Source organism: Myotis lucifugus, unplaced genomic scaffold (assembly GCF_000147115.1).
Source record: "Myotis lucifugus unplaced genomic scaffold, Myoluc2.0 scaffold_0, whole genome shotgun sequence".
NCBI lineage: Eukaryota > Metazoa > Chordata > Mammalia > Chiroptera > Vespertilionidae > Myotis > Myotis lucifugus.
In genome coordinates, this window is record NW_005871048.1 from 24,344,282 (window position 1) to 24,488,460 (window position 144,179).

Genomic DNA, 144,179 nt, shown 5'->3' on the forward strand with positions numbered 1-144,179 from the left:
CAAGTCTTTTACAGTCACTTCAGCCCTGGGTTGGACCACTGTTTTAAGGACAATCTTCCCCATAACACATTGAATTAGTAAACAAATAACTTTTCTAAAAGGGATTGTTTTCCTAACCTCAATAAGTTCTGACCTCAAGCATAAAGTTGCTTAATAATTACAGTAACAGGTGATATATTTAGCCATGTGTCCAATTCCATTAAAATTTTAGTTAGTCATATTGTATAAAATTTACATAATAAGGTTAGATAAAAACAAAAAGGAGGAGGTTATTAATGATTAGAGGAATGCTAGAGAAAAATCTTGCATAAAAGTGTTTGCATTTTTTATTCCTAATGTATAATGTCACACGCCTCAATTCGCTACTTAACATTGTATTTGGTGCCATTTCTTGATGCCATCCTGATTCACAGCGATGGCAGAATGTAAATTAAGTTTCATTCACATGTTTTCAAAAGCCACACTCCAGAATTACATTTTGAACTTACTCTTGTCTAAGCACTTTCCTCAAGAGGAGTGTTTATGTTAGAGTTTAGGAAGGTTCAAGTTAAGGCAGGGATATTACAAGGACAGGTCAGCAGGCTATCAAGTACCCTTAAACTGGCTTAAATTTAGTGAGTTATCCTGAATCTAGGAGTCCTTTGTTCTGAAGCCTGATTCAAGTAGTGTCTGAGAATAGATATGTCTCATGGACCAACTGACATTGACTCAAGCTCATGAGATACCAATGCTTAAGAACCAGATGGCTAATGCAATAATGCACAGTGTGACTGTTAATGATATGGGGATGGAACAGTCATGAGCAAATCCATATGGGCTTCCAAATGATACTCAGGAAGTATGAAATTAGGTAATAGTGATTCAACTGTATGTTTAATGTTATTATGCTATGAGAGTATGATGCACCCTTTTATATAAAATACAAATATCTGCATTCTCTCACAACTAAGGAGAATTCCAGGAGTATTCCCCATGATTTTACTATGTTGGAGAATAGACCAGGGTTCTGTACTATTTGTCAACAAGTATGGCATTGACATTCTTTTAGGGAGGTCCAATCTCATTATGCACAACTGTCCCACATATTACAGGTGTTTAGCATTCCTGGCCCCTACTACAGATTACCATGAAACTCCCTAATTATTGTAACAGCCAACAGCAGCCTCACATACTTTTCACTGCTCCATTGGAAAGAGGGATTCATTTCTAGTTGGGATTCACATGTTGGCCTTTGATAGAAAGGGTTGGAAAGTTAAAAACTTCTACTTTCTGCACAGTATGCCCACTTTTTGATTGGCTTATTTCTGAGAGCATATGGTCTTGTATTTCTCTTTCTTTAGAAAATATCTTAGGGGCTTATGCCATAGATATAAATAACCAAGGAACTTCCATTCAAGGCTGCCTGGGGATCAAGGGTACAACTCATGGAGGAAAAATCCAAAAAAGCAGACTCAACTTTATCAATGCCAGTGAGTTTCTGTACATTTTTAGTGGGAGAATCTGTCCCCAAGAGATTTTATGTAGAACTCCAGTGTAATATACAGATGAAAGTGAGTTACACGAGTGGAAATGGGGAAGGGGAAAAAGGGGGAAGCTCTGCCTGCTCAACCTCCTCGCACTCCCTAAGGTGGCCAGTGAGATAGTTGTGTAAAACCCTGGGGTTCCGAGGAACACATTCTGGTGATCTAGGCCCAGGTATGATTTGGCCCTGCTCTTTGAGGTAGACAATCACATGTGGGTTTGACCTACCTTGTTGTATAGTGTGTCTCTGCCCAGAGTGTGCTCCTGGGAGTTTGCAAAGGAAGATGACAACTGTTCTTAGAATTGGGAATTCACAGACTGGACTACCTTTTTCTCAGAGGCATGGGCTACTCGTATATTGAAAAGGCTCCTCCCTTCCTAAGACTGTGCTTCTGGGACTGTCCATTGCCATTGTTAGACCTTAAACTCCCACGGGTGCTCAGCTGGCTTTGGCAGAATATATGGCAGTACCTTTAGTTATCTCTCCTCTATCTTTGGAGATATTGTCTATCTTTATATCTCTTCTTTGATGTATTATGTATTTATCTTATTGCTTATTTCAAAAACATTTATTTTTGACTTCTCTAGAAATCTGGGGGCATACATTCTGCAGTGGTCCCAGGAACCACCCAACTAACTTCTCTAATTGTCTCTAGGCAAAATTAGAGAGAGAAAAAAAATGCAACAAAATCCATGAGACAAAAGGAAACCTTAACTTTTAGTTGCTGTGTGCTGTTTGTGTATCCCCAGTGATTGGTAAAATGGATAGTTCAGAAACAAGGATGCTTCCATTAGTCCTAAGTGGTCTATTTTAAATACAAAGAGAAAACCTTTGAGGCGGAACTGAGAAAAGATGCGCTCTCTCTGTGCTCTCTCCCTGCCTCCATGGAACAAATTCAGCCATCTGCCATTCTACTCTGGGTAGTAAGCAAAGAAGTTAAAGAAGTTACAGAGAGATTCTGCTGCACTTTCTAACTTCTAAGGCCAGTGCAAGGCAAAGCATATTTTTCTTTAATGGCTCTAGTTCTGAACTGTTCATATTTGAGTGACTCTTCTCCCTCACTCTCCCCCACTTTTGGTACCCACTGCCTTCTTACTCTCCCTTGTAAGCCAGCAAATCAGCTCTCTAATAATTTCAAACTATATTTTATTAGCTATAAAATATTTAAAATTAAGTAATAAATATATTATGTTAGTAGAATTCCAGGCGTTAAGGAATTAAGTAAGAATTTTGGATTTGGTAGTTACCTTTCTAGAACTCTGGATATCACTCAGTGTGGGCATGAATACCTTTTCTTTCTACACTAATTCTATGCCTTCCTAGGTTCTTCTCCGTTTCCAAGAGAAGAGGAGTTGATGATCTGGTTGGTTAACTTGGGCAGCACGGACTTGTGTTTCTATTGTCCAGCATGTCACCAATCCAGCTCTCATCCTTCCATCCATGAGGCTAAGTGGACCAATGGCCTATTTTCAGTGACTGTGCAACCATTTCTCTCAAGATGAGGCAGTAGCTCCATAGAACCAAGAAACTCATTTTTGTTTCCCCTCTATTTCCTTATTCTATGCATCTAGCACAAGATTTCCATTTAAGAAGTGGTAGAAGTCCAATTCAGACCTTAACTTGTTTATTTCAACTCTGCCTTCCAAAGCAAACTACATTTGAATATTGGATATTTATGCAACTATTAATAAAAATATACTTTACTCCCATTTGGCTGTTTTCCTTTGTATGGAGTTCCCTCAGATAATTTCATTGACAGTATAGATGGGGGAAGGAGATTGTGGGAAGAAGGCAGCATTAATTGACAGAGCAGGAATAAAAAAAAATCCTAGTTCTGTTGCCATGAAAACAATGATGAGACTCCTAGCTCTCCTGTAATATCATGAGCTCATTGAAGTTCATTTTTCAACCCAGAGTGTATTGAGAGCTTGAGATATTCTCTGAGCAGAGAGAAAATTTCTCCTCTTTTCCTCTTAAAAGCATATGGGTTAGAAAGAGGAATTTGGAAAATGGAATTAAACCAAAATGGTAAACTTATCAATAGACAACAGGAATCATGAGTGGTGGGAAAGTCTAGGCTTATCATTTTTTTAATATCTATTTACCATCTGTCCAGATTGAATAAGCCCATCTGGTGTCTGCTGCCAACAAGTACCAACACCTCTTCCAGATGCCTCTGCTGAGCATCATTATTAAAGTTTGTACTTGATTGAAAAACAGATGTAGTAGGACAATGTATATATGTTTCATCACAAGGGAAATTGTGATGGCTTTCACTTTTTCTGACAACTCCAACCTATTTATACAAAATCATTAGCTGGGCTGAAGGTATGCTAGAGTGACAACTGGTGTGTGTTGGGGAAACTTGACAGCTGTGATGGTGAACACAGTCATTGGTAATGGTAACTACAGGCATAAGAGAAATACGCTTTGAGAAATCCTCTCAGGAGAAGCAGGGAGCACTGGTCATGCAAAAAGACCAACAGGAGCCCTCATTACCACAGGTCCTGGCTTATTAAGCATGCACGTATGCGGTGCTGTTCTAGCTGCTGAAGCTCGGAGCACAAGAAGACAGGTGCAGCACTAGGAGAATTAATTGTCAGTAAGGCTTGAGTCTGGCCCCCAAAAGCCTGGCATTGACTCCCAGCTGACATAGCACTGGACTTGAAATCATATGGTCTGCACTTCACTAGTTGTCGATTTTGACAAGTCACTTAACCTCTCTGGACCCGTCTTCTCATTTTTCAAGAGTTGCCACAAGAATTCTGATAACGCTCCTTGTAAACTATAAATCAAGATCGAGCTGTTTCATATGCTTTTGGAATGAGTCAAGATACAAATGGGTTTTAATAATTAATTAATAAAAATAAGTTTACTGTTTAAAGTATCTAAAATGTTATTTCATCAAAAGAAAAATAATAAAAGATCACATTTAAGTCATCCAACATACACCCATGCTAATCCACCATAGCTGCAAGGATAAGTGACATTTTATATATGACTAGGCAAGAACATCTCACTCATCAGAACAGAGTGCATCGTGAACTCCTGTTATCGTCAACAAAGAGGAACTCTTCATTGCGAAATTTCCCGGTACAGAATGTACAGAATTCTGGAGTTTATGAGACAGCCAGGCCTCCCAGGCATATCTGTAGATCAAGGTTCTGAAGCCTCTAAGTGTCACCCAAACCAAAACAGACACCAGGATAATGCCCGGGAGAGGGGTGGGGGGATTGGAGGCAATTCTCAGAGCTCAAGCCTTTATTATAGGCAAACACTAGGTGGAGGACTTTCATTAGTTGCTTTATGTCATTAGGTGGCTTAAGTCTATCTCTTAGCCTCTTTATAGACAACCTTGTGACTTGAGTTTCATGAGAACTAACAATGTGCTAACCTGTGCTAATCTTTATGGGTTCTGGTTTTTCTCATTTCCTTTCTCTTCTCCAGTACTAACAGGATGTGCTTGAAAGATCATATTGACAGATAGCTTCCAGGGATATTTTTAGTGCTATGGATAAGAAAATCTCCAGCAAAGGTCAGATCTTTCACTGTTTTAATTAAATTGCAGTTGAAGGAGATTATATCATAAGGGTGGCCAGCCAGCTAACTCTGCAACAGTATACACAAAACCATCCTAAGTCGTTCATTACCATGCACGCGTAAGAGTGACATGGGGCACCAGGGCCAGGTTTTAATTTAAAAATGAGACTTGAAAATTACTTAGAGTTTTTTCCAAAATTGTTGTCAAGGGAAACATAATAAGGTTTTACAGATTCACAGTGATTGTGATTATTACTTTTTATTGGTATAATATTTTATACTTCCCCTTCAGACATGAGTAGGCAATTTTTAACCAATAGAAGAAATGTATCACTAGCTATTTGATACCAGCAACTTAAATCCTTTCCATTACTTACAGAAGATAGGTTTCCACCAAAAATTTTCAAAAGTATTTTTCCACTTATTTATATTTTCATGTATTTTCCAGGTGACAAAATTGTTTTGAGCCCAGTTTTTTTTTATTTTATTTATTTAAATATATGTTTATTGATTTTTACAGAGAGGAAGGGAGAGGGATAGAGAGTTAGAAACATCGATGAGAGAGAAACATCGATCAGCTGCCTCCTGCACTCTCCCTACTGGGTATGTGCCCGCAACCAAGGTACATGCCCTTGACCAGAATCGAACCTGGGACCCTTGAGTCCGCAGGCCGATGCTGTATCCACTGAGCCAAACCGGTTAGGGCTTGAGCCCAGTTTGAAACTAATATTTATACATATTTCCTTAAGAGAAACGAGGAAATATGTTTTTCCAAGGGAAGGAGAATGTTAAGAACTATTCCTGAAGTGTTATAGCTATGATGAGGTTGAAATATTGCTGCTTTGAAAATGAATACATTCTCACTTATACAGCTTTTTCTTATTGGGCCCTACGCAAGCAATAACCCAGCTTCATAGATGATTTAGCTCAATCTGCCTTTTAGACTGAGTGGGCAATAAAGAATTTTTAAATTGGTTTTCTGGATTACAAATTAGATGTCCGCATATTTATTTAAAATGCTAGAAAATATTCTCAAAACTGTTTTTAAAAGATCTAAAAGATACCCTTATCTCAATCAGAACTGCTTGTCACTTGGTTCTTTGTTTTTTCTAGATGCACGATAAGTTTGATTTATTAAGCAAATAGAGAAGCATTTGTGCAGAATGTGACAAATATCAAGACTGTGAAGATAGGACAGTGCTATGGTTAGTGACTATTGGTGATTATTTCTGATGAGGAGTTCCTTTTGTGCTAAAGACTCTCCTTAAATGAAATATATAGGAGAGGAACAGAAGAGCAGGGAGAGGAGAAGGGAGGGGAGGGAAAGGGGGGAGGGGAGGGGAGGGGGAGGAGAGAGAGGGAGAGAGAGAGAGGGAGAGAGAGAGAGAGAGAGAGAGAGAGAGAGAGAGAGAGAGAGAACAAGCCCTGAACAAAATGTAAGTTTATTTGCTCTTTTCTGCTTAGGACCCCAACATCCCTTCACCGCTTCTTCCTTTTTCTGGTTGAGAGCTCTCTCTCCACATGCCAATTTAGCTGTAGACCTCTCTCCAGAAAAGACTATGAAAGGTATCCATCAGCTCCAACAAATTCAGGTTCAGTGACAACCTTGTTCTTTGGGTAGCTATTTGTGGTCTGAAATCTGGCCCTCCTCTATTGCCCTAATTCTTTTTTTCCCTTTCATGGTCAAAATTCTTGAAAGAGTTAATTCCACTCTCTCCATTGCTTACCACCCTCTCTAATCTGCTCTCTTCTAATTTTGTTTATGCCGATTCCATTTCACTGAAACGGAAAGGTCACTGATTACTTCTCTGTGAAATGTGACAGCGTAGATCATGCTGTCCTTCCTAAAATACGTTCTTGGTTTCTGTGGCACCACAACATCTGGTTTCTTCCTTGTCCTTTATCAACTCCTTCATCTTCCTCATGAGGTTGTCATCTTCTGCACTTTTCTGACTCGTAACTGTTGCTCAGAGTTCATTCCCAGGCTATCCTCTTCCTTCTGCTGGGTGACCTCATCCATGGGATAACTTTCATTTCTATTAAATGCCAATGATTTCCATATCTCTATCTCCAGTGTGGCCTATTGCTGCAGTACCAGATTCACTGATAAAAGTGGCCTACAAAACACATCAACTTAGATATATAGCAGGCACTAAAAAGTCAACGTGCTCAGAATTGAATCAATCCTCGCTCTTCCAACTCCAAATAGACTGTCCCTATGTTCCTTATTCATCATGTTTTAAAACAGGTTTGTAGAACACAACTGGGACTCCTCTATACCTTCTTCCTATATTCAATTCCCTTCTTCCCATTTCCATTGCACTGCCTCAGTCTGAGCCACCAGATTGCTCTGCCTGGGACTCCCCATGAGTTTCCTAATTGTTCTAACTCCAGCCTTAATTTCCTGCAACCCATGCTCCATCCTGTAGTCAGAGTCAACTTTGTTTCCTACAAATCTGATCATGTTCCTTTCCCCACTTAAAACGATTAATGTCTTTCTAAAGCTCTTAGGATAAAATGCAAACACTGTAACAAGACTTAGAATTTCCTGCTTGTTCTGGTGGCTTCTCAATTCTCTAGCCTCTTCTGATAAAGCCACTCCCTTTATGTACACACACACACACACACACACACACACACACACACACACACACACCTTCTTCCACAGAGCTCTGCTTTCCCTCACCTTGGAGGAGCTGCATGTGCTACTCCTGCTGCCAGGAGTGCACTTGCCTTCCTCTTTGCCTGGCAAACTGTTATTCGTCCTTTTGTCCTCAGTTGTATTTTCCCTTATAATTTTTTGTATTCCTCCTCCCTCCATAATATGTAAGAGCGACCGGCCAATGGTAGTTACTCAGTAAATCTTTCAATGGGCAAATACATTTCAAAGGCTAACTTCTCGGCCACTTTCTCCCAGAGAATCATCACCATGCATACTTACTTTTAAGGAGCTCTGTTCCATTAGTGTGGCTAAGTTGATAGGTAATTTAATTAAATAGACAAGCAGATTCAGAAGCATAAAAAATGGATAAGTGAACATTTGGTTTGTGTCTGGGTAGCACGAGTTCTTTGGATCCCACTGCCTTCTATCCTAGTTATCATCACCAGCCTCTGTGTCTGAAGGTACCTTCTTACAAGGTTTGCTTCCTGATGAAAATCAACATGCCTTTCCACCCTTCCACTCTCTCATCCTCTCTGATGCCATCTGTTCTCATTTTAGAACCATTGATTATGTTCAATCTGGCACTTACAACCTAAATAAAATTGAATAAAATGGAATGAAATTGAATGAAATTGATGAGAGAAAATGAATATTCTTAACTGCAAAAGAAATGATTGGATAATGATGACTGGGAATAAAAGGACATGCAGAGTTCAGTGTTAACATCTCTTAAAAGAGCCTAAGACTTGCCCTGAGACCATATGTAGCCTGTACCACCAACCTAGGAATGCTGGACACCATCACTGGATGTGGACATGTGAAGCATCCAAAAGGTGATTTTTATAAGAGTAATTGCTGATAATAATGTCTATGAAAGCAAATTGTGAAGGTGGTTGCTGAATTACCCCCAGAAGGAACTGTTTTCTAAGAAGGCTTGACAAAGGCACTTCTTAACCTAGGCCAGTGGTCGGCAAACTGCGGCTTGCGAGCCACATGCGGCTCTTTGGCCCCTTGAGTGTGGCTCTTCCACAAAATACCATGTGCGGGCGCGCACGTACAGTGCGATTGAAACTTCGTGACCCATGCGCAGAAGTCGGTATTTTGTGGAAGAGCCACACTCAAGGGGCCAAAGAGCCGCATGTGGCTCGCAAGCTGCAGTTTGCCGACCACTGGCCTAGGCTGATGAACCAATTAGGAAAGTAAAAAGAAGAAATGAATAGGCCATACACACACAGAGCAGAGTTGAGAGCCTTAAATTGTGTATGTTTGTGTGTATGTATTTTTATCTTTCCAAAATATATATATCACCTGATATAAACTACAAACATCTCATTAAATTGATAAAATCAGTAACCGACTTAAAGAGGTCCTGCAAATTATCAGACTTTGTGCATGTGTGCCTTATGAAACATAAAAAAGCAGTCTTTTGAGTTTCCAAAGACTGTGAAAACTTTCTTTTGACACATTGATCTACCAGTTACTAGATCAACAACTGTGAAGGAAATAGAGAATTGATGTCTAGCTGGGATCCTCAGACTCAATTAAAAGGACCCTGAGAATAGACTTTTTTTTTAGGTGTCTACATCATGACTGACATTGAAAATGTTTCTTTCTACACTAAGACAAGAGCTTATTTTGAGATAACTATGAAGTGTATATGGAGAATGTGTTAGTACAGTATGTGTGCATGTGTGTGTGTGTGCGCGTGCGCACATGCATGTGTGTCTAAAAGAATGAGAGAGAGAAAAAAAGACTCATAGTGCATAATTATCTTCCTGTCTATTAGAAATTGGATTAACTTGCCATGAATATGACTGTCTCAAGGGATACCCACATGAGTAGTCATTCAGGCTAAGTATAGAGAAGGGGCTAGCTAAGGAACTGATGTTTTTGAAATGTGTTTAAAATTTTCCTTGAAGCTTCCATTAAAAAATATGTCAAGTGTTTGCGTGCAATAGGGAAGAACAAGGAATGAGGAAGCAAAGAGTGATACTGTTCTGTCCTGGCTTTAGGAATTCCTGACCATGGCTCTGGATAAAATATCTTCCTGGGTTATGTCTAACATCTCTTTAAAAGTGTTGCTGGAAGTGATGATAAATGGTCAACGTGGCATCATATAACCATGACACTTTTTTCAAGTTAATGTCTTAAAGGAACAATGAATTCACACAAACTCACATAAATGTGGGGAAAAACAAATTTGGTGCCAGCTAAAAAGGAAAAAAGCCCTAGGCATGAAACAAATCAACAAAATTAAATTTTAATGAAAAATGTAGTTGCATCTTAAATTTACTCACACTAACCTCAAATGTACAGCATCCCCTCACCCCCCACCCACCCAAGCAGCTTTTTAACTGTCTGTGGCTAATTGATTTTCCAGGAAAAGACTTGACAACAATGGTACTTCCATTTCTTCTAGTTTAAATGGTCTCTTTTCTTAATGTTTAATAGTGAATAAAGAAGGCCCATTTTATTTTTATTCTGGCTCCCCTTTCCTGCCCAAGATGAAGAAATGGAGCTGTGGTATATGACAGGAAACTTACTGTGTCACTATAACAGGGGGTGGCATCTTAGATCCATTCACTGTCCACTGGGTTCTCACTCCTCTGCTGTTATGTGCCTGATCTGTTCTCTCCCTGCACTGGTGGCTCTTGAACTATAGCTGGTTCCATCCAACCCTTCAAGAAGGTGGGAGGCTCCCTACTCTTGGGGTAGTAGTCCTAGGCACATGCCCCTGATTCACAATCTCCTTGGCAGCAGCCATATTTCACCCAAATTTCGCCAGTGCACATCCCTTCACTGGAGGGCATGGAGGCTTCCAGGCTCCCTGCTTATCACACATGGGCCAAGTGGTTTTGCCAGACTAATATGTGTGGTCAAAGGGCAACGCCCTGACCACCAGTGCAGGTACTTCTCCACCCAGCAACTCCAGGGCACTTAGGCCCTTGAACCTGCTAGCAGCATTCTCCTATTAGTTAACAGGAATTGCTGCTGGGCCTGAAAACAGACAAAAAGTCAATGTCCAGGTTACTTTCTCATGCTTTTGTGTGAGATGGAAAAGAGAATATCCAGAGATTTTCATTTTTTATGTCTTCCTGCAACTAGAGCTGGGGTCTAATCTTAGTGAGATTTGGAGCCTTCAGTTCCTTGGGGAGGAAAGAAGGGAGGAAAGTACCATGGCAACAAATCCTTACTAATTCATTTCAGATGAAGATGCTACAGGGAGAGAGAAAGCTGGGAGGCATGATCCCAGGTTATGTTCCCAGCTACTCAGTCCTGGTGCTTCCTTTCCCCACCGGCTGGGATCAGGGTCCCCTCTACAGACTCTTCACTGGCCAGTCGTTGTATGGCTTGCTCTGGGGCCAGGGACAGAGATGGGGTGCTGCCCATCTGTCCTGCCATGTGGACTAAATGTCTGCTGCTTCGGGCCCAGCAGCACCAGCCAAAGGGCAGAGAACAAGTGATGCCTTGCCTCCCCTCCCTTTTTCTCACCCAACAGAACAGTTTTCCTTGTTGTTGTTGTTTTTTAATCAGACACAGAAAGGCTAAACATCATAGTTGTTTTGTCTCATTCCACAAGGCAGTCTGGCATGATGTAGAAAGCCTAGTTTCTGGCCTCAGTGTGGACACTATCTCCTTATTGAAAGGCATGCCCTGAGAACAAGACCCTAGCTGTACACAGGATTGTTCCTCCTCTTAAATTCATACGTTCCCCCTTCCTGACCATGATCTCTTCCTTTCTTTCAGGCACTCCCTAGTATCACAGAGTCGATTGGCCATTCTGATGGCCCTGAAGCTTCTTCCTATATTTGGGGTAGTTTCTTGATGAAGGGAAGAGCTACTTCTCATGTCAGAAGTCAAAAATGCCAAGTATTCCGACTTCCTTGCAAGCTAGAATTTAAGCACATGACAGAGGCCACACCCATCAAGACCTCTTGCACAGGCTCTGAGTTGGGAGGTGATAGTTGTTGTGAATACCAAGGAAGCTCCAGGAGGGGAGAATTCCCAGGCCCCCAGAAGCAGGGTTTTGGTGGCAGGAGTTGGGGTGGAGCAGGGTCAGTGCTCAGCAGTGGGGCCATGGCAGCCTCACTGATCAGTTCTGCCTGATAATTTGGATCTTCCTGACGGTGCAGCCCTTTTTGGTCCTTTAGGTCTGACAAATTCTGTGACTGACCAAGAATATTTTAACATTTCATTTTCTGCTTAAAACAGACAAAGTTGGTTTCTAACCACATCCAAAGCCCTAAATGATACATATGGCTTACAGGACCTTTTAGGGTTCAACCACTAACTTCCTCCCCAGCTTCTTAGTGTGATGTCCTGCCTCACATGTTGCAATGCAGACATGTTTAAAGGCTTTCATCTTGACCTGCCTGGCTCTTTCTCACCTCCAGATTTGTATAAAGACTCTGCCCTCTGTCTAGAAATCCCCTCCTAGCCCTCTGTACTGAGAGGGCTCTTATTTTTTTAAAATATATTTTTATCGATTTCAGAGAGGAAGGGAAAGGGAGAGATGGATAGAAACTTCAATGATGGGAGAGAATCATTGATAGGCTGCCTCCCGCATGCCCCCCACCGGGGATCGAGCCCTCAACCCCAGGCACGTGCCCCTGAACGTAATTGAACCCAGGACCCCTCAGTCTGCAGGCCGACGCTCCAGCCACTGAGCCAAACCAGCCAGAGCTTACTTAGTTTTTGAGTCTCAGTTTTGGCATCACTATCACTGGGACAGTTTCTATGGTGGAATCTGCTAGTTGCCCACCTAATTCCGCTCCTCCCTTCTACATTGCTAACAGAACTCCAATTGTGTACACACTGGTGTGGCCCAGTTACTAATACTCACGCCCTTAGTCTCTCTGAAACTATGAATGGCTAAGTGATTCAGTCTTGGCCAATGAGCCAAAACTAGAAGTCTACCAGGTGGGGTCTGCATGATGTAAAGGGTCAGACATGTGCCTCTTTTCCTTCTCCATTTTTTACCTGCAGTGCATATCTGATGTCCAGCACTGAAGCAGACATTTTTATGGCCGTGAGAACAAGAGCCACATTGGAGGAGAAGGAAATCAGAAGGAGACGGTATTCTCAATGACTTCCTGGAACAGCTGGACCAGATGTGAACTACCTACTTCCAATTTCTTGTTATGTAATATGAATGCATCTCTAATTAGGTCACTGTTGTCAGATTTCTGTTATATGCTGTTGAGTGCAATTCTGAGCCCCTTTGGCAACCTGGCCAGGTGCTCCTTTTAGTCATTCTCACAGCATCCTCTACTTCCCCTATGAAAACACAAGTAGCACTTAGTTGTAATTCTCTGTTTATTTATCTGTATCTTCACTTTCAATTGTAAGCTCCATGAAGACAATGAATGAAGTGGGTTAAATTGTGTTTTCCAAAAAGTTAATTCTAATCCTCACCCCAGGTACCTGTGAATGTGATCTTATTTCGAAATAGGATCTTTGTAGATATAATGAAGTTAGAATGAAGTCTTATTGGTTTAGAGTGGGCCCTATATTCAATGACTGGTGTCTGTAAAAGAGCAAGAAGACAAAGACTTGGATTCAAAGACACACACAGGAAAGGAGGCCATGTGATGTTAGAAACAGAGACTGGAGTGATGCTGCCACAAGCCAAGGAACACCTGGGGCCTCTGGAAACTGGACGAAGCAAGGAAGCATTCTCTCCTAGAGCTGCCAGAGTGATTGTGGTATTGCAGATAACTTGATCTCAGAAATGAGACAGTATAAATTTCTATTGTTTTAAAGCAATAGGAAGCTCGTGGTGATTTGTTAAGGCAGTTCTAGGAATCTAACAGAGTGACCACAGTTGCATTGTTTAGATTTGTACCACACCATCTTATGTTATAGTCACCAATCTCAGAATTTCCCTTAGAACAAGTCAGCCCTAGAGCCACAATGTGGGGAGGATCAGAGCTGGAAGCAATACTGGTCCCACTTTGTGAGCTAATAATTTGCTGATTTTATATTATGTGTCTTGGCAGCCTCCCAATGAAATCAGGATGCAAGAATCCAGAATCCAAGGATGGCAAATTGATTTCATTTTGATTGCCTGAATAGTATTGTGTGTTGCATAGGATTCTAAAGCTGCACTTCAGTCATTTATTGAACAATTATTTATAGGATGGCTACTATCCTGGGATCCACAACACAGAGAAAAGCAAAATCAATGAACCAATCAACCAATCAATCAATCCCTGTCTCCATAGAGCTACATTGGAAAGAGTGCTGTGACGGATTAAAGATGTTTTCCATAAACAGCGGAAGGAGGATTTGAGACAATTTACTATCCTTCCAGATTGGATCTGGTTGTAGTAATAGATTTGCAGGCAGTTCCACAATTGGAACTCATATAAACTGTATTCATGTCTGCTGACAGCTCTTTATTTCCATTTTCAAAGAGCACATGAGTGGCAGACCCCAATTTGAGGAGAGGAGCTGGGAGTGTTTCATTGCTGCACCAAATATATTCCTAAAGCTCAGGGGAAGAGTTAAGGACATTTTCCTGCCTGAATCAGAATCTCAAGAAATTCATAGTACATATCAGTGAAGCAAAGGATTTTATTTTCCATTAGAGAAGACAGTGAAAGCTAGAGGTTGGAAGGTGTTGTAGATAACTTTAAAATAATAGCTGTGGATAGTTGTCCAGAATAAGGGTGGTATGAGGTTTAATGTGTCTTTAGCTGAACTTCTGAGAAATAGCAGGAAAAAAATAAGCTAAATTTAAATACAACTATTCCAATATACAAAAGAAAATTACACACACACACACACACACACACACATTCAATTTGAAAGGATAACTTAAGGCGTTTCCCTGATCTCAATCAAGCCAGCTCTAAAATTTGGTATATGTCAAGAATCAATTAGGAACAGATGTTGTGTAGCAAATCCCTTTTCCAAATTAATAAGATTTCAGTGTTTGTGACAATGCTAAATTATCCAGTCTGTGAAGAGCAGGCATTTTCATATTGACATGGCAGACACCTCAAATCATGTTATACTACCTCTTCTGACCATACTTGAGGTCTTTGTTCAGCTATGTAAAGCAAAATTATTTCTTTCATTATAATTTGATGAAAATGGGAAAGAATTTTGGCTGGAGACTGAGGAAATCTGGAATATTATGGGGGACACAGGTTCAAGGTGAGGTATGGTTTCAGTGTATATTTAATGGTAAATATTCTGGAAAATATTTTATTCTCTGTCAGCTGCTATCTGAGAAAAATGACTCTAGGAGTTACTGATTCAATCTTTAGAAATGCCAGCACTATGCAAATTTGACCTGTCTTCAATCTGGCTTGTGACACCAATCAAGCCACTTAGAGCTCAAGCCTAACACAATTACAAATACCCGAGAGTCTGTCTAATCCAGCTGTGGGATTATTGGAAAGAATGTCCTCTCTCCATGACCTCAAAGCCCTTCTCAGCTTCATAACGTGTTTCTGTGCAAAGAGGCCCTGAAGTCAGCCTAAGCCGTGACACCGAGTACCGAATCCGATTAAGCTCTTCACAGTGTGAACTATCTGGTCAAAGGACTCACAATATCTGCATACACTAATTTATGGCTATTTTTAATGTCAGTTATACACTTTGCCTTTGGCTATGTAACCAATGACTCTCAAATTAAGCTGTGAGGCCATAAGTGGGCTACTAAATATACTTCACCACTCCCTCAAAACCAAGTCCCTTCTCAGTTCTTACATGTAAGAGATATGCAAATCCATACACTTTTATTTTCACATAGGACTTAAAGATATGTATGACTAAATTAATGGGTGAGCTATTAGAGTTACTTGAATTTCATATTTGCCAAATAAATTATCACATATATGGAGCATGCTGAGGACTTAAATTCAGTATTCTGCTGTGAAGACCAACTGCTACACTATGCTATAAAATGTGGCCGAGTTTGAATATTTCTTGCATACATATAATTTAAATCCCAGAACACTAGTCATGATATAGCACCAGTGGTGGTTGTCTTAAAATAGATACTAGATATTGTTATGTTTTGCCTTTACATTCTAATTTACTAATATTTTAACTACATTATTATCTGTTTGTTTGTTGTGGGAGTTTGGTTAATGCTACAGTGTATAGTGATGTGTATGCTCATCAACAGTATTTTCGGCCCATGGCCCGTAACTTCTGTAATGACTAGATTTTGTGTCTATGTTATGTGGTCTTAATTGGAATCATCCATTCTACCGTTTCTAAAGTCTAGGTGCCTTCTTTCTGTCTTCCTCTCCCTCCTTCTCCTCCTCTTCTATCTTTACTCTGTGAGTATGCATTTGATTGTACAATCACATCTCCTTGTCTCCACCTATTTTTTTTCTTTTGGGAAGCTGGAAATGGGGTGATAGGCATGGCATGGCATGGCATGTTGGGTTCTGTCAAAGAAGGCCCCGCTGAAGAAGTCTGAGATATAATGATACAGACTTGGATGTAATGAAATAGAATAAGGGAGATGTAACATATATTCATAAAAAATGATGCTCATGCTTTACATTTTAATTCACACCATCTTTAAATAATTTTAAAATCCCTTAAGCTTGCCGAAACCGGTTTGGCTCAGTGGATAGAGCGTCGGCCTGCGGACTGAAAGGTCCCAGGTTCGATTCCGGTCAAGGGCATGTACCTGGGTTGCGGGCACATCCCCAGTAGGAGATGTGCAGGAGGCAGCTGATCGATGTTTCTCTCTCATCGATGTTTCTAACTCTCTATCTCTCTCCCTTCCTCTCTGTAAAAAATCAATAAAATATATTTAAAAAAAAAATAAAATAAAATCCCTTAAGCATATATTTTCCTTGAAAAATTTCTATAAACATAATATACATATATCTATTTGCTCTCTTCTCCCCTTCTATTATGTGAGGGGTATTCCTTTACAGAGATATTTTTAAAAAGACTGCATGTCACCATCAAACTACAGAACCGTATCTAATATAAATCATTTGTATATATGTATATACATGCATGTGTATTATTTGTATAGTATCCTTGACAGTTGTTTTCAACACATTCTATTTTTCCTATTAGAATGCGACAAGGGAAGTTCTCATCTCAAATACAAATTTGATTCCTCAAACTCAACTACTTGAGAAATCATCCAACTGGAATAAAATGACCAAGCTTTGTAAATATGCAAAGTTGGTTTTTAATCTTTAAATAGTTCCTTGATAATAGAAGGAAACATTGCCTTGGCAGTTGAATCCTTATTGGAGGAAGGAGACCATCTCATAGTTTACTGTTCAGTTACGAAGCTGAGCATCATTGCCACACACAATCCCACCACACAAAACATAATCATGTTCAATGCATTGTGACAGGTGTTTTTGAACATCCAGACTCTCGAATTAGAGTTGTACAGGCTACAATGATACTGAGAACAAACACTTGGTTTTGTGGGAGTACATTTAGTCATGCTGATGTACTTTAGCATCTATTTAGAAATTTTAAATCACTCAGTGGTTGAGCTGCCACAAAAATTACTTTTATACACAATACTCGTGAATGAATCAGCTATGGTCTCCCTGTCACCTGCTGCTTATCTCAGTATTGGTGTAAGGGACAGAGAGACAGCATTCTTCTGTAATGGGTTCTAAACAGTAAATGTGCTTATAGCATCAGTCTATTTATTGGTGTCAGTAGCTGGGGAGAGAATTTAAGTAACTCTAATAGCTCACCCATTAATTTAGGCATAAAATTCAGGTTCATGTGTAAATCAAGCACATATTATTTTTAGTTTAACTGGAACACAAAAAGATACCTCATCTACAAGAGATCCCTTTTATCTTTTATTTTTTTCTAATTAGCCTTTCTAAAGATGCCCAATAAAAAGATGCATCTTTCTATCTTTCTTCTCCATGTTGTCAGATTCTAGAAGAGGGTATTTCAGTGTGGGCAGCATACTAACATACCCCAGGGTCACTAAACATACAAACACAACTGCACCCTTTGCATCCTCATTCCTAAATGTTTTCATGATCTGTCTCAAATATGTCCTATTTCAAATAAATTAAAATCAACTCCAATTACACTTTTACTTTTGAAATCTTCAGTATTTTTGTCAGACATATTGCTCTGTAACTGATGTAAAATAATTTTATGAAAAGAGTGATTTACGACCCTAGCTGGGTTATAAATCTTTGCATATTTTTAGTCATTTCATGGGGTTGAATAAGGTAGGCATACCCATTAGGCTAATGCTTTCTTGGTTTGGTCTCAAAATGACACATGGACCTGGGTATAATGCAGATTCCTGAGCCACACCAGAATGTCTAAAAGAAAGGACCAAGTCATCTGCATTTTAGCCAGCATCCCAAATGATTCTTATGGACATAACTATTTGAGAACCACTGTGCTAGACAGGTGTATGCACATTTCATCTAGATACACTAAGCCAACAGAGAGTGATTGTTTAATAGGAAAAAAGCTAGCATTTATTAAGAGTCCACCATAGTGTGTAAGTTACATTATTTAAGTTGCCCATCAGTATTTTGAAAGAGATACTATCCACATTTTACCAAAGAGGACATGAAGTTTTTTCTGTCCCAGGATCCAATCAGGGATACCACATGGCATTTAGAAATATGGACTTATAAATAAATAGTGCTGAGAAAAGTAACTCGCTATTTGGAAAAATATAAAATTAGATCAAGAATGAACTCCAGCCCTAACCGGTTTGGCTCAGTGGATAGAGCGTCAGCCTGCGGACTGAAGGGTCCCAGGTTTGATTCCAGTCAAGGGCACGTGCCTTGGTTGTGGGAACATCCCCAGTAGGGGGTGTGCAGGAGGCAGCTGATCAATGTTTCTCTCTCATTGATGTTTCTAACTCTCTATCCCTCTCCCTTCCTCTCTCTATAAAAAAAAATCAATTTTAAAAAAAAGAATGAACTCCAAAAGGATTAGGAACTTAAAAGTAAAAAATAAAACTGTAAAAATACTAAAAGAAAAACATGAGTAAATTTATTTTTAATTTCATTGTACAAGAAGTCTTTCTAACTATATCTTAAAATCCAGAGGATATAAAATAAATGATTCATAAATTTGATAAAAATAACAACAACAAATATTTGCATGTAGCAAAAGCATATCATAATAGAAGTAAAAAGAGAACTAATTTACTGGAAGAAAATATTTTCAACATATATCACAAATCAATGACTAACATACCTAATGTATTAAAAAAACTCTTAATTTTATTTTTCAATTACAGTTTACATTCAATATTATTTTGTATTAGTTTCAGGTATATAGCATAGAGCTTAGGCAATAATATACTTTACAAAGTGGTGCCCCCAATATTAAGTATCCATCTGGCACTGTAATTAGTTATTACAATACTAGAGGCCTGGTGCATGGATTTGTGCATGGGAGCATGGTGGGGAGGGACTGTGGGAGGTTGGCTGACCTGGGGAAGGACTGCGGGAGGTTGCCTGGCAGGCCCCGAAGAGGGAGCCAGCCCTTGGCCACCCTGGGAAAGGGGCCACATCTGCCGCCACTCACCCCCGGTTCCCCATTCCAGCCCGGGCCCGAAGGCCCCAGCGGGGTCGGGAGATGAGGCAATGATCGCCAGGACAGGCATGGAAGGAATGGACGCCAGATGCCCCGCCGCTACGCGGTTCCCGGCCTCCATCCCTCCTCTTTCCCTTGCCACCAAGCCACCACCACGATGGGTGGGCAGCCCCCAGGGAAGGGAGAGGATGGGAGCTAGACAACTCTTGTGTCCAGGGCTGACTTTCAATAGATGGCAGAGAGGGAATGCTCTGTTATGTACAAAACCCTGACCCAGAAACAGGTCTCTATGAATGGTTTGGCACCAGGGGCCGATGGGGGCCAGCTGGCTGGGGGAGGGGCCATGGGAGGTTGGCTGTCTGAGCACACTGATCACCAGGGGGCAGGTCCTGTATTGAGCATCTGCTCCCTAATGGTCAGTGTGCGTCATAGCAACTGGTCGACCAGTTATTCCGGTTGTTCAGTCGTAACGGTTACTTAGGCTTTTATATATATAGATTATTGACTACATTTCTTATGCTGTACTCTACATCCCCAGGACTATTTTGCGATGTACAAAGAACTCTTAAACTTGAAGGGCAAAGAGTGAAAAACTAACAGGTAAATGAAAAAAGACATAAAAGACAGTTTACAGAAAAATAGAAAGTAGTTCTTAAGTATATTAAAAAGATGTTCAAAATTACTCATAATTATATAAATAAAAATTAAAACACTGAAATAACATTTCTATCCTATCAGATCAGAAACTATTAAAATGTATGACAACACACTCTTTTGACAAGGCTGAGGGAAGCAGTCTCTTACACTGCCCATGCAAATGGAAACTGGTACAGCTATTCTAGGAAAATTTGGTAATTTTAAACAAAGCGATGCATGCATTTACCTTTTATCCAAGCAATTTCACTTCTAGGAACTTACACATCTAGCAATATAAAAATGCACATATATAAAGTCATTCATTGTTGTATTGTTAGTATTGCAAAGTATTAGAGACATTATAAATATCTATATAAAGGAGAATTGTTGAATAAATTATGGAGTACTATGTAGCAGTAATAAAAAATAAGGACAATATTTATGAACTGATGTGGAGTGTTTTCCATAATATATCATTAAATGTAAAGGAATACCTATGGTAAGCTATCTGGTAAGAGAAATGGGATATGAGATAAAATACATTTATGTGTTCATCTATGCAAAAATAATACAGGAAGGATAAAACAGAAAATAATGAGATAGATTTCTTACAAAGGGTGGGTGGGAATGGCACAAAAAGAATGGAATAATTGAAATAGGAAAGAGAAATGACAGGAATGATATTGTTCTGAGTGTATCCTTCTGTATAGTTCTGACTTTTAGAACCATGACAATGTTTTATAATTATTAATTTAACTTAATTTCAAAATAAAAAATTAAATTCATATATGATGTGAAAGCAATCCCAAATGAAATACAAATACAGGGTGTCCCAAAAAATGTATACTACTTTAACAGCTGATAGCTCAATTTTTAAAATGAAATGTGTTTTAATAAACACTACCTTTATAATTATTCAAAGTGTGTGCATACTTTTTTTGGGGGACAACCTATAATAACAGAGGTACCTAACTGTCATACAAATCAGCAACATAATCACATTGAAGGGGGTAGGGGGTGAAGGGAAGAAGGAATATAAGTAACTTTATAAAACAATGTTTTCACAGTAACTCTAAGTCTAAAGAACAAAAGGAACTATATACAAATATAGGACTCTAGTTAGTAAATGTTTTTTATCCTTATCAGAAGATATGTTTTTATTTATTTTAAAGGAAGGGAGGGAGGGAGAGAGGGAGGGATGGATGGAGGGAGGAAAAGAGACAGGGAGGGAGGAAGAGAGAGAGAAAGAAACATCAATGTGAGAGAGAAACATTGACTGGTTGCCTCCCCAGACTAGGGATCGAACCTGCAACCTGGATATATGCCCTGACCAGGAATAGAACCCACCACCTATCAGTATACAGGATGATATTCCAACCAACTGAACCACACCAGTCAGGGCAGTAAATTTGTTTTCCACAGGGTTATGGATTAGAAATTATAAAACTATTTTATGTGCATCCTAGGATTGGAAGGTGAGACCTGGGTTTCTCTTGTTGGAGAAAGGAATTGCAAATAAAGAAAGGAGGAAGGCTAGAATGAACCCAGTAGTATTGGATCAAAATTGGGGGTATCAGTTATAAATTCCTAGTCTCTCTCTCTCTCTTTCTCTCTCTCTTTCTCTCTCTCTCTCTCTCTCTCTCTCTCTCTCTCTCTCACACACACACACACAAATGGATATAGGGATAGATATAGATTCATGTATATGTGAGTGTATCTATTTCCTACCTCTGTTCACTAAAAAGGTCTAGAACAGTGGTTCTCAACCTTCCTAATGCCGCGACCCTTTAATACAGTTCCTCATGTTGTGGTGACCCCCAACCATAAAATTATTTTCATTGCTACTTCATAACTGTAATTTTGCTACTGTTATGAATCATAATGTAAATATCTGATATACAGGATGTATTTAGGTGACTGTGAAAGGGTCGTTCAACCCCCAAAGGGGTCGTGGGCCATAGGTTGAGAACCACTGGTCTAGAAGGAATGAGCACCTTAGCATTCACATCTTGACAAAATTCAATATCTATTATGATTAAAAAATAAAATCTCATAGCAAAACTGAGGAAAAAAAATGTCATTAACTGGAAAAAAAATGATCTATAAACACCTATAACATATATTATGCTTAAATGGTAAAAATATTGAAAGATTCTCTTTGACAATACCATGTCTGCCATCGACACTTCCATTTTGTGTTGCATTGGAAGTGCTAGTCAATGTTGTAAAGCAAGAAAAAAAGTGTGTAAGTATTAAAAAGAAATAGAAATTATTACTTATAAATGTATGGTTTTGTACATTACTAGCAAAGATATAAATTAATCTACAGCTATATTATTAGAATTAAAAAGACAGCTGGGCAAGTTTGCAGGATAGAAAATCAATATACAAAAATCAATTTTCATTCTAAATGACAAAATATAAAAGGAGTGAAATTTGAACAGAAGACTTACAATATTATAAAATATCAAATACCTAGGGAAAACTCTATCAAAGTATTCCAAGACTTCTGCATATATAATTATTAAATGTATGAGATAATCTTTACAAGATCAAATATCTAAAAATAAATCTGCCAAACCATATTTCAGACTTCTATGTAGATCATTATAAAACTTTATATAAATATGCTATGTTCTCCATATTGATCTATAAATCCAATGCAATCCTAATGAAATTCCTGGCAGGATTTTTGATAGGTTTTGGTCTGTAACATAATGTCACAGACAGAAGAGCTTTTAAACAACAGAAATATATTTCTCTCAGTTCTGGAGATTGGAAATCTGAGAGTAGGATGCCAGCATGGTTGGGTAGAGGCCTTCCTCCTGGTTGTTTCCTTAAATGGGAGAAGGGGGCTAGGGAGCTCGTTGGGATCTTTCATAAGAATACTAATCCATTCATGAGGGCTCTCATGCTCTAATCACCTCTCAAAGGCCCACCTATTAATACCATGAATTGGGGAAAACAAACACTCAGACTTTAGCAGATATCAAGATTCCTATAAATCTATAGCTGGCAACGTTGCATTTCTTGACCTATGTAATGACTACACAGGTATTCACAATGTATACATTAAGCTATAAAGTTAGGTTTATGCACTGCATTTTAGAATAGATGATTTCTATTGTGTTGCATTTCACAATTAGAGGAATATTTGAACAAGGAAATTTAAAAAATAAAAAGGCTCCCTCTTTCTGTCATTCTTTCATTCCAACCAACATTCATTTGTGGGTATTAAGTCATTGAACTGCAAATGGCTCAAAGTTTTGTAATATGTGACTTGCTCAGTGGTATTGACTAAATGTTCCTTGACCTGAGTGGAATTAGCTATGATATCTCAAGTATAGTGACATTATTATGTAAGAATGGACTATTTGAAGCCTAGAACTTTTAGTGAAATATCTTTTATTTATATTGGCTCTGGTTCTTGAATTCATTTAGATAACATCGCTTTATTTGAAACCCTATGCAAATACGTCAGAAACAGTAAATACTGTTTGGCAGTATTTACTGCCATTTTTGGCTGAACAAAAGCTCTCAAGTACAGTGGAAGGGAAACAACTCAGAAAAATGTTTTGTTTTGTCTATAATTATTTATTCAAAGAGGAAGTAAGTTTATTAAGAAGTCAGATAGCATGTTTATTTTACCAGAACATTTTCTGCAGTTCTTTTTTTATAAAGTACTAGAGGTCCAGTGCACGAAATTTGTGTACAGATAGGGTCCCTAAGCCTGGCCAGCGATCAGGGCCATCAGGTTCCCCACCTCCCCAACCCACCGCCTCCTCCTTCCCTTGCCACCCGAGCGCCACCACTGCGAGATTCCCTGCCTCCTCCTTCCCTCGCTCCCCTGCTGTTCGCCCGCCATGTTCTGCGCCGCCCCCTGGCGGTCAATGCACATCATAGCAAGCAATCGAACTCCCGGCCTCCCAGTCAAACTCCCGAGGGGACACTCTGCATATTAGCCTTTTATATATATAGATGTTTTTATTGATTTTAGAGAGAAATGAAGAGGGAGAGAGAGAGAGAGAAACATCAATATGAGAGACAATCATTAATTGGCTGCTTGCTGCACGCCCCACACTAGGGATGAAGCCTGCAACATGGGCATGTGCCCTGACTGGAATCTAACCGTGACCTCCTGGTCATAGGTTGCTGCTCAACCACTGAGCCATGCCAGCTGGGCTGCAGTTCTTTTTTAATGTCAGTAAAAGTATCTGGTCTGGGTACTTTTTATTTAAACCCTTTAGCCCTATTCTTCCCAGAAAATGTATTATATATGTTTTTCAAAGTATTTTGGTGGCCTGTCCCCTCTTTCATTTTATTCTCTTCAATCACAACTATCTTTGCTTCTATATTCTCCTCCAGATTCTTCTCATATTCTACTTTTTCTTCTCTAGTTTCTCTATCACTTTCTGAATCTTCATGTTAAAATAGAAAGGTTAAAGAGGGAAGAGGTTCAGAAAAAGAATAAGAGATGGAAGTAACACAAAAGTCAAGTGATCATAGACGATAACACAAAGAAAGATAAAGAAGAAGAGGCATGGAACATTTAGTTTCTGGTAGGGAGGTGGAAGAGGAAGAAGAAACACTAAGACAGATTGAGGGTAATGAAATTTACCCCTGAGGTTTAATTAATGCTCCATTAATGTAAATATTACCAAGAGAGCCATTTGGATAGCCCTTTAACACAAATCAGTATCACTATGAATGAACTGAATCTGAATAATAACCATTTTCTCTAACTGGAGGTTTATTATTTTCAAGAAAATACTTCCAAAAGAGCAGTAGTTAATATTGTGTTTCACTCCTGGTTAAGATCAGAAATTCAAGTTTGGAGTTTCCGAGTATAGTTACAAAACCAGAAAGGACTAGTGTTTTTCCTATAAAGTGCTTGGAAAGTTACTGTACTTTGGAAATTTGAAATGGTCCAGAAAGCAACCAACCCATGGAGTTTTGTTTCACTGAAAAGGACACTTGACATTTTCTTTTTAGACGCATCCTAATACTTCACTATGGACCCTCAACATATAAAGGAAAAATAAAGCTGAGTTTCAAATTACAAATGACTTAGAGAAAAATAGCAGTTTTCAAATGTAATTTTGTCTCCATGAATGAAATGGAGCACTTCCACTGTTACCAAGATCTTACATACACATGTCCACCTAGAACACCAGACCACCTGCCCTGGAAATGGAATATTCATAAACACCATGGATAGAGATGATCATGCTAACAAACATATTATCACAATATTGGCAATGGAAAGCATGTTAAAGAGATGCTCATTCAACCCCTTTTAATTCTTACCTTGGAGTGAGAATCAAAATAATAATAATGATGATAAATATTTACTGATTGTTTACTGTGTACCACCAAGTTAAATGTCTTAACTGATATTTACCTACACAATGGTGTAGGTACTACTAGTAGCCCCACTTTATATTTTACAGATAAGAAAACTTATCTGTAAAGAAACATACTATTTAGGTAAATGATAATTTATACTAATGTTAAATTGAATTTGTAGTTCACTGACTTGTACAAGATCTCTATTTTTTTAAATAAGCAGCTTCTTTATGTCAAGTCCTGGGCTAACATGCTGAGAGTGAAATGGTAGACAAAGCAGAAAGGATTCCCTCCCAGGACTTACAACCTAAGGGCCAAAGGCAATCAATTAAGGACCAATAATGTGAAACCTTTTAAGTGCACTCAGCGTCAGTACAGGGAGACTACGGTAAGCGAACAGCAGACATCTCTAACCAGGTAGGAAAGAGTCCGTGCTAGGGAACAGGATTGAGTACAGTTCAAGCACAGAACTGAAATCCAGAGCCCTTGATTCCCAGGCCAGGGCCCTTTTCAATACCTCATGCTGTGCTGTGTTGTGCCTCAATTAGGAAAAGGCCTGGTCAGCATCACTAGGGCCGTCTACCTGTGCTGCTCTGTTTGGTCAGTAAGCAGTTATAGTCAGTGTTGGTCATGCTCCAGCAAATGGAATGTTTATCTACATCAATCTGGGCATTGGCTTAATCACTTGTACGTCAGCACTTAACACAAAATTTGACTTTGCAAATAAAAGCATGTATGCATTATGTCCATGAAAATTATTAAAACATGACTCCTCCTGATAGTTAGGAGGATAAAATCAGTGCTAAATCAGGATAAAATGTATATTCTTAGTTTAATTCATTTAATCTGTAACCCCAAATATGGACCACACGGTGAAACCAGATGAAAGAACCAGACCTGTTTCACCTGTACTAGGACATTGGGAGGGCCACTCAGAATCACTTCCTTAGGATGGCTATAGTAAAAAAAGATGGACAATAACAAGTGTAGGATAGGACGTAGAGAAATTGGAACCTCATTCTTTCCTGGAGGGAATGGGAAATGGGACAGTCACTTTGGAAAATAATTCTGGGTAGTTTCTCAGAAAATTAAACATTTAGTGACCATATGATCCAGCAATTCCATTCCTATATACCCAAGATAATTGAAAATGCATGTCCACACAAAAACTTGCACACAGATAATAACATTATTCATAGTGTCTAAAAAGTGAAAACAAGCAAATATCTATCAACTAATGAATGAATAAACAAAATGTGAGATATCCACATAATGGAATAGTATTCAGGTATAAAAGGAAGGAAATAATGATGATATATGCTACAACATGGAGGAATCTTGAAAACATCATACTGAGTGAATGAAACTAGACACAATAGGCACATATGGTATGGTTCCACTTATTGGAAATGTCCACAATAGACAAATCCATAGAGACAGTAAGCGGATTAGTGGAGGCTGGGCAGGGGAGGGATGGAGAGTGATTGATTACTAATGAGCATGAGTTTTTTGGGGGCTGGGTGATTGATCGAGTGTTCTAAATATAGGTAGTGGTGGTAGTTGTACAATGCTGGAAGTATATGAAAAAGGCCTCACTGAACTGTACACTTTAAATGGGTGAATTTCACATTATATGAATTATCTATATATGTAAAAGCTTAAGCGATTGTTACGACCAGTCGACCGGTTGACCGGTCACTATGACGCGCATTGACCACCAGGGGGAAGACGCTCAATGCAGGAGCTGCCCCCTGGTGGTCAGTTCACTCTCATAGCCAACCTCCCACAGTCCCTCCCCCGGGCCAGCCAACCTCCTGCAGTCCCTCCCCTCGGCTGGCAGAACCCAATTGGCCCCAATCGGGACTGGGTGAGATGGCCCCGAGCAGCCCCGATCACTGGCCTTGCTGAGGGACCCCACCCATGCACAAATTCATGCACCAGGCCTCTAGTAAAATTCCTAAATTTTTTGTTTAAGGACATATAGTTTATGTAGAACTCATGAATATAGTTAATATTTTTATATATTTCTGTCTACTCAAAGCAAAGTATAAAGTTGAAGGAAATATGAGATATTCAAGCCTAAAAATGTTTTTGCCATAAATATGCAGCTACTTTATGCATGCATGACATTTTCTATTCCACTGCCTCTCTTCTCCACTTCATTTCCACTCACATATAGAAACAAAGATATTGAATTCAACTTTTCTTTCTGACCTGGTTCTGTGGATTTGAGTTTTATTTCTCCTCTAATCATGTTCTCCTTGCAACTTTCCTCTTTGTCTCTGTGTACTTCATGTCCTCAAGCAACTCGTCCCATTCTTTGTTGACACTCAGAATATCCCTGAGCTTGGTCATGAAAACACTTGTCAAGGTGCAGCTATTATGCACAATATTGAAACTTGAAGTAAATCCTCCCACTGGATCAGAGCCTCTTCTACTTCTGTGACATGAGGGCTACCTGTAAGCGCTTTTATTGTCCAGCTGCTGACCTGTATATTTTCTATCTCTTTTGGTTGGATGGGTCTGGAATTGTTAATCAAATAAAAGAAACCTGGTTGCTAAGTTTGGAAAGACCAAAGCTGTTCACTAACTGCTTCCTGTTTGCCCTGCGTAGTGTAGGTGGAGAGTAGGGCAAGGCCTCATTCTGCTTACATCTGTTTGTACAGAAGGTGAGGAAGGCTTTTTGTGTCTTGCTTACCCAGACACACTCACTCAGAACGCTTTCAGGATCCATCTGTGGTAAAATCTGAAAATGTGCTATGCACAATTACACAAGCAAACACAATGTCCCAAGACAAATATGCCCTATTAGTAAGCAGGCCAGAATTGAAGTAAAAACAGGTGTTTCCTATATTGGGCCTGATTGTCTACATGTGTGGCTCCTCTGAAATTATTTTTTAATTACTTGAAGGGTTAGCTCCAGCAGAGAGAAAGAAAGAATGCTCCATGGGAGTCCTGAGGGCTCTTTGGTCCTCTGCCGAATTAAAGCTTAAGCAGCCGAATCCTGTAATTATTTAAATGTTATTTTTAAAGAGCCATCATGGCCCATTTTTTCCTAAGCCAGCAAACTATATATTTCAACTACAATATTAATTTTCCTCTCAATATTAATTCTGGATGATCACAGGCTTTATTAACCCAGTCATCCATTTTGATAGGGACCTTACTACCTTTGTGCCACATGGTTGATATACAAACTGCTCCTGAACTTGCAATCTCTATTATATTATGTAAGAGAAATGAATTATATAGAAAGAGATATAAGGAGGCATTCTGCCATGTTTGTGTTGCCAACACTGGACTACCCTGGAATGGGGCCACTTATTTCTGGTAAGTAGAAAAGACTGATGATTTTATTTGGTTTTCAATCCTAGTAGTTTCTACAGATAAAGAGAAGAGACAGTGTTGAGAGCCCAGAGAACACTCAATCAGGGGATTAATCATATATGGGATAAAAGCACTAACTATACTCTTGGTATCACATTAGGTGCTAAAACAGTGAAAATTTATAAATTATAGTCTCTACTTTCAAGGATATTAGAATTAATTTGGTACTTGAAATGCATAAAAGAAGGTGATGAACAATAAGTGCCAGAATATAGGAAGCATTTCTACATAGGGTGAGATCTGGGGGTGTGAGCTGGGTAGATAGAGATAACATGGGAAAATGGGGTATTCTAGTTAATTAAAATAATGCTTAGAAAGGATTAATTCTGAACATTTTCATGCTATTCCTTAAATCAAAAAATTCAAGATTAAAAGGATTAAGTAATGAGGCTAATTTCCCACAGATAGAGAAACTGGACCCTGGGCCCAAACCAGTTAGGTTTAACTTAAGGCCTCATGTTCTTAAATTCAAAATATTCCCTTTATTCTGACAGTATGTCCATTCTTATTTCTTTGTGCTATAAATATATTTTATTCTATATACAGGATGGGGCAAAGGTAGCTTTACAGTTGTATGTGAAACACAGAGTTTATTCTTGTATTATTATTATTATTTATTAATTATTGTACTATTTTCTATACAAACAACTGTAAACCTACTTTTGCCCTGCCCTGTATACTGGTGATGACAGAGACATTTATTTAAGTGCCTTGGAAATAGACTAAAAGTTTGTAGCTCTGTTTGTTTATCCTCCTTTCCAACCCTTTCACTGTACTGATCCTTGGAATCCCACAGTCTAGTAATTTTTTCTCTGGGTCTAAATTTCTATAAAGGGCCAGATAGTAAATATGTTAGGCATCAGAGGCCATACTGCATCTTTTGCAACTACTCAGCTTTGCTACTGTAGAGCAGTCAAAGGCAGCACATAAGCAGATGAGTATGACTAAATTCCAATATAATTTTATTTATGCACACTGAAATTTGAATTTCATAAAATTTTCATGTGTCACAAAATATTATTCCTTCAATGTCCCAACTATTTAAAAATGTAATGATCATTCTTAGCTCTCAGGGTGTACAAAAATAAGTGACTGGGTAGATTTGGCCCTTGGTTCATAGTTTACTGAAAACAGACTTGATAAGCTGTTAAACCAGGAAAACAAGGAACAATAAGACTTATTGTTCCTTTATGTAAATACTAGAGGCCCGGTGCATGAAATTTGTGCACTTGGAGGGGGGTGGGAGTGTCCCTCAGCCTGGCCTGTGCCCTCTCACAGTCCAGGACCCTTGGGGGATGTCCGCCTAAGCTGGCAGGTGGACGTCTCTCTTGCAGTCTGGGAGCCCTTGCTCCTTACCGCCTGCCTGCTTGCTGCTCCTTAGCACTGCCACGGAGGTGGGAGAGGCTCCCACCACCGCTGCTGCACTCACCAGCCATGAGCCCGGCTTCTGGCTGAGTGGTACTCCCCCTGTGGGAGCGCACTGACCACTAGAGGGCAGCTCCTGCATTAAGCGTCTGCCCCCTGATGGTCAGTGTGCATCATAGCGACTGGTTGTTCCCCCAGTCATTCTGCAGTTTGGTCAATTTGCCTATTAGGCTTTTATTATATAGGATATATAATTTTTAATCAATCTTGCAAAGAAAAATCAGTAACAAAAGATGGAATTAATTGTTTTAAATCTGAATTATAAGCTGCACAGATGAATTATAAACCCAGCATGGAGAAGAGTTACAGCTGGCTGTCTAGGTGGCCCTTGTGAGATGCATGTCCCAACACAACCCCTTTGCAGGGAGGCATGACTTCCAAGTAGAGGATAGCAACTGATCCATACTGAGCTTAGTGAGACAAGGGACCATATGGTCCCTTAAAGGAAACATGATTCAGATAGAAAGGGGAAAAAATTGGGAATTCCAAAGACTCACCTATGCAAAACTGTACAGGTAGGAAGACATGTGTTGAGTTTGAAAGACAATGTATAAGTCAAAGGATTGGATTTAGGCACAGAAATAATTAAAGATAAAGCTTCAAACAGGGCTAGAGGAGAGCTTAAGGAAGACTAAAAGTCTATATCTTATTGTGGAGGCTGAAAGGGAATTATCAGGAGTTCCACATAATATATGGAAGTTTTGTTTGGTTTCTGTAGCATTTTCATATATTTAAGCCAATCTTTCAAAATCCAGTTTCTCTTTAAAAAAATCAGAAGATCTGGTAACACTAACCCAGCATTCCTATGACTTTAAATAATATGAGGACCCCAATTTTCCACAGTTTCAAACTCTTCTTATTGATTTATTTCTGTCTCACTTCATTCATTTTTGTCACAGCAATGTAAAAACTTGTCTCAGATCCTTAAGCCATTATGCTCTCATTTGCATCCAGGCTTTTGCACACACATTCACACACACACACACACACACACACTTTTCATCCAACTACAGCCTGACATCTTCTACTTATCCTACAAGGCTAACATAAAATATGCCCTCTTCCAAGAAGGTTTCCATGGTGTGTCAAGTCTGGGTCAGATATTTCCATAGCATCCTATGTTTTCCTAGTATTCACTCACTCACAAACATTTATTGACTGCCTATAGTGCCAAGGACTGTTCTGGGTGCTGGGAATATAAAAGTGAACAAAATTAAATCCCAATCCTCTTGGAGCTTAAATTCTAGTGGAGGGTGACAGACATTAAGTTAATAAACAAATAAGAAAGTATGTAAGATAGGTATAGAGAAAAGTAAGTGTTATAGAGAAAAGTAAAGCATGATAAGAGGGCTAAGTGCTACTTTTGTAATATGTTTAGGGCAGGCCTTGCTGATAATGTCAAATTTGAGCAGAGACCTGAAGAAAGCGAGGGAGCAAGTCATGTGGACATCTGGGAGAAGACTAAGGCAGGCAGAGAGAATTACAAGGGCAAAGGCTCTGAAGTAGACATGCATTTGGAGTGTTTGAGGAGGTCAGGGTAACTGAAGCAGCATAAGTAAGGCATAACCTGGTAGGAGATGAGGGGGAAACAGGGTCAGACCTAGGCCTGGTGGTTTAGTGTAAAAACTCTAGCTTTACTCTGAATGATGTGGAAAGTTATTGGAGGGTTTTGAATTAGAGGAATGACATGATCCAACTCATTTTCTAAGAGGATCATGCTGGTTTTTCTGTTGAGGGCAGATGGTGGCGGCTGATCAAAGAATAGAAAGATGGAGGTAAATTAGAATGTTTTTGTAGTTTGAATAAAAATCATGTTGACTTGGCCTGGAGTAGTGGAATGGGAATAAAGCAAAGAGGAATAGAGAGCTCAGACAGATCAGGTGTGAGAGCTGATTTGGTATAAGAAATAACAGCAAAGAAGAAATCACGGAGAGCACTAATGAGCTTTGGGTGTAGCATTAGAACTGTTTCTATCTCTCTAAACCCTCCATAAGACAGATGTTCAAGGGGACAGGACCATATTTGTATTGCCTAAAACTTTATTCCTGGTACCTAGTGCAGAGTAAGTACTCAACTTTTGAATAAATTAATGAATGAAAAAAGTTAGGTATATTAAGGAGAGATTTTGGAACCAAGATGAATGTGGAAGACAGAACTCAGAACAATCTTGGAAAAATTAAATGTTAAACCATCAGGTTTCTAAGTGATGGGAGTGAATGCTAGGGAGTTCTTACATATCACCACATACTTTTAAGAGGTTTTGCCTCTAGGAAAACTGTAAGGAAATAAATATTTTCATGAGAGCTCAGGTGGTGGTCCAGATAGGTATGTTTAGCTCACTAGATATTGGCCCCTGACAAAGTTTTAAAATTTTCAATTTAGTTACCAGCATTTAAATCTGTAAAATTCATATAAATGTTTATATTTCTAGTTTATCTTGAAAAAATCAAGGTCTGACCATATTGTCCTCTTATTCCTTCACAAGAGGCCTGGTGCACAAAATTTGTGCACTGGGGGGAGGTGTCCCTCAGCCCAGCCTGCACCCTCTCCAATCTGGGACCCCTTGGTGGATGTCCAACTGCTGGTTTAGGCCCGATCCCTATGGCGGGCCTAAACCGACAGTCAGACATCCCCCTCACAATCCGGGATTGCTGGCTCCCAACTGCTTGCCTGCCTGCCTGATTGCCCCTAACCACTTCTGCCTGCCAGCCCAATCGCCCCCAACTGCCCTCCCCTGCTGGCCTGATCACCCCCAACTTCCCTCCCCTGCAGGCCTGGTCCCCCCCAACTGCCCTCCCTCCCCTGCAGGCCTGGTCACCCCAACTGCCCTCCCCTGCTGGCGATCTTGTGGCGGCCATCTTGTGACCACATGGGGGTGGACATCTTGTGCGAGGGTGTGATGGTCAATTTGCATATCACCTCTTTAGTATATAGGATGGCAAATATTGGATGGGCAAAGTCCCACCCACTCTCTGGGACTGAGTCATCCTTTTTCCAGGTCGTTGGGCTTGCCCCTACTCTCTGGTGTCCTTCAAACACCAGGAAAGAGGGAAGGCTCCTCTCCATCATTATATGCAAGACCTCTTCACTCATTTCTTTTCTGTTTTGGACCCAGAGGGAATGTATGTTGTCAACTGCCTCTACAGAGTGAGTTTCTTCTCTGAATTCAATGTTATTTCACCCAGACAGCCTTCCTTTGCTCAGCCTTCTGGAACCTAGGAGCCTCGTCTTCCTTCTTTTCATCAACAATTGTTTAAGGCCTCCTACCATGCCAGCTGATGGAGACATGACAGTCTCCAAACGGGCAGCAAGTTTGCCATCACAGATCTTAAGGTATAAGGGAAGAGACAGAAGAAAATAGCAAATCAACAAATAAATAATTACAAGCCTGGTAAAAGCTATGGAGAAAAGAATTTTCAACAAGACAATTTTTAGAAGAAAAATATAATTGAAATAAGTTGTTCAAAGGAAGCCTCTCTGAGGAGGTGATAGTTTAGAAATGTGAAGAGCCAGGGAGGAGAGGGTTGTGAGTTAAGGGAACAGCTAACAGACACCCTGAAGCAGAAAAGAGCCTGGCATTCTTAGGTACCAATAAAAGGAGGCGGCAAGGCCACGATTCTGAGCCAGAGGAGAGAGCAGGAGAAGATTAGAAGGGAGGCAGGTGAATCAAATCCTAAAGGGCAATGGAGAGAGTTTTTGTTTTATTTTCAGTGACATTTATTTTCACGTAATAATAAAGATCAAAACTTGCTTTAAAAAGGATATGGAGTGTTTTTGTGTTACACTAAACCCACTGGTGGGAGTTAACGTGTTACTTCTCTCAGTGGAGGTGAATTTTTAATCAAAACTTTTAATTAAAAGCATACATTAATTATGGCAAAATGAAATGAATCAGCAGAACTCATGAGATTGGAGTATGAAGACCCATTATCTCTGAAATGATATATTTGGGCAAAAGAGGTTCTACCTTGGAAAATAATTTGTCACAGGATTAAATTCAAACTGTGAAAAATGAGCTTTAATGATATTATTAGGTTGTAACATTGATTATGTACACCAGCACCCCACTTGTTCAGGGGTCATTTATCTGGAAACTTCAACTAGATTGATCAAACTGAGACTGAAGAAATAGAGAAAATAGATGTCACACAGCCTGTGTACTAAGCTTAGGCAGCAGTCCACTAATCATGTTGTAGAAAGGCTTCCCTCTGCCTCTCCATAGCACTTGATTCCAACCAGAAATATGCATATTATATATAATATGTATATGTACAGTCTTGCAACAATGGAAGGGAAAGAATATAAAAAGAAGTGGCAAAAAGTTGGAAGATTTATCCAACCAAGGGCACTGGGGATTGGGGAAAAGCCGCAAGAGGCTCACCAGCACCTGAGGAGGTGTAGAGCTGTGCTCTATTCATTTAATTTCACAGTGACAGCCCTGACACATGGAGGTAACGTTGAATCATACGATAGAGAGTCTGTTTTAGAAACTGGGAAGAGTGAAAAACATTACAGAAGGGTTCTTTCTGGCATGGTTACATACAATCAGGAGCTCAAGCGGCAGGCTTCGTTAATCCAGTCAGCAAACATTCGGGACTGTTTACCACATGTTCAGTAGCAGAGACAAAAATCCCACCCTCACAGAGCTGACACAGGCATGCCACCATTTGAAGGTGTTAAAGCTAGATGATGGATGAAATCACCAAGCTTTGCATCTGGGATGTTTGCTTTATGTGGAGCAATATCTCAGCTGATTTCGGGCAGGAAGATTGTCATTGAATGGACTGTATTTGCATCCTAAGGAGAAAGTTCGGACAGGAGGCAAGACCCTCCTTAGTTGTCACAACTAAGTAGAAGATGCATTCCCTGCTTATTCTGGTTTTATCTCCTCAAATGAAACTTTTAATCACTAGAACCGTAATGTCAAGATTTATTATCTGTATCTTTTTTTATAAACAACTGGATCTTATTTTCAGAGGGTATTTATAGTTTGCCTTGAATAAAAGTCACCTTTTGGATACTCTGTTTACTTATGATGGCACCTAATTACTGAGAATGAGGCTTACATGAGTAATTTTTAACACACAGTTCTCTTCCAAAGAAAAGTAGCTTTCCACTTCTTCATTCTTTACAGAAGATGGAGACAGCTTGTCCTAGCAATTGAGCCGGGGCAAAGCTTCGTGGACATGCTACAGGATGGGCTGCCTATAGGCCTCCGCCTGTTGTCTTTCAGTCATATTTCAGTCATTCAGATTCCAGGGCTGGCTTTTTGCCAGATTCTTGTATTATTATTTAACATGTATTATTGCCATAGGCCTATATTACTAACATGTGTTATTACTTTTTCAATATCTTTATTTCAGTTGACTCACTTTTTAACCTAAAATCATTAAGAAATAATCATTTATAACACTATCACAAATGGAAGCTTGGTGTCAATTGTTATACATAGAGGATATCAATAAAATAAATGCTCTGTTGCTTGCCCAAGCCTCTGAGCCAAACACCTGCTTTCACTTTATTGGCAAACAAGATTAGCAGGAGTTTTAAGCATCATAGCCCCAAACTGAGCCATTCTTCTTGATGGTTATTGCAAGGCTAAAACAGGGATCTCTTTGAGATTCAATATTATTTAATTCAGGGGTTGGTGAACCACCTAAAATCATTCCAATTGCCACTGCTTGGAAAATAGGGGGATTATTCAAAGAAACAATATCTGCTTGGTTTACCAAGGAAGGAGAATGATCTTCCAGTGTTTTGTGTGTTCCATTAGGCTCAGGATAATATGTCACAATTGCTAGTTTGATGGCTACAACCATGACTGCACCCTTGCCTCTACCAAACATCCACAACATTACTTCTTTGGTGACAAGGATTTGGGCAAGGATGGGTGAAATCCTGGGTAATAAAATCACAGTGCCAGCCTTAGCTGGTTTGGCTCAGTGGGTAGAGCGTCGGCCTGCAGACTGATGGGTCCTGGGTTCAATTCCAATCAAGGGCACATGCCTGGGGTTGTGGGCTCTATCCCCAGAAGGGGGCATGCAGGAAGCAGCCGATCAATGATTCTCTCATCATTGATGTTTCTCTCTCTCTCTCCCTCTCCCTTCCTCTCTGAAATCAATAAAAATATATATTTTTTAAAAATCACAGTGCTGGAATTATTTGACAGTGAATCACCAACACCTCTTGTGTTATAACGACACAAAAGTAACAATGTAGCATTTTTAAGAGGAAAATAACTTTGGACCTAGGTTCAAATCTAAGCTTAGAAACTCACTAGTTTCAGACCTTGGCTAGCTCCCTTTTCATCTCTCTGGCTTCGGTTTCCTTCTGTCATATGGGTCTGATAATACCTTTCTCATAAGGATGGTGTTAGGATTAATGAGGTAACATATGTAGTGTGACTCTCACATAGTATGGTCACAATAATTTGGAACTATTTTTGAGGGTAACACATAGTTAGGCTATAATAGCTCTAAGGCCTCATATTACAGTTGAGAAAGAAAAAAATATATTTAGAGAGTTAGGCAAAGTTAAAAAATCATTACTATAGATACAAATGAAAGAAATCTTGAGGAAATTATGCAGACATTCCAGGTAAAATAAAATCCTGTTCATTAGAACTAAGCAAGGCCAGTTTGTATTGGTTTGTTTTTGTCTTGATTAGTTTGAATGATTTCCTAAATTATTCTTTCTTTTGCAGAACGGATACAGCTGTAATATGGACCAATAGATGTGCCACTTTGCCCATCCTTGCTTCAAGAATCTTTTCTGCATATTGAAGGATTATTTTTAGATTTAAGGTTCTTCCTTAATGCCAAGGCATTTTTTATTAGATCAATATACCAAAAACTTCAACAGAATCTAGTTAACCAAAAGGTCAGTGAATCATACCCCATGTACAGTTACTCATGGAAACAGTTACTCATGCAGACCTCAGCTGCACATTGCCAACTGGAGCAGCACAGGTCATCATGGTTAAGAGGAAAACCACACTTGAATCCCCTCCAATGGTGCTTTACAGTGACCCCCAAAATTGATGCATTACTGTGATAGCCAGGATTGCCATTTTCCTTTAATTCTGTTCCATCTTGATTTCATAAAGAAATTGAGGGGGAGGGAGAAGAGAGTAACGGGGGGGATAAATGGTGATGGAAGGAGACTTGACTTTGGGTGGTAAATACACAATACAACATACAGATGGTATAGTATAGAATTATACTCCTGAAACCTATATAATCTTGTTAACCAATATCACCCCAATAAATTAAAATTAAAAACCACTTCAAAAAAATAAATTCAGTTCTCTTAAATAGAATTAAAATTCACAGCTTCCTTTACTTACAGACCTCTCTGGAAGCATTCTGTTAAGATATACCACATGTAGGTAGTGGCAAAATAAAGTTAATCTAGAAAATAGTTTCTTAGACTAACTATAAATCTTATTGTTTATATATTTTCCTTAAATACAATGAATAACTTTGCCTGAGTCAATGCCAGTAGGATTCAAAATTGAATTGCTGTATACACATAATGGTAAAAAATTAACAAAAAATACATATGCAATTGGTACCTTTTAATAGCTATTTCTGCTGTATTTTGAGATTAAGAAACAATGACTTTGAGGATCTACTTTTTATCATACCTTGCAAGCCCATTTCTCTGTATTCATTTTTTCTTAATTTAAATAAACAGCTTGTTTTTCCCCCCTTATAATGGTTGGGGGTCATGTTTGTTGATTGGCTGAAGTTATTCCTTAGGTATTTGGAATTTCTGTGACAAGATTTTTAGAAAAGCTCCAATTGCCTTAGTTTCTTTCATTTATTCATTCTTTTAATAGACTTTTAGTAAGAACTAGGTAGTGGTCAGCACTGGGTTAGGTCCTTGGAGGTAACATGTGGGTGGTAGGTGGTACACAAGGATGTATAAACTAGGTCCCTGCCATCCAGGGATTTACAATCGAAGATTACATAGAATTCATATAAGCAATTAAGAATATACCACAGCAGTAAATGACAGATGCACTAGAATGCTGTAGGGAAATTGTAGAATAACCAGAGGAGAGGACATCGGTCAGATTTTGGAGGACGGGCAGAATGTCACTAAATGAAGATGGTGTAGGAGGGTCTCAGGAGAGAATTTCCTTCATAGTAACTCATTCAATTTAATCTGATTTAACCATCATTTACTGCGCAGCTGCTAAGGATAAGATATCTGGAACTGTGAGTGATAAAAATATGAGTATGAAATAATCCTAAGAACGACCTGTGCAGGTGGTCTAACATCCGAATAATAGAAATTCCAGGAAAAGAGAATAAGGAATACTGATGGCAAGGAAATGAGTTTCTGAATTGTCCTTCAGGTTTCCTGATGGATGAAAACAGACCTGCACTGAGGTACACCACTGTGACATTTTAGAACATTGTAGAAAATTTGAGATCTCCAGAATAAAATAAAGAAATCAGAAATGATAACAACTTTGGACTTTTCTACAAAACTTGTGGCAGCAGTAAGGCCTTGGAGCAATGTTTGCAATATTCCAAGGTAAATTATTTTTCCAACATGGAATTACACATACAACTAAATTCTTAGTTAAATAACAGGATAGATCTAAGGCATTTTCAGATGTGTACTCTTTTCCAGGATTCTATTAAAAGCCGTGCTCTATAAAAACAAAGGAAAATACCAAGAAGGTAAAAGAAATAGGACCAAGGAAATTGGATCCAACTCATTGATGATGATGAAGGAGCACAAAGGTGCCCCAGGCCTAAGGAGAATCCTGTCCAGACAGGACAGGCCAGAAGGCTCTGGGAGAATGTCTCCAGGAAGATGGTATTGATGGATGATTAGTTGAGGCATTTGAACATAACAAGAGGAGGTTCAGACAAATGGGTGATAATTTAGGGATGAATGGAGATAAGTACATAGAAAACTAAGCCAAGAACACTCATGATGAAGTGCATAAAGGAAAATTAATCATAGCAGGAAATAGGCTTCAAGTGTTAACAGACTTTAGATGGTCTAATGATACAAACACCGAATACATGTTTGAGTAGGATTGCGATGTAAGTGCAGGAAGATACAGAAGTTACTGTGTATGGTTAGAGTGCAATGGTGGTTAAAGAGAGTTTGATGCTTTTAGGCTAGATAATGCCTAATGTTTAAGAACATCAAGGAAAAATAATAGCATTTAGACATGTAGAAATAAAATGAAGGAAAAATACTGAACGCTATGAAAATAGAAAGGTTGTCTTAGGGGAGCTGGGAATGGGTAGACTTAGGGAGGCAGAGGACTGTTGTTTCAATATACGCTTAGCAGCAGTGGTTGATCTAATTATGTATCAATCACTTGATACAAATAAAACACCAAATATTTTTAAAGGTACTATTTTTCCTAATTTACCCAGGGAGTCTAGATCGAGAGAATGGTTATTATTTTTTTAAATGACATATCATCCAATTAAGCAGCAAACAGAAATGCCTTTGAAGTTCCCTGCTGGCCTACCTCTTTTGATCAGTGATGTGATCTTTGTGTCCCAGTGTCTTAGACCAGAGTCCTCCCTCATGTGACATGACAATCTGAACAACCACTTTGATGTTTAGAGGGACTACACCTCACCAGGAGGTTGAGAATTTAAACACTGACAGAAACACGTTTGAATATTCTCAGCTTGTTTTGATCTGAAAAGTAAGCAAGCAGCAGAAGCATCTGTATTCTAAGCGTCTACAATAGCCAATAGCGGGCAGGGAAACTGTGTTCATGGCAGCTGGCACAGTGCTTGGTACTTGGTAAAAGCATAAAAACATTTGTTGAGTGAACGAATGAAATATAGCAAATCACCCTTTGGACAGCTGGCAGAATAGTATGTACATTCCACGTAAAATATCTGCTTTCACTTCTCCTTTAAGTCCAGCAAGGCAAGGACTCAAAGTGAAAAGCCCAAGGGACATAATTAGAAACATTTCAGGCACAAATTTCCTGTTCCATTTGGAGTTAAACCTAGGCCTTTAAAATTTATAGCCTTCACACCCGTTCATACACTTCTGTAACACTCCCAGAGTGCCAATGAGTAGAGCAATAGTTTTCAAAATGGCTTTCTTTATAAGGGCACTTCAATTCCATGAAAATACTCGAGACAGATGCCCTGAGCTAATTCCTGGTCCCTCATCTCTGCTCAGCCAGAATGGCCCCAGTTTTATTTATTTATTTATTTATTTATTTATTTATTTATTTATTTTTTACATATAAGGATTCCATCCTATCTCTACTGCTTAAAATGTATTAAAACCACTGATGTAGCAATGTGCTATTCTAGCAGAGCAAGGTTCTACTTCTTGTTGCATATTTTCTGGAAATATTAGAAAGGACATAGCGTCTCGCCACGCAATAGCCAGCATTTTAGTCTATTTAATTTAGAGTCAAAGCACAGGGCCCTCAGCTGACATCAAAGTTTTACAGACATGTGTGCATCTGTGTACATGAGTGCAGACACATACATGAGTAAGTATCTAATGGGTGAAAATACAGCTTTACTTTTCTATAAGTAAATCTAATTTCTATCATAAATCCATATTTCCTTCTAAAATCAGAAAACTTGATAAAATTTTCCCAAGTAAACTCAGTACAAGTATTGCTCAGTTATTTTAATATCGAACTCAGACAATTTTAAGGTTCTTCCCTTCTTTGTTTTTTCCCCTGAATGACATTTAAACTCCAGAGAGCTTGCACCCGTGTGAGTGTGTGTGTGTGTGTGTGTGTGTGTGTGTGTGTTCAGTATTTGTGGTCAATAGGCATTCTTTGGTCTCTTCTGCTATTTAAATTGTCTTTCCTACCCTTTGAAAATTGGCCCTTATGGCCACTACTTCTGCTACTGTCTGTGGTCCTAACACGGGTTCAAGCTTCTAATAGTCCATTGGTGTTCTCAGCTGCTTCCAAGCCCGCTTGGGGCCCCACACTTTTTGCTATTACCATATTACTAAAAGCCTGAGAGAAATTCAAAGAGGTGTCTCATGCTTTCTTATGTCTTGTCTCTTTTTATTCCCCCCTTGGTACTATCCTATGAAACACAAATGCAAGGCTGCTGCCACCCTGCAATCTCAGATGGGAACCAGGCATTGCTCCTCTCTCTAGGCTTGTTATTTAATCAACATGCACCAGAATGATCATTTGGATTGACTGGGTATCTCTTCTAATTGCCCAATCCTTGTTCTATTCTGGTTCTTATATATTTAGAATCATGACTCTACTCTCAAATACCCCAAAGCATAGAAAGCTCAGTCACCCCTTATCTCTCCTAGATGTTGGCCTGATGGGGACAGGAGCTGAAGTTTCATGCACATAATCCACTGTTGCTTTCCCTCTGAAGTAACTCTTTTCTTTTAGCCAGCCTTTATTTAGCTCTAGTATAGGGCACTGTGCTTCTTCATCTATTCTCTTTCCGTTCTATTGTTTATAGCACGAACGCCATGCCCAACTTCCTTTGGAGCTTGGCCTCTTGAAGCTCAAAAGAAACTGGGTCTTGAATGCCAATACCCTTGACTTTATAGGCTACCTTCTCTACAGTGATGTTTTATTTTTAGAGATTCAAAAGTTGAGCACTGACTGCTTTGCTTATTTTCTTTTTTGTATTCTCGGCATAAAACCCCACATCCTCTCTGAAGTGACACTTGCTACTGAATGAATAGGAGAGGAGATTGTAGGACTCTGGCTAAGGTCTCAAAATTTCATCCTAACACATCCATAAGAGTGATGAGTCTAATTTCTCCTTTTTTAAAAACACAAAAGAAAGCTCAGAAGTTACAGAGAAGCAACTGGGCATGGTTGCCTTCAAAGTCATGGTAATTGTAGACTAGTATGTAATGTAACACAGGGTCTTGAGCAAACAGTTCTTATATCACAGTAAATCAAGTTAAGTATAGAAAGATGGGTTTCTTACATAGACCTAATGAAGTGATTTGGCAGGGAAGTAATCCTAGGAGTTCTCTAATCTCCTTTTGGACACAAAATTATTTTGCAATTCCTAATAGAATCTCAGAACCCCTCATCTCTGCCCTGGCTTCACACATAGCAATGGGACTGGACTCATCTTTCTTCATAACCCAGTATCAAAAAGAGCAGAAATGAGAATGATTGAGATCTGAAAAAATGTAAGAGACTGAGAACACCTGTAAGACAAAGACTAAACCAGGAACTAGAGAATCCCAGAGTAAGAAGATGAAATGTTCCCAAAATATAGAGTGGAACGTTGGGTGAGGAGATGGAGTTTAAAAGAGGGGTGGACTGTAAGAAGTAAAGAGGAAAGGTAAGGTTGGGAAAACAGAAATGATTAAAAGAGCAGCCCTTGGAGGTCTAGTGAGAATTCAAAAGGGACCCACTGAGTGTCTGGGCAATGAAGCCAGTTCTCTTCTGCAAGGCAAGCAGATAAGGTAGCTTCACCAAACCTTTGTTTTTCAATTCTCCACCAACCTCACTCTGCATGTTTTGAATTCACCACCAGAAAACTGTATGTGTGCTCAGTCTAGGTATCAGTGGCCAAGGTGGTTCTTTAAAGAGGAAAGGAAGAGTTTCCTCCCTCCATGGACATGAATAAATGCCTTCATGGTGGAATACAGGCCTATAGAGTACAATGGGAGACTGATAACAGTGTGTCCGGCACCCCAGTGCAACCCCCAAGGAGAACCAGATATATGCACATTGGGATTTCAAAAAGGAGGATTTCAAATGAGTTATGGATACCTGTTTCTTTTTATTTTACAGAAATTGAATTATCTATATCAGTGGTTCTCAACCTTCTGGCCCTTTAAATACAGTTCCTCATGTTGTGACCCAACCATAAAATTATTTTTGTTGCTACTTCATAACTGTAATGTTGCTACTGTTATGAATCGTCATGTAAATATCTGATATGCAGGATGGTCTTAGGCGACCCCTGTGAAAGGGTCGTTCGACAGCCAAAGGGGTTGCGACCCACAGGTTGAGAACCGCTGATCTATATTATAAAAGGCCTGTGGCCCTAACACCATAATGACCAAAGACCGGCACAGGTGGGCGGGGCTGTGAGTGCAGTGAGGCGGTGGGTGGGGCGCATGTGGGTGGCACTGCCACACGATTTCGTGCATTGGGCTTCTAGTCTATAATAATAAAAATGTATGGTCGATGGCCAAACAGCGGAACAACCATCCAGACAACCATCCAGGACCACGCTATACACCCACTGGCACCAGGCCAGCCAAGGCGGGTGCAATGCAATTGTTTGGGGGCCCAGCTATCACCCCATGATCGCCCTGCAGAGGGAAGCTTGGGTCCCGGATGCCTGCTGGTGGCCAGAGGGAAGTCTGGGTCCCAGGTGCCAGAGAGAAGCTGGTGCCGACAGCCGGGGAAGGAAGGTCTACTATTGCACGAATTTCGTGCATCAGGCCTCTAGTATACTGTAAATTTTCCCTGTTAATTCTATGAAATAGGCTGTAGCCAGACTTGTTTATGGAGAGCTTCAAACACTGGATATTGAACCCACAACCTTGGCATATTAGGTTGACACTTCAACCAACTGAGCTATCCGTCCAGGGCCTATAGCTACTGTTATTAATGTTATTAATAATGTTAAATTCATGTATTTCCATATCAATAACTATTCATTTGCATAATTTTTGTGATTGAAGTTTTACATTATATGCGTACCATATGTTTTATTAAACTAATCAAATATTGGGGTTATTTAGATTGTGCCTATTTGTTTGGCTATTATACTTCCAAGTAAAGTTAGCAGATTAAATATATGTGTCTACATTCACTCCCCAAACCCCTCAAAAACAACAGTGAAGGAATTTTTTAAAAGCATAAACTCATAGAATAGAATGAACAGGAGTAGAAGCAATAACAATCAAATTATGGAAGCAGAAAAGCAAATAGGGGTTTAGCAAACCCAAGAAAATGGAATCTTAAACTAGCAGCAGGGAAAGCTCAGAGCTCGCCCTTTCTACATTTCAGAATTCCCCTCAGGCTTGGGAATTGGGAGCACCAAATAGCCCTGCAAACTGAGATGGAAGAGATGCTAAAATAATAAAGCATTACTTGAAATTCTGCTACAGAAGCACCATATCCCTAGATTTCATCACTCCCCACTGCCAGGAAGCCGCTCGTCTGCCACCCTAGCCAAAGACTGAAGATTTCTTCCCTGGAGAGAGTAGGACAGGGATTCACTTGGGACACAGGCATAGTTAAAAATGGAAGTTTCATATGGAGTGAAGTGAGACATAATGGATGCTGAGTCCCCTCGGGTTCTTTTCCTTCTGGCAGCCAACCCCTCTCCTTCCAGATTGGAGGTTGGGAGTCTTCTCTGTGGAACAAGAGAAAAGATTTAAAGACTCTGGAATCGCAGTTTTCTCAACTCAACTGTATAGCCAGACCACCCTACAGCGAAGCGCATAGTTGTCAGTCTCCACTGAAATGATCACAACTTCCAATCGGCCTCTCCTTGCCTCACTCTTAAATGAGGTCCAGGAACTAAGGGTCACCAGAGATCTGAGGAACGCCTTTATCATGACAGAGGGAACCGAAGCCAAACAGGAAAAAACAACCTGGTGGGTTACACAAGGGGAGGAAAACTTCAAAAAGCAAAAAAGAGGCATGAAATTCTCAAAGACAAGAGAAAATACTGCAATCATGAGAGAAGAGGGACAAATAAAAAGGAACATTCATAAGAACAAAAAAGATCTCTTGGAAATTAACACTATGATGGCAAAAATGAAAATGAAAAACTCAGTACGAGGGCTGGAATATAAATTAATGAAAATTTCCCAGAAATAATAGCAAAGAAAAAAAAAAGGATTGTAAATGAAAGAGAAAAGATCATTTTTATCTATGATAGGCAATGATTTGGGAGAAATATTTGAAAGAAAGAGAAGATTTTAAATCACTAAACCAGATTGTGCAGAATGAGATAAAATCAGAAGAGAAATCCATTTCTAAAAGGTCATTAAACTTTAAAGCAGAAAACAGGAAAAATTTATTCCTAAGTGCCAGAAGATCAAGGCAGACTGTATTAGTGAGTGATCTTTCAGAAGTAAGTGAGTTTTATGCCTACCACCAACAACATAAAAAAAATGGGCTAACTAGCAAATCATATCTCAATGCACCTATTTTCCATAACTGGAAAGGCCTAAGTGAGAAATGAAGACCAGTGCAGAGAATGTCCTCTTTATGTCAATCTCTCCAACTAGTCTTTACAAGCTCTGGAAGGGTTAGATGGAGTGAATAAACTCTCAACTCCTATGGCTGCTTCTATGTCTACTCTCATTCAGTTAAGAGAAAATATTAACCAGGAGACTTAATTAGCTTCTTACTTTTGTTTCTTTTATGACTAAAATTCATTTGGAATGTCCTTGATATTCTATACCTTATTAAGTGCTAAGACTATTTGGACACGATCAAGTATACCCTATCAAAGTGAAATGGAGAATTGAGACAATTAAGAAGAGATCCTAGACTCCATATTTCACTTTCCCTAAAATAGGCATGAGTTGAGACAAAATATTAAAGTGTTCTGCTTCATTTTATACCTAGTCTTAATCTTCCTTGCAGAGGAAAACAAAGAGCAGGACATTGTCAAGTAATTTTTTAAAAAAATTTTATTGATTGATTTTAGAGAGAAAGAGAGGAGCAGTGATTTGTTGTTCCACTTATTTATGCATTCATTGGTTGCTTCTTGTATGAACCCACAACTTGGCGTATTGGGACAACACTCTAACCCACTGAGATACCCGACCAGGGCTTGTCAAGGTCGTTGTCAAGTAAATTTGATCCAGGTCTATTAGTCATTTCACTGCGTTGTGTTCAGTAGAACCACCTAAACATACTCTATGCCACACTAATTCAATCAAAATCTCTGGGTATAGGGCCATGGCATCAGTATTGTTTAAAAGCTACTGAAATGATTCTAATGTGCAACATTAATTGACAACTACTGATAATCACATCTATAACTTGGGCTAAATAACACTTTGAATGACTATATTTATGTAAAAGCTAGCAATGTTAGGGTAGATAGCTAGATATTAATAAAGGAAGAGGGCAAAGGGAATCAGACATTAGTAATCCCAATAAACTAGGGAGCTGAATCAGACAATAAGGCTGCTTCACTGAGAAGCTACAGCTTCACACAGTCCTCAGGGGACTGCATCCTCCCACCACCATACCTAATCCCCAAAGTGGGCAGGAAGGATCATTACCAGTCATTATCCAGGGTTACCAAGGGAGAGATAAAACAATAAAGGATAAATTCCTCTCCTGGGCACATGCCAAGTAGAAGCCAAGATGGCACGGGGGGTGGGGGGTGGGGGGGCATTCTACTATGAGGCATGCACAGTAGGAACCAAAATGGTGACATTAAGGCCTGTCTAATCTGGGAAAAGGTTCGGATTGGATAAGGAACACAGAACTTTGGGTGATCTAGGAAATGGATTGGTGACGGGGAGGACCCAGCACCAGCTCATGGGAAGGATTGGGAAGTTGGTTGGTTAGTTTGAAAGAGCGCCTGGTCCTTCCCAAGCCTGAGAGAATATAATCTCCTCTCTCTCTCTCTCTCTCTCTCTTCTTTCCTCCCTTACTCCAGGTAACATGCACTTGCCTCGTGCCCCATTTGTTTGTAGCAGCCATGCCGGTCTAGCAGCCGTGTGGCCCCAAAGTGCAAGCCTGGGTACAGTAACGCAGGGCCGACCACAGTGCAGCTGGGAATAGAGACTAGCTAGCCAGACAGGACAGGCTGAACTGGACTAAGCCTTGACATGGCCTGAACCAATGACACAGAATTCCTGGACTTTAGCCTTTCTTCTGAGCTTGATGAAGACAAGGCTGGACTTCTTCCATAGTGGGGCAGAGCTGAACCTAGGACAGCACATTTGTGTCTGCTCCAGCTTCAATACATCTTACTACCATACCTCACCCTCCCATGTGTGGTTCCCCAAAATGCTTTTCTCATGACACTACAAGGACCCATTTCTATCAGCAACAAGAATTGTGATTACCTACTTTCTTTGAAGCGATGTAGTCATAGTGCCCAAACAGATGACTGTATCTTGTAAGCTTAAGTGGTTTCCTATTGGGCACTTGGTTCTCTCCCCTAGTTTCCCAGCGCATAGGTACCATATGTTGGGGATTGGAGTGAGGACTGGGGACTGATAACATTTTTCTTGGAATACCTATCTGACTTGAAGCAAAAGAGTAATATAAGTAAGATTTCTATTGGATTGTATGGATAATAATTCTATATCTAGTTATTCATCTTTATAGAAAGACTTTAAAATGTACTGTCAGGGCATTAAGTTTGGCTCCAACATTCATTAATGAGCTCTGGGAACAAATATGGGCTATTTGACTCTTAGTAAGAGGGCTAGAGCCCTACAGCAATGTGTGGGCAAAGTATCACTCCAACCTAATGATTTTTTCCTAATTGGCTCCAGGGAAGTTATATATATATTTTCTTTCAGTAATTACCCTGTATTTCCCCCCTAGGCTCAGTGGCATTTTCTCTAAAGAGATAATAATAGAGCTAGCCTAATAGTGGAAAATAACCTCGGACAGCCTATTTGAAATGCTAAGAAGCAGGAGATGGGGAAAAGGAAGCAGTTGGGGGAGAAGAAGAAAGAAATGAGAAGATTGAGAAGAGGATGATGATGGCTGTGACAATGAAAAAGGAAGAAGGAAGAAGAGAGGAGGAGGGTGGTGAGAAGGAAGAGAAGCTGCAGCAGCAGTAGGGGAGGAGCCAACCAACACTAGTTAAGAGTCTTTATGACCTATGACCGCCAAGGGTATATGTTAAAGTCTGCAGATTCCTATTCTCCACACTATCCCAGAATCATAATGGGAAGAGAGATGCTTAGAAATCTGAATTTTAAAGAAGCACCCCAGGTGAGTTTGATGCATAATAAACTATTTGAAAATTATGGCCCACGATACGCTGGGTACTAAAACCAGAGGTGCTATTCAATTTAACTCATTTATTTTCCAACCTTGCAGTCTTACCAAAAAATGGTAATAATACTTTAAGATAGTATAAACCCAGAGACATGGCGCTTCTGGGATTAATCTCAAACAATGGGCAGTTCTCTTTGATGCAAAGCCAAGATAGTGACAAGAGAAGACAGACCAATAATCACGACTGCTAGCCTTTCCTGAGCACGTAAGGTGTGCCGCATCCTGTTCTGACTGGTTTACATGATCTAGTCACCTTCAGTCCTCATAAGCAGTAGTCAATATTATTTCCCCTGCTTCAACAGACAAAAAAGCTGGAGCTTCAGGTTAAGCAAATTGTTCTAATTAACAATGCTAATAAGGGGCAGAGAGGACTCACACCCTCAAGTGCTCAAACTACTAAATATCAAAATATTGCATGCCAACGGAAATAGAAGCACTGCAGGCCTGGTTCCAGTTTTAGGTCTGTCGTTTTAATTATGCAAACTCTGATGGCCTCACCTGCTGGGATTTAGGTTACTTGTCTGTGAAATGGGATTGGTAACAATGGTGTAATGAGAAGCCAGTAGATGAGAAATCATTGTGAAAAGTATATAGTATGTACCATATAAATGTCAGTTACCATCATACTCCCATAATCATGGTGCACAGGGCTGGATCTAGCCATTCCCACATAAAGTTAGGAAATGGAAATGCAGTAGCGTGCTACTATTCAATCACAGGTAGGATCACAGGCTGGTTCTAATATCACAAGGACAAGGTAGAAGAGTAAGTAAATTTTTAAAAAATCCTCACTAGAGGATATGCTTTTATTGATTTTTTTTAGAGAGTGAGAGAGAGAAACTTTGATGTGAGAGAAACATCGATTGGTTGGCTCCTGTATACCCCTGAATGGGAATCAAACCTGCAACTTAGGTATGTGCCCTGACTGGGAATCAAACTCACAACCTTTTAGTGCGCAGGACAATGCTCCAACCGACTGAGCAACCTGGCCAGGACAAGAGTAAGTAAATTTTTTAAAAAGGTGCCACTTTGACTATTTTCTCTGTGAACCTCCAGGTCTGACCACCACTCCTGATGTTGACTGTTGGACACACTGACTCATACTTTCACACAATACTTTTCCATTATACTTACTGATAATGATGATGAGTGTACATGGTACCTTATTTTTTTAAGGTGCCAGTTTTAAAGAATGTGTTTAGAGGGAACAACACTCTAGGTCAGTGGTTCTCAACCTTCCTAATGCCACGACCCTTTAATACAGTTCCTCATGTTGTGGTGACCCCAATTTCATTGTTACAAATTGAACATAATTAAAGCATAGTGATTAATCACAAAAACAATATGTAGTTATATATGTGTTTTCCGATGGTCTTAGGCGACCCCTGTGAAAGGGTCATTCGACCCCCAAAGGGGTCGCAACCCACAGGTTGAGAACCGCTGCTCTAGGTCTTCCTATTATCCTTAGTCACCGTTTATCCTCCACCACGAAATCAAATCCAACTGCTCAAATTGGTGAAGTCAGCTGTGGAGCCGTGGGTAAATGTCTTCACTAATCTGCATTTCAGTGAACTGGAGCCAATCAAATCTATTCTGCTTCTCTCAGCATGCTTATGGGAAAAACCCACCAAGAATAAGCAAGAGTAGGATATAAAGAGATAAAAAAGGAAGGGTAGCACATTGTAAACTAATGAGTAGGTAAAGAGGAGAGACACATATGAGAATTGGATGCCAGAGCTGAGCAGGTTTAAGCTCTGAAGTCATCACCCCATCCAACGTGCCTCCACAACCACACAATCTTCTCCCCACTTGAAAACATTTTAATGACAAACTGTGGTGATTCTGGGATCACCACTATTTTCTCAATAAAAATAACAATCATTTATTTGTACTAGAAAATGTTATAGGCATGTTTTATATAATCACTGCATCAGGCAAGTTACTGTTACAGGCCCGTTTTACAAATGAGGAAACTAAAACAACAAAGGGTCAAAAACATGTCCAAACCTCCCAGCTACTCGGTGGGAGAGCTGGGATTCAATCCCTGGCAGTCTGGCTCCAGAGTCGGCGTTGCTTACCTCTGTGCTCACTGCTTTTCAAAAGAGTGTCCATCTAGAGCAGTGATGGCGAACCTATGACACGCGTGTCAGAGTTGACACGCGAACTCATTTTTTTGGTTGATTTTTCTTTGTTAAATGGCATTTAAATATATAAAATAAATATCAAAAATAGAAGTCTTTGTTTTACTATGGTTGCAAATATCAAAAAATTTCTATATGTGACACGGCACCAGAGTTATGTTAGGGTTTTTCAAAATGTTGACACGCCGAGCTCAAGAGGTTCGCCATCACTGATCTAGAGATTGGGCCCAGTGTTTCAAATTATGTAGGTTTCCAGTCAACTCTTAACTCACCTTATAAATAAAATGAAAGCCACTCCTTCTGCGTTGTGGATTAACAGCACCAGGAGAGGAGAAACTGGATCACCAGCCATTGCACAGCACAAAACATTCTCACACTCATTTTTCCCCAGCTTTCCCAATCCCAACCTTCACATTTCCCAGTGTAGCCCCACCCTAGATTTCTGATTAGTCTGGACTAGGGAGTCAGAAGAATATGAGTGACCTTAAATTGACCCCTCTGCCTTGTTAACATCCTCCCCACCCTGCCCCTAACACACACAAGTCCATCTCTTCCAAGTTCCAGGACTAGGAACGAACTATTGCCACCTGTTAGTTTCTCCCTGGGATGTAACAGCCCAGACCTAGCCAATACATGTTTACTTAAAATACTAGACCCACTGGTGCTTGCCTCCTTCTTGCTGTGAATAAAGAGCTATGGCTACAGGGTCAAAACAGCATTGGAAAGAGTCTGCAGGAGGAAGTAGGGAAAGAGCTGCAGACACAAATGCGCAGAGGATTCAGGCAGGTGCCATAAGGAAATGGAGTAGTCAGGCGTAAGAGCAAATTGTCTTCAAACTGATTCCCTCTGCTATGTTTTGTCTTCCCACTTTTGATACAGTTAAGGATACCTACACTCTGTCATAAGAAAAAAAAGTGGGTGTAAACATTATTGCAGAAATTGACACTTTATCTCAGTATCTGAGAATGTTGGAATGACTGTTGCTATAAAGGAATTCAGACCCATATTTTCCAGTTTTTAAAAGAAGCCAGGAAACCAGATTTTTATATGACATCTCCTGAGTGTAAGTGTCGGAAAACAATTTAGAATTTTTAAAGCAATGTGCTGTGGATCGATTCTGCTTTCACAAATTTGTTTTCTCTTTCCAGCTGGAGGTGTCAAAGAGGCCCAGGAGAGCAGAGCAGAGAGATAAGCAACTGAGAACAGCTGTCCATCAGCGTAAGATCTCCCACCCCTCCCAGCATCAGCTGTAGGATTGGTCATCTTCAGGCTTTCTAACAGAACCACTGAGGAATAAACAACATGGATTGATCTAACCTACCTTTGCTTCTCATCTCTCTCTAGAGAATACTGGAATTAATCTGCTTATGGTTGAAGAACTGTACTGAAGCTGTAGTAAACAGGCAAGAGAAAGCAGGCTTCAAACAATCGTCTCTAATTGCAGTTAAAAGACTGGGCCAACCTTCATCCCAGATAGGACAAGCAACAAATAGAATCAGTAATACTGAAAAGCAATCTCTTGATATGTGGAATAACAAGGGTCATGAATACAAATGTCCATGAAAATAAAATTTCCATTTTCTCCAAAAAATAGAAATTTGGGTATTATTCGTTGTGGGAAGCCACCTGTTGTCTTCACTATCAGAGAAGTGTAAACAAGGATCCTAGAACGCTGGCGAACCTTGAGCCCCTGGCAAGGGCCAGAGCTATGCGCCGATTGTTTAGTCCAGACAATGGGGGCTCAAGCAATTTCCTGACCAAATAGTCTCAGAGTAAATCTTTCTAATATTTACTGACCTTTAAAATAGTCTGTCTATTACTGCAATTACCTGCCTAAGAGCTAGATGTGTATCCAAAATTGAATAAAAGGCTGGCGAGGCCTGGGCACCAGTGGAAGTCCTTTCTCTTGCATTGGGCTTGCCTGCCTGGCCCCCAATATTTCCAAATTACTATTTCTCATCTCGTCTCTTTCATTTGCATGTGGCCCCTTCTCCAGATCCTGAACCCTGAACCATGCGGGATGTGGGTCATTCACTATTAGTATACTGTGTTCTCATCATGACTTCAGCAATTATTTTTTAATAAAAAATATTATTTCTTAATTAGTAACTTTATGGTTGACAATAACCTGGCTAATGCCACTTTAACCAAGTGAACTGAGATAGGATCATTAGAATTAGACATATGACTATCTATACCTCCTGAGTCAAGGCACTGAAAACAGCACACCATCACTCCTTGCTAAAAAATGCTGAATTCCAATCTAATCATGAAAAAACTTGAAGAGGGTCAGTAGGATAGCTACTATTATCATAGCAATATTAACCTCCTGGTTTAACTAATTGTACTATAGATACGTGAGATATAAATCTTTGGGAAAGTTGAGTGAAGGGTATACAAAAGCTCTGTGTACTGTTTTTGCAGCTTTTGTACTCTAATATTATTTCAAAATAGTTATAAAAAGAAATTATCTTTTTTTCATAATCCTACTCCCTAAGTCTATTTTAAACAATTTCAAAGGATTTAAATTAATTACATGCTATCTTTCTATTATTTTGTCTAAATTAAGTAATTCAACATTGATATTTGCTTTTCAATGTTGAATGATGCTTAAATGCATGAACTACAGAAGGAATAATATTTATAATGGGAACATATAGATTGTCAATGCCTATTCTTTACTTACTCTCTGTCTGCTAACGGGCATGGTGATGGTTGTTTAAGTTTCCTAACACTTTTCTTCCTTTATTATGGGACCTCCTCCCCACACTTCCTTTGGGGAATGGCTCTTTCCTTACTGAAAACACTGAAATAATCATGGCTGCAAGTCACAGGAAAGCTGATACCTTCACCCCATTTTCAAATGCCAGGTTGACCACATGGCCCAAATCTGGCCAATAATAATAATACTAAAACTTTCGTGTTACAGTGATCAGTCCTGGGAGAACATATTGGCCAAGCCTTGCACGTGAGTTCTTCTCTGGGATCTTGGCGTGAGCATGGAAAGGAAGTCCTTTTTCTCTCTGCATTATAAACTGGAAACTGTGATCCCAGAAGTACCAATAGCTGTGTACTTCATACTGTGGAAGAACCTGAGAAATGAGAGCTGCAAAGATGTAGAAGCTGAGAAGTGAGGGGAGAGAGAGAGGGAAGGGAAGGGAAGGGGAGGGGAGGGGAGGGGATGGGAGGGGAGGGGAGGGAGGGGAGGGGAGTATACTTGCTAATGCTATTTAAGTCTCTAGTTCAACCTCCTTGGCCAGATCTAATGTATTTAATATCTCTGTTCTAATCTCCTTGGCCAAATGTATATTTCTTTTTTCATGTTTTAATTACACAAACTAATAAATTTCCCTTTTCTTACTTAAGCTAGTTTTAGTTAAAACACAGCTCTTTTTCTTTTGAAACCAAATAATTTTGATTCATCCAAGATGACCATATATAAAGGGTGTCCCAAAATTCACGCAAGAAGTAATTTTGATAGAAAACACAGGTTTATAATTAAAAATTGTAAATTTTTTATTGATTCATAAAGTATACAGTATAAGGTTATGTATGGAATAGCATATCGGGTAAGTGGCCTCCACGGCTTTGCTGGCACATACACACTCTTTTGTTATTGCCTGAGCAGCCGCATTTTCGAAGAAGAATGGTCCGATGATGCCTCCAGCCCAAAATCCGCACCAAACAGTGACATGTTGTGGATGCATTTATTTCTCAACAATCACTCGTGGATTTTCTGAACCCCAAATGCGACAATTTTGTCGATTAACCAAGCCATCAAGATGAAAATGAGCCTCATCGCTGAAGATGATTTTTTTCGAAAAATCAGCATCCACTTGTTGTTGTTCCAAAATCCATTCAACGAACTCTATTCGCTGTGTGTGGTCAGTAGGCTTCAGTTCTTGAGTCAATTGAACTTTGTAAGCATGAAGATGCAAATCTTTCGTGAGAATACGCTGTAGAGAGCTTCTCGAAATTTCCAATTCTTGACCACGGTGCCGAATTGATGTCCCTGGACTCTCAGCAACACTCTCACGAACTGCTTCAATGTTTTGTGTTGAACGACTTGTTGAAGGACGGCCAGGGTGTTTAAGATCACTAATTGATCCAGTCTCCCTAAATTTTTTAATTAATCTCTTCACAGTTGATGAAGTTAAATCACTATTCTGACCATATTTTGCACGAAAATTGCGAACTGTAGCTGCCAAACCTTCATTATTTTTAAAATATTGCTCAACAATGAAAACGCATTGTTCTTTCATGTAGCGCTCCATTTTTAATAACCCTGAACTGTCAGCTGTCACGCTATCTTTTTTTTTCATTGGCAACACTTTACGGCACAAATGGCATAAAATTCAAATCTTGCGTGAATTTTGGGACACCATATATATATATATATGCCTAAGCGACCATTAGGACTGGAACGATCAGTTGCTATGACACATACTGAGCAGGAAGGCAGGTGAGTGGTTAGGAGTGAGCAGGAAGGCAGGTGAGTGGTTAGGAGTGAGCAGGCAGGCAGGAGAGCAGTTAGGGGCAAGCAGGCAGGCAGGCAGGTGAGCGGTTAGAGGCGAGTGGTCCCGGATATCCCCCGAGGGGTCCTGGATTATGAGAGGGTGTAGGCCGGCTGAGAACCCCCACCCACCCCCCACCAGTGCCCAAATATTGTGCACTGGGCCTCTAGTGTATATATGTATATATTATGATACTGTCTATATCACTACTTCTTGGGGCTGATTCAAGAGGAGTGGACAGGCAATATGGATAAATTTTAGTTTAACAATAAATTTATTCTAAAAGGGAGATACCTGAACCAGTGTTAAAGATCACTGAGGAATATTAGAAAGCAGGACAAGAATTGGTGCTGAAAGACTAGAAATGGTCAAAAATTCTCAGTTCCAAGAATGAAAAGAAAGTTCTATGAACTAGATCAAGAGACTACCATCAATTTCAGAATGAGTTTTTAAAAATTTGGTTTGTATCCCTGACAAAATAAACATTCATCTCTAGCACCAGCATGACATAGAAGTAATACCATTGTCAGCAAGTTAGTTCTACAGACCCTATGTATCTGGACTTCAGCATATCATGTGACAAGGTCTTTCTACTATCCTTTGAACAGTCACTGTTAAGGTAAATTAGCAACTGTTTCTAAAGCGTAATGATTATTAAATCAATTAACTTGTAGGGCAGTTTCTGGTGTCTCTATCTTCTCTCTTTGTAAATCTTTTTAATAATAGCCTGAATAAAGACACCAAGAAAAAACTGACTGCATTTGAACATAGCATGAAGCTAGCAGCAAATTGTTGGATGATAAAATCAAGATTTCAGACATCCTGAGAGGTTAAAATTCAGTCAGGGAAATAAAAGTAGTCTTACACTTACACATAGATAACAGAAACATAAAAACAGCGTGAGTCAGGGTAGAAATGTGGCTTAATTGCAGCACATGTGATTACAAATAGAGGTTCTAGTAAACTATTATTTCAATAAATAAATAAATAAATAAATAAATCTATTTCAATTCTAGGCTGCAGTGGCAGGATAGTTTCCAAAAAGAGGTAAAATTCTTGCTCTAATCAGCACATGTGTAGCCAACTATACTACATTTAATTCTGGGTGCCATATTTTATTTATTTATGTATTTATTTATTTATTTAGTCAGTCAGTTAGTTAAAGGGTATCCCAGAATTCACGCATTCACGCAAGAAGTAATTTTGATAGAAAACACAGGTTTATAATTAAAAATTGTAAATTTTTTATTGATTTATAAAGTATACAGTATAGGGTTATGTATGGAATAGCATATCAGGTAAATGGCCTCCACAGTTTTGCTGGCACATACGCACTCTTTTGTTGAAATTTTCCATGACCATTTTGTATAAATGTGGCTGAATTTCGATGAGGCTCATTTTCATCTTTATGTCTTGGTTAATCGACAAAATTGTCGCATTTGGGGTTCAGAAAATCCATGAGTGATTGTTGAGAAACACATGCATCCACAACATGTCACTGCTTGGTGTGGATTTTGGGCTGGAGGCATCATCGGACCATTCTTCTTCGAAAATGTGGCTGCTCAGGCAATAACAAAAGAGTGTGTATGGCCGAAAACGGTTTGGCTCAGTGGATAGAGCGTCTGCCTGCGGACTGAAAGGTCCCAGGTTCGATTCCGGTCAAGGGCATGTACCTGGGTTGCGGGCACATCCCCTGTAGGAGATGTGCAGGAGGCAGCTGATCGATGTTTCTCTCTCATCGATGTTTCTAACTATCTCTCTCCCTTCCTCTCTGTAAAAAATCAATAAAATATATTAAAAAAAAATAAAGTGTGTATACATTTAAAAAAAAAGTGTGTATGTGCCAGCAAAGCTGTGGAGGCCATTTACCCGATATGCTATTCCATACATAACCTTATACTGTATACTTTATGAATCAATAAAAAATTTACAATTTTTAATTATAAACCTGTGTTTTCTATCAAAATTACTTCTTGCGTGAATTTTGGGATACCCTTTAGTCAGCTAATCCTCACCCAGGGATATTTTTCCATTGGTTTTTAGAAAGAGTGTAAAGGAGGGGGAGAGACTGAGAGAGAGAAATATTGATGTGAGAGAGACACATATATTGGTTGCCTCTCGCATGTGCCCCAACCAGGGCCAGGGATTGAGCCCACAAACTAGATATGTGCCCTTGACTGGAATCGAACCCCAGACCCTTCAGTCTGTAGACCAACTGGCTAGAGCATGGGTGCCATATTTTTAAATGTACATTAAAAAGATCCTGTCTAGACAAGAGTAACCAGGATGCAATTATTTTTTAAAAACTAAAGATGTTTAACCATCAGTAGAAAAAAGTTAGGCAAAGTCTGAAAAGCTGTTATATAAAAAAGAGATTCATTAGTGTGGTGCTACAAGGCAAAATCAGTATGCTTGCCTACAGGTAGGTAATGAGGAAAGATTTATGTCACGAAAAGGAGGACTTTTGTAATCATTTGAGCCAATCAAAACTAAAGAATGGGCTGTTTGGGGAGACCCTAAATTACTTAACCACTTGAGAATATTTGCAAGGAGTGTCATACACTTAGGGAGTGTTAACTAGATCAATGCTCCTCAAACTTTAATTGCATATGAATCACCAGGGACTCATTAAAAATGCAATTTTGCCCTAGCTGGTTTGGCTCAATGGATAGAGCGTCGGCCTGCGGACGGAAGGGTCCCGGGTTCGATTCCAGCCAAGGGCACATGCCTGGGTTGCAGGCTCGATCCCCAGTAGGGGGCGTGCAAGAGGCAGCCAATCAATGATTCGCTCTCATCATTGATGTTTCTATCTCTCTCTCCCTCTCCCTTCCTCTCTAAAATCAATAAAATATATTTAAAAAATGCAATTTTGATTCAGTAGCTCTAGAGTGAGGGCTGGCAGACTGAATTTCTAACAAGTTCCAAAGTGATACCTAACATGATGGTGTGTGGACCACACTCTGAGAAACAAGGAAATAGAAAGCTCTTAAAGTCACTTTTCAATACTGAGAATCTCTAATTCTCATGGGAAAATACACTTCAGGGAGAAAGAAGTTTTATCCTGGGTTTCCCATGTGAAAATGGCAGTGTTAGAGAGCATAGAGGAAGCAGGAGCATGGCATGGAAACAGAAGCAGGAATATTCCAAAACTCATTTAGTAAATGCATATTTCAAAATAACCTGTTCCACAAAGCTGGGGGTGTCACAATCTCTGACTAAACTATATTACAAATCTACAGTAATCAAAACAGAATGGTATTGACAGAAAACCAGACAAACAGACCAATGAAACAGAATTGGAAGCCCAGATATAAACCCATACATATACTAGCAACTAATTTTCAACAAAGGAACCCAAAACATACAATGGAGAAAGGAAAATAGCTTCAATAGTGTTGGGAAAACTGGAAAGCCACATGCAAAAGAACAAAACCAGACTGCTATCTGACACCATACACAAAAATTAAGTCAAAATGGATTGAAGACTTGAATATAAGACCTTAAACAATAAGATTCATAGAAGAAAATATAGGCACTAAACATGGACCTTGGTCTCAGAGGGGTCTTTGTGAACTTGACCCCAAAGGCAAGGGAAGTATAAGCAAAAGTGAATAAATGGGACTACATCCAACTAAAAAAGTTTCCTCACAGCAAAATAAACCATCAGCAAAACAAAACTGCAACCAAATGAATGGAGGAAGATATTTGCAAACAATATCTCTGACAAAGGGCTAATAGCTGAATGAATGTCCATCACCTTGAAATCTACTTCAGCAACTTGCTGCAAGCATGTCCTTTTCCATCATGGGAAAAGGATCTGTGTATCTGCTGGAGAAGTTCAAGTTCTGAGTGCTTAATTAGCATAGCATACCCACCAAAATTAGGCCATGGGGGATAAGAAAGTCAGCCATGTATCTTTAGGTGATGGTCCTAATATCAGCCTTTCCATAGATTAAACATGTTTACCCATTTGTAGCAAAGTAAGTGCATGGTAACATCTCTAAAAGGTATGTGTATTTTTAAAATTTATTTTTATCTTATTTTTTCATGGACATGGACAACAGTGTGTATTTTTAAATTTAGAATTGCAGTATAAGTTGTAATACTTGACATACAAAATTTAGGTGGATTTTAAACCCTATAGCATTCTTTTTGACATTCCAATGGTAAATTTGGTAAGGAAGTAAAAGGAAGAGTTGCTATATTTAAAATCAAATTTTGCAAATGTTTTAATGGTTATAAAAGTTATTTCAAAATGTTTATTCTTTATTTATGCAAATTAAAATTTTTCATTGACAGCAGCTATCAAGAATTTGAGAAGATTTTGATTAAAATGTTTTTTTCTTAGAAATAGTACCTAGGTTTTCAAACATAAAATTTGATTTGAGGCAAAAAGTTATATGGATGCAAGTATATTCATATTTCTCAATTCAAAGTAATATATATTCAATTTTAATATACTGCCCAAATGTTATATTCTATTTTCTTACCAAAATTGTTTTATATAAAGAAAATGTAATGAGCCCTAGCCAGTTTGGCTCAGTGTATAGAGCGTCAGCCCGCAGACTAAAATACCTGAGTTTGATTTTGGTCAAAGGCAAGTACCTTGGTTGCAGGCTCGATCCCCAGCCCTGGGAATCTCACATTGATATTTCTCTCTGTCTCTCCCCCTCCCTTCCACTCTCTCTAAAAACTAATGGAAAAATATCCTTGGGTAAGGATTAACAAAAAATATAATAAAATGTCTTTAGAAAAAAAATGTAATGAATCTCTTCACCAAGCCTCATACAGTTCTCCCCAAATTTCCTCCAGTTTACTCCAGCATGCCATATAAAAATTGTTATTTTTTATGTTGGGAAACACTGCTATTGGTAGATTTGCCTTTATAATATGTTCTGTTACCGGATATCTTCTAGTTTCATTACAGACTAGTTAATTACAGAATTGTCTTAATATACAGTTAGTATTTACCCACAGGAAACAGGTAAGTCTGCACAACTAGAAAATGTTAAACCTAAGTTATGTCCTCACTCCTTCTCCTATGCCCCTTGAAAATCTTGGAATATTATTCTGAAGGGCTAGCAATGTTCTTTTTCTTGATCTGAATGGCTACACAGTGTTCACTTTGTGATAAATTATTGAGCACATTGTTCTGGGCACTCTATTAGTAGTGTAAATACTTCATTTCACAGTAACAAAAGGTTTAAAATTTTGTTTTCTAAAACTAAAGAGATATGTTGATCTACAGGTCTTTGAACATATTCTTACTTCTCATTCATACTAGCCTTGCTCTTATTACTCTCTAAGAAAACTTAATAAATAATTAACTGTATCACTGGGCAGATGGGAGCAATCATGAAAGGCATGATACTCACTGGATAATTCACAACAGAATTACAATCTTCTTCAGTTTCTTAATTATCCTGTTTTATATATAAATTAAGCAAATGAAGCAAATGCTATTAAAACTAACTTGGCTCTTCTAATTCATGATATAAATACAAAACTGATGGGCCTGTAGGTTATTATTATGATCCACATATCAAGATAGGCTAGTTAGCCCTTAATTTGACAAAGTTAAGATGGATCCTACATTTTTATTATTTTTATTATTTTTAATATATTTTATTGATTTTTTACAGAGAGGAAGGGAGAGAGATAGAGAGCCAGAAACATCGATAAGAGAGAAACATCGATTAGCTGCCTCCTGCACATTCCCCACTGGGTATGTGCCCCACAACCAAGGTACATGCCCCTGACCGGAATTGAACCTGGGACCCTTGAGTCCGCAGGCCGACGCTCTGTCCACTGAGCCAAACCGGCTAGGGCGGATCCTACATTTTAATGTGCACCCCTAGCCTTAGTAAACATTCATTTCTTCTACATCCCAGAAACTGGCATATAATGCTCATCAGATAAAATTCAGTCAATTTCAGAATAAAGTACTCATATATATTGTTTGGGTGGGGATACTACCTTCTTACTATGAGAAGTAGTTTACCCTATTAAGTACATCGACCAAATGTTTATTCCAGGCTTGCAGGGTGCTCCATTTAAGACAAATGTTTCATTAACGAGACCCTGGTCTCATTGCCAACACTGCCAAATTGATTTTCTCAAACAATAATAAGAAAGGGCAAACTATTTCTGCTCTAACCGTATCTACCACTATCAAACATTTGCCACAGTTTCTTTTGCTTTGCTAGCACACAGCATCTGTCTACTGTGAAAATGAAACACCCTAGAGAGTTTGAGGCCACAATTCAGGCTGAGGCATGAAAGGGAAAGAAGACAGTTTATGCAGCCACCAACACTCACACATGTGAATTTACAGAGCAGACAGAAGAGCCATCAATCTGAGACCATTTCACAACATCTCATGTGAGTTACTCACGTTATTGTGATACACTTAACTGCATCGCATGGCTCATTAACGTTGGCATTTTTTTTAGCTTTATGTTTAAAGAAATTATCAATGCAGTCCAAATGTCTGCAAACATGGAGGCAACTGAATAATTAGTACTACTCAGCCGCTTTCTCCACCAAGTTTCATTTGCTTTCTGTAAAGGATATCTTTTGCTTCCTTCTTCACAAACTAACATGCCTTCTTTCCAATCTCATCACTTTTCTTCTCTTTCTTTAAAATTGATTGCGCCCCCCGGCGGTTGGGAGTTTAAAAAAGAAAAAGAAAGAAAACCTTTCACATACGAGATTTGATCCCTTGCAATTTTACTTTGGGGCTGAGTCCAACACGTTCCCGTGAGTTCCATGTAAGTAGTGACGATCATGAAACTAACCACACTTCTCCCCTGCGGTCGAATCCCATTTTCTATTTAAAAGAGAAGAAAGGCACAGGACAAAAGAAAAACAGTTCCGCTCTAGCCAGTTGGAGAAGAGCGGCAGACCGGGATCAGAAGGAAGGGCAGCTCTGACCACAAGGGCGTGTGGCGCTGTCCATTCCTCGGTGCTGAATACTACACACCAGGGCTTTTCCCGCCGGGTTCAACCCCCAGAATCGGAATGGCTCCGCCACGGTAGACTAAACTCATTCCCTGGGGCGGGGGTTCATTTAGACATTTGATAATTCCCTTTCCATGGAAAAACATTCTTCCACAAGGAGACAATGTGCATTTTATGGGAAAGTAATGGCATAGTTTCAGTTCAAAACCAAAGTGAAGAGCTCTACTGAAGGAAAATGGAAAGTTAGGAGTTAATGAAACCTGCTCTTTCTCTGCCCAGTCAACACAACATCATTTGGGTCCCCAGTCCCTTCCTGGTTTGTGAATAAAGAAATAACTTTCTGGTTTGTTTGTTGTTGTTTTTTTTTTTTTAAAAAAAACATGTGCTTAATCATTTTTCCAATAAGCATTATAAAGTGGGTGATACTGGGCTCTGCAATATCTAGAACAGAATTTTAGACATTGTTTTACTGAGATTGAGAGACAGAGGAAAGAAAAAAGTAAACTTGTTCATTAAGATGGTTTGAATGGTTTAAAATACATTTTAAAAAACATTGCTTTAACATTGTTTTCCAGACGTGCTCATTTGCTTAGGCAATTTAGATCAGAATCTGGGGAGTAGACGCTTTTCTTCTACTGCCCTCCCAGCCCCTGTCCCGTTGGAAAGATTTAAACGCCCTGCTCTTTACAGCAGGTGCTGATTGACATCCCCAGGGTCATTATAAAAATCCTTCTCTCCCCTCCCCCAAGAGATAATCAAATAAATGTAAGGAAAACGGACAGAAGGAAGGGAAAGTGTACTGCACTCCCAGCCTTTGGTTCTTGGTAGTCACATCAAATGGGGCACTTAGAAGTGAAGGTGTTTCTCACAGCTACAGAATTTATGACCAGACAAGGACAGTGTTAACTGATCCCAGCAAATGGTTCCTTCCTTTTCTTAATCCCTCGCTGCTAATTTTAGCCTCCTCTCCACCCCGCCAGGAATACCATCCAGATCTTAGTCCAGGTAGATCTGACGTCAAGAGATGGCTTTCGTAGATTTGACGTGTAAACACTCATTTCCATTCCAGCGGGGAAGGGCTGGGGCTCCACTCAGCCAGAGACGAAAGAACTGCACTCAGCGCTCGCCACCGCCCAGCCTCTCCTTCAGTCCCTCCACTCTTCTCCCAGAGCAACCGGGGCGAGAGGTGGTCCTGAGCCCGAGTGTGGAAAGAGCGAATCTGTCTGGCTTTTCTCCTGTCTGGCTTCTTCCCCCCTTCTGCTTCCTACTTCTGTGCCAGCGAGCGTGTGAGCCATGCAGCGAGGAGCCTGGACTCTGCAGTGCACTGCTTTCGCTCTCTTTTGCGCTTGGTGTGCATCGAACAGTGTAAAAGCGAAGAGGCAGTTTGTGAACGAATGGGCAGCGGAGATCCCCGGGGGACCAGAGGCAGCCTCGGCCATAGCCGAAGAGCTGGGCTACGACCTTTTGGGTCAGGTAAGAGTTTGCACTTTCAAGAAACTTTCTGGGGCCCCTGGGGACGGGCGGGGACTGAAGCGCGATCTCCCAAGAGTGAGCCCCAGGTTGCATTCTCCTCAGCCCCGCGCAAAGAACAGGGAGCTTCTTCGGCTCTCGCCCCTGCGGGCTCGGAGCGAAAACGCTTGCATTCTTTATTGTTTGGGCTGGGCGCAGCCAGGCTGAACGCAGCCGCTGCAGCTGGGTAGAGCTTATTCTTGCTGTTGTTCGCTCTGGAATTGAAATCCGTTCCCGCACGGTTTGAAGAAAAATCCCTCCACACTTATTCACCGAACTTGAGATGCACGCAAGCTCTTCCCAGCAAAGCGCCCCCGGGAGAGGCAGTGCGCTCTCTCCCCTGGGACTCAGCCAGTCTGCGTCAGGAGCCGGCTGTTTCCTTCCTTTCAATATGGCAGCATCAGACCCACGTCCTGTTGCAAGGGGCTAAATAGGCTTGGAGGTGTCCGCGGAAGCCTTTGGGGGCGCGTCTGGGGCGTTGGGAGAGCGCCAGCGGCCGGGACTAGCGATCCAGAGGTTGGGGGTCGCTGGGGGGCCTGGGGAGCTGGCGGGAGAAAAGATGGGTAAAAGATATGGACCAACTGTTCACGCCCGGGGAATTCACCGAAAACTTGGAAAGTCCGAGCTTCACAACTTTGCTTGGTCAACACTCCCACCCCCACCCAAAGGGGGTCAAACTTCAAAACTGACTGTGGGGAAAGGATTTATTTCTTGTCCCACAGCCAAATGCATAATAGCTTCCCTGGGGTTTTCAGCTTGTGAGGGAAACTTGCCTCCAAGTGAGGACTGGGTTAATAGACAGCTGCGGGCGGGGTAGGCGTGGGGGGGGGGGGGCAGGGGCAGGGGGACGGGATGGGCTGCTTAGCTGCGTAATTCAGGGGAGAAAACCAGGGGATGTGAGTTCTAATCTAAGTGTCCCTTGGCTTAGAATCAAGCCTGCACCTCTTGCCTTGGGAGTTGAGCGGAGGAGGGAGTTGTAAACATTTTGGCGCGGTTTTTTCTGGAGGTGGTGGTAGAGCTGTGGCTGAAGTCACAGATGAGTAATCTGCGTGGGCATAGGCTACGCCATAGAGCGAATCCACTGGGGAATACGCCTTCCCTTTGCCAGAAGCTTTATTCTCCAACTTTATGAGCCAAGCTGTCTTTGAAATGCCCAGTAGAAACGTCAGTACACAGATCACCTTCTCCGTGTCCCAGCAGCAGACCAAGACTTTTGCTTTTGTTCACACCTTATTCTGTGCCAGGCTCCGTGTTAGGGGCTGAGGACTAGGAGGAAAAGACTTGCAAAAAGTCAAGCATCTAGAAGAGACTGGTTTAGAAACAAATGTTGTAGTGACATGTAATTGGTGTAGTAATAGCTGTACCCAGAGTCTCCATATTTGTGGATTGAAGTTGGAAGGGAATTGGGGAGGGGTGAAAGAGGATAGCACAGAGGAGGAAACACGTGCACTGTGTTTAGGAAGAAGCTAAAGTTTGATAGGAAAACATGATGAGATTGGAGAGGCACTCCAGACATCGAAAATCGCTGGTGGGAAACAGGGAGATACAAAGAAAGCTGCTTAGTAGTAATTTGGAAACTGCAAGGAATTGTATTTGAGAGAGTGAGTGTGTAGTGAGTGGAATCATACTGGTGTGTATGGGGGCATCAGGGAGATCCTGTGTGTCCTATGAGGATGGGGGGCAGACTAGGGGCTTAATCCTATAACCGTTCGACAGCTAAATAACACTGGTAACTGTGGAAGGAGATTGTGGGAGAGAGCGAGAGATAACCCCTCTTCCTTTTCTCACCTATTAGCCCCAGGCATACATCCAAACCTGGACCATTCGTTATCGGAATTGCCTTTCAAATTCATAAATACCAAAACTAAAAAACAATAAATCAGAATTCTTGGTAGGATCCTCAAGGAAGGGATAGCATAGTCACAAGCTTTAAAAAATAGTAGGAAAAACTATATTTACACATGATTTGCATATGCTATATTTTCTGTAGCCATTTCCAGTCAAAGTGACATTATTAACAAATGTTTAAAAAATAACAGTTCTTTGTGAAAAACTAATAATGCTTTCCTGGTTCTGCTTATTTCTCCTTCTGTTTATACTAAGTTAGCTGAGCTCCTTAAGGCCTCAGGATTGGGGGGTGAGCAAAACCAGTTTAATAGCAGATATAGAGCTAAGCATTGGCGATCTTTCCTATAGCTACTGTTTTTCCTCCCCAACTCAGTCTAGAACTTATAACAGATTTACTCCCTGAAGTTTAGGATTTGAGCAGGGCCTAAGGATCTCTATTTAATAATTCTCTAGGTGATACCCTGGCTGGTATGGCTCAGCTGGTTGGAGCATCCTCCCATATAACAAAAGCTTATGGGTTTGATTCCTGGTCAGGACACATACCTGGGTTTCAGGTTCCACCCCCAATCAGAGCAACCAATTGATGTGTTCGTTCTCTCTTCTCTCTTCTCTCTCTCTCTCTCTCTCTCTCTCTCTCTCTCTCTCTCTCTCTTTCTCTCTCCCTCGCTCCCTTCCACCTCTCTAAAATCAATAAGCATATCTTTGGGTGAGGATTTAAAAAAATCATCTAGGTGATGAGAACCACCAAATTAAAGAATACAATTCTTCTGAAATAACCCATTGTCAATTATTTGTCTCTTAATTTAAAAAGAAATACAGGGTATCTAGAGAATTTGGTAGCTTCAAATTAACTACTCTTTTGAATAAAGGGACATAGCTTAAAAGAATAATGAACATAGTTCTAAATGGACCAAAGGTGTTGATGTCACCCAGGGGAGTTTACACCTGCCCTAAATGTGGTATGTTGGCTTTCCCCTCAAAGCTGTAAACTAGTGGAAAGTCTAATGGTCACTACTAGTAGCTTGTAACAATTATCACTATGGAGTCAATGGTTATATTTGATAACAACAACAAATTGTTGCAAGTGAATGTGGCACTGACCATATATAGTATACAAAGGTTTTGCTTGCTTTCTACAGATTATTGTTCTCTGAAAGAATGAATTTGATAAAATGGGTTTTTAAAAAAGAAATGTCTGCCCAAATACACAATATTGTCTCATAGAAAAACAAATGGAGTTCCTTTGAAATGTGTGAAACAGAAGCACCGTCAGCCCCCAAGTATAGTGGGAGCCCAAGTGATAACTTCATGAGGTTCATCTCACTCAACACACTAACCAGAGAGGGATGGCTTCTATCAGTATCTTCTTCATGACAAAACAAGTTAACTTCATGTACAAGGAATGGGCTTAATAAAAGCTGTCTCTAATTTAGCTTGGTTTCAATCGACTCCATATATTTATTTTGGAAAGTGGATTTTATTTTTAATTTCTTTTATTTTATAGATTGGATCACTCGAAAATCATTACTTACTCAGATATAAAAACCATCCCCGGAGGTCTCGAAGGAGTGCCCTTCATATCACTAAGAGATTATCTGATGATGATCGTGTAAGTGTTGTGCATTTGTCTTCAAACCAACCTGACTTATCTGCTCTCTATATGATTGCCCACAAGAGCAAAAGCACTTTGCAAATGTGATTCTTCTTTATTATGATTGCAATTATTCATCTGTAGTGTTTCTTGTTATTTCCACAGGGTTGTGGAAATTATACATAATAACTGGATTGAATTGAATTGGTTGAATTATCTAAATTACACACACACACACACACACACACACACACTCACAAATCCAGTCTAAAGGCATGAAAGTAAATATTGAAAATAAAGTGGCAGCACTAATTAAAATGTTTGACAATACAATCAATCAACAACCTTTTATGTTATGCCTATTATGTACCAAGCACTTCAATATCTCATGTGGGGATGCCAAAGAAATATATGAACCTTGCTTTTAATAACATTTCACTGTAATTGAAAATGACATTCTGCCATTTCTATTTAGTTTGGTTGTACAGGAAACTAGTATTTATGAGGAAGCTTTAAATCCATGTCTCATAAGTAAATGTTTTCCTAAGTATTATATTGTTTGATCCAAAACATGTTATCTCTTTTTAGCCTCGTTTGAATACATATTCAATGATTAGGCAACAGCAGGAAATGTCTAGAATGAATATAGGTAAATAACATGGGGATAATTTGAATGTATGTATAATATAACTATTGATTTTTGAAGCCTGTTTTAAGGTCAGCAAACATTATTAATAGAAATGGTGACTATATTGGGAGTATTGGCAGTTTGCATACACAATGTTGCCTTTTCTTGAAAATTTGCATACTGATGGAAATTTATCCTGGCTAGGCTAATATCTGTACACATGATTTCTGTTGCCTAGGACAATCTAGAGACTTACAGAAGTTTTGTGAGAGACAGAACACAAACTTTCAACTTCCTAGAAAGAAATGTATAAGTGAAAGAAAGGTGATAGAACTGTTGAAAGTAAATGGAATTCATAAACCCTGTGAAATAATTTACTTTTTCATTTGTTCTGCAACTAATAGAATTTTAAAAAGAGAATAAGACAGCCTTGGCCAGATAGTTCAGTTGGTTGGAGGGTCATCCCATGTGCCAAAGGGTTGTGGGTTCAATTCTCCATCAAGGCACATGCCTAGATTTCTGTTCAATCTCCAGTCAGAGCATGTACAGGAGGGAGGAGGGTCTCTCTCTCTCTCTCTCTCTCTCTCTCTCTCTCTCTCTCTCTCTTCCACCCCTTCTTCTCTCTTTAAAAAAAAATCAATAGCAGCATATCCTTGGGTGAGGTTTAAAAATTTTTAAGAAAATAATAAGACAGATTATTAGTGATCTGAGTTACTACTGTTCCAATGTAAAATGCAACCATACCCTGACAAAGAGTGCTATCTCAGGACCACAGACAGTGAAACACAGCTCAGACACACCCATTGCTGGCTTTTACTGGCATTAATGGCTAGAAGTGGGAGATCAAATCAGAGCCCGGAACACTACTTTAAAAGTTTCTTGTCTAGTATAGACTTTCCTTCACCATCCCCAAACAGACAGCTTATTATCTGTGAGCTCTGGGAAGAAGGACAACTTTCAGGACTCTGGCTAAGCTTAGTCCTTGGGCAAAACAAGAGAGAGACTTCCTTGTTTATTAAAGGCATGCCTGGCAGCAATGTACAAGGAAATCAAACTGACCTCCCTTCTCATCTTCATAGGAGAAAACTGGACATAGTGGAGCATCCCTAGCTGTTGTTATTATTTAAAATAATCTCACTAAAATGAACAGGTGCATTCTTTAGATATTTCCTTAATAGTTGATTTGGGGGAGAAATCTCAAGGAGCAATGAAGAAGAGCTAAGAATGTACTCTCTAACATCACTTCGTAAGAAAGAAGTCTGTATGATCCTATAAAATTATCTCCAGAATAATTTAATTGTAGGAAAAATCCTAGAACCCATAGAAACTTGAGTGGATGGGTGGACTAAGTGATCTTTAATGCTCTTTCCCTATCAAAAGGATTATTTACAAAACTAAGTGCATAATACCTATTATACACATAATAGTAAGACCACCATTTTATTCTGTTCTACTTGGTTTGCTCCTTCAGAGATTAATAAGGGATCTGCAGTCAGTGACACTGATCACAACAGTTTCCAACAATTGAATGTCAGAGTGCCTCTTTTTATATTCCATTTAAAAAAATTGCTTTTGTCATTTTATTGCCTTTTTTTGATGGGGGAATGATATCCTTTCAAATTAGCCCTCTGAAATGCAGCAACCCTCTATCTTTATGACTGTTGATGAAATCTCAAACTATAAGTTACCCTCTTCCTCAAAAATTAGTTCTTATTCCCTAGCAGCCAGCTTTCAAAGACTGACTCAGAGGCAGGCAGAATATTCCAAGCATTGGGTATTTTAAGCCAAACAATTAAGCTTGAAAATACAGGCACTTTAAAAAAAATAAATTATAGTGACTAATTTCTAGCTCTCAAGTCCCTCCAATATTTATAATTGGCTTGCAGTATATTTTCTAATTGCAAATTCAGTCTTAGTGGATAGTTTTATCCTTCAGTTGCAAATTATATTTTAGTTTTTAGTTTTAGATGACTCATAAGTATCCTCACATTAACAATATCCCAACACACCCTGGACTGTCATCATGTTTACAACAGAGAGGCTATGCTTTGGGTAGGAAACAGTCTTGTTGCTCAGCAAAATAAGAGCAGGATATTATCTCCTAATGAATATCTCCACAAGGCAGCCCCTCTCCCTCTCAGGACCTCAAGTGTAATAGGATTATGCCATAAATGTGGGGCAGGTGATTTTTGTACTGTCAGATCTCTTTGCATAATACATGAGACTAAATTAATGGTAAGTGTGCATGGTCAATAGTGCTCATTCATCACCCTGGATCTGTTTCTTATATTAAATACTCTTAAGTAGGAGGTTGAAGCACAGGGGAGCCAGATTTGCAAAGACATGGCTTGTGTAACATTGCTATTTCTACCTTTTGTGTGTAATGGAAGAGAAATTAAGCTGCAAGAGCATCATAAAAACAGTCTCTGGGATCTCTTAGCCTGTTGACTCATTCCATGAACAAATTTTCACCTACAGAGTCCTGGAACCTCAATATAAAAATGGGTATTATGGTCCATTTGCTGATGAAAGCAGGCTGCACTTTTACTTCCACTGTAATCACAGTGTAAATAATTTGAGGCAATCATCACTTTACTGACGCCTTCTCCTCCCCCTAAAGGTTCACTTTACTGTAATAGAGGAAATGTTCATCTCCCCAGTGGGCAAATCCTTCTCACTGAGCTGCCAGTTTGATCTGCAGTTAAACATAAACATTGTGGAGCTGCCTAAACTCTGATGGGAAGGGTATTAGGCCTAGTTAGAGGAAAGATGATTACACAGAGGTTGCTATTTGACTGTTGATTTTTTTTGCTATAAAACTCCTTGTAGGTTATATGGGCTGAACAACAGTATGGAAAGGAGAGAAGTAAACGTTCAGTTCTAAGAGGCTCAGCAGTAAATCTCTTCAATGATCCGATGTGGAATCAGCAGTGGTACTTGGTAAGTACCTGCAGGACTGTGTGGGACCCTTGTTTTTTATTTTGTTACATCTGCACAATAGATTTGTTTTAATGATGGAGAATTCAGCAAGGGCTAGGTTACTTGGAGATCAGGGCTAATGGGACCTTCCATGATCTGGATCTTCTGTTTTACTAGGTGAGAGTGTCTGAAACACAGATCTTCAGCTGCTATGGTTGTGGGGGTTACCTTCATGTCTTCTTAAGCTTACCTGGAGTAATGCAGAAGAACCATGTCTTGCAAGTTAGGGGTTCCAAAACAGTATTAATGCAAAAACAACAACAACACATTTCATTAAAGTTACTCTTGAGAACCATCACTCAAAGAATACAGTAAACATGATTCTGTATATAAACCTCTGAGTGACAATTCTTATGTGCTTACAGGTAAGAATTTCTGAACAAGGCAAGGAATACAAGGAAAGATAAAAGATATCTATTTGCAGATGTCCAGTTTTGCAAACCATTCTACCTTTAAGATAGTTACCAAATCCTTATTGGTATGTGGGCGTTGCTAGCCTACAAAGTGTTCTCCCTTCTGTTTTAGTATAAAGTCTCCAGAGTAGTAATATATGCTAAGAATATTATAAAAGATAAATTTTTATGATGGTCATAAGCTAAGGCTTAGACATCCTTGTTGCATAATGGATCACAAAGGGGATCAATTCCTTTTGACTCTCTCTTAACCTAAGCATCACTTGCTCGTTGAAAAAGAGTCTCATTAGCTAACATCTGTGCATTTACTATGTGCCAAATACTATTCTATACTATTTGACGTGAATGAACTCACTTAATTCTTACAATATCATTATGTTGTAGATATAGCAATTCTGCCCATTTAACAGATGAAGAAGCAGAGACACTGGCAAGTTGAATAACTTGCCAAAGTCACCTGGTTACTAGTGGCTCATAATTCAGAGCTCCAGAGGCCCTACTCTTAACAACCACATTCTATGGTTGTTCTTGTGACTGACTTAGAGGCCTTCTTCCCCGGCTTTAGCCAACCATATGCCTGTAGTTCCAGCCTCCTGTAACTCAGCTTCATGTTGGTTAGTAAGGTCTTCCCCAACCTCTTTCTGAGGCGTATCAGCAGTCCGTTCATTGACACTTTTGATTGTTATTTATAAATGTCTTATTGACCCCTTTACCATAAACCTGGCACACTTCTAATGTACTTCTCTCAAATGCACGGGGATGTGCTCAGGACTGTGTTCCCTTGCTGTTCAGCTCTTCTCTCCTATAGTCCCACACATTTCTGAAATGCTATTTGCAAAAGAAAACCCCAAATTCCCTCCCACGGATACTTACTCCCTAAATCACTAATATTTGCAAGTAGACAATTAAATTGCAAGTCCTGGTGAGACCACAGCATCCTGGTTATTCTCAGTTCTGTTTTTTCCTTTCAAAAAAGTTATAAAGACCATTCACAAATGACTGTGAACAAGACAATATAAAGTAGGTTTGTTGTGGCAATAGAAGCTTAGGATTTGGGGGAGATGGAAACATGGGCTATCAGATAAAGCTTAGGTAGAGGAAAGGCTGGAACACGTCATTATAAATGAAAGTTAGGGACAAAGGTCTTCTCCAAAGCCATGTAGCTCAAAGAGAAGGGCACAGGGTGATTCATTCTTTGGAGTGATTTTCCATTGAAACTACTGGGAAGAGCAGCACTCTGATGATTCACCGGGCCCTACCCTCAACTTTGTTTTTTATTTCACCTAATTGCCTTCTTCTAAAGAGGAGAGTGACCTCAGGAAAAACAAAGATGGGTCTCTGGACTGTGGCTTCACTTCTCATTTTGTAGCAAGCAAATGATGCCTTTACCAATGCTTCTTTGTGTTTCTTTACCAGCAAGATACTAGGATGACTGCATCCCTGCCCAAGCTGGATCTCCATGTGATACCTGTTTGGCAAAAAGGCATCACTGGCAAAGGAGTTGTTATCACTGTACTGGATGATGGCTTGGAGTGGAATCACACAGATATCTATGCCAATTATGTGAGTCTGGGAGCTGTCTACAAAGACAGTTAGGACTTTCCTTCCCTCAAGCAGGAAGCTGCTCAGATGTTGGCCCAGGGAATGATGGGCCAAGGTTTTGCCATTTCCTTCACCTCCCTGGCAGCCCATATGAATTTACTGTATCAGGGGACATCAAAAGAATTTAAGGACTGTACAAAGTCATATGTACTGGGGGTGGGAAAAGGCACCTACACCAAGTAAATTATGAAAAGTCATTCAGACTCCATGCCATTCAGTACGGGTGACATTAAAGTAATCAAATCAAGCCTGATGCCCAAGATCATGTTCACAGTCTTCCTCTTCACCTCCCTCATGAGTCAGCATCTCTCACACTGTGAAGCTATGTGAATAGGATGCCTTTCATGCAAATTCAAAGTGTGCATCACACAGTGCAAAAAGGACAAGCTGAGAAAAAAAAGCTTATTAGAAGTGGGAAATAATTAAATGAAAAGTATTTACTTGTTTATGAAGCTTTCCATAATAGCTTAGGCCTTTATTTAGATTAGTGCTTCATCTTTAACATTGTCCCTTGTCTTTCTCTTATCCTTTCCACTCAGCTACATTCCACAGCCAAAGAGCAAAGGGGAGGAGAGGGGAAGGAAGAGATAAAGATTAGCAGAAAGTAGGATTTATGAAAGGTTATGAAAATATAGAGAAGTGGCAGTAGTGTGATAGAATTCCTAGTGGGAGTTTAAGTGTAGCAATCTGGTTGAAAAGGGGGTGGACCTGGAAGCTTGTCTTGAATTTCCAGCCCACCCTCTTTAGTTAAATTACACGTTTACTTGGTATACCTGGGGAAGCGGAAAGAGATCGCTGTGACCCTGATCCACCTCTTTTCACCTATATTCGTAAGAGAGATGAGTGTCACAGTGTTGCTAACTTGCTCTATAGCTTAGTTATGCCATTCAACTTCTCTGGACCTCAACTTTCTCATGTGGAAAATAAGGTGATTGAATTAACTGAACTGATTCCTCCGGTTTTAGCATCCTATGAGTGTCCATGAGCTATCAGTTTGGTAACATTCACTGAGAATTGGATGCTGGCTTGATTCTCTGTCTCTTCCTGGTTTATGGGTATAACAAATGACCAACCACTGGGCCAGAAACTCTGAAATGCAGACTTTCAAGCTGTCAGCCAGTCTGGAAAGGGGATAGGGGTAGAAGGCTTGGAAAGTTCTGTGTCATTTTTCATGATGCTACAGTGTTATTTTTGTTGTCTTTTCAGGATCCAGAGGCTAGCTATGATTTTAATGATAATGACCATGATCCATTTCCCCGATATGATCCCACAAATGAGAACAAGTGAGTAAATGTGGATTTGCCAGGGGGGTGGGGACCAGGGGTGTAGTACTTTAAAGTGCTTTTATTTGAGCTCTCAGAACTGTTCATGCACACTATCCATACCACAATATTGTACTGCTTTTAAAACAGAAACCCAAACTTCTCTTTTGGCTTATAGAACCATATTTCAATTAAAATTTCTTCTTATATTATAAAACTAGAGGCCCGGTGCACTCTAATTTTCATGCACTCTTCTGTAGGGGGGAGCAGTGCTCAGCCCAGCCTGTGCCCTCTCACAGTCCGGGACCCCTTGAGGGATGTCCACCTGCTGGCTTAGGTCCGCTCCCCAGGGGATCGAGCCTAAGCCGCAGTTGGACATCCTTAGCGCTGCCGAGGAGGCGGGAGAGGCTCCTGCCACTGCCACTGTGCTTGCAGCCATCAGCCCAGCTTGTGGCTGAATGGGGCTCCCCTTGTGGAAGCGCACTGACTACGAGGGGGCAGCTCCTGCATTGAACATCTGCCCCCTGGTGGTCAGTGTGCATCATAGTAACCGGTCGTTCCCTGTCATTCTGCCGTTAGGGTCACTTTGCATATTACCCTTTTATTATATAGGATACTCCCCTCAAATGTTACTGAATAGTTATACCTTTAAAAAGAATGCTTGGGGCATAAAGAGTAAAAATGTTTAGCTCACCCCTGTTCCCTATTCCTCTATTAATCTTCCCATATTAGAAACATGCTTGATGTTAGTCATGAAAAGAAATACAGATGCCCAAATAATAAATCCCCAAAGCTTCCTATGGTGGCCACAACCATGCTGACCAGTTCCTTCATAAGAGCAGGGCCAGACATCATACAAGAGAAAAGTACCTTGAGGCATGGTCATCAAATTCAGCACAGTCTCTGGGTCATTGGATTAGTTAGCACCCTGTTCCAGAGCTCCTGCTGGATATTTTAAAGTTAAGGGGAAAAAGAGGATATCTTCTGACTCCTATATTGACTCTCCATAGCAGCTACAGGGTGATGAGGGAGGTCAAGAGCCAGATCAGCCAAAGCAGGAAGCCAAGTAAAGATCAAAGACAGTTTAACCTTCTTTCCTAACCCCAAAGAAACTTCACCCTCTAGGCACGTGGCCTCAAGTGTCAATGTCCATGTGTGAACTCATCTTTGTGCATAATGATATATCTCATAGACTTTAAGGAGACCTGCACAATTTTCTCTTTATTTGCTCCACCTAGAAGAGACTTACATCAAAACAGATCAAGCCAAGGCAAAATTAGGGCTTGCTATTACAAGTGGGAATGGAAAGAGCAAGCCACAAAAAGCGTTGTGGATGCCCCATAAAGTGCTTCCCTCTTTTCTTCACGTGGTTTTCTCTCTCTTGGACTACTATCCAACTCAGGTCAATCAAGCTCTCTCTCCTCTCTCTCACTTTCACTTTCCTTATCTCTTTTTCTCTCTTTCTCCCTTATTCTCTCTCAGAATTCCAATGTGGCTGATGGAATAATTTTGACCTAAAGTTGTTTCTTTGAATGGTTTCCCCTCCAGAGGCTGACAAAACCCAGGAAGGGAGGCTGGAGCTCATGGACTTGGCTTCAACTTCTGGGTGTCTATTTCCTGCTATGGGAGAAGAGGAGGATTGGAGAGGGTTCTAAGATACTGCTTCTTTCAGTACCACTTACTTCTTCTAGGGTTTATTTCTTAAGGGGGTTAACTACAAACACCCATGAGAGGTTAGAACATCTATTAACAATACAACAAGAACTGTGAGGGAGTGTCCTTGTGGAAAGTGAGATGTTTCTGGAACTCACAGCAGGGTCCCCATGTAAATTTTCAGCCATTTTCTGAGTCAGGGCAGTGCAGGACCAGGAAGAACATCTGCTCTTTTGGGACATTGCTGTGTGATGTTAGCCTGGCTGGTTGTCATAACTTTGCTCATTACCAGTATTGAGAGTGACCTGAGGACATCACCTCTCTGGCTCTATTTTTTCTTTTTTCTCCTAAAGTGGGTGACAAAGCATCTCTTCCTTGCCCCTTGAAAGGAACTTCCTAAAGAAATGCCAATAAGCGCTTGAAAGAAAGGAGTGCCCTTCTTGGAATTTAGTGAAAATGACAACTCTCACCTCACCCACTTGGTCAAGAGTAAGAGGAAATATGCCAGCAGACACATGGGTGCAGTAGAGGAGGCTGTTAGCTGGAGGTGTTGCCTCCTCCCCAGGCAGTGTACTCTGGGTCTGGCCCCAGGATCCAACATTGGTGATGGCTGCATGATAGGTGAATACTTAATGAAATGATATTCTCTAGAATTTTTCTACTCACGAGAAGAGGGATACAGATTTCCCTCTATCCTTCTCCCAAAAGAGGAAATCTCACATCACAATATTTATAATAAACACAGTATTTATAATATAACTAGGGGCCGGGTGCATGAAATTCATGCATGGGGTGGGGAGGTGTCCCTCAGTCCAGCCTGCACCCTTTCGCAATCCAGGACTCCTCAGGTAGGGTCCCTAGGCCTGACCGACAATCAGGGCCTATTGGGGCTTTCCTTCCCCCGGCTGCCAGCAGCTGGCTCCACCCCAGCTGCTGCCACTGCTTGCCATCTGTGTGGCACTGCCCCCCCTCTCTCCTGCCAAGGGTTGCCTACCTCTACAGGCGACAGGTGTGGGGTGCGATTGCTTGGCTGGCCTGGGCCTCCCTCTGCAGGGTGATTGCTGGCCGGCCCGCACACTGCCACAGCATCACTGGCCGGTGGCCTGGGCCTCCCTCTGTGTGGTGATCATGGGGCAATGGCGGGGGCCCCCCAACAACTTGCATCACACCCGCCTTGGCTGGCCTGGCACCAGGGCGTGTCATAACATGGTTGTCCGGAAGGTCATCTGGATGGTCATCTGGACGGTCGTTCTGCTGTTTGGTTGTTCGATTGATTTGCATATTACGCTTTTATTATTATAGATTCTTCCAAGTCACAGAGCTCCAAAGGCCCATAAGGAAGTAGCCCATATAAATGTACTTATTTTGTACCTGAAAACTCTGAGTTTCAGAGCAGAGCCTGGATCTCCCACATAGTACAGAGAGAGAGTAGAGTAGCCAAACAGTTACCTACAGACTTTGCAGCTAGATTGAGATCAAGTATTAGATCTGCCACTTAATAGTTAAGTGACTAAGTAAATTATTTAATTTCTTTTGCCTCAATTTTATCACCTATTAAAAAGGGATAATAGTAGTAGTAACTATTTTATTGGGTTATGATAGAGATTAACTGAATTTATATATGTAATTGGCTTGCATAGTGCCTGCAACAACAAAAAAAGTTGTATTTGCTCTGACGATGATTAAAGCTTCTCATTTAACAACTAAGATACACCTCTTTTCAGTGAGAAATCAGCATGACTTCTCATGTGATAGGAGAATGTGATAGGAGATAGCAGAGACAAGTCAAATTTTCTGAGCCAGTTCAGAATCTACTATCTGAAAATTATAAGCAACTATCTCTCAGGATCCTCTTGACTATCAACCAGAAATGTAGCATCCTCATCATTTATCAAAGGATATTATAAAAAATTTCTTCAAGCATGTTGTCAGAAATAAATCCCTCAGGTCTGGAAAATGAATGGCCCCATGTTATCTTGGCCTTATAACAGTTTGAGACCTATTATCACCCAATTCCAGGGCATTATGGCTCCAAACTATCTGTGTTGCTGCTGTAACTCAAAGATTAAGTAATATGGGGATTAAAAAACAATTTAACCCCAGGGATGCTCTAGCTTTAAGCAGTGCAAGATTCAGGAGCTGAAGTAATATATAAATGAGATTAATAGAAGCTGCATTTGAATTCTCCTCTGCAAATCAAATGAGGAATCACTAAATAATAAAATCTTAAAGGTGCAGGTAACTCTTACTATTAAGCTGGCATGAATCTGTATTCATATTTCAATACCAATTACAGATTCTAGTTAAATAACATGTGTGACAAGGAAATGTTAACCAGTATAATAATAGTCTTTAAACTATCTTGTGGAATACTTTTCTAAAAGTCAATTTGTTTAAATGTCAGTTGCTACCATTGTTCTAAGATAATAGAGGGTTATTTTACCTCAAACCTGATTTAAGGAAAGAGAAAAGGCTACACGTCTATAAAGAATGATGTAGAACCACTTTGATAAAGTCTTCCTTTTTTTTCAAAGTATGGAAGTGGAAACTGAGGATAAGTGGAGGAAAAAATACTAACCCCTATTTGTAGTATGATCCTACTACACCTTTCGAGAAAATAGTCCTCAATGTGTAAGGAGAGTTAAATAATAGGTCATGTCACATTGCATCATTTATAGGACAGGTGTACACTGCTAGGGATGTTTTCAAACAGGTTGATTCTGTTGGCTCAGAACCCATTGTGGCCCTCGAGTCAAAAAGTTGATTCTGTTGGCTCAGAACCCATTGTGGCCCTCGAGATTTTGCTATCCTGGGCCCTGTCTCCCATACTATTTAAATATAGGCAGTGGTGACTGTTGGGAATAGATTTCCTGGAGGATGGCAATTGAATTTTTCCTTGTAGAAAGGCAAAGAGGTCTAATCCATCAAACAATGTGAACACATTTCTTAGAAAATGGGTATAGTTGTCAGAGTAGTTTCAGTTGCAAGTGAGAGAATCCTAACTCAAAGATTAAGTAATATCCGTATTAAAAATAATTTCACCCAAGGGATGCTCTAGTTTCAAGCATTGCAAGATCCAGGAGCTCAAGTAATGTGCCATCAAGACACCAAATACTCTGTCTCCATCTCCAATGCTGCTCACCTAACAGCTTCATTCTCAACAGAATCTTGCCTAGCAACAAGATCCACGTGGCTCAGATGGAACCTAAAGCTGAAGATTCTGGAGAAAGAATAGAAATCTCTTTATATTCTGCATTAATCCTTGAAAGCTTGTCTGGGAGAAGGAGCCTCATGAGAGAAAAAGAATCACAAGGAGTGAGGGAGGGCCACTTCCCAAAAGGGGAAAATTCTAGGAGGCAAAAAAGAAGCAGATGTCTGCTGCACTAGGGAAGACCCTGAATTAAAGATAATTACATTGTTCTGACGCAGGATTCTTAGCCAATATTCAGAAGAAGCAGGACTATCATTTAGTGGGAAATCATCTCTGGTACTTTAGGAAAAAGAGATACGTGAAACAATTATTTTGGATTACCCAGTTAATTTTGGATTTATATATTTCTTACCAGGCAAAATTAATAGACGTCTAGTGTCATAGCTTATAAAAGTAGCTGGCTGACAGAGTTGCTCAGCACTAGCTCACCCTTCTTCTCTTTTCCTCGATGTCAGCATATCTGGTCAACAGCTCCTCCAAGGCACCAACAGCCTTCACAATGCTCCCAGGTGCTTGCATAATAGAATATAATCATAAAATCAACAAATTTACATTAAAGTTCTCTTAATTTATAGGCCCTTCTGAGGTCAGGGTGGGAAAAGGCAATTATTATCCCCAAAATTTCAGAATTGATGCTTTAATGGTGGGCTTTGTTCTGTTTTATTTTTCATTTTTATTTTAAATAGATGTTTAGAGAGAGAGGAAGGGAAGGAGAGAGAGAGAAACATAGATGTGAGAGCAGATATTGCTTGGCTTCCTCCTGCATGCCCCCTAGTGGGGGGGATCAAGCCCACAACCTGGGCATGTGCCCTGACCTGGAATCGAACCAGAAACCCTTTTGTGCACAGGATGACGCCCAACCAACTGAGCCATACCAATGAGGACGGGCTTTGGTCTGAATTAGAGATGGATTTTCCCCCCTCCAAATACTCAGAAATCATCAATTACCCTTTTTGCCTGATTGCAAACCCCATCTTGTTCAGGCCTCTGGTCCCAATCAGAGTTGCAGAAGTCTCCTGGTTTCCCAATTAGCCTGTAGTGTCTTCTTAAAATCTCAGACTTCTCTTAGTACCAGGAAACCCTCAAATGTTTTAGTTTGGTGTGTGGTTAGAGGAGGAGGATATCGTGGGAGAAGACTCTGTTCTATCATATCCTACAGGAGCTGGTCCAGGGTAACCTAATCTAAAAAAGTCCAACCACTATGTACCAACAACTATTCTAAGCACTCTATACACAGTATCTCATGTGACCTCACAACCCTTTGAGGACACTTACGCATGGTCACACCACTAGTTAGTGGTGGAAGCTAAAATGTGAACTCATATACTCATATACTCTGGCTCCTGTGCCTATTCCCTTCACATGATACCTATATTTCATCTAATGCTGATGGGAAGAAACCAGAGAAAAGGCAGACAAAAAGTTAACATATCCATGTGCCATGGATTCATATACAGAACAAATGTTTGTCCTCATTTATGTTTTATAATTCCTATTTTTTAATCTTCAGACACGGGACCAGATGCGCAGGAGAAATTGCCATGCAAGCAAATAATTACAAGTGTGGGGTCGGAGTTGCATATGATGCCAAAGTTGGAGGTAAAGCAGAGGGCTGTTCCTGTAGTTTTACACTTTAAAAAAAATATTTTTTTATTGATTTCAGAGAGGAAGTGAGAGGGCATGAGAGAAACATCAATGATGAGAGAGAATCATTGATTTTGCCTCCTGCATGCACCCTACTGCAATCCAGGCATATGCTGTGACCGGGAATTGAACTGTGACCTCCTGGTTCATAGGTCAATGCTTAACCACTGAACCACACTGGCCAGGCTAGTTTTGCACTTTTAACTTGAGTCTTGCATTACCTGGTGTAAATGAGGTGGGGAGAGGGGGGGCGGCTTTCAACAACCAGAGGAAGAAATGGACTCCATACAAAATGTGCTTTAGAACTTGGGTGTGATTTGCAAATGAATCAAAATATCTGGATTCCTAGAAAATGGTAGCTGAATATAAGCCAATACATATGGGAAGGGGGTTTGAGATGTTGAATAGCTTTAAAAACAAACCTAATTTTCTCTGTGTTCTGATTTAGAAGGTTTTCGTGTTGTGTGCTTATTCGGGGAACAAGAGGAGGAAGAAATTTAGGCAAAGAATTTCCCTGCCTCTGAATTCCGCAGTTCTTCATTTCATGGCAAAGAACAGCTTTTAAAAATAAAAAGAATACATTCTTGTTATATTAAGAAGCCAAAGGTTATCTTCAATAGCAAGAATTTAGAATCTCTAGTTGTTTCAGTCAGTGTTTTTGTGGGGGAACATATGGTAAGTTCCATCAGGGCAATTAAATAAAGGAACTGTTTACAAGAGTTCAAAGGAAACCAACAAGGGCTAACAGATGTAGGCAGATGTTACCACCTTTAGGCCCAAAGGAACAAGTGGAAGGAGTCAGTGGAAACTGGAGACAGAAAGCTGTGGCCATAGGAGAGAATCACTGGACAGGAGCTACAGCCTTGAGTACAACCACCAAGCTATTTCCAGGCAAGAAGGAATCAGGGGAGTGAGTACCGCACTTTAACCTCATCCCCCAACCTCCTGCTGCTGTCCTCAGTTGGTGGAACCCAGTGGGAAGACAAGAGAACCCATTGATGCAGTTCCTGTGGATAAGGGTGGTGGAGACTGGATCCGAAAGAGCTCACAGAGACTGTATTCCTTTTTATAAATAAAATAAATATCCATCTTGGCATATATAAGGTCTCTCTCCCTAATACAGCACACTCTTAGATTTTGTCATTCCTAATTACTTTGACACTAACACCATCAAAGTGCCATGTTAATTTAATGAAAATGAAGAAGTACAGATTATGTAATCACCTAGAAAAAGAATTCACTTTTTAAATGATAATAAACTAAGTACCTATAGTTTATGAGAGAATCATCTGATCTCTTTATTTTATTAAGGAGCAAGATTCTCAAGGTAACAGTTTCCGGCAGCATAGAGCTAAAACACAAGACTTCTCATTCCAAGTCTACTGATTTTCTTCCATTACTCTACCCTTTGACAGTCTAGCCCCAAGTGCATTTTTATATAATAATTTTCATTTTAAGCATCTACCGTATGGCCATCACTTATCCAACAACACACTATAGGCAGTGTGTCCTGGAATTTAACAGGACATATTTGGGTACTCAAGTCCTGGCTTCCCAATTTCAATCTGTGTGGCCTTGAGCAAGTCACTGTCCATCTCTGACCTCAGTCTCTCCACCTCTAAAATGGGGAGAATTATAGGACCCCCCTCAAATGGTTGTCATAAGGATAGATGAGTTTATAAGTTTAAAGCCTGAAGAATGGTAGCAGCATATAGTATATCATCAATACATGTGAGCTGTTATTATCCCCATTTTATAGTTGAAGAAACTGAGGTAGAGAGAAGTTAAGTGACTTGCCCCCAAAATCATGCACCTCATAAATTGAAGAGCTGGAATTTCCCCCAAAATGCATTTTTAAAGAAAATAAATATGACTTTCATGAATCATGTCAGTTTTTTTTTACCTGTGCTCCATTGTAAATAATAGCGTGAAAATCTGAAGCTGTGCATTCTGTTGCATTATCAGCCTGAAGCCAGGAATAACCAGGTAGCTTCCTGTATCCGTCTAAATTGCTTTTGCCTTCCTAGCACTTGAGTACATGAGTCTGATGATGGGTGGCAGCCTGTAGGAAAGCACAAGGAGCTACCGAGTCTGCCTTCTGCTGATGAAAAACGATTCTCCCTCGGGAGCAAAATCCATGGCAATGATTTCATCCTTGAGATTATTTAGAAGAAAAGGAAGCATGTTTCTTGAAAATGTTTCTTAGCAAACACATAAAAGAATGGCCTCTGGGTTATTTTTAATCAGTGCTTAGAAACAAGAGTTCTTTTCCTATTTGTTAGTTTCCTATCATGGGTAGACCTTTGCAAGCTCCAAGGTTTCCTGTACAGAGTCATTTTTATGGCACAGGTTGGGCCACAGCCGTTCGTGGTATAGTCATGAGCAGGTATGTCAAGGGAGGGCTGTTTGGTGCCTCTTTCTAAAAGCTATACTGTCATTTCTAGGTTATTGGAGTAGTGGAGGGAGGTGGGACATTTTGTAATCCACGATAACCATGGCTACTGCATAGCACATAGTTATCTCTAAAAGCGGGTAAGAAAGTTTATGGAGGCAGTGATTGTATCTTTCCTTTGTGCTGTTAGCAGCAGGCCATGGGCATTTGGGACATCCAGTGGTTACCCTGTTTTTGACTCTTTTGACAGTCCTTTTAAAAAATAAACGTTAAGAGCATTATGCCATTCTACATGTACATCCTGACATCAACTTATTATTTGTGTGTTTTGCTTCAGGCATAAGAATGTTGGATGGCATTGTGACCGATGCTATTGAAGCCAGTTCAATTGGATTCAATCCTGGGCATGTGGACATTTACAGTGCGAGCTGGGGCCCGAACGACGATGGGAAAACTGTGGAGGGGCCTGGTCGACTAGCCCAGAAGGCATTTGAATATGGTGTGAAACAGGTGAGATGCTTAACGCAGACCCACCTGGAATGAAACCTGACTGTGGATATGTTGAGAAGGGAAGAACATTTAGCTTATATGGAAAGAAATGGTTGTCAATTTCTTGCAGTTGCTTATGATTTGAAATGCATTCAGAGAGCCAAATCATTCTTCAAGAGGGATAGAAGGGCTGAGATATTTCCCCCCATTTGGGTCTGACACTCAACAGAGATTTATTACTCTTAAAACATATACTTAAAAAAATACTCTGGATTATGTCCTTTCTCATTTTCCTGCTGTTTTGAATTTTCACACTAGATAAATTATTACCCAGACTTCCTTCAAATGCTCTGAAAATGCATCCTTAAATATAAATATAACAGGGTGCTACCTCCCACTCTGCATGTGCCTAGTGAATATGTGTGCCTTGGGTTTATTGCATTCTTGCCAGTATTCTATGGCCTTGTTCTGCACAGGATGAAACAAAAGTAGAAACTCTGGAGAGCACATATTGAAAAATCACAGAGAGAGTAGCCTTGACGAGGTCCATTCAATAGAAGAGTCCCTTTCAATGCAGCTGCAAAGCAGATCTGAACAATGCCAGATTTTTTCGTTCTATTAGCAAACCAGAAGATTCAAGCAGAAAGGATAGGACGTTCAAAGATTCAAATGTAGTGACATAAGGCCAGAGAAGAGTGAAAAAAAATGAGCAAGTGCTAAGGGCCAGATTACGAATCTGCAAAATAAAGCCCCAGCTCTGCCCCACCCCAGAAAGGGCCCAGAGAAAGGACTGGCAGAGCCAGAAGCCCGTGGCTTCACAATAGGAAGTGTCACAAGATTTCCAGCATTGATGCTGGAGTACCTAGAGGTGAAAAAGGCCACCATAACTGTCTCAGCATGTATTTGTTGGGGATGTTATGGAGGTGTGACAGTGACCCCAATAGATGATAATAGATGTGATATATTCAGGTTTTTCTTTCAGGGGAGACAAGGAAAGGGCTCCATCTTCGTCTGGGCATCTGGAAACGGGGGGCGTCAGGGAGATAACTGTGACTGCGATGGGTACACAGACAGCATCTACACCATCTCCATCAGCAGTGCCTCGCAGCAGGGCCTGTCCCCCTGGTACGCGGAGAAGTGCTCCTCCACGCTGGCCACCTCGTACAGCAGCGGGGATTACACTGACCAGCGAATCGTATGTTGCTTTTGTCTAACTCTCTCTGCTTAGGTAGAAGAGCATGACTTGCATTCACAAGAATCCTTTGGCAAAATTGATTTGTTTAAGCGTGATGGCTCAATTGGGGAGACTCGTCCTTTGCTCACTTGAAAGGCTGGCATATATTGGGAAGTTTTCTCTCTCGGGGATAATTATGCTTCTGCCCGGAAGATGTTGTCTCTCAGTCATTTTTAAACTCAGCCCTGAGAAGCCACCAGTCAGTCATTACCTACAGCCAAGACTCTAAACGTCTAGTCAGCTTGTGTGATGCCACCCCGAAAACAGCCTTAAAGGGCATCTCAGGATTGTAGGGGCTCTATCACCCTGTACTTGCTGATCCTTTAATAGCAGGGATATAGTCTGGCTTGCCCTTTAGCAGATGATAAAAATACAGAGCATACACCAGCGATGTCTCCTAAGAACAAACGACCTACAGGAAAATAACAGGCTACATTTCCCCTGAGGTGAACTTCTCAGCATCCGAGTAAGCAGCTCGGGCAGGGTATATGCTCAGAGAGCATCTCCAGCCCACGTGTGGCTGTGTCTCCGCGTCCATGAGTCAGACTGCCAAGGACAATTATTGGATTTTCCTTCAAGGGCCATGTGGAGCTTTGAGAACAGAGAGGCACTTTTAATTTGAAAATTTAAAGTCCCACATTTAACTTCTGACACAGAAAGAGCCAACTAGCTAAAGTACGTATATTCTAATCTCAGTGAGAGAGCAGGTCATTTAGATGACTAGACTTTGAAAAGTTTGTAAAATTCATGTTAATAGCATCTCAACAAAATTGTCAGGATTACTGTCTTTTTCCTACTGGATCACAATTCTGGAACTCTGCCTGCTTCTGTCAACTACTCTAATTTCGACAGTAAAACTGTGGTCTCAACTTAAAAGCATTGACCTCCCTCATGCCCATATCTTCAGTTACACAAATAATAGTGACAGTCTGCCCAGGGAGTCTTTTTTTTTTAATTTATTTTTTAGACAGGGAAGAGAGAGAGAGAGAGAGAGAGAGAGAGAGAGAGAGAGAGAGAGAGAGAAAGAGAGAGAGAGAAACATCCATATAAGAGCGAAACATGGATTGGCTGCCTCCTGCATGCCCCCTACCAGGTATCAAGCCCACAACCCAGGTATGTGCCCTGACAGGGAACTGAACTAGCAACCTTTCAGTACACAGGATGACTCCCTACCGACTGAGCCACTTCGGCCAGGGCTACCAAGGGATTCTTTATGGCGGGCATATTTTATTGCCTTTGAAAGGAGCATATCGGACATATTTTCCTCGGTGGTCAGAGTTCTTGGCTGTTGTCCAGAATTGCTTTTGAGAAAACAGTCCGCTATGCATTTCAGTCACCATTTCATAGACTGTCCCACATCTGAGCTGCTCTGCTCTGAAGTAGGAGGAAGAATTTCCATCTTTGTAAAGATCACTCCTTAGGTAAATCAGCCATAGAGACAGATGGTGAATTCTATTTGAGACGGTGGCAATAAATAGTCTTTGTCTTGCGCAAACCTCTTCCTCAGCACAGTCATCTCCGGGGGCTCACTTGCGTCAACGGGTAAAAGGGGCAGCCTTGCTTCCGCAACCTCTGAGGAGCAGAGCCACAGTAACTGGAGAAATTCAGCCACTCCAAGTGGGAAGCCAAAGGAGGTGATAATAGAATAAATTAGTTTTTCACACCTCCCTCCCATACATTGAAATCACTAGCTAAAAGCCAGAGAGCAGGAGCCTGGGTGGGGTCTTGTTAGTAATCCTTTGTCCCAACTACTTGCTCTACCAGCAGTACTGTGGTTCTTCAGGCAGACAGATTGGAAGTCGCTTTGGTTTCTTCCCTTCGTCTCAGCAACCGCTTCTTAATTAAGCTAAAATAAGCCTAGGTAATTCTTTACGTTCAATAATATTGTGTAAAGATGCTTTCATAAGCAGGATCTCATTCCAGCCTCAGAATCTGAGTCAGGAAATGTCAACCTCATTTTACAGATGGGGAAACCAAGTGCCTTGCCCCGGGAATACATCTACTGAAGAGCAGTTTTAGAATTCAGTGTACTAGATCTAAGTCTAGCACACTTTCCATTTGGAAAAAACACCATTTTCATCAATGTGCCGATGTGGACACTAACTCATGGGCATCAAATTACATCAACAGTGAGTGCAAACTACACACTAAACAAGTTTTGAACAACTAGTTCAAGTGGCCGAAATCAGAATGGCTTTATATTCTTGTACCGAAGAGGCAGTCGAATGTCAATCTGAAGGCAACAGGGAATTTTGCATGAGGCAGAAGTTCTAAATATGCCAGACCAAACACAATGGATCTGATGATTAATGGGCCAGCATGATTCACAGTGATTTTGAAACAGTCCCTTTTTTACAGACAGCATTTCGTTTGGGAATCTCAGAGCAGAAAATATTCATAGTGGGAGTACTTCATCCCCCCAAAAGGCACCCTGATGCCAGAATTATAGACAAGTTGCATGGAGAGGAGAGTGAACTAAAATATCAGCAGATGGCAAACACCCGTCTGTGGTTTAGAGAAGGAAGCAGGGAATCGAATCAGCTCAGTTTCCTGATCATAGCAGATGCGGCCCTCGGTATGGTTTCCCCCAGGGACAGGACCACACTCCTCACATGTTCTCCCACGTTTCTCTCCCCTTCTGGCGCCACACAGACGAGTGCTGACCTGCACAATGACTGTACGGGGACCCACACGGGCACCTCGGCCTCGGCACCCCTGGCTGCTGGCATCTTCGCTCTGGCCCTGGAAGCAAAGTAAGGCCCCGAAAGCTTCTGATCGCCATTACTAAGGCTGCTTCTCCTCCTCCTTTTTAATAACACATATTGTTTTCTGAATACATGGTTACAGTAGAAAACTATAAATAATAATAAAATAAACTCTCTTCCAGTTAACATCTCGATGTAGATTTAGTACACACATATCTTACAAAACTGGATCTTCACATATACATTATTTTGTGATGTTTTTAAATCCTCCCTATAATATGTTAAGAACATTTTCTCTTGTGTAAATCAATGCTCCTTGACCTTCAAAAACTCATGGTCTCCTCCAAGTGCTCCTCCCACTCAGCTCCAAGGCCTTCTCACTTCTGTTTATTCCCATCAGGAAATACTGTATATAGATAATTTCTGTGGGTAGTATTAGGAATGATAAGTTTATAAAACATCCTTTTTTTCATATTATATAATCCCAGTCTTAGAGGAATGAGCATTAAAAACAAAATTTTTATCTTTTCATAGTATTCTGTTATATAAATGCAGATTTTATTAAAATTATATAATCATGCTTAAACACCCTTGTCCATAAATATTGATTGTCATCTCTGATAATTTCTGCAGGATAAACACTCCTAATTGGAATTTCTGGGTCAAAGGGTATGAATGTTTCAATGATTTTAATACATATTGACAAGTTACTGTCTAGAAAAAATGTAGCATTTTATATTTCCACCAGCATTATATGTATGAAAGTACCATTTTCCTAAGCCCTCGGTATGGTTTATTAACTTTTATTAACTTTTAAAGTTTTTGCTATTTTGATACATGCAAATGGTATCTAATCTGCATACACTTTTATTTCATTACTAATGAAGCTCAGTATTTTATATTCTTTGGCCATTTGCCATCTGTAATTGTTTTTTTATGGCCTTGATTTTGTTTTATGCCTTAGTTTAGTTTGGTTGGTTAGACATTTACCTTTTAATTTTATTTATATGTAATTTTAAAGTAATTAAGTTAATATGTATACAGTTACATTTGCCAGTCTTTTCTAAAAGTTTTTTCCTTTGTTTTTACATTCAGAAAAATATTTACAACTCAAAATTAGATTAAACATTTATCTATATGTCTTTTATTATTATTCTTTTGCCATATTTAAGTCCTAAGTCACCCTGGAATTTATTTTAGTGTATGATGTTAAAAAGGGATTTAACAACAATGTTTTTCCCTTATAATAATGACCGATAGTCTAATACTTAACACAGAGGGGGAAAATCCAACTGTCTCACAGCTTTTTATTTGTCCTCATTTCTAGTTTCTAGTGTTGTTTGGTGAGAAATATTTAAATGTCACATCAGGTGGAGTGGTTGCATGATCAAGAAAGTGCTTGAACTTTAAAATTACTATTACCCTTCCTACTAAGGAGTTTATCTTAGAAGAACATCCATATTTGCTAGAGAAGACAAAGCAGTCCCCTCATGTCATGTTCAGTAGATGAGGTTCACAGTAGCAGAAGAGAACACTTTGGCTCGTGCCACAGCTGGAAGAGCCCAGAAGTTGCTGAGTCTTTGTCTGAGAGGATTAAACCAGAGTAGTTCCAAGAGCCCTGGAGCACCTGTGGAGCTACGATTTAGTCCCAAGTATCTCAGCTATGAGATGGCCACAGTGGCTAAGCAAGACAGGCCTAGCAAAACTCATACCAAGAGTCTACCTACTTGGATGGGCTGGAAAGATGGCTGGTAAGGAAAGAGCAAATCTGGGAAAAGCCTGTGCTATCAACCAGTACATTATGCTGCCTCCCATGGCCCTGGTGCAGAGGAAATGTTGAATGGTAGCTGCTCATCCTCTCAAACAAAGGGAAGTTAATAAGATTGAGGCTGATAAAGGAACATCCTAACTCTCATGCTTTATGAGTTCCTCATAAAAGACTCTTTGTCACAAGCAAACTACTTATGTTGCATTAAATATGACTTAGCTGGAGCACTGGGGAATGAGAAGAGGAGAGGGAAGGAGGAAGAATAGTTTCTGGCTCAAATATGTATAGAGGAATTTTCTTCCCTAGAAGAGTGTTTCTCAAACACCAGCTTAGATAATAATCATTTTCAGAGTTTTATGTAATATGCAGATTCCTATGTCCCATTGCCATCAACTCAGATTCAGAAGTTTCTGGTATTTTAGGCCTAGGAACCTCCATTTTTAATAAGTGTCCTAGGCAGTTTGAATGCTAGTAGCTAGCTTAACCAAATTTTAAGAAACACTGCTATAAAGAGTTAATTTACAAATGTTTTTTTCTGCAACCTCATCTAGCTGTAATTGCCAAGATGTTCATTCCGGTACTCAATAGGCATAAAAAAAGATAGGAATTCCTTCGATAAATGCCTATGGTACCATTATTGTCATGTAGTGAGTAGACGTTAGAAAGATGGCAGGCAATAACCTCAGTCTTCTGTGGTGAGAGCAAGGGAAATCAGAGTAATTTTTAATAGAGAACACAAATTCTGTAGTGAAACACTGAATCCCTTGACATGTTTGGAGGTATTAAATAAACAGATGAACCAATCTTCTATTTTCATTAAAGGCTAGAGAAAGGAAAATAAACTTTCAATGCTGCATGAAACCTCTGGGTAAACCACATCAAAGAAATCCTAGACTCAGTGGGTTGTGAAATGTTGAAAAGTCTCCAGATTAGGAAATCTTCAACATAGTGGACTTACCTAGTTGCGATTAGTGGCAGAATGAGACAGCCTCTAGGACTCTTTCACTTTAGAATTTTGTTTCCAATTACTTTACCTACACTCTTCTAATTAGAAGCAATGCTCAATTTCAATGTTTAATTCCACAACCCTTATTTTCTATAAATATATTCTTGATTTGCAACCTAATGCAGCTTTAAAATTTTTAATTATTGTGGTGCTGTTGAGCACTAATTAACAAAGAGAGGCTGTCAGGAATGAAATGTATGATTATTAGCAGCTCCTTTTCATTTATGAAATGCAATCACACAAATAAAGAATAACTCTGTTGGGAAAATAGGCTTAATTTTCCAAATTGCATGGCAATGAAACCCCCTTGAATATTTTGTAAAGAATAGGTAAAAGAAAATTAAAAAAATAAAACATGCAATTAAATATAAAACAAATGTTCTACTATAAAAATATAGGAAGTCTATGCTTTGTGTTTGATTATCAAGACCCTGCCTTATGCTTCCTTAGTACACTTCTTCATCCCAACCTCCAAACAAACACCTGTCACATAGATGGTCAAATCAGAAAGTGGTGAGTTGCCCATTGGTCACCTTGATAAAAGGCTTTTTACCTAAAACTCCCTTTAAAGGACTGGGAAGATGCAAGAATTTCAATAAAATGCTTTATAGGACAGAATTAATGTCTACATTCAAAAAATAGCCATTTCTCCTCAGCTAGTTAATTATTCCTAAATGTGGGATGGCCAAGGTGGAGACAAGATGAGGTATTTATGATACTGGGCAGAAAGGAGGTCTGAACAGTAAGGAATTCTGGAGATTATTATACTCATCCCTCTATTCTTATAAATGAGTCAACTCAGGACCAGGGAAATAAAGTGACTTGCTTAAAGCCACACGGGTCTTTGGTAGTAGATATAGTGTAATACGCCTTTTATTACTCTCTATTCTGTCCTCCATGATTTGAAATGACTTCTAATTGTCTTAGTTATATGTTTGTATTCTTTCTTCCAACTCATTATTTTAGCTATAACATAGAACTGGTTAGTTTTTTTCAAATATGATTATAAAATAATGCTCTACCCTGATATATTGATTCAGTAGGTTTAGGATAGGACGTGGGAATTTTCAATATTTACAAGTGTCCCAGATTATGGTGCAAGCAATCTGGAACCCATGAGAATCACTGAACTGGAGTCTTTCTAAGGCCTCCATCAGTCACTCTCTGGCTGGTATGTTTGTCAGGAGATCAGCTGATACGAGAGTGAATCTACTGAGCTTCTAGGTGTCAGAGTAGCAAATTAAAGCAATAAACCAAAAATGAAAGAGTTAAGCCTTTAATCTCTTACCACACTGGCAGAATCTAAAACAAGAGGAAACAATGACTACCCTAGTCCATTTGCCCCCCCCCCCCACCAAGAATGGTGCCCCAGTCACAGGTCAGGTGAAGCATCACATTCATGAGGGTCTTCTCACTGTTGAGGGACCGCCCCCCCCCCCCCACCAAAAAAAAGGCTCTGGTAGTTATATGGATTCTGGGGTGGGGTGGGGCTTGGGGAAGGCTAGGAGTGGAAAAGTAGAGGGGGGAAAATGTCTTTAAGGTTTCTCCCACTCCCCCCATAAGGAGGCCTTAGCAGAGGCCTCAGATAAGGAGACCTAAGAAAGGTGTGAGGGGCTAAGAATGTAAATATGGGAAGAGTTTGACCAAGTAGAGGAGCTGAGTCCTTGACTGCAACTCCCTAGAGCAGCGGTTCTCAACCCGTGGGTCGCGACCCCTTTGGGGGTCGAATGACCCTTTCACAGGGGTCGCCTAAGACCATCGGAAAACACATATATAATTACATATTGTTTTTGTGATTAATCACTATGCTTTAATTATGTTCAATTTGTAACAATGAAGTTGGGGGTCACCACAACATGAGGAACTGTATTAAAGGGCCGCGGCATTAGGAAGGTTGAGAACCACTGCCCTAGAGAGACCTAGTTGCATGGGCTCTGCACCCAGGCTGATGTGGGGAGGGCGCTTCCCTGGGAGGCCTGCCAGGTATCCTTTGCAATACCTGCCAGAAGACATTTTAACCACTATGCTATTGACTCTAGGGAGAAAACAGCAAATTGAGCCAGATTTCCTGAGGGTTGTTTCACAACCTAGTGATAAGCTAGAAACCTTGAGGACTAATGCTTGACTGGCTTAATAGACACAATGCAAGTCTCAAAGCTAAGGGAAAGCTCGAGATCTTGAAAGACTCTACTGATTAATTGCAGTAAGTTTTAAAATTATATTTGGGGGCTAGTTAACATGTAGTCACATTCAATCATTCAGCCAACCAATATTTACTCAGCTTATACTCTGTGCCTGCAATTCTTCTGAGTGCTAGGTACACATCAGAGAACAAGACTGACTAAAATCTCAGCCCTTCTCATGGCTAAATCTAGCAGGGGAGACAGACATTAATGATATATAAAACAAATGTATTACCCAATATGTTAGAAGGTGATAAATGCTATAAAAGAAAACAGTAGAGCAGGAGAATAATGCTCAGGAGCGTTGGGAGAACTGAAATTTTACATAGGGTGATTGGGAAAGGCTCTATCTGCATTATAATAGACCTAACAACCCAATGATTATCTTTATATTGTTGCTAAATTAATTGTATCAAGACTTCTGGTTAAACCACTTCTCTGCTCAAAATTTCTCAATGATTCCCCATTGCCCAAACGATAAAGTATAAGCCCCTTACCTGGCAGTCAAGGCCTTCACCATCTGGCTCAGTACTCCTTATCACCTCTTCCTGCTCCAGCAAACCAGACTATTCACTGTACTTGAGCCACATCATGTACTTCACCTCCTCCCCCCCTCCTCCCCCCACCGCACAGGTTTTGCTCCATTGCCTCGTTCTCTTTTCTCTCACTCCACTTCTTGACATTCTACCCACTCTTTAAAGTTCAGCTCAAATATTTCCTCCCAGCAAAATCTCCCTAGAATCTTCCCAACCTGAAATAATTATCTCTCTACTAAACTCCTGCAGTGCATTATGCCATAAACACATTATTCAGCAGATATATTATAGTAATAAAAAAATAACCTTAGTTTTTTTTACTGGAGTGTAAGCTTCTTAAAAACAAGAACCACCTCTTTAAATATCCCCATAGTATTAAGCATAGTGATCTTACAAGAGTGATCTCAAGTAGCTAAGAGTTTCTTGACACTTTTGATATATAAAGAAAAGAAACAAAAACTACTTGAGTAGGAAGCCAGCCCATATCTTTAAAATCTGAGTCTGCTCAAGAAGAAAGTCGAGGACTTTGTTAATAATGCTAAAAATGCCAAGGATGTTAATGGACAGCAGAAGACTGAAAGAATGAAAGGAGGTGCTGTCATTTTTATTTTTGCTCCAGGTAAACTTAACTAATTAGGAATCATGAACCAAGTCCTATATTTCTACAATGCTGAAGACAAAATTTTACTAATGATAAGAACTTAACTTGCATGGTATGAGGAGAAGTTTTCCATACTGTATTTTGATTTCTAAATGAAAAGACATACAAATAGTAATGCTAGAATTACATTAAGTACAGTTACAAAAGGTACTTCATAATTTCTGAATAGAAATGCTTGTTCTTAGCACTTGCTTTTGCAAGGAAACTTCATTTTGTCCCTGAAAGATGTTTTGGGTCACTTTCCATCCAGTCCAAATCTAACCTGGCGAGATATGCAGCACTTGGTTGTCTGGACCTCTGAGTATGACCCACTGGCCAATAACCCTGGCTGGAAAAAGAATGGCGCAGGCTTGATGGTGAACAGTCGGTTTGGATTCGGGCTGCTAAATGCCAAAGCTCTGGTGGACTTAGCTGATCCGAGAACCTGGAACAGTGTGCCTGAGAAGAAAGAGTGTGTGATAAAGGACAATGACTTTGAGCCCAGGTAAGTGTCTCGGGAATTTTGAATAACTGTGTGCCCATGGCACTATTTGATATGTTTGTCACTTTGTCTAATTTTTTTCTCACCTTCCTTTCTGAAGTAGATGGAGGTAGCATTTGCCAGTGTTCGCTATGGGTCCAGGGGGAATATTGAGATCAAAGATCTGTAAATCATGTTAGCATATTTGCATTTTCCTCTCATAGCCTACCTACCATCTAGCATTATGTTTAAGGTGTACCATTGTTTTATGTAGCACTAAGAACAATCATATCTACTTAAACTATTATCAATCATCAGTTTTGAGATTTATCCCAAATTCAAAGATGATAAAATGTTGAAAAAATGCATCTTAGAATTGATGAAATACAGTACTCGCCAACAAGTATTATCCAAACCTCAAGAGCCTCACTTCATACCACAGTGCTGTGTGATTCATCATCTTTCTTCCATGAAGGAATCTTTATCATATTGCTTTTACACAGACCACATCTGACCCACCACATCTAGCCCCGGAAGCAGAATCTGCTATGACTGTCTTGTTAATTCTATCACAACAATCATGATTATACTGAAGACCCACTCACACAAAATACCCAAGGGTAGAAGGCATGGAAGACATGTCCATTGCAATAATAGACCACTTTTTGATGGGTCCAAGGCAAACATGCCTGAATTCGATTCCACAGTAAACAGCATTTTTTTCAAGTACCTGTGTTCTTTACTATTTTCTTTTCTTTTTATTTTATCGTGGTAAGAACACTTAACTGGGTTCTGTATTCTGTTCCACTGGCCTATATGTCTGTCTTTATGCCAGTACCATACTGTTTTGATTATTGTAGCTTTCTAATATATTTTGAAATCAGGCAGTATGATGCCTCCAGCTTTGTTCTTTTTTCTCAGGATTGATTTTGCTATTTATGATGAAACTGTAGAATTGTTTTTTTTCCTTCTATTTCTATAAAAGCCTTACCATTTTCTATGCATTATTCACTTATAGCTAATCCTGAATTAGGTTCTACTCATAATAGGGAGAGACAACAAGCTTAGTTAAGTATCAAGTACAAGACTGATGTGTACATATTTGTATAAAGTGTAAGGAAGAGATACACTTTATTCAATGGAGATTCATTAATATATTTAGAGCCCTGAAAGCTAATGGAGAAGTTATCATTGAAATTCCAACAAGAGCTTGTGAGGGACAGGAAAATGCTATCAAGTCCCTGGAACATGTACAATTTGAAGCAACAATTGAATATTCCCGAAGAGGAGACCTTCATGTCACACTCACTTCTGCTCTTGGTAATTTTTTTTTAACTTTAAAATTTTCTTTTAAACCATTTGTTTAAATGTAAATTCAATTACTTCAAATAAATGAGTTTTTGTTTCTTTTAGAACTAAGTCTCCCAATAGATATTTTCAGGTCTTAAAAAATATGCTTCTTCTCTCCCCCTCCCCCCCTTTTTTTTAACATCAGAATTCTGCCCTGCTCATTCCCACAGGTCCTTAGATAAGCAAAGAACAAGGTCTATTCAAGTAAAAATGTAATTAATAAGCCTTTCTGGAGTTAATGAATACCATAATATACATTTTCAAATTGTGCTCATTTTTCCAGGTCACTGATCTATCATTCTTTTCTCTCAGGTAATATGTTAATGAAAATTACTCTGATACTTAATAAAGCTGATAGATACATCAGAATCAATTGAAAAACTGAGACTTCTGATCCATGAAAGAGGGTTGAGAAGACTAACAAATTTCCCATAATGATATTATTAAGGCAGATGATGTGATATATGGGCAGTTGCTCTTTCCTGAGAGGGCACTAAGTCAGATGAGATTCTGGATGGGAAGAGCTTGTGAACACAAACCATAATCCACCAAGAGAAGCTGTCCCAGCACTCTTCCACATGCAGTCTCTGAATAAATTCCATGTCTGTAGGTGATGTGTGAGGAAAAATGAGCTATCTCCATAATGTCCTTCCAGGATATGAACTTCTTACAGCTTTTGAATAGGTTCTGTTAATTTTGGAGTTACACTTTCTAGATATCTTGGAATTGTCTTGAAAGGTTGGTGGACTGCTTTTTCATTAATGGCCCTGTAGTTTTTTGACCCTTTCACTTAGAAAGTAATATTATTTATTGTTCCATAGGAAGCTTGGATTTGAAAATTTAGAGTTACTCCTGTTACTAGTTTTATATGACAAGAGATTATTAAATTAACATAGTTTTTAATGTATACACAAGATTGTAGACTCAGGCACCTATTAAATTCTCAAAACTTCCTCTTATATTTCAAAATGACAGTTCCATCAAAATGTATTTTAGGTCTTTGATTCTCTTCTTTAATTTAGTTTGTAAACGTAGGTCTCTGAGTTCTTCTTATTCAAATAAACCTTACTATATTCATTCATTATTTTGTTTTCTACAGTATGGATTGAGAACTTATTATATGTCAGATAATGTGCAATGTACTGTGGATAAAAACATTTGGAGGGTTAATCTCTCCCAGCTTTCATTTTCATTATCAGATGCTAGAGTGTGTCCTATCAGAGCTGTTAGGACATCTATTAACTTGTATTTCTTGTATGAAAATAGGAACCAACACTGTTCTGTTGGCTGAAAGAGAGCGGGATACATCTCCTAATGGCTTTAAAAATTGGGACTTCATGTCTGTTCACACATGGGGAGAGAACCCAGTAGGCACCTGGACTTTGCGAATTACAGACATGGTAAGTAAGAAGGAAAGGCTATAGAAACACAAGCTTACTTTTAAAAACATTGAAGGTGTTTTAAGGTTGGTGTCATCATTCATCAGGGCCCTAAGGAACTTTGATCACTCTGTAGTTGAAGTAATGACAAGATGTAGTGTTTCAAGTCCTGCCACTTGGCTACATAGATTTAAAAAATATTAGGCACTGGCCATAGAGGAAGAAAGAGAAGATATTCTGATATACAGTGTGACATATTGTGGGACAAATCCAAGTGTCCCACATGACCTACTCACCAGAATGAGCTGTATTCAAAAACATAGTTAGCCAGACTGGCATGGCTCAGTGGTTGAGCGTCGAACTATGAACCAGGAGGTCATGGTTCGATTCCTGGTCAGGGCACATGCCCAGGTTGCAGGCTCAGTCCCCCATAGTGGGTGTGCAGGAGGCAGCCAATCGATGATTCTCTCTCATCATTGATGTTTCTATTTCTCTCCATCTCCCTTCCTCTCGGAAATCAATAAAAATATATTTTAAAAAAACCATAGTTAAATGCTAGACCAGCTTTGCTTATGACACTCCACTGGAGTCACATGAAGGAACTTTTAAAAATATTTACTACAGTGGCCATTTAGAAGTAGCTTACTTATTAGAGAAGACTTATTTAATATGACTTTGTTTTGTCTCAGTTCTTTCACTATGTTTACTAACACTCTTTGATATCTTCCTATAATGATAACATACAGTCACAACAATAAAGGGGTGTCAGAGCAAAAAACCAAATTATTCATACAGCTGAATTACACTGATTTATACAGCTGAATTATTTATTTTTGCATCATTTCTCCAGCATTTTCTATTGTTGAGCATATAAATAAATGGGGTTTTGGTCTGAGTCCTCCTGAGAGAGATATGTTATAAGTATCAGCAGTGCCAGATTTCAATGTCTAAATAATTTTTTATTTAAAACTAGTGGCCCGGTGCATGGATTCGTGCACATTTGAAAGAAAATTAATTAGAAGAAATTTTTTAATATCTCCATTTGCCCTTTCTCTATAATACAAGTGTCAACCAAATTCACATTCGATAATAATGTATCGAAACACACTGGCGCCAGCGAGAGCTTTATATGTATTGTGCACGTGCGAGTCAACTTAGCCTTTTATATATATAGAATAAACTTGCTTAATTAGACCTGCTTTCTGATTTGGCTAAACTTTTTCCAGCCCAGTGAAGCACCCCAACTTCTCTTTCAGGTAATTGTCAGCAACACAGCAGTAAATATCAACATGAAGCAGATTATTATTGTAGATCACGCAGGGAGAACAAAGGGTAAAATATTTAACTGCAGCAGTATTTGACTATATTCTGCACAGTGAGAAAAACTGAAGTAATTTTCAAGGTCCACCATTTCTTACTTCTTTTCAGTTGGGTCAAGTTTCTAAACTTTCTAAATTTCCATTTTCTGGCTAATGAAAAGAAAATAGGATTCTACCAAGTCTCCTATCTACCTACTCAAGGATTTCTGTGAGGATCAAATGAGATGAGGCACAAGAAAACGCTTCACAGACATTTCGTTAAAGTATAAACTGTTTGCACCTGGCTATAAAGCAAATCATGTTCCTGGACTGAAGAAACTCCAAGGAGGCTAGTCACTAGGGAGAGGAAGTCGTGCGTTGCTATGTGATGTCATTACCTAGTGCCCACAGCGACCATTTCTGGGCTGGGGTGGGCTGTGGCTGCATATTGTGTCATGGGGTCTTGGCAGCATTGGCTGCAATTTGGTGGGCTGTCGCTCTGGGGTGGTGGGGAGGTTCGTGGTGCTGTTTCTTTGTAAATGGCCAATGTGCATCATGGCAGCTCCTGTGTTGAGCATATGCCCCCTGGTGGTCAGTGTGTGTCATAGCGATTGGTCAGATGGTCAGAGGGACATTTAGCATATTAGCCTTTTATATAGAGAGATTTACCTTTATTGCTGAAAGTAGTAAAGTTGTCCTTCTATTTCCCCCATTGACCCCTTCTAACCCACACCCGCCTAAATAACTTTTTAAAAAGAAATTATTCTTGAAGATGTCAATTAAAATAATACAAATTCTATAGTTATTGTTACTTTATTCTCTGAGAATACCTTTCTCCTAAAGACAGCTAAATTTAGTATTGGCTCTGTAAAAATTCCTGCTCTCATGGGGAGAACAGGAAATGTTCTTAGTAGATTGTCTTGTTCTTGAATGTGGACTCCACTCTTTAAATCAGTTTCACCATCAGGAAACTAAGAAAAACTGTTTACCAAGATAAATCTCCAAAATTTGACTTTATGCTTTTGAATATTTTGTAGACATTTTAGATTTCCGCACATTATTTTAAACATAGTTTTTGAGCTTCTGAAAAGTATTATTCCCATAAATGTACAGTTTTTAAGGGTTGATTAATGCTGAAGGCTATTTGTAATACTCCATTGAGGCTGACTTTTTTCCCCAATGGAATGTTTCTAAAAGTTGATAATTGTTTAATATAATTCTATTTATAGATGTACAGTCAACTTTTCAAGAATACATTCCATATAGAGATTAATATAGAGAGTTCTGCTTTTTAATTAAATGATGAAGCAATTAATCATTTTTTTAAAATCCTTGAGCCTGTAAACTGTCAATTTTCATAGCAAGAATAAATCCAGTGATTTTTTTCCTAGTTTTTTCCTTTATTATCTTTTTAAAAATGTGTGTTTTTCTTTTTTCTTATTGGAGTGCCATCGGTTAATTAGGTTATATAGGTTTCAGATGTACAATTCTATAATACATTATCTGTATATTGTATTGTGTGTTCATCTCCCCAAGTCAAGTCTCCTTCCATCACCATTTATCCCCTACCAGTGATGTATTTCTTTTCACACAGAGCTCTACACATGGAATGCACAAAATTTTAAAATTAGGTTTAGACTATGAAATCCTTTTTTGATAGTCTGAAGGATCTTGTTTTATGTTACTCAGAACACACACTGTTGCTTTTTTCTCTGAGAATGCCTTTCTCCTAAAGACAGCTAACGTTGCAATTTAGTATTGGCAGCTGTAAAGATTCCTGCTTAAAATATATATGCTTATTCATCAGTCTGGAAGAATGCAAAATGAAGGGAGAATTGTGAACTGGAAGCTGATTTTGCACGGGACCTCCTCTCAGCCAGAACACATGAAGCAGCCCCGCGTGTACACGTCCTACAACACCGTGCAGAATGACAGAAGAGGGGTGGAGAAGGTGGTGGACTCAGGGGAGGTCTGTGTGGCTGGATTCTTCTTGGCATGCTCTTTTTTTGAACTGTACATTGACAATGTAGTGAGTGAAGCTGCCCCTAACTTTTAGGCGGGGAGTGAGTCAAACATGGGTAAGGAAGAAAGGGAGTGGGAGTAGTAAATTGTTTATTTTCCATAGGATGAAACTCTATTGTTTTATTCATTCATTCATTGCGTATTTAGAAATTAAAATTAATGAATTCAAAATTATTGAATCCACTAACATGAATTCTACTTCATTTATCAAAGTGAAGGAGACGAATAAGTATGAGCACTTATAATACATCATCTTATTCCGTTTTCAAATCCACCAGAAGTGGAGGTATTCTTATTCCTATTTTACAGGTGAAATTAGGGAGATTAAAAGGTGCCAGGGATATAACAGTAAGAGGAAAATTGAGGACTGAAAACTGAGTTAGTGTAACTCTAAGCCTTGTGCTCTTTCTGCTCCCCAACTGCCAGGAGGAGGTGAGGGTGCAGGGGGGGGGGGGAGAAGCAGTGGGCATGAACTACAGCTGGCCTGCCCAGCTCTAAATAATGAGCCTTCTTCCCTTTGTGGGTGGATTTCTGTGTTTTAGGAGCAGCCCACAGAAGAGAACCTGAATGAGAAGCCCCTGACTGAAAAAAGCCTCAGCAGCAGCAGTGGGAGAGACAGAAAGGATGAGCAGGTGGAGGGAGCCGCATCCGAGGCCATGCTGCGACTCCTACAAAGCGCCTTCAGAAGAAACTCACCACCAAAGCAATCACCAAAGAAGTCTCCAAGTGCAAAGCCCAACATCCCTTACGAAAATTTCTACGAAGCCCTGGAAAAGCTGAACAAACCTTCCCACCTTAAAGACACTGAGGACAGTCTGTATAATGACTATGCCGATGTTTTCTATAACACCAAACCTTACAAGCACAGAGATGACCGGCTGCTGCAAGCTCTGGTGGACATTCTGAGGGAGGAAAACTAAAGGAGTCTGTGATCCTGAGTTGGAAATATTCATGCTCCTTCCTTACCCATAGATTTTGCCTGTGTCTGAAGTGGTTGTTTTTGCCATTGATTCTTATGCTTATAATATCCTTTATTATACTTTTTCTTTTTCTCCCCAAAATGGATATTTGAAAGAGATGAGCTCCAACAGTAAATCCAACTTCCTGAATGGATCATGGATCTTTTCAAGCACCTCTTCCTGCCTACACAAGTAACGCGTTTGTTTTTTCCAGAGCCACAGTCCACACGTGGTCCTTAAGCCACATTAGAATGCCTCCCTGAGCCCTTTCATTTCATTTCTCAAAAGAAAAGTTATAACCTGGGGCAATAGATAAATTTGAAAAGTAATCTGCAAAGAATGAGAGGAAGGAAATCTGTTCTGATAGCTTGTCTCCTGTCTTTGCTCTGTGGTTCTTGGAATTTTGATGCCAAAGACAGCTTAGGAAAGTCTCGAATGAAAGTGTTCATAATCAGACCCCTACCCCACCTTTTCTATTCCAAAGTACTACTTATTCAGGGAGTAGTACTTAGATCCATAAACAGACCTCAGAATCTGTGCGATCTGGTTTGGGCTGTGTTAGAACATTCCTTGCTTGGTGTGCCACGTAAGAGGCCTCTGTTGATCTAACGGTGACTGAGACACATGCTGTGTGTTCTGTCTGGTCTTCCTCCATTTCCTCCTCCCTTGTCTTAGCCACAAACTGCATACTGAGAGAACTAATTTATGCTACTTTCTTAGAATAAACTTACACTTGGCACTCAGCAAGTTCCTAGTCATAATTTTTATTATTAATAATAACAGAAAACCACTCATAACATGGAGAACCAATATAATAACAGGGGAGAGCCAATGGGAGGTTTGTTTGTTTTGAATATTGTATTCATTAGAATAGGTTTTTCTGGATCCCTGAAACTGAGTATTCATTCCTTGACACTAAAGGCTCTTCCGTAATGGTATAGCTGATAGTATCCAAATTCTCATCAAATGGCTTCCAAGTTTCAACTCAGAGGACACGAGGTGGCAGCCCACAGGCCACATTTGTCCTTCAGGTAGGTTTTTTTTGACATGTAAAATGTTTTTTAAATGTGAGTGGTTATTGAAAATATGATACTCAGACCCATCTTCCATCATGGCAACAGTTGCCTGGAGCTAAGTAGCTAAACTTGAGTGGCAGGTCCCCAAGGCTCTCTGCTTCATGCTACTTATGGCAGCCACCTTACTGATGAGCACTCAATAGGCCTTTTATTTGGCCCCACTCTTGAACTAAATGAACATTTTCAAAGTGTAAATGCACTAGGAAAAAATATCTTCAACTTCTTTCAGGCAGGATCTGTATAATAATAATTATGAGAATTTTCCATGACTTAATTAAATTATTGGCCCCCAAATGGTATTTTAGACTCCTGCAAGTACCTCTGATATCTAATCTGACATGTTCATTTAACCTCACCTCCCCTGGATGCCCATTTACACTAATTCATTAACTGCCAACCACTTAGCTTCCCATTCTCTCTGTGCTCACAAAGGCTCTGGTCACCTACAATGGCATTCTCCCAGTGGGCTCGCTGTTTGCTGTTCTTCCACGAAGTTTGAACTTTATCAGGCTACACATGAACTAGACCAAGAAGAGAACACTAGAGTCTCTCAAGTGCTTTGGTTTGAAGTATGGTTTGTAACACAAAATTTCACCCCCTATTCCACCATATGAAATTGTGCAGAATAAGGTTATCTCCAGAGCAATACCCATGAAGCTTTAAGGATGTTCTCCTAAAAGAATTACAGTATCAGTATGTTCTTGGAAGTTTCACATGCTCTTCGATATGGAGTGTTAGATAGAATTTTTAAAATTTCAGCCCATCAAAAAGTATTAAAACTGAAAAGGACCAGGAGTTATGAGATACATTTTCAACTAAAAACAACAACAAAGCTAAGGCCTAGAGGGGACAATAAACAGTCATAAAGGAAAGCTCATCCTTTCCCCATTCCTAGCCTACTGCTAATTGTCTGAAGCATTCTTTTTTATCCTTCTAACAGAATCTTTTCCTGATTAAACCCCCAACTAGCTCATTGGATTGCAGCCAAGGTTCACTTTAGAGAAGCTTTGATATTTAAATAAAGTCATGTTTGAATGTTTCCAACCTGGAGTATATTGTTCAGACAAAAAATATTTTTGTCAGTCTTTCTTAGTGCCTGTGTGAATTTTTGTGAAAATGTAAGAGAAGAAACATATACTATTTCCCTCAAAAATTTAAATTATATTTTCTTTACAGGTATTTATAATGTAGCAATGCTTTTATCAAACAGAATTTTAAAAGGCATAATAAATTATATTAAAGAACAAAAATTTTCCTGAGAATAAGAAAGTTTCGTCCAATAAAATATTTTTGAAAGGCATGTTCCTCTGTTAGTAAAAATAAAAAATATAATATGTATGTGTTGTGATTAAAAAGTGACATCTAATAGCCTAACATAATGTGTAGCTGACTTTAACATGTGTGGTTTTAGCATTCTTAAGGGAACTCCCACATTATACACTTGATGTATTAACCAGAATATGTAAAATATGCTTATAAATCAGAAGAATAAATGATTTCTCACTAAGTCAAAAAGAAAAAAGCTCATGTTTCCAACAAAAATAGGGTCTCTTTTTCTTATTGTGTTTCCCAATGAACTGTAAAAAAAAAATAGTTGATGGTTTACATTAAAAAGGTAATTCCTTTGTAGAATAATGGGCTTTCTTAAAGGCAATTTAAGAATTATTTGAATAGGTATATTTTATTTTTCCTTGTAGCTCAGTCTTTCACTTTTTGACAACATAAAAAGTTCTATAACTGAGCCTTAACTGAAGTATTGAGAAAAAAACAAAAACCTAAAGGGACTTACTACCTGTGAGAGAAAGGGTCTTACTACATGACTTTGTTTATAGGCCAGATTATAGCAGCTAAGCATCAAATCCTTCTTTCCCATCAGAAGTCCCCAATTCCCAACTTTAACACCCTGCCCTCTGGCCCACTTTCCTCTCCTGCTCCAAACCTGCCTCCCTGACTTTCCACCCTCATGTCTGAAACTTATCTTCCTAACCTGGGTGGGTGGTTTTCCCTCAGACTCTATTCCTTCCTTCTAAGTCATAATTATTCAGTCAAACGGAAATATTTTATTCAAGAATTCCAGAAAGAATGTTCTAACTAGCTCTGTCCTCCACATGCAGCCATCTTCAAAGTCTTCCCACCAGAAGGGTCCAAGATATGTCTCAGCTTTCCTTTGAATGCCTATTTGGTAACTGTTGGATTAACCATGTGCAAGCCGAGAGTACAAACACACATACATACATGTCCTGAAGATAAACATTAACTCTTATATACAAATTAAACCCATAAGAAGGAAGAGTAATGTTTTCTAACTGCCTCATAATTTTGCAAGGTTATAGCACTAACACACAGGATAACGATTATTATCCACTCCACTCCCTCTGCCCCTGTGAGAGAGTGTACTTTCCTGGCCCATTGATGTTGAGCTTGACCATGTGATTTGCTTTGGTCAGTGGATTACTAGTGGATGTGATGTAAGCAAGGGCCTAAATGTGCTTGCACAGTTTGGCTTGGCTCTTGCTTTCAGTGATTCAGTGCTCTGAGAAGAGTATTCCCCAGGGAACTACTGCCTCTTCAGCCTGTTTCCAGAACAAATGTATATGTAGCAGATTGACATTCTGAACCAAACCCAGCCAACTTACAACCCGAGACAGAGCTGTCCAGATAAGTGCCGCCTATATAAGCCGAATTTGTTATCTTGGCAACTTGTGAGAATGAATAAATGCTTGTTGTAAGCAACTGAGTTTTGGGGTAGTTTGTTACATAGCCTTACTATGTCAACAACTCAATAATAAAATGAAAGTTTCATTTTTTCATCCCACTAATAATACCACCCCTTTCAAATTGTGCCTTGCTGATTCTGGAATACAAAAAAAGAAGACAGTATTTAACCATATACCTCTTCATGCTGATCCCATAGCTAAACAAAGACCCTGTCCAAGCCTGGACATTTTCATCTTTAGAGGTGTGTCTTAGCTTAGTTCCTCCTGTACGCAGAGCTGCAGATAAGGAATAACTTGTGTATGTGTAGTTTATTTAGGAAGTAATAGTAGAGAGCAGAAGTGATTCCCATATACACACAAGTAGCATGCAGTAACACTGATCAGCACAGGACTTACACAAAGACTAGAATGGACATTTCACCTAAGAAAGGCATTGGTAGAAGATAACTCAGAACAGACATGTTTTCCTCCCTCCCCCATCTCCACCCAATCCAGTGCCTTGGTACTTCCATTAGCCTCTCTCAAAAGCTAGATGCAACCCTAGGGTTAACGGAAGAAAACTTATTGGCAGATAGCAAGTTCACAACACTTATTAGAATGGCAACTTTTAACAGAAACAAAGTTCTGTTATATAAAAAAAGAAGTAATTTTTGTTTACCTGGAGTTTGGCTTGCAATTTATAGAATTGTACAATGTGTAATGCCTGTATTGTTACATATAGATATTATATAAACATTGCTCTATCATCAATGTATGGACAAGGATGTGACTATAGTCATTACAAACTGCTTCTTGGAGAGTGTAAATTTTGAACAAAAAATTTTAAGAGGGATTTATAATGAAAGAGAAATGTATGGGTTGTTTCAAATTCTCTTGTCAGAGGGAACTAGAATGCAGAAAGCCCACCTGTGAGATCTTATCCATCTCAACAGGGCTCCCACAGTGGATTAAGCCCATCTTGTTTATCTGAAAATCCATGCCCTGGTTCTAGTCATTCTTTATTAGTATTCACTAAGCTTCAGGACATGAATCTGATGCCATCTTGCTTTGATGCTATTTTTTACCTCCAGAGATGAAAAAGACACAAGATTTAGTTGATATAAATTATATTGTTCCAATCACTGAAGGGGAAAAAAGGTCTGAAAATGTAACAGCAACAAAAAGTGGCTAGAGGTGTGGGTTCTTGAATCAGCCACAAGCGAATCTGAATCCTGGTTCTACCATCTCTTAGCTATGTGCCCTTGAGCAGGTTGCCCCACTTCTCTTCAGTTAATGATTCCCCAGCTTGATTCTGGGTTCTATCAGAAGTCAGACTTGTAATCGCCATGTGCCTGATTATTTGTGACAGCAGCTCATGCCTCCTCCTTGCCTCAGTACAAAATGCTGCAGCACCACACTGCTGACAGAAAACAGGTACCAACCATTATCAAAGAGGAGACACGTCAGAGCCCACCAACAGTGCTACAGGGCTGAGTTGGACCTCATCTTCAAGAGGGAAGACAATGGAGATGTGGGAAGAAAGAGGGAACCCACCCAGTAACTCATGCTCACAATAGAAGAGTGGCTATTATTTCATTTTGTTGAGTGGAGCTCAGTTTATCTCTGTTTTCTGAGAATAAATTATTACTTGAAAAGTATCTTGTTGGACAATAATTATACCCTGCTACTAGCAGTGATGGCGAACCTATGACACGTGTGTCAGAGGTGACACGCGAACTCATTTTTTTTGGTTGATTTTTCTTTGTTAAATGGCATTTAAATATATAAAATAAATATCAAAAATAGAAGTCTTTGTTTTACTATGGTTGCAAATATCAAAAAATTTCTATATGTGACACGGCACCAGAGTTAAGTTAGGGTTTTTACTTGAAAAGTATCTTGTTGGACAATAATTATACCCTGCTACTAGAGCATAAGTATGGACTGCCTTCTTGGCTTACAGATTAAAATGCATTTACCTAAATTCCAAGCAGAAAGTCTTGGAATTGGAAGGGGTTGTCGATTTTCTTTACCAAACTCCTATACTTGAGAGAAATGTGGGAAGGATTCTGGGGAAGGATTTCTCCTTTATATAAAGAGATGCAGTGAAGAAAGCCCCTCCTCTTCATCCAGACTCCTTGGGTTTGTAAACAATGTCTAGGACTTTGCTGGCCATTTTTGGACCTTCCTTTATACAGTAAATCATTTCTGGAAGAGTTCCCCAATTTCATAAGCTTCAAGTCCCATAAAACCTGGATCTGCTTCCTGCTCATCTCCCTGATCTAAGTCACCAAGTCCATGGACTCTATCTTTTAAATCTATCCACTTATCTCCATCTCCCATGCTACTATCCTGGACCACTGCCCTCTTCTTTCAACAGAGTTCTCATTGGTCTCCTTTCATATTGTGATGTTTCTAAATTGTGTATGTTTCACACCATTCTCTTCTTTAAAATCCACTGTACTTAGGATAAGGCCAAAGTTATTAACCTGTTTTGTAAGCCCTAGAAATTTTTGTTCTAACTTGTTTCTATAGTTTCATGTCTCATGTCATTTTACACTCTCTCTCTCTCTCTCTCTCTCTCTCTTTCTCTCTCTCCCTTTTTTCTTTTACTGAAATGCCTCAAGTTAGTCTTGAAAACACACTATTCTGCAAGAAATTCTCTTCTTTCATTTCTTTTCTAGTTAATTTTTTTCTTACCTACTCTTCAGAGCTCAATTGTAAAATCCCTTCCTTGTGGAAGCCTTTCCGACCATTGCACTAGATTCAGTCGGAACCTCTGGCACCTGCTCCCATACAGCATCCATCACAAGGGCGATCACACATATAATTAATTGTTTAGCGTCTGTTTCTCTGGATAGAGTGTAAGTTCCATTAACATCTCTCAGGTTAACTGCTACACCCTCAAAAATTAGAACCGTATGATGTGCAAGACGGTGAGTACACGGTGAGTATTCAATATTTACTTGGGGAATATTTAATCAGCATGTGGTTTATCTTGAGGACAATGCTACACTTTAGAAATTAGAAATTGGCAGCCAAATTCTCAAGCAGCATGGAGAGCTGGTGTGAGCACATCCTTCCTAGAGAGGCTGCACAGGTACGGGCTCTAGACTGAGTCAAGCCCAGGTGGTTTAATGACCCTGTGGCTTATTAGCCAAATGACACTGAATGAATTACTCTTCTTTTCAAAGTCTGTTTCTTCATCTGTAAAATGGTGAGGGTAACTATACTTATCTCCTGAGGCTGGTTATTTGCTTATTGGCACATATTTGTTACATATCTACTATATGCCAGGTAGTCTGCCAGAGGCCAGAAATAGAGTCATGTGCTACATGGACATGGCCTCCGCCCTCACAGACACTGCTGTCATTCATCATTGTATCCCCAGCTCTAGTATGGTACCTGGTATATAATAGTTTAATATGTACTTGTTGAATTATCTAATGTTATTCTTTATTTTCCCACCTGTTTAAAGTGCAGTTAAGATAAAAGTGCCAATGAGTAAAAGTGGCGAAGAATAGTCATAGCTGATCTTCATGGAGGACTCACTGGGTGTAAAGCAGAAGGCTGAGCATGGTACGTGGATTATTTCATTTAATCTTCATTCAATGAGGTAGACCCACTTATTATTATCCCATTTTATAGAAAAGGAAATAGAGTACAAACAGCTGAAGTCACCTGATCAAGGCCACATAGCTAGTAGGTGGTGAAGATGCATTGGGACACAAGTAACTTCACTAGACTGACATCACCCTTAAGTTATGTCAAACTCTGAGAATCCAGAGTCCTAGGGAGAGAGGAAATGGAAGCATTCAAAGCTCAGCAAGGGAAATACTGACATCAGAAAAGCAGTGGGAAACATCTTTCTTTTCTTTCTCTGGCTATGTTCACCCAGCTGCTTAGCTATCTATTAAAATCTTGTCCACCTTTTCCCCTTTTCTGATTTTATGTTCTATATCAGGTAATAATAGACTTCACTATGTCAGGCTGTATAGTTTTATTCAACTTTATATTATATGTCATCAGTTAAAGCGCTGAGTCCTAAGACTGCCATATAATTCTATGTTCTTTGATAAGGAAAGGCACTTAAAACTGAATTGTAGTCTGCTGATTATTCCTCATACCAATTTCAAAGTACCCTGATGAAATAACATAATAAAAGGCAGATAGAGAAACAGGCCATATGTCAGATGTATTAAACACAAGGAAGCCAGACAGAAGACTAGAAGCTAGGATCGAAAAAGTGTGTATGTGACATGGCAAAGCAAACAGCTTGCCTGGGAGACCACGTGCTGCTTTCACTATCACATGGCAGTAACCAAGCTCGCCGCTGTCTTCAGTGCACATGAACAAAGTACTGAAGAGGCTTTTGAAAGCTGTTCTTTTCCTTTGACTTCTCTTAATCAATTATTTATGTGATGGTTATTGATCATTACACCCAATTTCACATTCAAATCAGGTCATCCTATTCTATTACTGAATACATTAACTTACTTGGTATTCACATGCAAAATTCCCCAAGAATAATTTATTAAGGTAGCAGTTCTTAAGTTTTTGGAATCAATATCACATTCAATATTATTGAGTACCCCCAAAAGAGCTTGTTGATGTGGGTTATAGCTATTGAAAATTTTTAAAATTAAAAAATATATATTTATTATTTCAAAAATTACATTAATAACCCCATTGCATACTAACATAAATAACAAAGTTAGTGGGAAGAATGGCACTGTTTTACATTTTTGCAAATCTTTTTTTATATCTGGCTTAATAGAAGAAAACTAGATTCTGTTATCTACTTCAGCATTCAACCTGCTACAGAATGTTTTGGTTGAAGCATATGAAGAAAATGTAGCCTCACAGATATATAGTTGAAAAAGGAAAGCGTATACTTATACAATAACCAGGACATTGAAAGAACATAAGTATCCATTGACAGGTGAATGAATAAAGAAAAGGAGATATATATTATGTGTGTGTATCACCTTTTCTTTATATATATAATTTAGCCATAAAAAGGTGAAAATTCTGCTATTCGTGAGAGTATGGATGAACTTTGAGGACATTATGCTAGGTGAAATAAGTCAGACAAAGGCAGTGTGCTGTTGGGAGGAAACAGGTGAAAATGGTCTGTGGGTACAAACTTCTAGTTATAAGATGAGTAAATTCGCCCTAACCGGTTTGGGTCAGTGGATAGAGTGTCGGTCTGCGGACTGAAGAATCCCAGGTTTGATTCCGGTCAAGGGCATGTACCTTGGTTGCGGGCACATCCCCAGTAGGGAGTGTGCAGGAGGCAGCTGATCGATGTTTCTCACCGATGTTTCTGGCTCTCTATCCCTCTCCCTTCCTCTCTGTAAAAAAAAAATCAATAAAATATATTTTTTTTAAATTTTTTAAAAAAGATGAGTAAATTCTGGGAATTGAATGTGCAACATGGTGACTATAGTTAACAACACTGTATTTGTATAATTGAAAATTGCTGAGAGTAGATCTTAAAAATCCCCCCCCACACACACAAAGATAACTAACTATATGAGATGATAAATGTGTTAACTAACCCAATCTTATCGTGGTAATATCGTGGTAATCATTTCATAATACATATGTATACCAAATCATCATGTTGTATACCTTAAACTTAAACAATGTTATATGTCAATAATGCTGGTGGGGAGGGGCTAATAATAAGTTTTCCCAGATGATGATTTGGGATAATTTTTACTTTTAAGCTATTTTACACACTCTTGAAAATACTTAAGTTTTTGGTTTTTTCCCTAGTGCCTTTCCTTGTAACACTATGGGGAAATTAAGGAGGGGGAAATCCCATATTTAATAAAAAAAGAACTTCCAAATATAAAGATTTCTAAAATATATCAGATTCTTTTATTCTATAGACACTTTGAATCTTCCATTTCCAATGTCCTTCTTATCTATTGTGGCTGAAGTTAAACTACTCTATTTCCATGTTTTGTTTCCATTGTTCTGGTGAGGAGTTTAGTTGCAAATCACAGGGTGATTTCTAGCTAATTTAAACAAAATATTATTTATTAAAGTATATTAAGAACTACATCAAAATCTCAAGGAGATACAGACTTGAAATGCTAAGTAGCTAGTTATAAAGCACATGTGAACAATGGCCACCCACCTGTGGGGAAATGTCCTATTGAAACACCACTATTGTCATCCCCCACTGCTAAAAACTAAGCCTTCCTGTGGCCAGACATGCCACCACCACAAACTCAGAAGATTCGGAACCCCTCTGCCACCACACTTGCCAGGATGTGTGTGGGACCACGTCCTAACATTGTTCCCTTCCTCATCTGTATCTTGGCCAAGAGCCTCCAAATGGGGAAATCCAAGACATGTGCTTTTGCACCTTAAGACACAAGGAATTCTGATGTAGTCTTTTGCATCATATCTTGATGCAGTCCTCAAAATGTGGAAACTGTGAAGACATAATAGAGTGTTTCCAAAAGGTGAGAGACCACAGGTGCCTACTCTACCCGCTGGCACATGGCTTGTTTAGATTGCAGTAGGTAATATGGTGGTGAGCCACAAAGAAGGCTTGGGGCAGTGTTCTCATTGCATAGCATTCTTACCTCTCCTCACTTGAAGAGTGGAAATCAGGAATTATTTTAGTTTGTATGCTTTCCATTACACCTTCACTGTGTCAAAAGTTCCAGACTAGATGAAGTATTTATTGGGCATATAAAAGTTTTTGGTTTTCTTTCTGGGATATACTTTTTGAAAGAATTGGCTTGTTTCCTGGAAATGAATCTGTGTTATATGGTCCTAAGTATTTTGTGCCGTTTTCTTACTTGTCAGCAAAAATCAGATAAATAAATGGGGAGAACATTCTGGTTTTAAAAACAACAACCCTGTATTTGAATTGTAAAACATATGGCTCAGGCAGACATTGTTTTGGTGTCATGGAAACTCATCTTTTCTCCACCAAATATATTTGAATAGCTGGCAATTATCCAATTTTGAGTGAGTGGAACAAGTTCTCTACATAAGGTGCCCAATCTTAATGTTTTTACACATTTTATATCAACTTCATATGCTAATAGAACAGCAAAGCATCCTGCCCATGCTTAGACTATGCAAAATATCAACTCTTTTCAGCAAAAACAACCAGTTCAACAAGATAGCATGCAAGGGCGAGGTTTTCTGGAATCCTGATAGATTGAGATTTCTGTCAAGCTTTTTGACTCCTATTTGAGTTAGGAAAATAATCTGTCCAGGTAACTTCCTCCAGTGATTCAGAGAATGACATAACTTCCAATTGTTCCCCAAACTCAGGCTCCACCAATATGAAACATGCTCCATGTCCAGCATAACCAGCCACACGGGCGAAAAAACTGCTCATGTCATGCCTTTAAACATTACAATTTCATTCTTAGGTGTGAAGTTATTCGCAAGTCTATCTTCAGAGGGAGTACTGCTTTAATTCCAAATGAAAATGTCCACAGGGTTGCAAATCTTCAGTATATTGAGCAATTTTCTCGGAGCCCTATACCTTAGTAAAAGAGGAAAATCTGCTGTTATGGAAAAAGACAAATGGCTACACTCTCTGTGGAATATTTTTTTTTTTGCAAAAGTAGAGAAGATTAAGTTGATTTACCAGCATTAGAGCGTTCTATTGCATTTATCTAACTCTTTTGGCAGAGAAAAACAACAGTGTTACAGACCTGAGATACTTCACGTCCTATTCTGAGCATTACCCAAAGAGCCTATTTACTACCTACTATCAACAGTCCCTAGGTGCTCGCTGCCATCTCATCCCCAGCTTACCAGGAGAAATGATCCTGAAGCCTTAATTGCTTTTTATAGGTCATCATCACTGTCATCCAATGCTCTTTGAGGAGTAACATTTTAAAAGGCATGTAACGTAATCAGCTGTCAGGGTGCTCAGCTTTTCCTTGTAAGACAGCCCTGCCTGTCAAATGGAAAGAAAAGTATGACAGGGGAAAGATATGCACATTTGGATGCGAGCAGGTGCTAAAGATTCTTTCATAATAAAGCAAAGAAAATAGAGGGTCAGCTCAAAAGAGAGAGGGGGGGGCATGTCCTAATTAGCAAACCATTTCTTTTCTTAGCTTTGCCTGGGTATGGTACTAAAGAAATTCAAAATGAAATGCCAAAGCCACTGAGGAAAGAACTGCTGCAGTTCTGCTAGGAAACCTAATCATGAATAACAAAGAGAAGGATGGGCTTTGAATGGGCTTTCGGTGACATGGGAGCGGAGGGTACCTGTGAGCTCACGGGACACGTCATGCAGTGGCTCCACATTTGCTATCCAAAAGCTGGTCAGAGACACGATTGTCAGGAAATCAGCTCCGTTTCATTGGGTTGAGTATAACTTGGTGAATGAGATATCTTAGAGCTAATCTAAGATGATGTAGAATGAGCTTTTTCAGTGTGCATTAATGGGGCTTCAGGCTGAGGTGGTTAATAAAGCAAAGAAGAAGGGTCATGGAAGATAAAGGAAATAGAGTGATTCCTTAGGTGCACCCAGAACAAAGGCAGAAACATTGCAGATTTCAACCAGGAAGGTGCAAGGGAAGCCACAGCAGGATTTGTTGCTTTTGTAGAGCTAGGAACCCCATTTAAATTTGGAGACAGCTAGGGCCCTACGCTATCCCTCAACTGGATCTGGTTTGTTTATCCTCTGCCAAGACCATGATGTCCACATGTATGGCCAATACAGCACTTTCTGGTCAGTTCTAGTGTCTCTAGGAGTGTTCAGCTGTGTACTTAAGCAAGTGGGGTTCATCCTTCCAAAGTTGTCCTCCTGTAAGTTCTTCTGGCTTCTGCAGACAGCTACCACTTTGCTCATTGGCTATAAGAGCCAACTCTGGCTCTTACAGTCAAATTCTAAAAGTCATGGGTACAAATTAAGTGTCATCAAATCATAGGAAAAAGGAAAAATAATGAAGGATTAAAGAGCAAAATTCACAGGAAATTCTATCCTAAATGAAATTTGAGAGGTATGTCTAAGGTGTTTGAAGGAGCCATCTGATGTTTAATAGACAGTGTGTCGTAGCAGTCAAGTAAATCTAGGATCAAATCCTTGCCATTTAATTTACCACCAGTGGGAAAATTACTTAAACTCTCAGAGCCTCAATTTTCCAGCTCCAAAATAGTGATGATCTCTGATTCTGTAATTTGTGGGAGAAAATAAATGTAAAGCATCTCTGCACAATGTCTTCACATAATTTAAATGTTAATTTTTAAAAAGGAACTTAATCAATGGCAAGTTATTGGAAGAAAAAAATCAGAAAGTGAGCAAGAAGAACTTATATCAGTGGTAACAAAGATGACCAGGTGTACTGCCATAGTATTAGAATACAAAGTGCCTTTACTTCTATATTGATTATGAATTTTGCTGTATTTGAAGATTTTTTCTGCTTGTCTTCATTTTTTACCTATTTTCAGCCTATAAATCTGGTATGCTATTTAAAGACTAGTATAGATTGGCCATCTAGGCTCATGACCAAAATTCCTCCCAATGTATGTATGTAACTTTTTTGTACTTTCAGCCAATAGGTATTTATTGAGCACCTACTATGTGCTATGACAGGCAATAAGGACCCAATACTCAGAATGGTTCCTTCCTTCATGGAAAGTAGAGTTCAACAGTTGAAAGAGACACAGAGCCTCCTACTGCAAGATAGTTGAAGGGAAGTGCCATTTTGCACCTTGAGAGTTTAGTCACCTTATAAAATACTTCTTCACCACATCACTGGCAAAAATGTTTCTGAATGAAGAAAGGAAGACACAAAGGAAGGGATAGAGAGAGGAGAAAGTGTGCCATCAGAAAATAAAATAAACATAAATATGCCAAGCTTCTGCCCCATACCTCATTGACATTTGACATCAATTCAAGTAGACCTCCCCTCCTGTACAGGCTGCCACAGGATTAGTAAGTATCCACAGGCAGTTTATTGAATGGCCTTGTTAATGATGATCTTCCTGGAAACTGCCGGATTCTCTGAAGGTTTTTCCCCTCCTTTGAAGCAACCAGGCTTTATCAGCTTTTCTACATAATGACCTATGGAAATGAGCCAACCAGGGGAAAATGACTCCATTTACTTAGCTCTGGGATACAGATGGCCCGGTGAACACTGTGAGCTAATGGAAAACTAACACACACAGGTCCAGGTCAACAGCTGTTTCCATTGTAACTGTGGCCTCTGAGAGACAGGTGTATTTCATGGGCCCTTCTGTAGACTGCCATCTGCCCAATGAATGTTTTTCATTTCCTTTAACTATGAAGGTAGATACCGGGAATTGAAGTGTAAGTGAGTGTATTATGAACGTCAACGTTCCTTTTTAGGCTTACATGGTTGGAAAGCCCTCCAATTCGATTTACATCATGAACAGGTGAATCTATGACTCAGCACCTCAAGCTTTCTCATCACTCTTCCATGTGAGATGTAGGAATATGTGCTTTGCTCCATCACTTTGCTTGAAGATTTGTTATTTACGTGTTCTCATAATTTTACCACATAAATCTCTCTGAAGTAGTAGAAGCAGTCAGACTGGGCATTTACAATCCAAACTCTTTATCATATTCCCAGCCCAGATAAAGCAACAGTACTCTCCATTCCTAGGCCTACCCCTTACTGTGAATCACTGCCCCTTTCCATGTGAACTTCAGTATTCTGAGTACATAGGAAGGATACAGTTATGGAGTGAGAGTTGTGGGGGGAAGAGTTGAAGGAGCATTCTGGCCCTTTGGGGTTGCCTGGCAGCTCCATGCTGCTCTCTTTAGTTTATGAGGGTTCTTAGAGCCTGTTGTCCCTAGTTTGGGGCCTTTAGCTGAAATTGCAACATAATAAAGACAATTCTATCTAATATCCTATTATACTTGTTTGATTGTGTGTGTGTTTTTTCTCTCTCACTCCAGAAATACCCAGCAGAGACCATGTCTACTTTAGCCAGTGGTTTAACCCAGAGCCTCTAATAGGGCCTGGTACACACAACATTATGGGCCAGGTACCACCTAACACAGTCTAATTTGGGGCAAACCATTTAACTTGAGTTTCCACATTTACTCTTTATTAGATTAATTTTATATAAAAATATAAAATATGTAAGTAAAAGATAATAATTCACAATGTTATTATTCAAATAATAAAGGTCTAAACAAAGCGAGAATATCGGGAAGAGGAATGAAATCATCAATTAAATAATTAAAATAATTATTGACACAAGATTGTAAAGCTTCAGAACCCTGGTCACAAAGAAATGAGCACTTTTAAAAAGGGAAGAAAATAGAAATCATATAACAGCAATACTTGACTTTAGGGGGGAAATGGAGCCATACTTTCTAAATACTAGGGGCAATTCTTTCCGGCTTACAATTTTGTATCAAGGCAATTAAATGCAGGGGTAGAATGAAATTCTTTTTAGACAAGTAAGTTTTCAAAACATTACTTTGAAACTTTCTCAGAAAAGTAATACAACAGGTTTTCTATACAAGGGAGAAAATCAAGAAAGGTGTTTGTATGGAAAGTACAATAATTAATAGATAATAATACAAGAATAAACTCTTGCCGAACCGGTTTGGCTCAATGGATAGAGCGTCGGCCTGCGGACTGAAGGGTCCCAGGTTCGATTCCGGTCAAGGGCATGTACCTTGGTTGCGGGCACATCCCCAATAGGAGGTGTGCAAGAGGCAGCTGATCGATCTCTCTAATCGATGTTTCTAACTCTCTATCCCTCTCCCTTCTTCTCTGTAAAAAATCAATAAAATACATTTAAAAAAAGAATAAACTCTTGTGTTTTGCCTGTCCTATATGTAGGATCCAAGGCACAGGGGCCTGTTGAGAGAGAGAACAAGACTCCTGGAAAGATGGAAATGCCACTCACAGCTCTGCAGCGGGCTTAGAGGGCAGTCCCTCCCGACTGTCATGGGTCAGAGGCTCTGAGAAGAACAGAGAATGAGATTTATATGCCACAGAGTGAGTTGGAGGAATAATTATATAAAAATTTAAGCATTTTTTAAAAAGAAAAGATAACTGTTTTACTCCAGGGGAAAACAGAAAGTAAAAGGAAGGAAAGGGTAGAGTATTATATGGTCCAGATGTGAAAATATTTATGTAGTCATACTATGAAAATGTTGAACACTAATATAATCAAATTACTTTATAGTGGATAAGGGGAACACTGGGGAGAGGGTATAAAAACATAACAGACCTTTACCTTCATAGTGGGAAGTCAATGTGTAATGCCTAAATCCAAAAATGAAACTATATATACATATATATGTAAATATATATACACAAATATATACTTATATAAGTATGTTATTCAAAGAAATGAACATACTACATTTCTTCAATTCTGAGACATTTCAACATTTACATAATTAGATATGTCTCAACCCATGATGTGTCCCAGTGTAACTGGCAGCATTTGTTGCATTATATAACCATAGACATTGTTGATTTAATAGAATATGCTCATCATCAAAGGAATCAGATAAAGGAGTTCAAAGTGGCTACCTCTGGGAAGCAGTAAATTGAGGGAAGATGGTGATAAAGTTGTTTTAGTAACAACTTTTTGAAATTATTTGACTCCTTAAATTATCTATATGTATGTTAAAAAAAATGTTTAAAAAATTCCTGTTGGCTGCTTTGTGGAGGTGTCACTAAGAGAACAAGATTGTGAGGAAGGAGATGAGTACAGGGTCTTGCTTAGTCCAGAGGGGACTGGCATGGTTTGGACCAGATTGAGAACAATGGAGGTAGTGATATGTAATCAGACTCTGGATATATATTTAAAATAAACCTGACCTGCCCTGACTGGTTTGGTTCAGTGGATAGAGAGTCCACCTGTGGATTGAAAGATCCCAGGTTCGATTCCGGTCAAGGGCATGTACCTTGGTTGCGGACACATCCCCTGTAGGAGGTGTACAGAAGGCAGCTGATCAATGTTTCTCTCTCATCAATGTTTCTAACTCTCTATCCCTCTCCCTTCCTCTCTGTAAAATATCAATAAAATATATTTTAAAATAAATAAATAAAATCAAATAAACCTGACCAAATTTACCAATGCATTGAATGTGAGATAAAGATGAGAGTCAAACGTAATTCCAAAGTTTTGGGCCTGAGCAGCTAGAAAAATGCAGTTTCAATTTCCTGAGATGAGAAAGACAATAGAAAAGCAGCTGAAGGAAAGGGGAAGAACCAGAATGCAATTGGGACATATACATTTGGGTGCCAATTAGACATCTAAGTGGAAGGGGATGGTAGGCAGATTGTATACCAGCTTGGAGCTCTGTTTTAGAGAGGTTCAAGATAGAATTTGGATTTGTCCCTTCACTTCCCTACCTAACCCCTTTAGACAGGTCATTTTTTGCTTGTTCTTAGAGATAGTGGTAAACTAAGTCGTCATTTTTGTTTAGGCATTTACAGGTAAGTTGTTAAGTATTCTTTTTTTTAAAAAAAATCATTATTTGCAAGTGTTTGCTTCTGCCTGGTATTGTCAGCAAATGCTGGCCATGGCCAGGTAAGACTGCTTACCTGTCCAGGAAACCTAAGCACACCTTACCTAGACTTAGGTTCTTTTAGGGAGAATTTAATTCTATTCTAAGTATTTTGTTAAAAGGGATGTTTATAGCCCCATTGGTAGAAATATACTTCCTACTTGAAGAAAGTGTTAAAACCAGATCTCCTAATGCATTAAACCATGGATGTCATGTGTAACACAGCTAAGCAGGCCCTCTGGACCCCCTGAGACAGTTGACTGGGACACTGTTAGTCAATTATGCCTAATTTCTTGAAGCTCCCTCCACACACGGAGACTCACCCCAAGGCAATTAAAGATAAATACATTCAAGTCAGATGAAGCAACTCTTGCTAACTTGCTTCAAAGTAACACTGAAAGTCAGGCCCTGGTTTTGACCTCTTATCAGACTTTAAACATTGATATATAATTGACATATTACATTATGAAAGTTTAAGGCATACAATGTTTTAATTTTATACATTTATATATGGTTATAGTCAATAATACTGTATTATAAACTAAAAATTGATCTGAACAATTCTCAACACAAAAAAAGAAATGATAATTATGTCATATGCAAGGAGTTAGCTAACATGATGGTGGTAATCCTAGCGCAATATATAAATGTATCTCCTCAGGCTTTTGATCCACATTACACATTTCTCCTTGAAACCACTCCAAGCAACACAAAGGAATTTCTTCCTTTCTAACCGAGGAAACATATATCAACCTGATAAAGTTTTAACCGCCCTGGAGAAAAACTCTTTGGGGACTTCTTTCTTGAGTTCTAATCAGTCGTTGGCTATCACACTTTGCCCACCTCATGGGTGATGGGCAGATCTGTGGACATCTCCACTGTCCTAAGCACCGGAATGATCCTCTGAAATGTGATTGGCGAGGGGGGTGGACACATAGACAAATGCTAATCCCAGACGAGGAGGCAGGAAACCACTGGGTCTTCAGTTGTTTTGGTCTCTGTGGCTAAAGGCATTTCTGTTAGTTTGCCCTACCCTAATCCTTTTTTAAAAAAACCTAGAGAACTTTCCACTTCCTGGTACATTTATTATTTTGAAATTCCAATTCCTCTACCTCCTTCTCTACCCCTAAGCACTTAAAGAAAATATTTGATCATGTTTACAGCTGTATATAGTCAAACATAAAAGGACAAGTGAGTTATTTTCACCAATTTCTAGTGACAATTTAAAGACTATTTTCTACCAGTTTTTCTTGTTACACCCACACTACCTTTTATCTCCAATGCTTCTGTCTTTTAAAAATGACTCTATATATAGTATACAGGTGTAAAGTAGAAATATATACCATTTACCAGTCAAAATAGGTTGATTACATTGTGGTTGTGGTGACAACTCCAAACCTCAGTGGCTTAAAGCAACAATTTTTTTTTAATTCTTGCTCATAATACATTTCCCTCACATGCTAGCTGAGGGCTCTGTCCTCACCCAGTGACCCAGCCTGTGACAGCAGCCACTGGCCACCTTGCCAGTTGCCCAGGTTCTTAAACTTCCACCCGAAAGGGTCATGCATGTCACTGCCATTACATTTCTTTAGCCAAAGTGATTCAGATGACTGAACCTAACTGCAAAGGGTCAGATGAGTGTAATTTTTTTTGCAAGTGGGCACTGATTATTAGTAAACAGCTATACAGTCTAATATAGCCACTCAGCCAGAGTTATAATGCATCTGCTCTTACATCAAAATCCCCAGTAATAGAGGAAATTTCTGTGCACTTTGTCCAGGTGTTGTTTGTAAAAAAACACATCTAAGTTCTGAGATTCAAAGTCCCAAGGCATTGTCTCAACCTTACTGTTTGGTTAACAGCTAATGGTGTCACATTTTGTAGATAAATAAAGGTCATTATCTCATTAAATGAATGTGTTTCAGGCCACAGGAAAATGTGTGACATGGTTACCAAGGTTCTTCAGTCATAATGAAGGTCTGCAAATGTCACCAGGGGGAACCGAGAGCCATTTTCAGGCGGGAAAAATCAGTTCCCATGTGATTGTGCAAGGGTTATTATACGATTGTTTTCCATCCCTCATTTCTTTTTTTAAAAATATATTTTTTATTGAATTCAGAGAGGGAGAGAGAGATAGAAACATCAATGATGAGGGAGAATCATTGATTGGCTGCCTCCTGCACGCCCCCTACTGGGGATCAAGCTGCAACCCGGCATATGCCCTTTACTAGAATCGAACCCGGGATCCTTCAGTCCTCAGGCTGACGCTCTATCCATTGAGCCAAACCAGCTAGGGCTCCGTCCCTCATTTCTAATGTTATGGGTGTCAGTAAATGTGCTGTTCCTTTGAACACAAACTCTGCATGGTTCAAAAAGGTTGAAGCTGAAGTGGGAGTAGTGAAAAAACATCAGGTCAAGAATTATGACCTTTCCAGTATGATGTGACAAATCAGGCAGTTTAGTCAGTTGCCAATCAAGTGTGAGTTGTATATCCACAGTGTACTCCATCCCCATCTGTAATATTGTGATATAATAAGAAATATATATTTTTGGCTTTGACCGCAGTTACTGGCACACAGCTGCTAATACCCTAGGATTTTCTTAAGCAATAGGGATGGAAAGCATTTTTTAAAATTTATAATAAGCCCCTTCCAACCGTACCTGAGTTCATGCGAATGAAGTGACTCTTGGAGAAAGGGGCTGATTGCCTGAGGAATCAATCAAGTGATTAAAAGGGTTGGAGTTTTCATTCCCACCCCCTGAACTCCAGGGAAGGGAGAGGGCCTGAGGTTGAGTTAAGCACCAATGGCCAATGATTTAATCCATCATGCCTAAATAATGAAGCCTCCATAAAAAGCCTAACTAAAGGGGTTTGGAGAATCCAGGTTGGTAAACTCATGGAGGTACTCGGAGGGCATGGAAGCTCCAAGTCTCTTCTCTCATACCTTGCCTTGTGTATCTCTTTCATCTGGCTGTTCCTGAGTTGTATCCTTTTATAATAAACTGTTAATCTAAGTAATTTTTTTTTCTTAAGTCCTGTGACCTAGGTTTGTTTTGTTTTGTTAATCCTCACCTGAGGATATTTTTCCATTGAATTTTTGGGAGAGTGGAAGAGAGGGGGAAAGAGAAAGAGACACATCGATGTGAGAGAAATACATCGATTGGTTGCCTCCCGCACGAGCCCTAACCAGGGCCTAGGCTGGGTAGGACCTGCAACCAAGGTATGTGCCCTTGACCGGAATCGAACCCGGGACCCTTTGGTCAGCAGCCCGACACTCTATCCATTGAGCCAAACCGGCTGAGGCCTGTGAGCTGTTTTAACACATTATTAAACCTGAAAGGGGGATGAGAATCTCTAATTTGTAGTTGATCAGTCAGGACCACAGGTAACAACCTGGACTTGTGATTGGCATCTGAAGTTGAGGGTCACTCTTTTGGAACTGAACTCTTAACCTGAGGAGTCTGAGCTAACTTCAGGTAGTTAGTATCATAATTGAATTGTACACCTAATTTGTGCTCAGAGAGTTGAAAAATTGGTTAGTGTGGAAAGACAGCCACACATTCGCTATCAGAAGTGTTGAAAAGTAGAGAAGAACAGAAGTTTGTGGGTTTGTTTATTTTTTTTCCTTTTACCATCTTTGTATTCCTGGTCATCTGTGTAGATCAGACTCATGGTAATCATCAGCTAGACAATTTCACTAGCTTCCCAATTTTTTTTTGCCACCAGTGTCTCCTTTTCCACTCCAATTTTAACGCAGCAGCAAGAGATAGCTTACTAAAGCCCAGTTCTGAGAGTGATAGTCACCATCACCAGTGCCTATTGCTTAGAGAAGGAAGTCCAGGCCCTAAACACACTCTTCTCACAACAACTTGAAGTCAACCTACTTTTCAGTCTTTATTTTTCAATGTGCCTACTCAGATTCAATGAACTATGCAATTGACAATAGTGAAACTCGCTCAGCTGCAAATGTGCCCTTACATTTAAAGGTATAGGTATGTCTACTCTTCTCCATAAGTTATGTCTCTTCTGACCCAAGTGCAAAGACTCATGATAACAATTAGGTCTCCTGATAGAAATGGGAGACAGAAATATCTGTAACCAATTTTTGATGAAGAGTTATATATGTTGCACTTAAAAACAAAAGTAGATCATTTAAAAATTGCAGTAAAACATTCATTCATGTCAGAGTGAGGTCAAGGAAAGAGATGATCATATTTAGTTATAATCACAGCAGAATGGTAAACTATATTAATGCCCAAACATGAATGTCTCCATAAAAGCAATACCTTAGTTTATTTTTAAAAAAATATATATTTTATTGATTTTTTTTACAGAGAGGAAGGGAGAGGGATAGAGAGTTAGAAACATCGATGAGAGAGAAACATCGATCAGCTGCCTCCTGCACACCCCCTACTGGGGATGTGCCCACAACCAAGCTACATGCCCTTGACCAGAATCGAACCTGAGACCCTTCAGTCCGCAGGCCGACGCTCTATCCACTGAGCCAAACCGGTTAGGGCAATACCTCAGTTTAGACATGAACAACCAATTAACATAAATTCCAGTTAAGATTTATTTTAATTTAATTTCATTTAAAATTAAATTTCATTTCAAATCATCCCAATTGACTTGCCTTCAGTAGGAACAGTTTATTCTGATGAATAGAAAAAAAAATGTTATCTTTATTGGTTTAAAAAAAGGGACACCAGAAAAAAAATCATAGCAGAGGCTTTTCTACTTATGAAATACTGTGTTTTCTCCTCCCTGACCTCATCCCTGCACTAATTCTTGCTCCCAAACTCTTTATTTCACTCTCATCAACCACTGAACGTTGACGTCTTGTATGGAAGGCTGTCTTAAGTTCTTTCCTCTTCTCCCCTTACCATCTCTCCATATCATCCACGCCTATGGCTTAGCACCATTGGTGGTCTGAAATCCCCCTCAAATCATCTTTACTACTCTGTGAGCCTCTTCCCTGGCTTTAGTCTGCTTTTATTTAAATGGCCCTCCAGGGGACTTTTCTTGGGGCACTGGAGGTAGTCTTAACACATTTCTGGGATGGCTCCCACTACCCTGTGATGGGGAAGCTGGCTCACATTAAATGAGATAGAGATGTCAGACCAGTCTCAGCACATTTCTGAGGAAAATAAGTAAAGGCCCAGAGATGTGGGTGTGCTACAATGGTTCTTATTGTACCTGAGAACCACCCAGTGATGGAGGAAGGGAAAAACAGGCCTATTTCATAGGTGGATCAGCTTGGCATGTTGGTACAAACTGAAAATAGACTGTTGCTGATCTCCCACATACTGCATAACCCAGACACTGCTGTCCTGGCAGAGACTGGAACAGCCTCCTGAAGTGACATCTTAGGTCCCAGCTTGCTGGTGACACCCTATGAGACTGAAGCGTTGCCTTCAGGATGTAACACACCTTGTGCCAATGGTCACTGTGTTCCTCTGTCTCCAACAGGTAGAATATGTGAATAAGGGAGCCAAGGGGTGCAATTAGAAAGAATCCACTCATCTCATTCCCAGTGACCCACTTGTCTCTTGGGGAATTTGTGGTCTGGGGAGCCAAACCACAGACTGGCTTTAATTACCATCTCCATGGTGACAAATATTAAATCTATCATCTGATCCATAACTTTCTTATGAGCTCCAAATATGAATACATAAACACCCAGCTGATATTCACATTAGATACCTCACAGGCATCTAAAACCTAAAATATACAAAACTGCACTTCCGGGCCCTCCCTTCCTACAACATATCATCACAGGGAATAGTGCTACACTCTGGGGTCTCCTCTAAATTCTCTCATTCCTTTACCCACCACATCCAACCAGCTATCAATCTTCTAAATATTGCTCCAATCTTCCAAGAGAAGCAATATTGTTACCTTTCTAACCCTACTGCCATCACCCAAATCCAACTGCACCATTTCTCAGTTGGATATTGCAATGGCCTGCATGGTGGCAGCCTCTAAAATGGTCCCCAATGATCTCTGCCATCTGGTATTCACACCATTGTATAATCCTCTCTCCACTTGTTTCTAATAAATAGAATATAGGAAAAATGATGGGATGTCACTTCTGAATGGTTACAGAAAGACTGTGGTCTTCGTCCTACTCTCAGTCTCTCACTCGCTCACTCTGGGGGAGCCAGTTCCCATGTTTGAACTACCCTATGGGAAGACCCACATGACAAGGAACTGAGGGGAGCCTCCAGCAACTGCCAGAAAGGAATGGAAGTTCTCAGTCCAACAGTCCAAGAGGAACTGAATCCTGCCCACAGCCACAGAAGTGAGCAGGGATGTGACTCCTCCTTCAGGTGAGCTTCAGAGGGACAGCACCCTGGCTGACACCTGAGTGCTGCTCTGTGCTGCCCTGAGCCAGAGGCAACCAGCTAAGCTGTGCATGTACTCCTGACACACAAGCTGTGAGACAGTGTTTGTTGTATTGGAGAAATTTCGGATGCAGTAACAGATTCTGAATATAGCCTCTAACTTGTTTCCACTTGTGCGTTCATTCTGACCTTCAAACAATCTCCTCAAAGAAGCCAAACTCTTATTTGAGAAGTGAAAATTTAATTGTCGTTTTCCTATTGAAATCTTTAAATTGCTTCCTATTGCTGTGGGCCTCTGAAGTCCTCAGGACCTAGCCCTGCCTGCTTTTTGAGTCCCATTTTATATCACTCTTCACCTCACTCAGCCTGATCCAACCCTGGCCTTCATCCAGGGTTTTGGTTGTTGTTTATTTTCAATGCACCGTGTTCCTTCCTACCCCGCACACACCATTCCCTGTGCCTGGAATGTCATCCCCTTACTCCTCCTCTGAGACTGCTGTCCTCCTCTGAGACCCCTCAGCTATCACTCCCTCCGTAGGCTTTCCTGATCCCATTCCAGACTAAGTTAAGTCCGCCTGCTACACATCCCACAGCACTAACATGACAGGAAATATTTGTCATTATTTGTTCTGACTTCCCCACCAAACTCTAAACTCCCTGAGGAGATACGGCTCTTGCAGACATCTTTGTCACCAATGCTAGCACAGTGCCTGGCACTTAATAAGACCTTTATAAATAGCTCATGAAGAAAGGAAAGAAAGAGGAAAATGAATAATAAAATATAATCTTTCCTATTGCATTATAAAATATGGTCAATTATTAAAATTAGGAAGCACACCCAAAGGCATCCAATGTTTTACATGCCAAGTATTTGAGACGATGACTGACATGAAAGCCTTTTCAACCTATGATATGAAAGCAGTGGGAATTATGTCAGATTTTAGACATTCAAGTGTATATGTTCAAATGCACCTTCTCTCAGCAAATATTTATTGAATGTTTTCTCTGTGACAGGGAATTTTCACCTCCGAACATCAAAGATAACAATGAAGTTTCTTGCCCCAGATGGTATGGCTCAGTGGATAGAGCATCAGCCTGCGGACTGAAGGGTCCCAGGTTCGATTCCAGTCAAGGGCACATGCCTGGGTTGCGGGCTCGATCCACAGGGGGGCATGCAGGAGGCAGCCGATCAATGATTCTGTCTCATCACTGGTGTTTCTATCTATCTCTCTCCCTTTCCCTTCCTCTGAAATCAATAAAAATATATTTAAAAATAATAATACTAATGACGTTTCTGGACTGAGTAATGAGAAGATGGTGATGCTGTCCACCGAGATGAGAAAGGCTAGCCGGGGGCAGGTTCTGGCCAATGTAAAAATACTTTTAATAAATTGGAAACATTATCAAAGCATACATTGTTGATGAACAATTATTGTTACTTCTATTTTGGGGCCAATATAGTCATTTATCAAATGGTAAGGATACTAGAGTTGAAAGACCTGGAAACAATGCCAGAAGGCCAGAGATCTAGTTACGACTGGTTAGCAAATAGCCTTGAGGAAACACCTTCCTTTCTGTTGGCCTCACATTGCTCACTTATAACATAAGGTCTAACTGTCATAGATTTCTTCTGGCTTAAAATGTTATTACTGTTTTAGTCTAAACCACAAATGCACAAACATTCTCTGAGTGCAGGAATCCAGATTCTATACATGTATACAATTTTCATGAGTGTTTGGAGGGTTTTGAAGAGAATGATTAAGAAATTGCAAAAAGCAAGTGCCTTTGCTCCAGCAACTCCACTCCTAGGTGCTTTGGGCTGCAATGCTTAGCAAGTTGTCGGCCACACTTCTGAGTATCTCAGTAACTGCGTATGGGCAGTGTCCTTGTTCTGGCTCTCTGAAGCACATAGCTGTTATTTTATTTTATTTTTTAAAAGGTCTCACATTTATTATTGAACCAACCTACTATTGCAGAAAAAAAATCAGCAGAGAAAAATCATGCTTCTAATAATTTCCAATTTAAAAGGAAATGTGAAAAAGGAAAAAAAGCTTGTTATGTATTAACATCATACTTTAAAAAATATTTTTATTGATTTTTAGAGAAAGAGTAACGGAGAGGGAGAGGGAAAGGGAGAGGGGGAGAGAAACATCAATGCAAGTGGGAAACATGGGTCGGCCACTTCCTGCACAAGCCCCAATGGGGATCAAGCCCACAATCTGGGAATGTGCCCTGACTAGGAATTAAACCAGGGACCTCTCAGTGAGCAGATAACACCCGGCCAGGGCAACATCATAATTTTTAACTAAAGAATATTTTAAATCATCCCTCATCCCAAGAGAAATGAAAACTTATGCTCACAGAAAAACCTGTATGTAAATGTTTATAGTTGCTTTATTCATAATCACCAACCAGAAATAATTCAAATGTCCTTCAACTTGTGAATAGATAAACAGACTGTGGTATATCCACGTGAAGAAATACTAGCCAGCAAATCAAACAAACAAAAAAAAAACTCAACAAATTATTAGTACATGCAACATAGATGAATCTCAAATGCATCATTCTAAGTGAAAGTATGTATCTAGACTAAAGTTTACTTTCTATATAATTCCATTTGCATATTGTTCTGGGAAAGGTTAACAGATCACAAAGGTGCAGAAAACAGAAACATTTTAGGGTTATAGAATTTTACCTCACTATGGTGGTAAAATTACAGAACTATTCATTTGTCAAAACTCAGAAATGTTCACTAATAGGAGTGAATTTTACTACATGTAAAATTTTAATTATGGGGAAAAAATATAGCATGCCCCAAGAGATACCATGTATTTGCTCTGAGTTAGAAATGACAAGTGGAAAGGCAGATCAAAGATACGAGTCATGATCATGAAACTCAATGCTAAGTCAAACGCCCCAAATAAGCCCAGAATGAACATACAATCTCACCGCTCTCATAGCCCCCTTTCCTGGCAAATTGGTATCAATAGTGCAGTCCAGAAAATCACCCAACACATTTATTAAGCAAATATAGATTAAGGACAATTTATGTAAATCAGGAGGTCACTGAAGCTTGCTGAAACCAGGGGAGCAGTACACTGAGAAGATTCGCTACTAGGTATCATTTCCCAAGGCAATAGCAGATTGATTCAATATAAAAGAGAGATGTTAAAATATTAAACTGGAAAACAGAGTGATTTGCAAAATACAACTGAATTGCATGTCTCTACTCACTCTCATCCCCAGAAGCACAAGCCAGTGTAGAGCTACAGAAATGAATCTGAAAGGCAAGCCAGCCACAGATCATCTGTGTTGAAATGCTGACCCCTTGCGTCTATAAGACATTAAAACATGTGATTCTGTGCCTTAACACTTGATCTGGTGTTTGTTTTTTTCAGCTCTGTTTGGGCAAGTAATAATGAAAGAACCAATACAAACAAATTCCAAATACTATTCAGCCCAGGAAATTATGCTCCGCACCGAAAATGTGTATTGGCTCTGCCTCCATTCATCTCTTTCCAGGTATTAATCACTTGTTCCATTTCTCCCAGGAAGAATACAATCATCAGACACAAATTAAGTCAGCATATCCCCCACAAACCCAAACACAAATAAACGAGGACATAAAGAAAAGATAGGGCATGTTTAATCTCTCATTAGGTCATAGTCCATAGGCTATTTACTCTGATTCCCCATATCAACGCCCCCCTCCCTTCCTACCTTACTGCCTCCCAACAGGAACTGTGTCTGATCTTTATTGCTTTAGGGCTTGTACTCTTTAATAGTGTTCCTGGGCCAGTCTCCCAATTCACCTAAAATGTGGATCTGCCTTAAAGTTACCACCCTGACAAAGGCAGGACAATTAGTTCTACCAAGGCCACCAGGGTAAATGTAAAATGCTGGGTTCCAAGTAGGCGTTTCAGCCCGAGGCCTTTAGTCACAGCACACATGTATTGAGCATTGGCTGACATAGGTGCTGGGATAAACGTTTGACCAAATCTAAAGCATCACCCTTTGTACATGACACCACTGTTTCTGGACCACTAAGAAAAATAATACTAATTAAACTGCTGCAATGCCTAAAATGATGGCCCCGTGTCTTTGAAATTTATGTCATATTTTCTCAGAAATTTGGCAATTTCTTCTGCTTTCCAGTGCAATGCTTAGCGAGGTGTAGTCCATACTTTTGTGTGTATCTCAGAAAATGAAACTCGGTTTTATCTTTACATTTATGGGTAGCCTTCTCATGTTGGAGCTGTATAGCATATGGTTGTTGCTTTAAAAGGAAATGTGGAAAAGGATTTTTAAAAAAGCCTATTAAGTATTAACATCATAATTTTGAAATTAAAAAATACTTTAACTCCCTCTCTTCCAAAAGTATAGAAAGGGCCTAATTTCAGAATATAGGACAGAACTTTAAACTGAAAACATTTAGCCTCATTAAAAAGAAACCTTTCTCAGTGAGCCATGGACAATTAAAGACTTTATTTTGTCCAGGTGCCAGTACTGTGAGGCCCATTTGGGAAACTCTAATCTAGAGCTGGGGGCTTCACCTTTTTTTTTCTTTTTGTATCTCCTAAAAGAATTTTAAAAATCTATGTTTGCCTTATTTTTAAGGTGAGATTAACATTTTCACCGTAATTTACAATTATGTATGAGTGTGATGTAAATGTTGCTATTTTAAAATAAAACTGTTATAGCTCTTTGTAAAAATATGGAATTGCAATCATTTTCTAGTGACAAAATACTTGCTTCCATACCAAATCTAAGCCCCACTGCCCTATTCCCACGCTTTTCTTCCTTCATACACAATAACTTTTTGTTTCACAGTACTATAATTTCAAAGACAATTTAAAATGGCAATAAAACCCACTCGTGTAGTACCCACAATGCACATAGCTCATGAAGCAATGACAACTTAAACAACTACAACCAAGTTTCTGTGGATTCAGGCATTTGCAACATGACCAACAATGAAACATATGGCAATTTCAATGATTTGAAAATACAGGAAATGTGCACCTTAGAATTGGGAAACATGGTTTGGGTGACCTCAATAAGAGGGAGACATGGGTAGCTAGCTTGAGAGAAAGAGAATTCAGTTCCATGTTTATTATGAAGCCAGCTGCCTTTCCATTTTAGAATTACGATCTTTCCCTTAGGGAGTCTCTCCACATACCTCCAATGTGGGCCTGGCTTAACGGTGGCCAGGCAGCACTGGGGCTCCTCTGCTCCGTGGGTCTCCAAGCCTCATTCCCAGACCCACAGTCTCAGTCTCACCAGGGCACTTGTTGGAAATGTAGATTCTCAGCCCCACCCCAGACCAGCTGAATCAGAATATTTGGGGGTGGGCCCGGCACAGTATTTTAACAAGCCCTTCAGGTGATAGCCATGCATGCTAATTAGACCACTACTGCCTCAGGGCAACTCCAACCCAATGATAAAAAGAAAAATTAAGTCATCCTGTTTATTTCCTTTTGGGTATCCCATTTGCTTATAAAGTCGTATTTAAATTTCCAGTCCCTTCTCAGGTGTCCTCAGAGGAAGTACAGAAGGGAGACTGTGTTCATGCTCAAACCAGAATGTCCAGGGGGGCACACCTGGAGGCCATCTCCGTGGCAGCGGCAGTCAGTAAGAATCCCTAGGAAAAGGATCTTGAACAAAAAGAGCCAGCCTGGCTTCATTTGTAGAGCTGTACACTACCACCCCCAATTATTAAACTTAGGGGACTTGAGTTGGTTTTACTGGGGCATTGATTTCTTAGGTGAAGATGATTTGGGGTAGGAAAGGGCGTTAATACCAGTAAATCCCATGTGAAAAAGTTATTGTCTTTCAGTTTCCCTACATTGCTCATTATGTCTAGAGAAAGTTTCCACTTAGTTTCCTTAGTACATCTTTAACACTTTATGAGAGAGAGAGAGAGAGAGAGAGAGAGAGAGAGAGAGAACGCCATAGGCCTAGCAAGCTCTAGTTTCTAGCTAGAATTCAATAATATTTTATTGTTCTCTTCATGTCTCCATGGTTAGCATCTACTCTGGCTGGGGATACTGATTTTCCATCTGAAGTCATAATCTAGATAGAAGTTCTATTTAAGGAAAGTTTATTTAAGTGAAAGATATACCACTTTAAAGAAAAACATTAAAAATGTTATAGTAGAGGTGGTTTGAGGATAGGGTATGTAAATGGGAATCACTACATTGACTTCAATTTCAGCTCCTCTCTTCAAAGAGACAGTTATTATTCCTAATTCAGCCTTCAGGCTGGCTTTCAGAAAAGCATATACATACTACCTTGAGCCTTACTCAATCAGTTATAACACTTGATTTTACAAAACCAAAACAACAACAAAAACAGAGATAGACAGGAGGACATAGAACAAAAGGAGATCATGACAAGATTTTTAGGGTAACATTTTGAAGATAAAACACTTGAGTTAGCCCAGCTGGCATGACTCAGTGGTTGAATGTTGACTGTGAACCAGGAGGCCATGGTTCGATTCCTGGTCAGGGCATATGCTCGGGTTGCGGGCTCAATCCCCAGTGTGGGGCATGCAGGAGGTAGCTGATGAATGATTCTCTCTCATCATTGATGTTTCTATCTCTCTCTCCCTCTCCCTTCCTCTCTGAAATCAATAAAGAAATATATTTTTAAAAAACTTGAGTTAAATGTATGGTAAACTATCCTTTATAATGAGAAGAGGACACATAAGAAGACACTACTCTCCATTTCTCATAACAATTAAAATGCAAATAATTCCCACTGAGAATCATGATTATTTACATGCCATGCACAAACTGTTCTTCTGTATATAACCTTGTAGGCATTTGAACTTAACAAAATATGGCTTTATTAATTCTATAGTCAGGATTTCTCTACAGCACTATTTCTCTACAGCACTAATCCCCCCCCACCACTCCCCGATTTAAATATATGTATGCGAAAAACTACAGGACACTGAAAAAAGAGATAAAGACATAAACAGATGAAAGAACATACCGTGTTCATGGATTGGCAGAATCAACATCATCAAAATGTCCATATTACCCAAGCAATCTATTGATTCAATGCAATCCCCATTAAATTACCAACAGCATATTTCACAGATCTAGAATGAACGCTCCAAAAATTCATCTGGAATAAAAAAAGACCTCGAATAGTTGCAACAATCCTGAGAAAGAAGAACAAAGTAGGTGGAATCTCCATACCAGATATCAAGCTGTATTACAAAGCCACTGTTCTTAAAACAGCATGGTACTGGCACAAGAACAGACATATAGATCAATGGAATAGAATAGAGAACCCAGAAGTCGACCTAAACCACTATGCCCAATTAATATTCAACAAAGTAGGCAAGAGCATACAATGGAGTCAAGACAGTCTCTTCAATAAATGGTGTTGGGAAAATTGGACAGATACATGCAAAAAGATGAAACTAGACCACCAACTCACACCATACACAAAAATAAACTCAAAATGGATAAAAGACTTAAACGTAAGACGGGAAACCATAAAAATACTAGAGGAATCCACAGGCAGCGAAATCGCAAACATATGCCGAAGCAATTTCTTCTCTGATAATGCTCCTAGGGCAATGGAAACTAAAGAGAAAATAAACAAACGAGACTACATCAAAATAAAAAGCTTTTGCACAGCAAAGGAAACCATCAACAAAACAAGAAAGCCCACTGCATGGGAGAACATATTTGCCAAGGATATCACCGATAAGGGTTTAATCTCCAACATTTACAGGGAACTCATGCAACTTAACAATAGGAAGATAAACAATCCAAACAAAAAATGGGCAATGGACCTAGATAGACACTTTTCGAAAGAGGATATACAGAAGGCAGAAAGACATATGAAAACATGCTCAAAGTCACTAATTATACAAGAGATGCAAATCAAAACAACAATGCGATATCATCTCACACCTGCCAGAATGGCTATCATCAACACATCAACAAACAACAAGTGTTGGAGAGGATGTGGAGAAAAAGGAACCCTTCTGCACTGCTGGTGGGAATGCAGACTCGTGCAGCCACTGTGGAAAACAGTATGGAGTTTCCTCAAAATACTAAAAATGGAACTCCCATTTGACCCAGTGATCCCACTTCTAGGAATATATCCCAAAAAACCAGAAACACCAATCAGAAAGGATATATGCACCCCTATGTTCATAGCAGCATAATTCACCATAGCTAAGATTTGGAAACAGCCTAAGTGCCCATCAGAAGACGAGTGGATTAAAAAACTGTGGTACATCTACACAATGGAATACTACACTGCGGTAAAAAAGAAGGAACTCTTGCCATTTGCAACAGCATTGGTGGAACTGGAGAGCATTATGCTAAGTGAAATTAGCCAGTCAGAGAAAGATAAATACCACATGATCTCACTCATTTGTGGAATATAGAAAACAACATAGACTGATGAACAGGGACAGATCCCAAGACAGAGAAACAGCGATCAGACTATCAATCCCCAGAGGGAAAGTAGGGGAGGGTGGAGGTAAGGGGAAGAGATCAACCAAAGGACTTGTATGCACGCATATAAGCCAAACCAATGGACATGGACAACAGGGGGATGAGAACATGAGTGTGTGTGTGTGTGGGGGGGGAGGTTGGGGGTTAATGGGGGGATGAGGACACATTTGTAATACCTTAACCAATAAAGAAATTAAAGATAAAAAAAAAGAATGCACACTAATATTTCCCCTGGCGTATGTGGCGATGGTAGCTTTTGCATATAAATTACTGACTACTCAGTTAAGTTTCACTATCATTCTGCAAAAGGTTCAGCATATAGAGTTATAGCTATAATGTAAATTAATTTCTAATTAGAAAATCGTCTTAGCGTGTACTTCATAGAGCTTAGAGCAAGTCTAAACATACTTAATTGGTTTGGAAGATGTAAAGCCAAGTAAGTGATGATAAAAGGGGGTAGTAGCATTCTCCCAGGAAGAGTGGTGCTTCAATGAGAGCAGAGACTACGGAATTAGAATTCTCTTGGCAGCCATTTCTCCTACTGGGATCCAATAACCATCCAAGTAAATAAACACACCATGAATGTTACTGGATTTCAGAGTCCACTGAGAGCCAACAAGCTGATTCAGTTATTACTAAGAACCTATGATTCCAGAGATTCAAAGCCAGGACCATTGAGTTACTAACTCATTAATAATTAATGGGTACAAAAACTAAACCAGACTAATGCAACTCAGAACAAAGATGAAAAACACATTAACCACGAGAGGGGGGGTGAGGGTAGAAGGTGCCAATTTCTTTCAGCATCAAACTCTTCTACAAAAGGACCTGAGCTGACATGGAACTATTTGCCACAGGCTCCTAGAGATAAAGGTGGCTCCCAGATCCTGGGAAGACAACAGCACAAATTAGATAATATTGTGTCCTTGTTTAATTGTGGCCATTATGTGTTGCAAAATATAACCTGAGGCAAACAGCAAAGACTAAAGCTTGCCTGAATTTCTTCCCTCTCTTCACAGTGACTGCTTATAAAGTCTTGCCCAGTCATCTTTTCCTGTTTCATAACCAATTGCCATCAAGTCTTCCCAGTTGAATGGCCATGAGTTCAGGCAAGACGTTAAGTGTTTCGGGTTGAAAATAGGACCCCACTGCACAGAGCTCTACACATTTTGTCCCTTTCCACCTACACCTCTCCCCCTGTCACCAAGGAACCTGGGGGAATTCCCAGAGGGTCGCCTGCTCACTGCACCTGCAAGTCAACCACAGGACACACCTCAGCTCTCCTCCAAAGACAAGGCCTGGTGGGACTACACCTGTGTTGGCAAGTATAGTGGTCTCATTTGTCTACATGCCTGTGACTTCAGGTTCTATGTCAGGTGCCCTTGTCACTTAAACTCTGGGGCTTTCCCCAGATGTGGCTGCATTTCTGCATTAGGCAAATCTGGATCTCCCTCTACTCTGGGGTTTCCCCCAGCTCACTGATGCTGGCCTCACCACTTAGCTCCGCCACTCTTCTACTTCCCATTTATAGTGGCGTGCAATGCTCTAACCAGTAATTAGAAAATGGGCCCTCCTTCTGGGAGACTTAAAATACTTCATGACTGCCCAGTGTCCTTCACAAAACCCCAGTGAGGAAGGTTTTGTTATTCATGCTGTTTTTACATTTTGGTTCTATTTTATTGATGCAGATACCAAGGCACCAAGATGTCTGAATAACTTTCTGGACACCATGTTATCATATTCCCTTGGCACCGTGTTTTCAAAAGCCTCTGATTGTGCTCTTCTGGCATGTACTGTTCAGATCAAGTTGTGTGGCTAAAAGTATTTAGCATTGGTATCTGGCAGTAGTAAAAAAATGTTAATAATCACCATTAACACCAGAGACCTTGGCTCCTCATTATTTAAACAAGAATTAAGAAAGATATGTTGTTAGACTTTTGCTCAAGTGATAGCTTTTATGTCCAACTTAAGTGCATATTCCTTTGCTGCTTCTGAAACTTAATGTAATGTCCATGGGCAAGTGCATAGCCAGGCAGTCCATGCAGCCTCCACTCCACAACATGCACACAAAACCAAGCCTCCCAGGGAGCCAGAATAGCACATGGATTAAGATAGAAAACACGAGAAGTGGCCTTGCCAAGGTCCAAAGGTCTGGGCAAGAACGCAGAGAGCCAAGTCTCTGGAGAACAAACAACCAGGCAGCAGGTCTCCCAGGAACAGGACGTCCTGCTGCATTTCCAATTATCCGGGCTTCTGGGAGGGCGTCCTCGCTTACCACATGCCCTCCCCCACCCCCAGGGGCTCACTTCTAGGCAGAGCAACAGGATACACCACAGAAAGAGCAGCAGGCCATCCACCAAATTACATTTTCACATATTGCAAATTCAGTTGCTGCAGGTCGATTCCCAGAGCAGTTTACTTTGAGGGAGAAGTGATAAGAGCAACTTCCCCCATCCAGACTCAATACTTGTCATTATCTAAATAGACTGTTAGGCCCGTGAGTTACCTACAATACGACCACACCCAGTCCTCACACTGGAAGTTGTTAATATAGTAAACCAGGATTATGAAGGAAGAAGAGAATAGTAAGTGAAGCGAAGCCTGGAAAAGGCAGATAAAAGTGCATAAAGTGGCATCTAGCCGTAAGTCATAAATCAGAGAATTACGTAACACCAAGCAAAGATTCTTCCTGCCTCAACATTTGAAACTAAACTCTGAAATGCATTTGAAATATGAGAGCAGGGTAAACTAGGCCCTTGCTTTTGGTTTCTGTTGTTTTGATGTTTTCAGCCTAACATTTGGAAGATGATGCTGAGAATTAACTAATGATTGTGGTCTGGCAATGGCTATGCCACAACTTTCAGTAACAAAAATATGGACACTATTAGTAAAGTGTTCACTTCTTTCATTTCTCATTTTAAAATTTATTTTCTAGCTGTGCCTCCAGCAAGGAATTCTGAGCAGTCTAGGCTAAAAATCATAAGAATTTCAAGTAAAAAATGTCTCGTATGTGTTCAAAATGTATGGGGTACTCTCTTAGGTATATCTCTCTGATCATGTGCACAGGACTTTGTAAAGTCAGAGACACAAAACTGGTGAAGAAAGAGGTAAAGTGATTGGCTTGATGTCAGAAATCAGGTCCAAAGATTTCTACATTCAGTCCGTTCAGGGTGCTGGTCTCCTAACACAGCCGTCCAGCTCTGATCGTGGCGGTATCTTTCATCTAAGGAGTTGGATGCCAAAGAGGGCATCAATGTTTCACTGCACAGAAGCATTGTAAGCATAGCACACAGATGTGGCGCCCTGCACAACAGAAGATTCACCCGATGTCCCCAGTTCCTCCTTCTCCCAGCTCCCGTGTTCTGGGCTTTGGGGCATCTTCCTCCCAGTGGTGTCCTAATCATGTTTCCCTTTCTCTAGCATACTAAGAAATTCTCATGAGTCAATTGCCATTGTAAGATAATAAATATAATGTTACCTATCACCAATCATTATTCCATAGATATATAGAGATCTTATCATTAAATAAAAGACTTCCTTTTACTTCTCTTGGTTAAAAATAAGGAGCGGGGAAATCAGGGACTAAAGGGGGTTTATGCCAGAGCTTAATGGCAAATTGCAGTGAGTGTGTGTGTGTGTGTGTGTGTGTGTGTGCGCGCGTCTAAGATTCATTTTTGCTTTCATATTGGAATAGATTCTTGGAAACTCCAGATTAAGTTTTACTTTTGTTTTAGCTCAGTTTCATTTTCAGGTTTTCATGGCATCAGGATTAAACTCATACCTTAAGTGTTTTCCAAATGTTTTTTTTTCAAATATTTTTCATTTAAATTTCTAAAGATCAAATGAAGCACACAACTTCTGCAAAACAGCTCCTAGGCTAGTGCCTTACATATACTTAGTGTATAAGAAATATTTACTGACATTTCTGTTTCTAGTTTTATTCCCCAAATATACTTTCTAATGATTCGGTTTTCTGGATGGTATCTTGTTGCCTTTGACTAACCGATGAGAGAGGTAAGCTCACAGACATTAATGGGAGAACCAGGGCTCCCACAGAATTTGAGTCCTCTATTAGTGCATTGTGTGTGTTCTCCCCAAACACTACTGTTGAAGTAAATAAAACATTACGAATCAGAACTAGTTATCTTGGAAAGCACCATCTGGAGTGATAGCAGTCACAATATAGGTCTTTCTATAAAATTTGCTTCACATGAGAAACGACATGATGCTTTAATATTGTGGATTTGATGTGTTCTTTCCCTGGAAGCCACCTCTAGAGGGCAGTGCTCTCTTTGTAACAGATTCCCTGAGTTTAGAAGAACTCCCTTCAGTGAAAACCTGAAATGTTTGACATACTTATTAACAGCTCTAAATCAAACTGACACACAAATAACTCAGGCCCGGGACCCTGTGTAGGGGAGGAAGAGACTGAGATGTGTATGTGGCTGGGAGGGCTTCTTCTGGTCTCCCCTCCCTTCCCAAAACACAGGCTCTAATATTTAACATGAAATGAACTTGAAACTTCTTTTGTGAGACCAACCTAACACTCAGAAGGAAAACATTTAATTTTAAGGCAGAAGCAAAGATCAGAGGGAGAATGGATGCGTGCAGAGAACTACTGCCAGTGAGTGCTGCTGTTGCTGGAATCCAAACCACGGCCTGAGAAGTAGGCAAGAGACCACCACGGAGGGCCACGCATGCCTGGAAAAGAAGCTAAACTTCCTCATGTCGATGCCAGGAAGCCATGGGATCAAAAGTGCATTATTTGGATCATTCTGATAGCTCTGGAAAGAGCAGAATGGAAGGGAGCAGGTTTAGAAACCAGGAGGCCAGTTAGGAGGCTGGTGTATTTTTCCAGGCAAGAGAAGGTACATTTGATATAGGAGTAGAGTGGAGGACGGATTTGAGAAACTCATAGGAGAGAAAACCATTAGGTTGTAATGAAGAGATGAGGAAAAGAGAAAAGTCAAGGCTCATATTTTATAACTTTGGTCACCGGGTAAAGAGAAGATGAAACAACAAACAGAGAGAGACTGGAGGGAAATGTTACTTAGTTTCTGAGAAATCAAATCTGAAATACCGGAAGAGGACACAAGTGAAGGTGCCTGGCAGGTAATGGAATTGGTGAGTCTAAAGCTGGGGGAAGAAATCTGAGTTGGAGATTGAGTTAGAGAATCATTAGCATATAAATCCTGAGTGTGGATAAATTCACCCAAGGTGAGTACCAGCTATGAAAAGAGCAGTGACACTAACATGTAAGTAGTGGGTGCAGAGAGAGAAGCTCATGATTAAGGAGGAACAGGAAGGAATGAGACAAACTGGGAAAGTGTATTACTTTTGGGAGTGGTGGTACATGTAATCAACATGCCAAATGCCCAGAAAAATAGAGCAACAGAAAGACTGGAAAATGTCCATTGGATTTAAGTAGAAGAATACAGTGGCCTGAACCAGAGCAGAAGCCAGTGCACCAGGATGCAGGATGAGTGAAAGGCACATGCAGTGGTCACTCTGAGCACAGGTCACTCTTTTAAGAAGTTTGGATAAGAGGGAAGAAGACAGGGAACATTTTCCAGGGGACATGAGACCATAGATAGATGTATTTTTTAAGAATGGCAGGGAGCCCTAGCTGGTTTGGCTCAATGGATAGAACGTCGGCCTGCGGACTGAAGGGTCCCAGGTTCAATTCCCAGTCAGGGCACATGCCTGGGTTGCGGGCTCAATCCAGAGTGTGGGGTGTGCAGGGGGCAGCCGATCAATGATTCTCTCTCATCATTGATGTTTCTATCTCCCTCTCCCTCTCCCTTCCTGTCTAAAATCAATTTTAAAAACTTAAAAAAAATAAAAGAATGGCAGGGAGACAAATAAGCTTATAGTGTGAAGGGCGCATGACCCTGTGGAAGGAAAGGATGATGCTTTAAGGAGGAGGATGGCTGTGGAGCCTGATTTTGGCAAGTACAACTGGGCGGGCCCAGAATGAAAGGGGCACAACATCTGAAACGGAAGAAAGGTAATGAGGGCTGTGGATGCAGCTCAGTTTGGAGTGGAGGAGGCAAGAAATTGAGGGGCTTCATGTTAAATTGCCTCTGTAGCAGGATAATTTATTGAGAATATTTTTTAAATTGCTCTTACTATTGATCATCCCACTAATGATCAAGGCAGACATTGTGTTGTGTTTTCCTGGTCTTGCCTCAAAGGGTTAGCATGGCTTTTATGTTTCTGGGGCTGAAAGCAAGTTTCTGGGAGAGCAGAATGACAGCTCCCTTGCTTTTCTTTGAAGTGGTGATTTAATTGGGATTCTATAAATGGTCGTTATACTGCCAACTGTTTATCTATGTTTGTACCTAGAAGTGAAGGTAGAGCTGGTATTGAAGAAGGTGAGTGCAAGACCTTGGGGATGGCTTTCCTGGGATAGAAAACAGGGCCAGTGGTAGCAAGCTGGGCAAGAGGCTAAAAGCCAGGCCTTTCTGTGAAGCGGTTCCTTGAAGATGGCAGATCTCTGAAAGAGGTGGCATGTGGTTGTGAGGGGTCCTGAAAACCTTGCCACCTTGCCTGAGTTGGTCAAAGCATGGAGTTGGGTAGATGGGTTTGGGGATGGGACTCCACTCTTAGAATATACATCCTGGCCTAGACAATAAACAACTAAGCTGTAACTGTGGTAGACTGGGAAGGGGAGAACTCTCCCAAATTTTCTGGACTGAGCAGTCTTCCGGGGGTGCCTGAGAGAGGGCTCCCATGGTGACTGCTCCTGAGCATTGCTGCTCGGGAAGGAGAATGTTGGACTTGATTTTTTTTTAAGGGCAGTATGACATTTTTGCACCCAAGTATCCAGGAGAAACTTTGTCAATACAGCTCAATTTTCTTGACAAAGTAGGTAGAAAGTTTGCTAATAATAACGAGAGTATGGAATGGATGTGGAAGTGAGGGGTTGAGACACATAAACTCATTGTTAAATAAGGAGTCTTTAGACTCTTGGAATAGAATGTTGATATGGGAAGGGATCTGCTGAACTCTCTATTCTAGGTTCCACTGTGTTTCTTCCATACTGCTGTTCTCCGCACCCGCCTCGGGTCATCACCGATTGCCCAGCCTGTTCTCTCCTCCCCACCTAGCTGCACCCGCTGCTCCCACCCCATCCTGACCCAGAGCTGCTGCACTGCACAGAGCTGCCCTGGCTTCAAGTCTCACCAATAAAGGTGAGAGCAGCTTGGTCAGCCCAGCCTCATTCCCACAGCTGACCTCCAGCAGTGGGACAGAGGCACCTCAGCCTTGGACTTGGTCCCTGGCCCCACCTGACACCAGGAGGCTGTCCCGGAGCCAGAATAGGCAGCTGCTGGTCTCAGCTGCTGCTGTTCAGGGAAGGCGGGGGGGGGGGGGGGTACTGCAGAATCAAAGTTGAGAAGGCCCTAGGACTTCAGTCCCTTTCACCCACTTCACTTACTCAGAAGGAACTGAGGCCTCTGCATAGCCCAGGGGCTTGCCCAGGCACCCACGGAGCTTAAATCAACAGGAAACCTGCTCATTCTGTTTTTTTCCTTTTCCCAAGCTTCTTTTGCACACACTCAGCTCTTCATCTGACTGCGCGGAAAACAGCAAACACCTCCCTGTATTAAATCCCCATCAAGAACACCCTGTACAGGTCACTCAACTTGGGCCCACACTGAGACCTGGAAGTGCTGACAGAAGCACAGGAGCCCTGCGCTCCTGCCTCCTGTTAACTGGGTCACTGCTTCAGGCCGGGGAAGGAGGGAAAGCAGCACTCTGCACTTAGCTAATGGGATATTAATGGAACCAGGGAATGACAGGGAGAGAAGCTATAAAAAGACTAGGGCTTCCCTTTTAAAACTGGCAGTCCAAGCACCAGGCCCTTCAGGAAGAAGAAGGCCAAACAGCAAGAACCAAAGCAGAAATCCACACTGAGGCCAAAAGGAAACTGTGGCTGAACCCCAAGGCACAGGTGGGGCCGTAGCCAGGAGACGCAGCTAGGTGGGGAGGAGAAAACAGGCTGGGCAGAGCCAGCAAAGGCCCACACCAGCTTGCTGTGTGAGCCGGGCAGTTTTCTTGCTTATCCTCACCCTGATTTACACCTGGAACTAAAAGCACCCCATCACATTGCATTCCTAGAGTTCCCTGTCCTGGCTCCTTCTGTCTCCAAGCTGGGACGTACGCCTCAGTTTCTGGGATCTCCAGGACCAGGGTATCTCAGAGGAAGGGAGGGTGAATACATTCTGTATGCTAACTGATTTTAAAGGTGCACAGTAATTTTTATTTAATAGTTACAGGTTTATTATTAAGTGATTGGTTATAATAAACAATACTGGTTTTCCATTTGTAATGAAAAAGTTTACTTAAGTTAAAAAGAAAAGTCTTAGTCAATTTGGAGAAAATTATCCTGACAAAAATAATGAAGGTCATATACAACAGCCCGAAATCTGGGAAACACTGCCTAGGGTCTTCCCAAGTAGTGCCAGCTGCAGTCGGCTGATCTCACCCTGAGTGCCAGGAAGAAAAGGCAGGGTTTGGAGCTTCCTGTTACAATAAATGGTGTGAATTCTCCTACCCTGTGTGGATACCTGGAGGTTTGTTTTTGTTTTGTTTTATTTCCTGTGTAGAGGGCCTCTTTATTGATCTCTTGTTTAAACTTTCCAGATGGGTGTATTTCATATTCTCATGTTACAATTGGGGGAATGTGGGGCCTCCTCAATCCCAGGTCACGTATAGGATCTGGTTCCTAAGAAAGACCTACAGAAGGAAGAGCAAGTGTGAGGAGTGACTCTCCCAGCCTCTTCCAGGGACATGCTGAACCACAAGAGGAAGGCCACATGAATGTTCGTATGTGACAAGACATTCTGTGCCCATGAATGGTTATACTCTCATCTTTCCTCTTCATCTCTTCATCATTTAAGACTGAAAAAGCAAAACCAGTTAGACAAGGATTTAATCCATTGTAATCTCTACCATGGAAAAGCCTTCCAAATCGGTGACATTTCTGTCTCTAAACACACTAGGCAGAGATAATAACTTGGTTCAGTGCCGGGATAAAGTAGAAATTCAGTAAATATTTGATGTTGCCAATGAAAGAATTTCCTTAAACTCTGACCTTTGTTTCAGCTGGTTTTTCTTCAGAATAAGATAAATAAAAGCAAGAAGAAAGAGACCTATTTTAGTGCTGTTGAATATATAGAAATAACAGACAAACTGCAATAGAGCACAAGCCAACTGATCCAATAAAAAACTAAAAACATGACTGATTTTATATTTTGTCTAAAAAAACAATTTTTTTCCAACTAATTGACCAAGTTCATCAATGCTCTTGGTGAAGTCTCTGCCTGCATCTCCTGGTTGCATGGGTTAGAAGTGGGGGATCCCACAAAACTCCCCTTCTGTCAACTTCTCCTACCTCCTCCTATAGCTCAATTTTATGGAGTTCTGCATTTAAGGCAGGGAATGAGAATGAGGCATCTAGCCTGACACTCAAAGAAAGAGCAGAGAACTAAAAGTGGCTAAACTAGAGCTGAGTTTGAGCCTCTCTCCATTTATGATTGAAAGTTTTATATTCTGGAGAAAGTCTAGTCCTCAGTCTTCCCACTTGTAAATTAGGCAGTAGGACTCCTGAGTCATGGATTCTTAACCTGGGGTCCACAGATTCTGTAAGGGCCACATAAAACCTCTAAAATCAAATTCAAAATGTGGTAATTATATAATTGGAATTTTCTGGATAGAGAATCCATACTTTTCTTCTGATTTGTAAGTGTCAACAACCATGTCCCAGATGACTTCTAAGGTCACTTTCTCATCTCTTTTTGTATTATTATAATAGGCAGAGGACCACAGGGAAGTAAACGGGCATAAAGGTGGGTCAGTGACAGCAAGTAGGCACAGAAGTTATTGCCTTCCTTGTTCCTCTGCCAATACTGAGCACCTATGTGTTGTTCACCTTTTCCCAAAGCAACTCCAGGGTCCACACACTCATAAATAATAGGCTGCCTCCTTGGAAGAAGGGAGCCCTGCATGCAGAATCTATACAGTAAACGACGTTTGCTGTTATTAAATCATAGAAGAATTCTTGGATGTTCACAAACTAGATTTGCATAACTCCTACCACATACCTCCATTAGCTTTGACAGAAAAGAAAATTCTTCATGAAACTATTAAGTGAAGCTACAGAATGGCTGTTAGAGGCTTCTTAAGAGCATGGTCTGATTGCCTTCTAAAAAAGTACAGAGGCCAATAAACTGAAGGGGAACTGGGGAACACAGGGGTGAGAAGAAGCAATAATAAAATGATGAGCTATTAAAAAGATAACAACAATTAAAAATCCAAAATTGGCACATTTGCCCATAAAGTGAAGCCCCCTGGAGACACCACCATAGTCACCCTGTACTTACTGAGCTAAATGAGAGAGTCAAGCTGGCATTAACTCTCCTTCCTTGTTGGCACAGATGGGGGAGGGGGAGAGGCCAGGGGAAGTACCTCCTTCTGTCCACGTCTGCAAGTCAAGCTAACTCTTACCAGACATGGGGAGGAACCACATAAATTTGCCACTTTTGTAAATTAAAAAAATGGCCACATATAGGCAATGTCAAATGGTTCAACAGGGTATACAGAAATACCCCCAAAGCAGGACATTCTAGTTATTTGGGCATTAACAAGTCGTTTCTGGCTCATATTTCTTTGGCAGATATAATTAAGACCCTGGAGAGAAAGACAAGAGATAGATAATTCATTATGAAATCAAGTTAGCCCATTCTTTATGGTTATAATAATGTTTTATAAAGAAAGAAATGTTAAAATTTTAAGACATCTCTTACCCAACCCAGAAAATAGAGTTATGCTTCTTAAAGAATTTAACTTAACAAATCTCTGTCCAGAGTCTATTTTGCACAAAGCAGAGGTTGGTGGGTACAGGGACCTTGTCAGGGATTCTTGGGATTAATCTTAAAGGAAAAAAGAAATCCTTCAATAAATGGGGAGTAACTAACATCTCAGAAATAATTTGCTAACAAAGAAAGGCTCTGGATCATCAGCATCATCTCTGAAATAGTTAGATCTTTTTGTTTTTTTAAATTCTTAGTGCATATAATCACAGTATACAACAGTCTTGATATAACATAATTTAACTAATACCCAATTGCTGGGTACATAGATCTTTTAATAGTATCAAATTTTCTATAATTAATAATGTTCAATATTAAAATTAGTAGGGTTCGACATAAGATTATTTTATGCAAAGAAAGTTTAAACGTTAAAGTTCAAAGTGTCCTCTAAGTTTAGGAATGGATAGAAGTAGCATTCAGCCAGGCTGCTCAGCCTCTCACAAGCGTGGAGTCTATTGGTTCCTCCCTAATGAGTTTCATCCAGTGGGTGAGACTAGTAAAGGTCCTTATCTCCTACAAACAAACCTAAGGGAAAATCTGATTCAACTGGCTTTATAAACTTTTTATTTAAATTGTTTTGCTACTCAAAGTCCCTGGGTTTTCCTTAGAGAATTTATCAAAAGATCAAGTTTCAAAGAGCAAATTTTAAAGCCTTGTGTAGTTTCTCCAGTTTTACTGAGATATAAATAACATATAACATTGTATTAGTCCAAGATGTACAATATGATGTGATATGTCTATATCCCAAAATGATTACCACAATAAGCTTAGTTAACATCCATCACC

The 144,179-nt window shown here is 39.9% G+C and overlaps 1 protein-coding gene across 1 annotated transcript; it reads left to right on the forward strand.

The window, feature by feature from the left end:
• Positions 1-62,740: 62,740 nt before the first annotated feature.
• Positions 62,741-100,575, forward strand: PCSK1 (proprotein convertase subtilisin/kexin type 1). The gene is made up of 14 exons (XM_006081201.3): positions 62,741-63,112; positions 66,501-66,605; positions 70,045-70,155; positions 72,024-72,170; positions 73,416-73,492; positions 79,846-79,934; positions 82,709-82,881; positions 83,843-84,055; positions 86,747-86,847; positions 93,204-93,437; positions 94,576-94,733; positions 96,030-96,163; positions 99,248-99,409; positions 100,005-100,575. The coding sequence occupies exons 1-14, from the start codon at positions 62,933-62,935 to the stop codon at positions 100,380-100,382; spliced, it is 2,262 nt and encodes a 753-aa protein (XP_006081263.1). The 5' UTR covers positions 62,741-62,932; the 3' UTR covers positions 100,383-100,575.
• The last annotated feature ends 43,604 nt before the right edge of the window (positions 100,576-144,179 follow it).

Bases quoted from the DNA above. Each gene is read 5' to 3' on its own strand.
- PCSK1 (XM_006081201.3), top strand. From the start codon at position 62,933: ATGCAGCGAGGAGCCTGGACTCTGCAGTGCACTGCTTTCGCTCTCTTT. The intron at 63,113-66,500 runs GTAAGAGTTTGC...TTTATTTTATAG, and splicing joins GCTACGACCTTTTGGGTCAG to ATTGGATCACTCGAAAATCA. The intron at 66,606-70,044 runs GTAAGTGTTGTG...AACTCCTTGTAG, and splicing joins GATTATCTGATGATGATCGT to GTTATATGGGCTGAACAACA.